Raw genomic sequence first — 144,179 nt, 5'->3', positions numbered from 1 at the left:
GAGGGAAAAGTAAGTGAAGCCTTCAGTTAATATATATCGCTGCCGGATGTGACTAGCCAATGAGTAGTGAAGTGGGACCATACTCACTATCTGTTATATATTTCTATAGATTTCTAACTACAACTACCAATTAGGATTTGCACAATGTTGAGGAGAAATTCATATTTGCACACGTGGGTTTGCCTTTATTACTGGGATGCCTTGCATTTACAGCCCCATTCAGGTCATGTCATTGGATTCTGATGGGGTTAAAGGGGATGTCTAGCATTAGCTAACTTTTAGGGTACAAACACACAGGACGTATACGCAGCGAGTTTCTCACGGAGTATACACAGTGAAACTCGCTGCGTATCCCGTCCCTGTGTAGTCAATGGCAGACAAAATCGCAGCAGGGATGAACATCCCTGCTGCGAGTTTGTCTGCAGCCCACCCTTTTAACCCCCCGGCCGGAGCGTATACTTTACCTTATCCTGGCTCCGGCGGTTCCCGCTGTCTTCAGCAAGCCGGAGCGGGGACCAGGTAAAGTATATGCTTCAGCCAGCAGCCTCCTTAACACATCCTGCAGCCCCGGCAGCCCCGATCGCCCGGCCCCCCCCCCCCCCCCGCAGCCTCAAACGCCCGCCCGGCAGCCCCGATCGTCCCCACGCCTGCCCGATGCCCCCTCCCCCGGCAGCCCCGATCGTGCTCCCGCAGCCCCGATTGCCGGGCGCACTGGTTGGAGCTGGATTTACCTTTGCTATTTGCACATTTGGACTGCTGTTCTCTGATGGGATTCGGCCCGTCTTCATCTCGTGCTCCACCATGGGGTTGCCACATACAGGTTAAGGACTTTGGGTGAGCTGATTTTTTTCTTGCCTTTTGCTATTTCTTTGGGGTTGGTGTTACACCTGGGTCTGATTCTGGGGTCTGTATTGTGCAGTGGCTCTGACTCTAGGGCTTGTATCGTGAAAGGGGGATGCTACTGGGGTCTCTACAAATGGAGCCACTTAAAATCCATTGATGTCCCGGTGACGTTTAGTCATTTTAATTTTGCCAAATAGTTGTTAGCTGTTGATAGGCAATAATGGATGAAAACAAACCCAACAAAAAAATACAAAATTGTATTTGCCTCTTTTTCAGATTTGTAAAAACTTGGCTATGAATCTAAATCCTTCAAATGAGACTATGGTGGCCTACTTTATTATTAAAGGGATAACAGATATACCAGAATTGCAACTTCCAATATTCCTCCTGGTTCTCTTGATATATCTTGTAACTCTTGGTGGTAACATGACTATTCTCCTATTAGTCTGTTTAGATCATCGTCTCCACACTCCCATGTATTTTTTTCTGGCCAACTTGTCCATCGTAGACATGTCTTCATCAACTATTTCTCTTCATAAAGTTCTCTTTATCTTTATCTCAGGAAATTATGCAATTTCCTTCAATGGTTGTATCACCCAAATGTACCTCTTTGCCTCCATTATGGGCCATGAACTTTTCATCCTGTCGGCAATGAGTTATGACCGGTATGTGGCCGTCTGTAAACCTTTGCGTTATCATTCAGTCATGACAAGGGAAATTTGTGTTCTTTTAGCTTCTTGCTGTTGGGTGTTGGGTTTTTTGCAGGTCATTCCTCCGGTTGTTATAGTATCAGGTTTTACCTGTTATGTGTCCAACCACATTGACCACTTTTTCTGTGACATTGTGTCCATTAAAAGGTTGACCTGCAGTGACACCTCAATACTGGAGATCTTGAACCTCACTGAAGGACTGGTACTGTCCACCCTCCTGCCCTTTATTTTGACATTTATACCCTATGGTTTCATCATTTCAGCCATAATCAAGATCCCAACTAGTACTGGGAGGCGAAAAGCGTTCTACACATGCTCCTCGCATCTGACAGTAGTGATAATCCTCTACGTCATTCTCACCTGCCAGTACATATTACCAGTTACCGTTAACTCTTCAGATAAAAAGTTTTTCTCATTTTTTAACACAGCTGCGGTACCAATGCTAAATCCACTGATCTACAGCCTAAAAAACAAGGATGTGAAGTCTGCCCTGAGAAGGTGGCTTATGAGGAGAAGAATCTAGAAAACAGATGATCTGATCTACACAGTCAAAGCACAATAAGAAGACGCCTGGGGGGAAACTCTGAAGACCTCATTAATAATACAAGTCTGTGTAGATGATGTCTATCAGACCTTAGGTTCTCGCTTAACGTCACACTATTTTTTATTTTGGCTGCAATAAGTTTAAAGAGGTTGTCCGCCTTCAACTAACTCGTCCCCACCCATAGGACATGAAATAACTCATAGTTTTTAATAGTGGAGTTACAGAGGTACATATCATTGACTTGAAGACAAAATGTAAGATGTTGAGAAATGAGTTGGCGCTCCATAAATAATGGAAATATTATTATTACTATTTACTTGTGTTACATTTTGTGTTCCATATAATGCACATACACCATCACTAGACTAGACTATACCCCACGTATACTTCCTCAGTCACTTAACCCTTTGCCAGCTATTAGTCTTCTTTGAAACGTGCTTACAAATCTTGTATTGTCTGTCTTCGACTTTGGCTTATCCTGACCTCGGCTCTGTTCCCTGATTATTTTTTTGGATCCTGATTTTGTACCTTGTTGCCCACTTGGTTTTGACCCTGGCCTATTGAATATTCCTTGTCAGTTTGTCTTGTCAGTTTCCTAGTTGCCCAAAGTCAATTAGGGCTGTCAGAGGCAAGTAAGAATGGACAGTGGGGGAATAAGTTCAGGTTTCACCATCTGTGTTCTCCCACTCCCTTTTCTGGCCAAACTCTACCTGTGGTTTGGACAATTGGGCCTCAAACTACACTGTGGTAATATAGCCATACATGCATTTCCATTAGTATACATTTCCATTAATTTTGAAAGGTTGGAATATTTTATTTATATTAAATAAACCACTTGTATATTGATGATCAAATATAAATGACAATAAGGTTCACTTTTGATAGTTTACTGTGGTAAAGGGGTGCAATGTGTTGTATGCAAGAGAGAGATGTCCGCTGCAGCACTTGTCATGGGGCTTAGAGTCGTAATTACCTCTCCCAACACATGACGTTATAGGTGTCCCTAGTAGCCACTCTATAATGTGGCAGACTTAAGGATAACCTATGGCTGTATCAATATATTCCAGGAATCCCTAGTGCTGCATCCAAGTTGTTCAGTCACCGGTATTCAAATGGTGAACGAATATGGACTTGGACTTGAATATGCTCGAGTTGTGCTCATCTCAAATAGATAAGAATACCCCATACTCACCAGACATAAGGAGATATCCTACAGTACTAGTCAGGCCCCAGGTTTGAATGACTGGGCAGATGCAACATTTCAACCTGCAGAAGAAGGCAAGCAAGAGACGGTGAGGCACCTCGGCATGTAGCAACTTCTCTAACCATTTCAGATAAGTCCTTGTGCAGTCTGGTAGGACTTGAGACAAACTTGTGAGCAATAATCTCCTCAGTGTGGACAGGGTTCGGTCGCTCGTCTGTGTTAGTTAACAACTGGGAGCTTTAGCAGGCCATAGCCTGGTTTTCAGGGATTTGCAAAAAATAGAAATACAGCATGCACTTGACCACTTCAACTTGGCCTGAATAGCAAACTAACTTGACTTGGAACTGGAACTTCCCTGATCTCCACTAATCTGAGCACATGGCCCTCTCCACCTCTACTTACAGACTGCAAAGGAGCTTCCTATTGTTGGAGAGCAGTCTCTGAGGTAGCTCAGCACAGGATTTGCCAGAAATGGAGGGAAAATTGAAAATTTGCTGGAGGGAAAACTTCCTCTCAAGCACATATAGATTGTCACAAACACCATTAACTCCTGTAGCTCCTTCCACAAAACACAAATATCCCCAATGGCGGTGTCTCCCCACCACTAGAGGGCAGTAAAACATTCTCATTATTGCTCTGATATTGCTATAAACAATTGGTATGAACAGAAACACAGACAAGTGATCCCTGGCTAGCACCTCATTGGTGTCCTTGCCTGCTTACCTCACACTGCCCTAGATAGCAGTGGGTAACTGGATGATGGTCCCTACACTAAACAGGTGGTACCCAAGACAGAAAAGAACACAATAAATCAAGTCCAATAGTCCAGGTTGCAGAGGCACTGAATAGCAAAAGCTAAAGCAGACTCAAAGTCAGACAAGAAGATTGGGACAGGCAACACACAAAGGGTAAACAGGCGAATAGCAAGGATCAGAAACCAGAAGTCCAAGCAGAATATATTCAATGTACAAATGCTAGCTAGGAGCAAAGCTCAATAGCCGGCAGGAAAGTGAGCCTCAGCGAAACACTTATAGGGAACCAGAAAAACATTGCATCCAAGCAGAATTCCCTGTGGGCCAGAACTGGCAGCAGTGTTAAGATTGCCAGACCACACAGCAAGCGGGTTGGCTGAACATCCAGACAGACACAGGCCAGTGTTCAGACTGGGCAATGAACACAAAACAAAGAAAATCAGCGCCTTCTCGGCCGCACGGCATAGGCCGAGGGGCACACCAAGCTCCGCAAAGGTACTGTCCTGAAAGATATCGCATAGGCCTTGGTCTGATGATTTGCATGTTATTCAGTTTATTTATTTATTTTTTTATGCTTGTTTGTTTTTCATCATGTCTTTTATAATGTTTTGGCCTAATATCGTTTATTATGTCTATTGCATCACATATTGTAATATAAAAAATGTATTTGCAATAAAGATTTATCTTTTAATATCCTGAAGATGCAGCTATCTTTACATGTATTCTTCACATTTTGTGGTGAACAAGTGGGCACTGACTATGTACAGATCTTAATAATATCATTTGATATATACGATACATCTCTATCTCCGAAAATAAACCTTGGAATCTAATTATTGATGTCATTATGGAACCGGCGATGTCTCTGAAGAGAGATGGGAAGTTTCCAGGGACCTTTTGTTGATATGTTTGTGTTTTCCTGATATTTAATTACTATAAAGCCCCCGAGGGGTGATCCCCAGAGATCAATTGTACGGTAGAGATACTGTGTATATAAACCATAGCGGGTGTAGGAATCCAAGAACACAGGTTAATTGTTATTTTCTATAGAGTATAACGTCATACCACAGCAATTATAATAGAGGCAATAATAAACAATAATAGTTATAAAAACAATATAGTAATAACATTGAGCAGAAGATTGAGAATAAATGCATTTCTCCATAGTCCATCAGAAGAGTGATAATGTATTTCGGGATTCTGAGATTTTCTATAAGACATTCAGGACCTAAGGAAGCAGCTTAATAGACAGGAACAGGCGACTGGAGATGAGCAGGTAGCCAAGGTAAGTCCTGTCTTCTGATCTTTTCTGGCTGTAACATCTGTATTTTTCATATTCAATACCCTCTAAGGTAATGATCCCCAACCTGTAGCTCTCCAGTTGTTGTAAAACTAAAAATCCCATTATATCCGGATAACCAAAGGGAAAGGTTGTTAGGGTAAGTATGGCGTTTTATGTGGCAAATAGACTATTAGGGCTCTCTAGACACCAGGGTCTAAGTGTAACTTCTCCCTCTGAACCCAGTAGCTATGTACGTAATTATTAAGGAAAAAATAATGCAATGTTTTAGAGTATTTCAGCTCTTTGGTGAGTCACTGGCCATCCTTAGGCACTGCTCTTGCTAGCTCTGCCTCCGTGTAGGTATAATCCTGATCATACAGGAATACTCCGGGTAGACTAGGCCTAAGGTTTTAACTAGCATTTACCCCACCACCCGCTGGCAGGCATGAGGTATCTGTACAAGGGGCAACCTTTTGGGTATAAGAACAGATAGGGACACTGGAGCAAATGCAAAATAATCCTGGACTATATCTGTGGGTTCTAGCTCTAGGACCACCCAAGAATGTAGGATATGAATATGTTATGGCATGGGATCTTACATGGGCATTATGGATCTTACATGGGCTTGTTTGTCTGAACGTTGAAGCCTTTATACTTTTTGTTATTTTTAATAGTTCATCATAGGAAAAAGTTCATAGGAAAAAGAATTTATGTCTAAATTTGAAAACAAGGCCCTCATGCTTAGTATCACTATTGTGACAAGGCCTTTATATTACCTTTATATTAGTACTTTTCCATTGTCACCATGACAGCCTAGCCTAGTGATGTAACTGTAGACTTAAAGGGGTTACATAGTTGGGCAGTTGTAGATTGTAAAATTTTTCAATTTGTGGTACGGCCTTTAAAGGGCTCTTTGACGTAAAAAAAATTTCTACAGCATACAGTGGGCTTCATCAAAACTATCGGGCAGTAAAACTTGGCTTGTTCGCCCATAGTGACCAGTCACCCTTTACTTTTTAGTGTTTCACATCAGTTTCAAGGGTATTTGTAATATTATTAGTGCTACAGCATGCCATCACTGATTGATGGGGATCTATCCTCTAAGACCACCACTGATCAAGAACATGAATGTTTCTATGAACAAGAACTGAAGGGAAGTGGCACGGTAAGCTTATTGTTTGTCATTAAAGGGGTTGCAATCTCGAAAACTCCGGACTGGAATAATACAATTATTTTTTTTTGCAGATTAATGAATAAGTCATGTTTTTGAATTCTACAAACCAAACATCGATGGAGTACTTCATCATTAAAGGGATTGCAGATGTCCCAGAGCTCCAGGCTCCCATCTTCCTTTTGGTTCTTCTCATTTACCTTATCACAGTTTGTGGCAATGGGACAATTTTTCTACTGATCTGTGTAGACCGTCATCTCCAAACCCCCATGTATTTCTTCTTGGCCAATCTGTCCATCGTGGACTTCTCCTCTACCACCATCACCTTACATAAGGTCCTTCTGACCTTCATAACTGGTGATAACACTGTGTCATATTTGGCCTGTATTATCCAGATGTACATCTTTGCTTCTTTAATTGGCCATGAACTTTTAATTTTGGCTGCTATGAGCTACGATAGATATGTGGCCATCTGTAACCCTCTACGTTACCATGTCATCATGGACCATAAACTTTGTGGTTTGCTATGTTCTTGCTGCTACTTGGTGGGTTGTGCCCAAGTCCTTGCTCCAACTGTCATCTTCTCAGGTTTCTCATGCTTTACATCCAACGAGGTCAACCACTTCTTCTGTGACATCATACCTCTTATAAAAATAATCTGTAATGATACCTCGGTCTTGGAGATGGTGGTCTTCATCCAAGGACTTTTTATTATTACTTTACTACCATTTGTGCTCACGTTAATTCCGTACGGTTTTATTATATCAGCCATGATGAAAATCCATTCCAGAAAGGGAAAGCAAAAGGCCTTTTACACCTGTTCCTCTCATCTGACCGTGGTCAGTCTTCTCTATGTGACATTTATCTGTCAGTACTTGACTCCCAACTCATATGGGTCATTAAATTCCAAAAAGCTCTTCTCTCTATTTAATACGGCTGCTGTCCCTGTGTTAAACCCACTGATTTATAGTTTAAAGAATAGAGACGTTAAGTCAGCAATAAGGAGAAGGCTGGATTTTTGTAAATCTGTGTCTTAATCCATGCCTGGATTTTCAAAAACCTGCAAGGTTTTGTAAGAGTAACCCTTCAGAGTGGTGACAAGCTTATTTTTGCACCCTCGATGCTGTCATTGAGCCCTGTAGAGTCCCCTCCATGGTGCACCATTTCTCATTGTCTCTTTTTTAGGAGGCAGGACTAGAGCTGGGTTGTTTGTCAGCAGCACTCACACAGGCACTTCCTTTTGTCAGCAGTACGTACAAAGGCACTTCCTTTTGTCAGCAGTACTCACACAGGCACTTCTTTTTGTCAGCAGTACTCACACAGGCACTTCCTTTTGTCAGCAGTACTCACACAGGCACTTCTTTTTGTCAGCAGTACTCACACAGGCACTTCCTTTTGTCAGCAGTACTCACACAGGCACTTCCTTTTGTTAGCAGTACTCACACAGGCACTTCCTTTTGTCAGCAGTACTCACACAGGCACTTCTTTTTGTCAGCAGTACTCACACAGGCACTTCCTTTTGTCAGCAGTGCTCACACAGACACTTCCTTTTGTCAGCAGTGCTCACACAGACACTTCCTTTTGTTAGCAGTACTCACACAGGCACTTTCCTTTTCCTACTTGTCTGGCCAATCACAGCACAGCAACTGCTCCTCACTACATTGTGCTCTGCTGCTTATGAACATAATAATGATGATGATGATGAGAAAAGGAGCAGCGTATAACATTCAGGAGGCAGAACTGTGTACATTCAGGTACTAGCAGTGATATTTTCAAAAGGGTCAGCTGCCCAGAGCTTTTTAGGTGTGAGAGATGAGAAGAAAGCCTTCATCCATCTTTCAAGCATAGAGTAGAAGTAGGCAGACAGACTCACAGATTACATGACCCAGGCTTGCTTCTTACTACCTGTAACTAGCTAGCTCATTCCTACCTTATTACCCAACTTCATGTAATCCCTTGTGGCCTGAAAACAGACTTTTTAATACATTGGTTGACAATGATACCTGCCAACATTTGAAAAGCCAAAGTCAGAACATTTAAGTCCTGGCCCTGGCAGCGCAACTCAGACAAATGAGAATGCCACCAAATGGGGACTTTTAGGAACATTTTAAAAATTCCACCCTATATGTCTCAGGACTACTATGGACTATGGACTTTTACTGATCTAGAAAGTTATGCTGTATGCTTACCTTATTTAGCCTAGCCAGTGTGTGCCAATGCACAGATAATCCATGAATGCATCAGCTTCAAATGTCCACCATGCTGCTTGCTAGAGAAATTGCCCTCTTTGGCGCACAGTCTTTCCGAGACAGAAAGATGTGCAATATCCCTATTTGCTTATGTGGTTTCTTGTACAGCAGAGTATGGCCTAATTCATATGTTCAGTAATTTTTGCAGGACCATATACTATGTCCGCAATCCTTATCCTTAATCCAACAACAACAACAAAAAAAACATCTGCAGTGCATCCATCATTCGTATTTTTTGCAGATCTGTAAAAAAATGGGTTGGTTATAGATAAATTCAGGTATCCATGGACTTCTATTGGCTAACCCGCAGTAACAGCCTGTACTAGGACATATCCTATGCGGCACGGATTGCAGATCCATAAAACAGAAATAGAATAGTGTGAAAGACGCCCAATAGAAATGAATGGGCCCTAAAATACGGACAAATTTACGAAACATGTGAATGAGGCCTTAGTTTTTCTACTGTAACAATATATTGTATTTTAAGGGTTTTTTTTTAATAAAAAGAAAGCATAGAAGCAAAAGTCAAGAAATAAAAAAATGTTGCAGTCTATAGAGCTATTTGTATTAGTTTAGTATTATAAAATGAGTGAATATGCTCAATGGCAAAATTACAGCCAAGTTATTCAACTGGCGGACACATACATTGTATAGTTCATGCAATGTTATACCTGTTTGTATTCTTTACACGTCGGCTGTACCTTGACAACAATATTTTATGGAATTTGTTTTTTTAAAAACGCTGCCTGAGTGAAACCAACCACGTATTAAAACATAAGAACCCATGCTGTAGTATGGCCACATCTTCTTGGCACTTAAGTTCTTAGTATATTATAGCGCTGACAGATTGCAGGACTGATACTCAGGCAGGTGATATAAAAAACACCTGTAACAACTGGAGTGGTGGATCCCCTGAAACGCTGTTAGTGATGGTGTAAGAAACACCGGGGAGCAGAGTCTAAGGGGTCGCTGGTCCTTACCAGAGCCCGTTACAAGGTGGGTTGGATCTGCTTCGGTAGACGACCCCCTGGTAGCTACCCCTGTCTTGGCTTGCTAGCAGAGGCAGCTGGAGACACATAGGCAGGAACACACATTGGCCCTTTAAATTTAACTGATCTGATGTGCATGTAAGCGGCGGAAAAGAGGAGCAGGGGAGTGGCGCCGTGAGTTGACTTGCAGGGCTGAAGAGATGGCGGTGCTGGGCCCCTGCAAGTAAGGTCTGGCATCTACCCGTAACAGACAACGGGAAGAGCAGTCACATCAGCAGCGGTGGCCCGCAGCACAGACCACCACCATGACAACACCACTGCAGGTATCACAGACCTTTTATCCTTATCCTCTAATTCAGGGAATGGTTCATGGTAAAGGTATATGTGAGGTATATGTGGCATTTCTGTCACATACTTTGGCCACTTTATTCCATCCTTTCATTCCGAAAGGAATATGTTTGGAATAAGTGGTATGTTGCCTATATTCAGGAGTAACAATTGTTTACATTAAAAACAATGAGCATCGCCTCTTCTAAATGCACGGTTAGAATATCTCTGTCCATCTGGTCTTTCTCTTATAAGGTCAAGTAAGAAGAGTGGCCATGCTCAATAGGCAGTGTCCAAGGGCCTCCAATACATATCCTTTCGAAAGCACAGACTAGTAAGCCCAGTTGGGACACTCTGTATACACTCCGGCCGGGATTCCTTGTGGCTGCACTGAAAACTGACATGTCAGTTTTGTGCGGCCACTATTCATTGTCATACATAGTGTGAACCCGGCCTAAAGAAGTATATAGTCTGCTGATATCCCCGTATAGCCCCCGCAGGACCATTTTAATACATTGGTGGGTCCAATGCACAGCCCTCAAGAGTGGACCCCCACCTTCCCTTTTTGGCACCCCTGCCCCCAACCAAGCGTTATCAGAATCGGTGCTCCACACACAATATAATGCCCTGAAAGTGCCCCCACACTGTATTAAGAGCCCCAATACATATGGTAGTTAACTTATAACCTAATAAAGATATCACCAATGATACCATTACATAATACCACCACACCATGACCACTATTACTACAGACCCTATAACAGAGTGCAGTTACATCCATTTACTCACAGGGGGCATCTTCTCTGATCAGAATCTTTCACCTTTTCTTTAACTTCATCCAGCCTGGACCATCTTGAAGTCTTGCCTGGCTGTAAATCCTCTCTCCAGAATCTGCCAGAGAAACAGTTTAGAATCCAACACATACAGTAGTTACCCCCCTCTGTGCCCCTATATAGTAATTACACCCCTGTGTTCCCCTATATATTAGTTACACCCCTCTGTGCCCCCACTTAATAATTAGGTATGTTCTGTACCCCAATATAGTAGTAAGGTCCCTATATAATTAAGGCCCCTTTGTGCTGCACCAATGTAGTATATAGGTCCCCTATGTGCTGCCCCCAGTAGTATAGATCCCATGTGTTCTCCTCCTGTAGTATAGACAGCTGTGTGCTGCCCCCCAGTGCTATATACCCCTGTATGCTGCCCCAGTAGTATATACCCCTTGTGTGCTGCCCCCAGTACTATAGACCACTATGTGCAACCCCCAGTAGTATATAGACCCCATTGTGCTGCTCTTAGTAGTATATAGCCCCCTGTGTGCTCCCCCAGTAGTATATAGCCCCCTGTGTGCTCCCCAAGTAGTATATAGCCCCCCTGTGTGCTGCCCCCAGTACTATATAGACCCCTGTTTGCTACCCCAGTAGTATATAGACCCCTGTGTGCTCCTCCAGTAGTATATATCCACACTGTGTATATAGCCCCCTTATGTGCTCCCCCAGTAGTATATAGCCCTTGTGTGCTCCCCCAGTGGTATATAGCCCCCTTTGTGCTTCCCCACTTGTATATACCCCCCCTGTGCTATCCCCCACTTGTATACATCCCCCCTGTGCTCCCCCTCCTATATAGCATATAACACAAAATAAACCCAAATACTCACCATGGTCCGGGCATCTCCTCTTCTCTTCACTCTTGTGGACAGCACTGCTCGCACATTGCAATGGCCGGCCTGCTCAGGGGCCCTTTAACCAGTTGGTCCGGTGAACAGGCACCATTTGCACTATGGTTAAAGCGTCCCTGAGCTCACGTGTCCCTGAGGATGATTGGTGCACTGAAGCAGGTAGTCCTCCCCCCCAGTGCACTAAACCGCCTCATTAGCATATGTGTTAAACTACAAAGTACACAGGAATGGTGCAGAGGATGAAGCTAAGAAGGTGCGCTTTAAGGATATGTCAGCAGGTTAGATGCAAGTTAAGCTGTGCAAGGGTGCTTAGACTTTTCTAAGATTTGTTCATTAGCTTACGTTATGGCCTATATACCCTTACAAAAAGGGGGGGGGATTCTCAGCCACCTCAACAAAGTGACTACAAGATGGTAACCTACTCAAGGCTGTCAGTATGAAGAACTTGAGTGACTGGATTGTTGATTTACGTTTGTCAAGACAAAGTAAAAATTATTGTTGCACCAACTTCTCATTCTCTGGCTTTCTGCACCTCCCCTTGCACCGTTAAAGGCTTCTCTGCCATCTTACCACCGACCAGACAATATTGGGGTTGGGAAAAGAAGAGTCTATGCCATCAACACCACCACTGGCAAAATCAATGCAGCCTCTTTAAAACCTCTAAAGCAGCCTCTCAAGAGAGACAGAGAAAGTATTGGAGAGCAGACTACTAGAGATGAGCAAATCGGGTTCGGGTTCGATTCCATCCGAACCCGAACGTTCGGCATGTGATTAGCGGTGGCTGCTGAAGTTGGATAAAGCCCTAAGGCTATGTGGAAAATATGGATATAGTCATTGGCTGTATCCATGTTTTCAAGACAACCTTAGAGCTTTATCCAAGTTCGGCAGCCACTGCTAATCAAATGCCGAACGATCGGGTTTGGATGGACTCGAACCCGAACCCGGTTCGCTCATCTCTACAGACTACCTTGCGAAAGATAGTATTCTAGCTGCGGGTGCATCTCGAGTGCCAGCCAGTCCTGCATGTGGCGGTGTCATTTTCACCCTGTAGCTTGTCCCCTCCTCCCGAGCTGAGCACTGTGCAAGAGAGGCCTATCTAGCCTTACATTAACTACAACCACCTCTAACCCTACCATTCTCTCTCTCCCATCTGATCGCAGCTCTTAAACCTGATGTTACCCTCTGTAGCAGATAGAACAGTAAGCACTTCTTATAATTTTAAGCAGTTTTCAACATCTGACGTTTTTTTTGTAGCCCCATCTGTTCTTCAGATATAGCTATTTTACCTTTGTCTTAAGTTCTGGATCACCACCAGCTGGGCAGCAGCAATTTTGCCCTTGCATAGGAGCAAGAAGCCCTTTATACTGTCCAATGAGCATGGACAGCATCAAATCTGATTTTTCCCATAAGACTTGAGGGCCTTTCGCATGAAGAGATTGGACAAATGAGCGTTCAAAGGAATATACGTTTCAGATTATAGGCCTGTCTATAAGGGCTTAGTAACTGTCCGACAAATGAAAAATTCTGACTGATCGCATGGCAAACATTGTTATTGGCCAGACACTGCCCTGTGTAAACAGGGGATGTGCATGGGATATTAACCAGTTTATTGACTGCACGAATGATAACGTAATTGTTTGTGCAGCCCGGACACTTGATAGAGCGAGCCAACTAAAAACTAAATTTATAAGGAATTATCATAGGAAATATCATTATCTGGAGCCCATGGGCCTATATAAAAGGGCCCTAAGCTATGTTCCCGCTAAGCTTCAGCCACTGCTGAGCGGAATGGCAAGAGAGTTTGGCAATGTTCAAGCAAACTAAAAACTTAACACAGGAGTCTAAAAGCTAATATAGCATAGCCAATTAAATGTAATGGAACAGTTAGTTTACATTCACATGAACATCAGATGCATATTTGATGCAATATTTAGAAATGTAGTTATATTGGTTTAGACAGCATCAAATCTTTTATTACAGTGCAGTTACATCCAGTGACTCACATGGGGCATCTTCTCTGATCGGAGTCGTTCACTTTTCCTTTCCAAGAAGGACGGTCCGTGTTCTCTGTACCATGAATCCTTTCTCCACAATCTGAGAAACATACTAGGTTCCTTGCTCCAACACCTATAGTAGTTAGGCCCCTCTGTGCCCCTATGTGCCAGGATGCCCTTGGTATTATAGTTAACCACTACACTGCCAGGATGCCCCTAGCATATTTATTGAGCATACATTTTAAATATGACAGAATAAGTGATACCTTTTGTGAGCGTATTCCTTGAGAAAGCTCAACAGAAATGCATAACACTGATCAGCCCTATAGCATAGAACTAATCTGCATGTGTGAACCAAATGTGAAAAAAAAGAAACCAGTCAGACATTTAAAATTTGTGAAAGAAATCCAAATTACCCCTTGGAATTTCTGCCCCCCATTTCATGGTGCATTTTTTCCTTAAAAATGGGCCCTGTGAATAACATACCATGAGATACGTGGCATTAGTAAAGTCTTGGATGGCTATCCAAGACTATTTTGACCACTTCTTAACTATGGTGGAAGTTAATCATCTCATTGTTACTCATTGTTAATCATTGCTTACTACTGTATATTTTTTTAGAATATCTTCCTTGGTGGTCAAAGTGGTGATCCCATGCCTTTTTGAGTAATCTGTGTTTTTGCCTTCTTTCATGGTGGTCCTTTATAGAAGGGTTCATACTTTGTTTGCTGGTAGCCTTGAGTAGAAAAAGGGGGGTTTCCCAGTCAATACATACTGATTTGCTATCCATGGATCAGTGGGGTGCTGGTTCTGGCACCCATGCCGATTTGAGTCTGCATTACACAACGGATAGGGCACAAAGTATTTGTCACCATTCACGGTGTAGCAGTGGGGACCTGTAACTGCAGCTCAGCTGCCATTCACTTGAACAGTCACCATGGTGAGCTGAGAAAAAGTGCTTCCCGTCTCATTTAGGCTGGGTTCACACTACGTATATTTCAGTCAGTATTTTGGTCCTCATATTGCAACCAAAACCAGGAGTGGATTGAAAACACAGAAAGGCTCTGTTCACACAATGTTGAAATTGAGTGGATGGCCTCCATTTAATGGCAAATATTTGCTGTTATTTTAAAACAACGGCTGTTATATTGAAATAATGGCCGTTATTTACTGGTATATGGCGGCCATCCACTCAATTTCAACATTGTATGGACAGAGCCTTTCTGTGTTTTTAATCCACTCCTGGTTTTGGTTGCAATATGAGGACCACAATACTGACTGAAATATATGTAGTGTGAACCCAGCCTAACTGTGTAGGCACTGGACAGCTGAATAATGGGAGTGCCAAGTGTAGGCACCTTGACCATCAGTGACTGATTAGCTGCCCTGCTATCAATGAAAGCTTAATATTTTATTCCCTAGAGGTCTAATGTAAGAAATGGGGTCTATACATGGTGGTGTAGATTAAATTAAAGGGTTAAATGGAATTTTTCAATATTAAAACTTCTCCCTTTTCCACAGATGTTGGAGTGGTGAAGGTCTGAATCCACCAATCACAAACTCGGCCTTCCCCAGGAGTCCTTCTCAGTTTGCCTGACTGTCATTTCATTCAAATAGGTGGCTGTATAGTGATCCTATGATCATTGATGGCTGCGATGGTCTCTTTTTAGCCTCCTTCCTGCCTGCCACTCATTATAAGAGATTATTAGTCTGGACTGTGTGACCATGGATTAACCGAGTATTCCGACCAATTACTATAGAAGTGAAAGGGGGGGGGGGGGCTGTTGCTGTTGTGCACTTGATAACATGATTTTTTTAATAAGATTTTTTTTTTGCGTACCCAAAGTATTACGATATTGCTTTTAGTCAAAAAGAAAAAGTTAAAATGAAGATGAGTTCTCCTCACCTACGCTGAAAACGATAAATGTAATTATTTCTCTGTACGTAATAACATGACAATTCAGTTGGGATTATCTATTAATAAGAACATGACCGGTTCATCTTGGACCCTGGGGACTTAATTATCTTTATTAACCTGAAGTATATACAGTATATATATAATCTCACATGTATCCTGGTGAAGAGTGACTGATGACAGATAATGTACCACCGCTTCTACCATCTGGACCCCTTTGTTGGATCTGGACTGCGAGTTCCTGCTGTACAGTAAGTAGCCCACAGTAACCTACCTGAGAAGATGGTACTATGTACAGGCTTTATTACCTTTGTAAGTTAATGTATTAGGTGGGATAACGTCATATTTTTTACGTTTTAACCTCCATAACTTTAGGTGCCTCTTAACTTTTACAAATGAACATAAATTAATAAATAACGATGAAATAAAATGATAATTTTTTTTAGAATGTTAGGAATTAAAAACCAATAAAGTTTTGTATGTAAAGAAAAAAAATGACATCTAGTTTTTATATAATAATAAAAGTAAAAAAATGTTGAAAATAAAAAAAAAATCCAGATATTTTTTTTTTTTAAAGCAAAATAATAAAATAAAAAATAAAAAATAACAGAATTGTAATTTTCTAAACATGCTTTATATGATTGAGGGCAACAAATGTAAGATGTAATTATTGTTTATATAAAATATGTAAAAAAAAAACAATAATCCTTATGAAATTGTAATAATTACTGCAATACAAATTTTATCATGATAAAAGTAAAAATTTTAAATAACAAAATATAATAAAAGTAATATCCTAACAAAATGATAAAGTAAATATCATTATTACTATTATCATTTGTGTGATAATTATTTACTATATTTTTAGTATTTATTTTTTGGTTACCATTACTATAATCATGATCAATATAAAATTTTTAAATCAGTTTTCTATAATCATAATAATTAATATTATTGTAAAATTTAAAACCTTTAAAAAATATATATATTTTGAAATTTATTTTAAGCCTTTTTAAAAAATGTAAGGAAGCACTCCTGCCCCTCTGTCTTTTGCCTCAAACCCCTTTCTCATAGTCTGTAAGCTCTGACGAGCAGGGCTCCCACTCCTATGGAATCTGTTGGTGCTGGATAAATAAAAATTATATAAAATTATTATTATTATTATTATTATTATTATTATTATTATTATTATTAATAAATTAGGGAGGAATACATTTGTTAAAGGACGGAATAAATTAATGAACTAAAAATTAAAAAAATTATGTGTTTCGAAAACATATTTTTAATTTCCCTATTTATGTTGCCTTAACCCTTTGGCGACATGATATATATACTGAGGTCACAAAACTACAAAAAAACTAAAAAACTCACATCTACAGCAGAGTTTAGGAGCTGTTCCTCAGCCATCAGTAGTTGTCAGACACACTGCTACAGTACCTGGCCATTTTACTCCTTAGATGCCATGGTCAATAATTACCACAGAGTTTATCTGTAGGCTCTGACACTCAGACTTTATGTGATGCTATGACATTATGCCAATGGATAATCACAGCTCTCAAAATTTACAATCTGATTTAAGAAATGCAAAAAATAACTCACAAGAGAAGTGTAGGAGGCTCCTCAAGAACCTGTAGTTTACCTATGAAACTTTTAGGCCTGAGTGTGTCCATAAGGTTGTAAACGGTAGGACTAAAAAATTTGTGTTCATCTAGACAATGTCTAAGGCAGCATGCGTTCTCTTGGAGTACACTGCTGGTGATTTGCATGTTCTAGTTTATTGGGGTTTGGTGTAAAGGGATGGTATTTTGAGAAGTAAATGTAGAAGGCTCCTCAAGAACCTGTAGTTGACCTATGAAACTTTTAGGCCTGAGTGTTTCCATCAGGTTGCAATCTGTAGGACTGAGAGGTGTTGTTCATCGGGACAGTCGGATTGGAGACCCGAGTGGTTGTCCTTTGCTTTCCTACTTTTGGGCCTACGGAGGGGGCAACCGCTCCACATAGTTGAACCTGGAGGTATTACAGGGAGCAGACAATGGTCAGTTGGTAGTCAGAGCCTAGAACAGTGGTTGGCGACTGAAACCTAAGCAGTGTTGCTTACCAGGATTATAAGTAAACCCTAATCATTTCACTTTCACAAAAGTAAAGTATTGTAAAGTCCATCCATACTTAAAAGAGAAATCCACAAACCGCTTGAACACCACATTACATTTACCCATATACCAAGGTGCAGTATGAAGATCACCATCCACATTGAGGAAACAATTTACTATCTGTGTAATTTATCTTTTCAGATTAAAATTGATGATATAACGATATGAATGAGACCGTCATTGAATATTTCATCATTAAAGGAATCTCAGATGTCCCTGAATTACAGGTTACCATATTCGTTGTAGTATTGCTGATTTATCTCATCACCCTTGGAGGAAATATGGTTATTCTCATCCTAATCTTCATGGACTCTCATCTTCACTCACCAATGTACTTTTTCTTAGCTAACCTGTCCGTTGTAGACATGGCATCCACCACCACCAGTCTTCATAAGATCCTTTTAAGTTTTATTACTGGGGATAAGACGGTTCCATTTCTTGGGTGCATGACTCAGTCCTTTATGTCCGGATCCTTCACAGTCCATGAGTTGTTCATACTGACGGCTATGAGCTATGATCGATATGTGGCCATCTGCAAACCTCTGAACTATCATCTGGTCATGAACCATAGAACATGTGCCCTGTTGGCTTCTTCATGCTGGATCTTGGGCTTTCTCTTTGTTAGTCCTCTTGTTGGGATATTATCAAGTTTTTCATGCTATACGTCCATCGAAATCAACCACTTTCTTTGTGATATTGTTCCATTGCTGAACATCACCTGCAGTAACACCTCCATTTTGAACATGCTATTTTTCATTGAAGGGTTGTTTCTGTTCACTATTGCCCCATTTCTTTTTACCTTTGCCCCTTATATTTTTATAATAGTTACAATACTGAAGATCCGTACCAGTAATGGTAGACGTAAGGCCTTCTATACCTGCTCCTCGCACCTCACCGTGGTCATCCTCCTCTATACCCTTCTTATTAGTCAGTATTTGGTGCCAAGTTCATCGAGCAATGTTGACTCCAAAAAACTTTACGCTCTGTTTAATATGGCTGCCGTACCTCTACTAAACCCTGTGATTTATAGCTTAAAAAATAAAGATGTGAAGGCGGCTCTAAAGAGGAGGTTTAGACAGAAGCTGTGAAAGGGGCGCAAAAATGTTGTACAAGACTTTTCCTTACAAAACCTGCCTTGCCGCTGAATACACTGCAAAGTAAAAGGCCAAAGCCCTCATGGTCCAAAGGCTTGTAAGACTTCTTTTCAGGGATAGGTGAAACAGGAGATATGTTCATGGATGTTTTAGTGACATTGAAACACTTAAAGTGACACTGTCACCCCCTTTTTGCATTATGACTTCTCTACATAGGTGTAAAGGGTACATTTTGCAATTTTCAAACCTTATTTTATATCATACGTCGTGCTGCTTGTTCCAGTAAAAAGTGATCTTTTATCATCTGAGGATTGTGCTACCTGGGCAAGGCTTCACGGTCGCAGCATCACTTAGCCCCACCCACATCACCATGTAGCCCCACCTCCTCAGTGATGTCATCAACACATAGTCCCCACCCCTCAGCAGCCATTGGAAGGGACGGCCTAAAGATCTAGGCCCCACCCTCACTAGGTTTTCCCACACCAATGGCCACTGAGAGTGTGGGGCCTATGCGCCGATTACGTCACGAATCCCAGTCCAGGTAGCACAATCCGCAGATGATAAAAGACTTCACTGATAAAAGATCACTTTTTACTAGAACAAGCACCATGACGTATGATATAAAATAAGATATGAAAACTGCAAAATTGGTTCCGTAGTAGGGGTCCGCCATAAACTGATCCTAATACTATGGTATCATCTTTACTTTGACTCATACAAAGCAATTGTTAAACATTTCTGTAAATACAAGGTTATTATTGAAATCTGCATCCATAGTGAAGAATTGTATATCATAATACTTGGCCAATTATCATTGAATATATGATTAAGTAATGTGTAATAAATAAACATATCAGATTTACCATTTACAATTATTTTAGCTAACAATGGTTGATTATCAAGAAGTCATAGAATAATACATATAGCTAAGACATCTGTGAGCTCTATACACACAAAAGGGAGGCACATGTTAGAGGTGGCAATGCCCACTCCATTGTAGGTTCGAATACTTAAAGGAAACTTAGGGCCGTATAATACGTCCCAATTAGCAGGGTAAATGATCTTACAGAGCCTATTACACAGCTCAATTATCGTGTGGTAAGGGCTGCACGGGCATCTTTAGCAATGTCCGTGCAGCCCTTGCTTTATGGTAAAAATAATAAAGATTGTACTTACCGGTACAGGCTCCCCCAATGTCCTGTTACCTTTTTTTGATTGGCTGTGACTGCCTCTGAAGCTTTTGAAGCTGTCTTTGGAGTTAAATTCCACTAAGTCAATCACTGGCCATGGCACTGTCCTGTTTCGGCCAGTGATTGGTTAAGACAGCTTCAACAGTTGCTGTGGGAAGTGGGGGAGCCTGGACAGGTAAGTATAAGTATATTCTTTGTTATTTTAGTTACACTGTCATTAGCCATCGTCCGCACATCAATATTACCTGTAGCCAGTGTCTGATGATTTTTAAACCTGTTGAAAGACAATGATCAGACGATAATTTGTCTTTATTGTCTGTGTTACACAGAGCGATATGAGCCAGAATCATCCTGATGTGGCTGATCATTCTGTAGAGTAGGGTACTTAGTGCCCCTTAGGATGATCAGTGGCTCATTAGACTGAAGATGACTAAATCCTTCAATAACTGTTGGTTGACAGTTATCGCTTTAGCCCTCCATTTACGCATAAATAAGGAACATTCATGTGTTCCCTATGGGGTGGGAAGGGGCAGGTGTAAGCAGACTGCTCTGAGACCAGCTTATTCCTCTGAGAATGAAAGGACTGTGTAAGGGCCCTATTCCACAGTAACGATAATCGGCCCGAATTGGCCCTATTCGGCCGATTATCTCTCTGTAAAATGATAACGATCAGCTGATGATAGTGTCATCGGCTGATCGTTCATTTAGGGCCAGACCTAAAATCATAATTCCCCCACGGCGCATCGCTACGGTTAAATAGTGGTGCATGGCGGCCGACCGACGATTTGAGAAGCAGCAGCATACATTACCTGTCAGGTCTTCTGCTCCGCTCCGTCCTCCTCCCCAGGTCCGGCGCGCTCTAGCTTCAGAATGGCCTGTCAGCTGACGGAGCGCTCAGCCAATCACAGGCCGGTACCCCCCATTCCTGTGATTGGCTGAGTGGCCTGTCAGCTGACAGGCCATTCTGAAGCTAGAGCACGCCGGACCCGGGGAGGAGACGGAGCGGAGCAGAAGACCTGACAGGGCCGTGGAATAGACCCGGTAAACGAGCGTCGATCTAGCAGATCGGCGCTCGTTTACATCGTTGATCGGGCCCTCCTCGGCCCGTGAAATAATACCCTAAATCCATCACGTCCGACCCTTCTCTCTACTGACTTCATCTATTGGTGGAGAACCCTCATACATCTTATAATGTCGATGTACGGTTGGATTTAGATTCAGCTGACAGATTTAAATGTAGAGCACCAAGGAGCCATAGATAATGGTAGTCTTGTAACTGCCAACAAGTGCTAAAGGGTCTCCGAAAACTAAATTATATGACATTCCTTCTGGGTCATAAAGTACAGACAAGCTGGATCCACCCAAAGATACTTTGTTTTTTGAGTCTCTGCTCCTGCATCACATCTAGTCTAGCAAATGTACTGAGTAAAAGCTACAGTGCATAAATCTTCATTGCTAACCTCCAGCCCACTCAGTGTCTAGGTGCTAAGAACTTGTACTCCAAAACCTAATTCTGTGATTAAAAATGTGCCTGTTGTGGCAGAAATCTGGCAGAAATGACCTTGCATGACACACATGAAATCATAGCTCCCCCAAAACATCATCGTCTGATGAAATAAGGGGGGACAACATCACCGTCATTGTTAGTGCAGACCCTTCATCACTGTGCCAGCCTAGAGAACTGTACAGTCGCATCAAATCCAGAAAAATTGTAATGAAAAGCGATCAAAAAGTCGCATATATGCAAACAAGGTACCGATAGAAAGTGCACATCATGGCGCAAAAAATTACACTTCAATCAGCCCCATAGACCAAAGAATAAAAGCGTTTTAAGCATGGGAATAGAGTGATTTTAAGGAACGTTTTATTTTTTTAAAAGCCATCAAATAATATAAAAGTTATGCAAATTGCATATCGGTTTAATTGTACCAACTTGAGAAAAATGTATAACATGCCAGTTTTTTCCATAGGACGAATGGCATAAAAACTAAGGCCCCCCCCCCACACACACACAAAGAAAAGAAGAATTGGTTTTTTTTTTCAATTTAACCGCGCATATAATTTTTTCTGGTTTCGCAGCATATTTTATGCAAAAATTAAGTCTGCCATTGCAAAGTACAATTAGTGACGCTAAAAAAAAAGAGGGGGCTCATGTGGGTTTCTAGGTGAAAAAATGCGAGTGCTATAGCCTTTTAAACATAAGGAGGAAAAAAAACGAAAACGCTAAATCGAAAATTGTCTCCGTCCTTAAGACGCTGGTACTATTGATTTCTGCAAAAAAAAAAAAAAAAAAGACAGTGATGGTAATAATAATCAGGTACTTATCAAGATATTTGGTAACACTTACAATGCTTTATGTAAACCAATTATTTTTGCCAATTAAAGTGCATTGGGGCAGCTGCCGAGACTCTAAAAATCCCATTAGATTAATTATTGCAGGCACACAGTATTATATATACCTGTGACGGCACCAAGCTCTATATGCTCTATACAAAAAGAGCACATCACATCTGGCTATCACCACATTACCCTGTTCTGCTAGATTGATTCTTACTTGTAAGAACATTAGTTTAGTGTTATTCTATCTCCTAATGAATTTGTTTACACCCATAGAACTATGTGCTGTATAGTTCTATAGTTCTGTGGTTATTACAGCGTCTATAATAAGTTTTATATCATGGAACGTAGACACCTATTACTCTGAAAGTTCTTAACTCTTCATTGGTTGCATTAATAGTTAATATTACATCCTATAATTATACTTTACTCTTATCATTACTTTGGTGTATACTAAATACATAGTGAACAGTGGAGGTAAGGTTGATTAGATACAAACTCCTGAATTCATTGGGTCAACCTGACCAGGTAAGAAGAGAAAGTGTATATACTCTAATATACTCGCAATATACTCTATATGATCAAGGCTTTGTGAATGACACCCCATTGCAAAGCCATAGGCATTGATATACAGTTGGGTTCCCCTTTGCACGGTAAGAGCCTCCCCTATTCAGGGAAGGATTTGGGGACAATTTTGGAGCGTGGTGGTTAAAATTGGTTTCCATTAAGCCAAAAGAGGTTAAACACAGTTGGGCAAAAAATTCAACTCTCAGATAGTGTTCCAGTTCTTCTCAGAAAATATATGGGGTTTTGAGTTTGTTGGTCTTTGCAGTCACTTCTCCACTCTAAGCTTGACTAGTCACGTCTTTATAGTCCTCTGCCTATGTACAGGGGTGCAGTAATACTGCCACAGGAAATGGATCTATGAGTTCCATATCTACTGTAAGAACCTCCAGGCTGCCACCATGGTCTGATAAGAACTTTCCTAATTTATGTATGTGTATGATAAGGTCCATTTCCAGGAAACACAGTCTCATGACAAATATGCCAAGTAATGAGACCACATTCTTTATCATACGAGGAATCACGGATGATCCACAGTTTCAGATTATCATCTTCTGCCTGGTCCTCTTCATTTATCTCACCACTATCGCAGGAAACTTGACCTTCCTCTCGCTGGTCTGCTTTGATCATCATCTCCACACTCCTATGTACATTTTTCTAGGTAACTTGTCTGTGGTGGATATGTTATGTTCCACCATCACTCAACATAATGTCCTTCTAAGTTTCATCACTAAAGACAAGTCTATTGGCTATGGTTCATGCATGGCTCAGATGTACATGTTTGGATCTCTAACCGGTCAAGAGTTGTTAATATTGACGGCTATGGGTTATGATCGCTATGTTGCCATCTGTAGACCACTCCTTTATTACAATATCATGAATAAGAGGACATGTGTTCTTCTGAATGGTGCTTGCTGGATTTGGGGATTCTTGCAGATCATGCCACCTCTTGGGGTATTCTATACTTTCACATGCTACTCATCCAGAGTCATCAACCACTTCTTCTGTGACATCCTTCCATTGATGAAACTGTCTTGTAACGACATCTCATTACTACGCATCTTCTTTTTTATGGAGTGCTTAGTTCTTATAGGCTGTACCCCATTCTTTTTAACCTTTATTTCCTACATTTTTATCATTCGTAACATAATGAAGATTCGCTCCACCACAGGGAAGCGTAAAGCCTTCTACACATGTTCCTCGCACCTCACTGTTGTTCTTTTGCTCTACACAACTCTATTTAGCCAGTATATGTCCCCAGACCTGAACGATTCAACAAAACTCTTTGCTCTGTTTAATACAGCCGCCGTCCCTCTACTAAACCCATTGATTTACAGTTTAAAGAATAAAGATGTTAAAGCAGCTCTGAGGCAGAGCCTGGTCCGACTAAAATGAAGACTCTAAAAATTTCTGCATTGCTCATGCTTTCGCACCCAAAGGCATACATACCTCAATGGTGGCTGTTCTGAAACCCACAGAAATTTAGCTTTTTCCCATCATTATTCTGATTGGTTGATTGGATGAATCTCTACAGTTACTTTCCTTAGATATGTGAGAGAGGAACTGTGCTTAGGTGCCCTACACCAGAACAGATGGGGAGTTTTAATGTCTTGTTCCTGAACAGAAGGTGTGTCGCCATGGACTTCCTAAAGTTCAGCACCAATGGATGATCATTTTGATTGTATCACAGTAAAATCCTCCCATTAATGGGTTTTTCTGGGCAAAATAGACTGATGAGATATCCTCAGCATAGGTCATCAGTCACTGATCAGTGGGGTGATGACAAATGGCACTTGCACCAATCACCTGTTTAGCACTTGCATTACACAGTGTACAGGGCCATAAGCTGTTACCTCTGTTCATTGTTTAGTGATGGCAATGCATAACTACAGCTCAGCTCCTGTTCACATGAATGTTCACATGAAGCCCCAGCCATTGTGTAGTGGGGGCGCTGAACAACTGATGGGGGGGGGGGGGGGGGGGGAGCGGAGTGCAGCACCCTACCAATCAGTGACTGATGACCTATCCTGATGGATAACTCAGCAGTCTGTTTTGTCCAGAAGACCCCTTCAATGAAACTGAATTTTTATAACTAATAATAAAAAGGCAGCCATGTTAGTGTAATCATCCTCTTGTCCTGTACTATGTGCAAAGTTTAGGCACATAATGCTAAAATGTCTCTTATTCTGACACAGCAGTTCCCCTTCTAGTAATTATATTTGGGTCCTCCTCTTACCATCACTAATCATTCAACAGAAAAAAATGGAAAATTTGGCAGCACATCTATGACTCTGTTCTCACTGCAGATTGTATGCTGCTAGTGGCTTAAGTACAGAAAGAAAAAAAAAGTGCAGCAGTAACCTACATTGCTAGTGTGAAAATGCTAGAGTGGGGACCATGTCTCTGAGGACACCTTAACGTTGGTGACATGGTACACCCTGTTTGATCAAATAGTTCGCCAAGATCCTCACTTTTTAATATCTACAGAGCAGGTGTTTATCGTGTGTACGCTGGGAGGAGTATATACGGTAAGCGCTTGCACCTGTAAGTTGCTGCTGCACTTTTTCTTTTTTGTGTCTGTACTTACATCACTTATCATTGCAACTTTCTCACTTATCATCTACACAGAGCAGTTTCAGGTTTTCCACAAGAGTGAAGAAATCAGGCGATACCTTTTAGAGGCAAACTGAGTATATTAGATTGTAAGCTTTCCGGGGTCTAGCCCCCTTCGTTAGACGTGATGGTATACAAAACTGAACTTACAGACTTATATAGACACTAGCAGTGAGAAGAATCCTGGCACTCACTAAGTTCATTTATGCTTATTTATTCAGTGCAAACCATCATAGGGTACAGGAAGACGCGTTTCAGCATATAGTCTTTAACTGATAAAGGCTATGTGCCGAAATGCGTCCTCCTGTACCCTATGATGTTTTGCACTGAATAAAAAAACTTAATTCAACTTGGTGAGTGCCAGGATCCTTCTTACTGCTATTTCTGGGACGCTGCCCCGCCACTAGCACCACCACTACAGAGTGCCGTCTCCTCAACTAGACATGATTTATATAGACACTAGACAGAGATCATCAAAGGATTTTAAAAAGCTTAAAAATAACACAAATCAATACATTTAATAGTCTCAAACACCTAGTCTAGCCTGATATCCCTCCAGGGAAGGACCTAGCCAGGGGGTGGCTCCTAAAGGAGACCACCTATACCGCCATATTAAGTGGCCCTTTTGTGGTGTCCCACAGGGTGCTGTCTATGGCACCTTAGTAAGTCACTCCCTCAGGTTCACAGAAGTGAGAGATTGTGTACTGTTGTGTTTTCCTCACTAGGTCTCACTACTGTTTTATTTATGCACAGCTGAAGGAGCAGAAGGATTAATTGTTTTGTATCACGTGTCGAATATTGACCAGTCACAGATGCGCATTCTCCTCTGTCCTATCCTGTCTTCTCTCTCTCACACTCTCACACTCACACACACACACACACACACACAAACACAGACTCACACTCACACAGCATCACCACTTACAGGAGGGTTAACACAGCCCCTGTAGGAGGAGTTGGTTTCTGGTGGGAGGAAGTGGTCAGTCCAGATATAGTTCTCAGTGTGAGAGGGAGCAAAAACCAACTAGTCTCTGCAGGAGTTAAGCCAGGGCCTGGTTTTGGCCAGGTCACCTGACAGGGACAAAAGACAGCAACTACAGACTCTTCTCTATGCAAGTAACTAAGACAACTATGCAGTGCTAAGTTCCACTAAGGGGAGAGAAGCCAAACAGAAGACACCTTACCCACACCAGGAACCTCTTTAAAACATGCTTTTACTTGAAGCAATAGGAACTGACCCAGTGGGACAAAGCTACCGTAAAGAAAGGTCTACGCATCCTACTGCACAGTGTAGGACAACTGGGAAACCTCGGGAAGTCTGCTATACCTAGATAACTGACGACTGGGGCTTGTATTACCCACTTAGGATGGGTTTTCCGCAACAAGGGGGCATAAGGAGGTTAAAGAACCGGTATAGGCATCAGTGAGTATGAGTATTCTCTTTACCTCATCTACTTTTACACCTGTTCCAGCAGAACACTTTTTGCATTGGGCAGGACTCCTCTGGCGACTCCTCTCTCTCTACTACAAAGCACCTACTATAAGCACTGGTTCTACCTCAACTGTCAGCACCTAAGTTTTCTGTAAAGATTTGCACTGTTAAATTGCGTGCACTGTTTGCCGAGTTTCTACCCAGTAAAATATTCTATTTTTACAAAAACACACAGGACTCTGGTCTACTCTTTAAGCACCTGCACCCACACCTCTCTGTACACTTGGGCTATTTTCTCTTTTGGTGTGGCCGTGTCACTCCGGGGTGGATCTAATACCACTCCAGGCTACCATGACAAAGTGACACTAAACAATCACTAGTGCCCAAGTGACACTAAACAATCCCGAGATGCAATACCATCTGGTTACCAACCCCCGACCCGCCTACCACACTTTCACTCAATATCCAGCTCAGTTTACGAGTCTAAGGACCTGACAAGGGAAATATCAAAGCCAGGTATTCATCCACAGACAGCTGTGTTAGGGTGTTGCCCCTCATCAGTGTGGAGCAGGATTTGGGCTATGTGGGAACAATACGTATTAAAACGATATGGTAAACAGATCACTGATCTCAGGGAGACCAACCTAAGAAAACACTGTCGGCTGCTTGTTAAAGCGCTCAATAGAGTTAATTCCTCGGTGCATAGACTCTTTTTGTATTTTGTATTTTCTAGGGGGCAATGCACCTACGAATTCACTGTATTGAGTTCTAATCAGCAGACAAAAGTGTTTTCTTCAGCTGGTCTCCCTGAGATCAGTGATCTGTTTAACATACAATTCAGGTACTGAATCATACGGCAAAAAGCTTAGTCTCTGCCATACTTTACAGACAAAGGACCGCACTGAGGTCTTAACAGGCACAGACATAACAATTGTATTTTTTATTCCAATTTATAGAACCTTCTGTGATTGGATTGGTCTCATGTACAATCCCTGTTCCAACTGTTAGTTCTATAATCGCCGAAAACCATGCTGGGTTACTGGCCACCACCACTGACATTCAATGGGTAAAATCTCTTTTTAGTATCTTCCTTGCTTTTAGTAATTTACTTCTCAGGATATAACATCTCAGAATAAAAACAAACAAACATGGTTTCTCTATTCAGTATGTCACAGAACATATCTTACAGTGTTTACTTTCATAGGCTATGTTCACACAACGTAAGAGACCGGCCGTTCCGTGACCCGGCCGGGTATTGGAACGGCCGGTCTCTGAAAAGATCATGCCAGCCGGTACTGTTGTACCGGCCGGATGACCTTTAGGGTCATAGAGTTCTGATGCGGGCGCAGCCCGTCTGACTTGGCATCAGATCGCATCAGAACTCCCCACAGCACACTATGGAGCATACGGCCAGAGCGTATAATATGTGTATACATTTCGGACAGGATTCCATAGACGGCAAGGCAATGTATATTTTTTTAAAAGTATTGCCCAGTTCAGTAGTCATGCAGTCACGAACACTTGATTGTTCATGTGGCCCTTTGCTGTGGTCAGCTGTCTGGAGCAAATACCCTTTTTCATGGGGAGATGTGTGGCCAATGGCTTATGATTATTTGTAAGGATCAAAACAACCTGATTAGATGGTGGATTCTAGCTCTATTACACAGCATAGGACTATATCAGCCTATTCTGCCCATAATTGCCTCCTGTAACAGGACCCTGAGTAAAACATTGAACAGTGCCCACTGGATGTAGACACTGCTAGGGTAAATACAGTACTGTGCAAAAGTTTATGCAGGTGTGAAGAAAAATGATGCAAAATAATGATAATAATAATGATAATAAAAAAAATACTTAAAATAAAATAAAAGTTTTATTAGTTTACCTTTATCAATTACCATAATGCAAAATGAATGAACAAAGGAGAAATGTAAATTAGTGTTTGGTGTGACCGCCCTTTGCCTTTAAATGTCATCAATTGCTCTAGGTTGACTTTGACAAGTGTACATATCCTTTTCTCTGCTTCTTGGCCGTTCTCACAAATGTAACCGCCAACTCAGACGTTCCAAGAAAGATGACCACAGGCTCTTGCAGCACTCTCTCATCCCGAGGAAGCAAGGTCTCACCAGTCGGCTTCAATGGCAGTATAGGGAACAGGGCAAAGTCTCTCTATTCAACTCTTGTCATTTCCCTGCCTGGGAGGCTGGCTGCTTATAACTAGACTTATTAACCAAAGAAAAAATTGCAAAAACCATGCAAAAAGAGCTAATGGTGCATCTCCTGATGAAGTGAGCGAAACATACGTCGGGCTGTCTGTGCTGGAGAGGGGTAAGATGTCAGAGTGGTAATTGGTGTTCTCCCTTGTATTTATTTCTGTGTCTGGCTGTTTTGTTTCTCCTTTACATTTTTTCCTCTGGATTTACTTTTGGTGGGCATATAAGTGGTTAAAACTTTATTTTTCTCCACCATATATACTATTATAACTGCCCTATATGATGGCCCAGCGTGCATAGGAGGTAACTAACTATAATTGATAGTCTTGTGCCATACACTGGGTGTCCCCTAGAGGATACTAGTACCATTTAACACTCTCATTGATATTTAAGCTGTGGATTTAATTGTCCATCTACAACTATATATATATATATATATATATATATATATATATATACCTCACTGACATCGGTCCCCTTCTTCAGTTGTATACTACTGTGCATGCCATTTATCCCATGTTTGTACCATGTATTAGAATATTGCCCTAATAAAGGATGGTACATATATTTTTTCTATACATGGTTTTTGCAATTATCTACTTATAGACTTATCTAATTTACTCTCTCTGAAGAAAGGGAGGCTGGGCTATGCTGACCACTGCATAGTTTGCTGTCTAGACGTCTTTGGTCTCCCATCTGAACCCACCCCCCCATGCCCCTCCCTCTGATAATATGCCACCCTTAGGCTAACAATAATAATGCCCCTGCTGCCTTCCCATATCCCCTGTACCTACAGCACCGTCCAATTCACCCAATTCTATACTCTAACGACAGTGCCAGAGTAAGTGTATGAAGTTTCCCCTGAACTCCTCTTCCTCTCATGGTCTGCAGCTCATGGCCCTCTTCTCTCTCATGGACTGCTACTCAGGAGCCCCTCTTCTCAAATAGACAATTGCTGAGGGTCTCCTCTGATATATATAAAAAAAGTCTACTCATGCCCATCCCCCATCCTTGTCTCCAGGCCCTCTTGGATTCTCAGAGACTGTCCTCCATGCTTTGTTCTATCATCTCCTCCTGTTTTGTGCTGCAATAACTAGAGCTATAGGATAATTGGTGACATGAGGGTCTGATTGTAGGGGCTTTGAGAAGATTTGCTGAGATTTTTGCAAAGGCATGGCAAAAACACTGAGAATTTGCAGAAACCAGGAAAAATCCCAAAACATGCCTAGCTGCCTAGGGAGATGCACCACTTCCTTGGTGGACCAATCAAATGACAATTGACAAACATGATGGACAACCTAAAAAACGATACTATTTATCTGGGTTTCCTATGGAACAAAATTCTTTTTAGAGACCTTTTCACATCTTTATTCTTAAGGCTGTAGATCACTGGATTGAGCAAAGGAACAGCGGCCGTGTTAAAAAGAGCAAACAGTTTCTTGGACTCCAAGGTGCCACTTAGGTTCGGGGTCAGATATTGTCCAAAAAGAGTCAAGTACAGTAATATGACCACCGTGAGGTGTGAGGAACACGTATAGAAGGCCTTCAGTCTACCTGAGCTGGTCCGTATCCTTAGTATGGAGTGTATAATAAATATGTAAGACACAAAGGTTAGAAGAAATGGCATCAGGATCATGGTAAGAAGCCCCTCAATGAAGAAGAGGGTCTCCAGAAATGAAGTGTCATTGCAAGAAATTTTCATGACAGGGACGATGTCGCAGAAGAAGTGGTTAATTTCATTGGAAGAATAGCAAGAGAAGCCGCAAATGATAACGGTGAAAGGGGTGACCTGTAAAAAACCTAAAACCCAAGAGGAGGAGGCCAACGTCAAACATATTCCACTACTCATGATCAGGTGATATTGTAAAGGCCTACAGATGGCTACGTAACGGTCATAGCCCATGGCCACCAATATCAAGAGGTCAACGCTGCCTAAGGAACCAAACATATGCAGCTGGACAATGCAAGCACCAAAGGAAGCAGTTTTGTCACCGGTAATGAACTGTAGAAGGATCTTATGTAACGCAATGGTGGCACAGCTCATATCCAGTATAGACAAATTGCCCAGGAAGAAGTACATGGGAGTATGGAGACGAGGGTCCTGACAAGCAATGAGAATGGTCGCGTTACCGCATAAGATGAAGAGATAAATGAGGAGAACCAGGAGGAAAATTGGAAGTTGAAGATGAGGGTCTTCAGATATTCCCGTAATTATGACATATCTGATTGTTGTCAGGTTTGCCTGCATTGTGATCAACTTTCTGAATCAAATAGTATAATATTACATAAAAAGATTGGGGGGGGGGTATATATGTAATAACACAAACAATACTGTGATGTTTACATGAGGCATCTGGTTGGAAAAAAATATAGGCACCCTAGGAATTACTATAGAAGTACTTTTTTTGTTGTTGTTTTAATTCACATCACTTTGACTTCCAGAATCTTCCAGCAATGGCACACTGAAAGGAGAAGAAAAAAAAAAGAATAAAAACAATAAAAATATAATTAGTAATTATATAACCAGAATGTTAGCATTGACACCTGGGGGCTGAAGAAGTTGGATACAGCCCTAGGGCTGACAGGAACACATGGGTACAGCCTATGGGTGCACCCATTTTTTTAAGACTCCCTAGGGGGGCATTCAACTTCTCCAGCTACCGGGAGTCAAATGATGAGTATTCAGGTTCAGACAAATCTGAACTTTTGATGAGTTCACTCATGACTGGATATACTTTGTTTAAAATAAAAAAATATTTTACAATTACATTTATTGCCTTTTGGGTATATTTGGTTAATTTTCCATGGTGCTGTACAGAGACGGTCATCACTCACATTATTCTCTTTTTCCAAACAATTTCACAATTTAATTTTCTCTCCTACAATAAACACTAAGGTCAATTTCATAGGTAACAGATTTACCTCCAAAGACAAATACAAAATCCTAGAGGACTAACTAAAGGCTCATAGCCCCGGGTGTACTTCGGTTCTCCTGTCCCTACTATCTACAAATAAACAAAATCTCTCCACGTAAAGATTATATTAGTAAGGGCCTGCACATAAAGTCATATTACTGAAGGTGTCCTATAGCATGCTGTAAGGTGTAACTGTACCTTGGTAGGCCTCTGATGGTATATGAAGGAAAGCAAAATTTATTTAAAAAAAAAATACTCTCCCTCGTCCCTCCCTTCCCCTCCCCCCTTCTTGTGATGACAGTTTTGACTTACTCAGTATTTAGTGTCGGATGATTGATGGTTAGTATGCCTCCCCTATTTCCGCCCGTCCTTTTGTTTCTGTTATCCAAAACTTAAAATCTTAATAAACATTAAATGTTAAAAAAAAAAAAAAAAAAAATACTCTGGCTGCTCCATCTTTAGCTGTATTGCATAAGTATTCTAAGTAAGAACACCAACATAATGCAGTGCCATGCCTGAGACTGGAAGGCTGTTAAGGCAATTTTACTATTCTAATGTGTCTTTTTTATTGTCTGAATTTTTCCAAATTTCCATATCCTGAAATAAATTCAAAAACCATTCTAGGACTCTCAGGCCCAGGACCAGACCCCCAATTCAATTTAAACACTAAACCATGCCAGAATAAATTCAGACCCTAGATTAGACCCCAAAATAAATTCAGACCCCGGAACAAATTTAGACCCCAGACCAGATCTCAGAACAAATTCCTACCCTAGACCAGACCCCAGAATAAATATAGTCTCTAAACCTGACGCCAGAATAAGAAGAGACGCCAGGCCCCGGAATAAATTTAGACCCTAGACCAGACCCCAGATTTAATTTAGACTCTACACCAGACCACAGAATAAATTCAGACGCCAGACCAGACCACAGAATCAATTCAGACCCTAGACCAGACCCCAGAGTAAATTCAGTTCCTAAACCAGACGCCAGAATAACCTGAGACCCCAGACCCCAGAATGAATTTAGATCCTAGACCATACCCCCGATTTAATTTAGACCCTACACCAGACCTCAGAATAAATTCTGACCACAGAATAAATTCAGACCCCAGACCGGACCACATAATCAATTCAGACCCTAGACCAGACCCCAGAACAAATTCCTACCCTAGACCAGACACTAGAATAAATTCTGTCTCTAAACCAGACCCCAGAATTAATTCAGACCCCAGCCTTGATGCTAAATTAATGAATTGATCAGTACTTTCAAACTTAACAAAGTGCCCGCCACCATGGCTGCAACACAAAATCAAACAAACTAAAGATACAGTAAAATACTGACAATGCTAAGACTTATAAGACATATAGATATTGAATAATTTTACAATTGAGAATCTTAGTGCATGTAGTTCAAGTCAAGTTGGTCTCAAATTAGATGAAAATCTAACCAAAAGCATGAAAGCATATTTTTTGCCTAGACCTTCAAAATTTACTCAGGGTTACCTGGGACCCCAGACCAGGTCCTAAAATGAATTAAAAAAAAAAATGAGAAGTTGAGGATATAGAGCTGCAATTGAGAACTGTGGAGCCTGGTACAAATTGCAAATCTGTGGACCTTGTGTCACTCATGTCAATGTATGCGTCTGAAAGTGTAATGAAGCCTCAATTCATTGGAACAGGGAAACATACCCAGTAACAAAGGGGCAAAACACCATTTAAATACAACAAGGAAAATTTGTCACAAAGGGTGAAAAGCAGCTACACGTAGGAACCCATCAGAATTCTGATCAAATTTCTCCAAAGCCCTTCGATAAGTTAAAGAAACAACCGGATTGGTTGTAAATTATAATTTCTTCACCATTGTGCCCAAAAGCACACAAACAAAAGATACAGTAGAATAGTAGAATACTGAAGCAGATCAGCTGAAGAGCTGGAGATCAGGCTCTCGTGCTGTACTTACATGGCGTGGCGATCACATGCTCTGTATGATCATAAAGCCAGCCAATCCTGATAAATATATATATATACCATTCCTTATTGTGTTAATTATTCCCATGGTTTGTAATTAGGGGCAAGTGTTTATACACGTTATACATTTTCAGATGAGGATTCCCTTGGGTATTTGGAGACAAACTAAGAAAATAAAATGTGATCAAATCAATGAATTTACCTGTTATGACCTGTTAAAAATAAATAAATAAATAACAACAACAACAACAACAATGATAATAATAATAATAATAATAATGTCAAAGCAAATTTGCATTGCTGTTTAATATAGAATTTGTGGTATAGTGTATATTATAGTGAAGTCCTCCAGAGCTGCATTCCTAATTCTGCAGATTGATAAGTTCACATTTCCCAAAATCCCCTGTTTGTCCAGCCCCTGTTGTCACAATGAGTTCTTTGTTCTTGGTATAATTTATGTGAAACCAGACATAGAGGAAGCCGTGACAACTGTTTTGGGACCTGTGAGAGTAGGGGTGCCAAATCACATTCCCTTATGATCAGGCCCGCTTCTGCCATGAGGCGGAATGAGTATTCCGCCTCAGGCGGCAGATTTTGCGGTCCTGCAGGGGGCGGCATGCCCGGCTGATAATCTGGCGGACCGGGCAAATGCCCACTGGGCCGCCCAGATTATCAGTTGTAGGGCTGCCTGCCGGGCCCCTCCAGAACATACACTACCGCCCCCACCTCCCTGGAACACCCAGGGGACGCGGCCGCCGGAGCTCTTCAAGGCGGATCTGCCGCTTTAAAAGCAGGGGGCTCCGCTACCGCTAGCTGTTCTATCCAGTCCATTGAGCTTCCGGGACAGGTCACCTGATGCACGCCGGCCCCGTAAGCTCACAGCTCCAGCCCCGTGCGCCGCACCTCTCCCGCGGTCCTGTGCGGTCAGCTGTTGCATGTATGCCACTGAGCAGGAGACTAGAGAGGTGCGGCGCGCGGGGCTGGAGCTGTGAGCTTACGGGGCCGGCGTGCATCAGGTGACCTGTCCCGGAAGCTCAATGGACTGGATAGAACAGCTAGTGGTAGCGGAGCCCCCTACTTTTAAAGCGGCAGATCCGCCTTGAAGAGGTCCGGCGGCCGCGGCCCCTGGCTGTTCCAGTGAGGTGGGGGTGGTAGTGTATGTTGGTGGTGGGCTTGCGCGCGGGGGGGGGGGGGGGGGTTGGGGGCGGATGGGGTTCGAGTGCCAGTGAGGGGGGCGGCAGCCTGAGGTTTGCCTCAGGCGGCACAGACCCTAGAATCGGCCCTGCTTATGATTATTTAGTATGAACATGCACAAGGTACCACTTGCACTTTAGCATGAGCCCCTGCAAGAGATGGATGGGTCATATGAGGGGGATGGGTCCTGTTACCAAAATAGTGTTGAGGCACATACCTATAGGGGGGTTTCTAACCTCTATTTCCATCCGGGATCATACAATCTACTAGGAGATTTTTTATAACCCCTTAAGGACACTGTGGATTTTGGCCTTGTGGGCACAGGCCATTTAAATTTTTCCATTTTCCTTTTATCCTTATTTCCTTCTAAGAGTCACAAATCTTTTACTTTTCCATCTACAGGGCCATGTACCCTACCTCACCAAACCTCAAAAACTATTATTTGTGCAGTGAAATTAGTATTCAGGTGGAGGTATCGGTATTGGTATTCAGGTGGAGGTTCCGGTATTGGTATTCAGGTGGAGGTATCAGTATTAGTATTCAGGTGGAGGTACCGGTATTGGTATTCAGGTGGAAGTTCCGGTATTGGTATTCAGGTGGAGGTTCCGGTATTGGTATTCAGGTGGAGGTACTGGTATTGGTATTCAGGTGGAAGTTCCGGTATTGGTATTCAGGTGGAGGTACCGGTATTGGTATTCAGGTGGAGGTTCTGGTATTGGTATTCAGGTGGAGGTTCCGGTATTGGTATTAAGGTGGAGGAATCTCTATTGGTATTCAGGTGGATGCATCGGTACTAGTATTTAGGTGGAAGTATCCTTTTTGCGCAGTGCAAGTCATGGTAAAACTGACATGTAATGTTTATTCTGTATGTCAGTCCGGATACAACAGCTTTTCTAATATTTTACTATATTAAAGAAGAACTCCAAGCAATATCTATTTTTTAATATGTTAGTACATAAGCAAAGTTAGACAGCTAGGCTGGGGTGCTGCACACTGGTATTGAGGCTGCAGGTGGGCTTCTGGTGTTTGGGGCTGGCTTTGCCTCGGTGGCCAGGAGTAGCGATTCTTGCTCTGACACGCGGGTACAAGCCCTTTTGTCGAATGGTAGTGAGGTATGAGGGTGCGGGTGCTCTGCAAAGAAGATCACAGAGTCCAGCCTGTAACCCCAAGGTAATACTTTACTTGTAAACGCTTTAGTGCAATACATAAGTTGTACAAAGAAGGAACTGCTCACAGGTTCTAGAGCAAAAATAATACAACTCTGAAGGTAGACTACAGGTAGAGGTGAAAGGTAGAGAGAAACTTGGTAGAGAGGGTACTGTAGGGGCTGTGTAGAGGCCCTTTTCTAGGTGGTGCAGTACTCGTCCGGGATTGTGGTGTAGATACTTGAAGGAAGAACTTCTCGTACTCACGCATATGTATGGACTCTGCATATATGACCACCTTCTGCCCCACCCGCTCAGAAACCATCAGGTAGGGTAGTACGAGTCCTAGGTCTCTGTCTTTAGGCTGAGCTCCAACTCGAGATTTCCCCAAGTGGATGAGTGTTTGTCAGTAAGATACGTCGGCTCTTAGCAGCTTCATCTTACTGGGGATCAGTCCCACTTCATCTCTTCTAGGGGCTGACAAGAGTCTGTAGATCCTCGGTTGCGAATCGCACGGGAATAGCCAGATATCCCTATCCTGTTGCCATGGGGTGGCTCTATGATGGAGAGAGCACCCCACCACCCTGATAGGTAGCCCCTGAAGTCCCACTCGGTTGCGAGTATTGGAACATAAATAGGGAAACAACAGGGTTAAAAGGGCTGTGAGAAACATCCCTCTGGCATGGCAAGTCATTTCTTATAGTTAAAAGAGCATTTTTGGTGCTAGACCAGTCACTGCTCCTAAGGGAGAAGTTGGTCTTTCAGTCATTTTTCCAGTTGGTCGAAAAGGTGTCGGATCGGGTTGAGATCAGAGCTCTACGTACCTACTTGATTTCCTGAACACCAACTCCTCCCAGCACCTTATACAGTCCTGTTCATATCTACAATAGACATGAGTGAACCGGTTCGGCCGGTATGGGATCCGGTTCGGATTTTTCCAAAAATCCGAGTCTAATCGGATTCGGATTTTTGGATATCCGCTCCAATTTTTTTCCCCCTTGCTTTCTAAAATGGCAGCTGCCATTCTAGAAAGCAGTAAATGTTCCGGGTGGGAAAAGCACTTTCCCATGATGCCCGGAACACATCCAATCAGCAGGGATCTTGCACTAGCCCACCTCCTGTGATGACGGTATTACTTTAAGAGGAGCAGTCACATGACCGCACCACGCAGTCTGCACAGAGAGAGGAAGAAGGTTGTTACTGGCTGCAGTGCACACAGCTTGTGATTATCAAAACGCTGCTGGTAGTGCTGCTGCTGTTGTGTACTACAGACTACTGAGAAGATATTGTAGGAAAGGAAAGGAAAGATTAGAAAAGCAGAGAGGAGAAACATTTGGTGATTGAGAGAGAAATAAAGAGAGGGCGAAAGATAGATAGATTAGGCATAGGACAGCAAAGGGTGCACGGAACAAAAACATGCTCTACAGATATACAAGTCCTATACTTCTGATAGTGTGTATATCACATCTTTCTTATCCTGAGAGACAAAAACACCTGGGGCAGGTGTGTAGCATAAAAGTCTAACTGGCATCCAGGTTGACTACTGGTGTGCCTGCCCTTGCCTCCATGTTGGCTGCTGCTGGGCCTTAACTGGCATCCAGGTTGACTACTGGTGTGCCTGCCCTTGCCTCCATGTTGACTACTGCTGCTCCTGTACTGGACTCCGTGTTGGCTACTGCTGCTCCTGCCGGGCCTCCATGTTGGCTACTGCTGCTCCTGCCGGGCCTCCATGTTGGCTACTGCTGCTCCTGCCGGGCCTCCATGTTGACTACTGTTGCTTCTGCCCTTGGCTCTATGTTGGCTACTGCTGGGCCTTAACTGGCATTCATGTTGACTACTGCTGTGCCTGTCCTTGTCTCTATGTTGGCTACTGCTGGGCCTTAACTGGCATCCAGGTTGACTACTGGTGTGCCTGCCCTTGCCTCCATGTTGACTACTGCTGCTCCTGTACTGGCCTCCGTGTTGTTTCCTGCATAGACCCTGTAATGGTGAATTTCCTGCATAGACCCTGTAATGGTGAATTTCCTGCATAGACCCTGTAATGGTGAGTTTCCTGCATAGACCCTGTAATGGTGAGTTTCCTGCATAGATCCTGTAATGGTGAATTTCCTGCATAGACCCTGTAATGGTGTTTCCTGCATAGACCCTGTAATGGTGAGTTTCCTGCATAGACCCTGTAATGGTGAGTTTCCTGCATAGACCCTGTAATGGTGAGTTTCCTGCATAGACCCTGTAATGGTGAATTTCCTGCATAGACCCTGTAATGGTGAGTTTCCTGCATAGACCCTGTAATGGTGAATTTCCTGCATAGACCCTGTAATGGTGAGTTTCCTGCATAGACCCTGTAATGGTGAGTTTCCTGCATAGACCCTGTAATGGTGAGTTTCCTGCATAGACCCTGTAATGGTGAGTTTCCTGCATAGACCCTGTAATGGTGAATTTCCTGCATAGACCCTGTAACGGTGAATATTGAAGTTAAAAAAAAAAATTGACTTTTAGATATCGAAAAGATAATGATGTTACTGACATGTAGAGCCCTAAATTCAACCAAATACACTACCCCAGTATCATATAGATGCTTTAAACTATGAAATCCGAAGAAATCCGAAATTCGGTCGAACCGAACTTTCTGAAAAAATCCGGAAGTCCAGCCGGAACAAACTTTTGAAAAGTTCGCTTATCTCTAATCTACAAGCATTTTACAAGGAAGTGATGATGTTATTTTGCTTACTGTTGAGTAAACTAATTCCTCTAGATATAAGCTCTGTCTATTTTAGTTAATAACAGGAATTTTCCTCGATTGCCACTTTACCACAAGAAACAACTTTATTCACTGATGCCCATTGCTGGATAAGTAGGCATGGGGGCTAAGAAGCCATGCTATCCCGTCCCCCTCCCAGTCAGTCACACTTCATTGATTGAGTGCCAGGCACTGCCTTTACGACCCAACATTTAGTGTGCCAATCAAATGCGACAAAGGGTAGGATGGGGGCAGCATGGCTACACATGCTGCAGATCCAGCCCATGTCTTCTTAGCCAGTGGAAGGGGGTGGTGAATAATGTAATTTTTGTGGTAGTTTGGATATGGAGGAAGGTTATGCCACGCTTTGTTCTGTATCTAAAAGGTACTGGGAGCGCTAATAAGGCTTATACGACCTTACAGGTTCCCTTTAAGGCATTATTGTAATTTTCAGTAACTTTTGAAATGTCCTTTGACATGTCAAAAGCTTCTAATCACATTGGTCTCACTTCTGAAACCCACTGTGATCCTGGGATACAGCAGTGTGTTCCTTTTACCTTTTGAAACCCGCAAAGGTAAGCGGATATTGGCTGCTTTCATCCACCCCTTCCCTGGCCATAGTGAAAAAAGACCCCCCCCCCCCAGTACCCCTTTAAATAGCTCTAAACAGTCACATTACCTGCATAGCTTTTTTTGCTTATCAGTTATTGACCCTCTTTGTACTGTTTTTTATTCCTGAGACCTCTTATGTAGTATTATTCATTCAATGATGTGTATTACTTTATGATTAATATACTTGTGTTGCCTCCAATTTTCTAAGTATACCTGTATTAAGCATTTTTTCTGCTTTGTGGACACACATAGAATATGATAAAAATTAACTTTCCAGATATATGTTTGTCTGGTTATATTCTGGTTATATTCTGTAATTTTTACTGGTAGTATTTTGGGCCAGATGGGGCTTTGTGACTGCTTTTTCATTCATGTTTTCTGGAACGCTAGTTGACTGAAAAACCATTGTATAAGGGAAAAAAAGAGAAGAGACTTTTGTTGTTCAGTTGAAAGTGCTTTTGTTCCTATTTTATTGAGACCATGCAAGATCGTTGACCATAAGTCTGATGTTTTAGTGGTGACCCCTTGTTGGTTTGGTTGGCAGATGTGGAGTTGTGACAGACAACTGGAGTTGAGGTGGAGAGTGTGTAGGCACACAATGGATGAGTGGTGGAGTGGCGTCTGGGTGGCCAAGTCTAGAAAGTCACCATGTGGTCATCAAGACTTGTTTCCACTTGGCCACAGGCCCTGACAGCTGTTCTTTCTGCTACAATATTGAAAAACAATTGAGGCATTGTTTTTATTTTTCGCATTCATTATACATGATAAATAATGTTTTTTTTTATATTGTGGACATTTACACAAATGACAATACCAAAGATATGACTATGAAATCACAGCCTGGAGTTGGCCAGAATACAGCTTCTAATATCATGGTGGCTAGTTCCTGTTGTATTATATGAGTTAAGCAACTGGGATCAGAGTTATCCAGCTGCAGATAGCAGCCAGCACCCAATATAGGAGATGGATCTGCAGCTGACAGCCTCGGATTTGGGGAAGGGGTTAAAGCGAATGTACCATCAGGTAGATCACTGGTTTTTTATCTTAATCGATCAGCATCTGCACTGGGAGGCCGGTGGCACAGTCCTTTTTTGAAACGTTGCCCAGTTTCCGGCACTTGGTGGTGGTCTTCTCCGGAGCACCGGCCCGAAGCACTGGGAACAGGCATGCCCCCCCCCCCCAGTATGATGAAACCCACTCCCCTCTGTGCGGCTCTATTAAAATCAATGGAGCTGCATCACAGAGGGGATATCGCCACACTGATACTCTATGCCAGGCCAATGCTCAGGAAAGGACCAGCCAGGGAAATGGGCAGCGTTTCAGTTGCATCCCCACGTTGGCTCCAATTAATTAAGGTTAAAAAAGGCAGCGATGTACCTAATGATACATTTGCTTTGGGTCACAGAATGCATTGGCCAAAAAAACTCTACCTTTAGAAGAGTGATCCAGGATTACAAAAAAAAGGTCTTTGTTTTTAGAAACGTCAACAGCTAAACCCTATTCACTTTGGTGGGGATGAGGTGTCATACTCCACTACATAGACAAGAGTAACAGCTACTGGCAAAAAAAAGCAGACTCTGTGTCTTGGATGCCCCTTTTAAGCCAACAGCAAGCAGACCAGGGTGGTAACTACTGAGGGGGCAAAAGTCTGAGAGAGTTCATAAAGTCCATATGAGGAGGTCAGTAAGTGGAGGTCCTATTAGAGATTTTGCATTGTGTGACCTTTAAGTTACACCTGCAATGGGCCCATCAGCTCCATTATAAAAATATCCTCCGAGGCAAGAGTCAGAAGAAGAACAGGAGGTAAAAATTATTAATTTATCATAGAAAGTCATCCGGCTTTCTTTTTTGTTTTTTTGAAAGACTGGATACTTTTTTTTTTTTTTTTGCCTTCAACTGCATCAAACATCTAGCACTGAGAAAAGTTGAACTTGATGGACATGATGGACAACCTAAGTGACTGTACTATTTACCTGGGGTTTGGCATGGCACAGAATCATCTTTAGAGCCCTTTTCACATCTTTATTCTTAAGGCTGTAGATCAATGGATTGAGCAGAGGAACAGCAGCCGTGTTAAAAAGTGCAAAAAGTTTCTTAAACTCCAAGGTGCTACTTAGGTTCGGGGTCAGATATTGTCCAAAAAGTGTTGTGTATAGTAAGAGGACCACAGTGAGGTGTGAGGAACATGTGTAGAAGGCCTTTAATCTTCCAGAGCTGGTCCGTATCCCCAGTATGGAGTTTATTATGAACAAATAGGATGCAAATGTTAAGAGAAATGGCAACAGGATCATGGTAAGAAGTCCCTCAATAAGGAAGAGGGTCTCCAGAAAGGATGTGTCATTGCAGGAAATTTTCATGACGGGGACAATGTCGCAGAAGAAGTGGTTGATTTCATTGGAAAAATAGCAAGAGAAGCCGCAAATGATAACAGTGAAAGGGGTGACCTGTAAAAAACCTAAAACATAACAGGAAGAGGCCAACGTCACACATATTCCACTACTCATAACCGCGTGATATCGTAAGGGCCTACAGATGGCAACGTAACGGTCATAGCCCATGGCTGCCAATATCAACAGGTTAACGCTAGCTAAGGAGCCAAACATATGCATCTGCACCATGCAAGCACCGAAGGACACCGTTCTGTCACCGGCAATAAACCGTATGAGGATCTTATGTAAAGTAACAGTGGAGCAACTCATGTCCAGTATGGATAAGTTACCCAGGAAGAAATACATGGGAGTGTGAAGATGAGGGTCCTGACAAGCGATGAGAATGGTTACGTTACCGCATAAGATGAAGAGGTAAATGAGGAGAACCAGGAGGAAGATCGGAAGCTGAAGATGGGGGTCTTCGGATATCCCTGCAATGATGAAATATCTGATTGTCGTCAGGTTTGCTTGCATTGCGGCCGATGATCTGAGGCAACCAGGGTAATGTTACATAGGTAAACATGAGGGGGGCACCTATATAATAGTACAATGTTTACTATGATTACAGGGCATATATTGTTGAATCAAAACAGGAAATGCAATCTATTCTTATATCTATTCTATAATCTTATTTTCACACACATTTTTTAATTTTTCTTCTTTCTTCACAGAAACATCCAATAATACCGCACTGAAACAGGAAGAAAAAATATAAAGGATACATGACCGTCAAAAAAAATACAATTATATTGCTTAAAATCATATGGCTTTATATGTTTTCTATTGTTTGGTTAATATACATTCTTCATTGTCTCTGTCTCCAAAAGAGCTCACAATCTAATTTCCCGATGTAGCAACCAATAACGTGACGCCTTACAGACCATGATGCAGCAAACGTTAACATGACAGTTTCAGGCTATTTTCCCGCAATGTAAAAATAAGCGCAAATAACGGCCGTTGTTGCAAAACAACAGCTGCTATTAATGATCTTTAATAACGGCCATTGTTTTGCAGCAACGGCCATTAATTGCTCCGATTCTTACATTTTTGGAACATAGCTCCAAGGAGTTGTGCTGTGTTAAGTGTCGATCTAAAGTTTGCTACACAATGATGAGTAATGGATTTAACATCAAGTTAATGTTTGTAACCTCTGAGGACTATTTGGGGAGAAGAAACTTGTGGAGAACATTCAAAATCCATGCCAGATGTCCTTGTTTGGATTAAAAACCAAGGCCCAGAGGCTCATGGGCCTTAGTAACACCAACATATGTATTTGAGTTAGAGCAATGTTACTGTGTACAAGGTAATACAGCTCCTATAGCATGCGGTGAGGGGTTACTAAACCTTATTAAGCCTATAATTTTATATATCCGTCAGTATAAAAATGTCCCTGTGTATTCCATAGGTACTCTAGGAAATATATCAATATAACACAGTACCATACATGCAAGAGATAAAAAAAAACCCAAAAAAACTTGACAATTTTACCATTCTATTGAACTTTTTTCCCCCCTGATTTTTACAAAATTTTACACCCTAAGGCTATGTTCACACTATGTTTTCACCGCAAAACTACCGCCGTTGTTTTGAGGATGATACAATATAGCAATTCGTACGAACTACGGTCGTACAATACACACAGCGTATAAGACTACGGCTGTGGTTCGTACGGACCCGTGAAAAATGAACATGTCATTTATTTGCGGCCGGTAATGTTACAACTACAGCCGGGAATTTTAATGCGGCCACACACGTAAAATTTATTTCGGACAAATTAAACTAGATTTTAATGTAAAAAATTTACTGAGTGGTTTGTTGGGCTAGTCGCAGTATTTCAATTAAATGACATGTTTCAGCCCGTTTATAAACATGCTAGGAATCAAAATTAAACAACGGCCGTAGTTTCACGACTAGCCCATACGGTCGTAATTCTACGGCCGTTATTTTACGTAGTGTGAACATAACCTTAATAAATAACCCCCTTCCAGTTATTTCAAACTCCCAGACCTTAAATTTCATTCAGACCCCAAAACAGGCTCTAAGATTAAGTCAGACCCCCAAACTGGTCACCAGAATCTATTCAGAGCCCAGGCCAGACACACACTAGAATTTATTCTGACCCCAGTCAGACCCCAAATTCTATTCGGACCCCAGGCCAGATACCAGAATCTATTCACAGCCCAGGCCAGACACCAGAATCTATTCAGACCCCAGGCCAGAAACCAGAATCTATTCAGACCCTAGGCCAGACACCAGAATCTATTCAGACCCCAGGCCAGAAACCAGAATCTATTCAGAGCCCAGACCAGATACCAGAATCTATTCAGACCCCAGGCCAGAAACCAGAACCTATTCAGAGCCCAGGCCAGACACCAGAATCTATTCAGACCCTAGGCCAGACACCAGAATCTATTCAGACCCTAGGCCAAACACCAGAATCTATTCAGACCCTAGGCCAGACACCAGAATCTATTCAGACCCTAGGCCAGATACCAGAATCTATTCAGACCCTAGGCCAAACACCAGAATCTATTCAGACCCTAGGCCAGATACCAGAATCTATTCAGACCCTAGGCCAGATACCAGAATCTATTCAGACCCTAGGCCAGACACCAGAATCTATTCAGACCCTAGGCCAGATACCAGACTCTATTCAGACCCTAGGCCGGATACCAGAATCTATTCAGACCCCAGAATCTATTCAGACCCTAGGCCAGACACCAGAATCTATTCAGACCCTAGGCCAGACACCAGAATCTATTCAGACCCTAGGCCAGACACCAGAATCTATTCAGACCCTAGGCCAGACACCAGAATCTATTCAGACCCTAGGCCAGATACCAGAATCTATTCAGACCCTAGGCCAAACACCAGAATCTATTCAGACCCTAGGCCAGATACCAGAATCTATTCAGACCCTAGGCCAGATACCAGAATCTATTCAGACCCTAGGCCAGACACCAGAATCTATTCAGACCCTAGGCCAGATACCAGAATCTATTCAGACCCTAGGCCAGACACCAGAATCTATTCAGACCCTAGGCCAGATACCAGAATCTATTCAGACCCTAGGCCGGATACCAGAATCTATTCAGACCCCAGAATCTATTCAGACCCTAGGCCAGACACCAGAATCTATTCAGACCCTAGGCCAGACACCAGAATCTATTCAGACCCTAGGCCAGACACCAGAATCTATTCAGACCCTAGGCCAGACACCAGAATCTATTCAGACCCTAGGCCAGATACCAGAATCTATTCAGACCCTAGGCCAAACACCAGAATCTATTCAGACCCTAGGCCAGATACCAGAATCTATTCAGACCCTAGGCCAGATACCAGAATCTATTCAGACCCTAGGCCAGACACCAGAATCTATTCAGACCCTAGGCCAGATACCAGAATCTATTCAGACCCTAGGCCGGATACCAGAATCTATTCTGACCCCAGAATCTATTCAGACCCTAGGCCAGACACCAGAATCTATTCAGACCCTAGGCCAGACACCAGAATCTATTCAGACCCCAGATTCTATTCAGACCCTAGGCCAGACACCAGAATCTATTCAGACCCTAGGCCAGACACCAGAATCTATTCAGACCCTAGGCCAGACACCAGAATCTATTCAGACCCCAGATTCTATTCAGACCCCAAACCAGACACAAGAATTTATTCCAACTTCAGGTCAGACCCCAGATGCTTTTTTTTTTAAAAAAAAAAAGAGAGAGATTTGGCTCCTATCTGCCCAGTTGTAGGCTTATTTAGCCCAGGAGAGGCCATTGATAGTGTGAGAATGCTAAAGTAGGAAAATATCTCTGAGGTCACCTTAATGTGGTGACATAGTACACTCGTTTTGATCAAATAGTTTGCTAAGATCCTCATTTTTTAATATCTATAGAGCAGGTTTTTATCGTGTGTACACTGGAGGGAAAATACGTAGTAGGCACTTACACCTGTAGGTTGCTGTTGCACTTTCTATTTTTTTTCTTCCCCAGATGCCTTTCAGACCCCAGATCAGGCACCAGATTTTAATCAGACACCAGAATCTATTCAGACCCCAAACCACACACAATAATCTATTCAGACCCCAGACCAGACTACAGAATCTATTCAGACTCCAGATCAGACACCAGAAGCAATGCTTGGTCTACAATGGGCATCTAACCACCTGTACTTCTTTGATTGGTCAACGATAACTATAAGATGATCAAGAGTCCGTTTATAGGTCCTCCAAATTTTTCAAGTGTTATCAAAAATATTACACCAGTATTACACCAATATTACACCAATATTAGAGTGCTGCAAAATTACACATGTGTACAATTCCCTAACTGGGTGCAGAAGCTAAAACACCATCCAAATGCTATGGGGAAAATTTCATCAGAACTGGTGAAGGGTAAATATGGAGCAGTTGCACGTAGGAGCCCTTCAGTTCAATTTTTCAGAAACTAATGCTATTGATCTGATTGGTTTTCATTATCAATTCTTCCCCCAGTGTACCCAATGTGATAGCCCAGGGAAAGTGCAGGATCTTGGGTTGTACTTACATGGGGCTGCAGTCAGATGCTCTGTATAATCACATCGATGGCAGCTCCAGATGTTTATATACCATTTACGTATGTGGTAATGAACTCCCTGCCCTCACAAGAGACCCTTGCTAATCAGGGAATGTTTATACCCCAGACGTCATGCCAGATTCTCTCTGGTGTTTCTAGAAAACTAAGAAATTAAAACTTGATCGTAACAATCTATAATTCAACTGGTATTAATTATTTAATGGATGGTGGCTTATCATTACGGGAGGGGCGCTAAGAAGGCCTCCATCCAGGTATCCGAAACAGCTCCCCCATTTATTATTATCCATTGGGATTATGAACATGAGCAAGGTATCACTTTATAATTTGCAAAAAAGGGAAATGGCCATAAGCACCTCCAAGAGGTGGATGGGTAGGTCCGTTCATCAGGGTTACAGATAAACTCATTGGTTCAGCATGAACCCATTTTGGCTCAAATTTTACAAAATTATGCATCATAATTTTTATATTAACCTGTTCAGGACCAGGGGTGTAACTGTACGTCCTTTTTTGGGGTGCATCGCTGCTCAAGGACGTACAGTTACGCTCTGGGGTTAAATGGGCCTAGAAGCCCAAAATTTACCACTTACCTAAAGAACAATAATATGTCAGGATGTTTCAGATGTTCCTTAAGGTGCTATCTGGACTGGTCTTGTAAGGGTAAGGCTATGTTCACACTACGTAAAACTACGGCCGTTGTTGCCGATGGCGACAATGGCCGTAGTTTTTGCGGGGTGGAACAATGCCTTAGTTTCAATGGGATCCTGGCCAGAGCGTACACACATCGTATACACTCCGGCCGGGATCCCATGCGGCCCCGCAAATAACTGACATGTCAGTTTTTTGTGGCCGCAATTCAATGAATTGTGGCCGTAGGAAACCCTGTCAGTTCACACTTTGAAGCCGGAGCCGCTCACTTCATAGTGTGCAGGGGGAAGCTCTGATGCGGGCGTGCGCATCAGAGCTCTGCGGCCGGACAGATCATCCAGCCGGTACGTAAGTACTGGCCAGGATGATCCGGGCAGAGACCGGCCGTTCCGTGACATAGTGTGAACATAGCCTAAAGCTGCAACATCCTGTGCATGTGTACTGTCCCATTTTATGATGTTTATATTTGTATATGTTGTTTATTAGATTTATATTGTTAATGACGCTCCATATCCTTGTTACAAGCTGTAATCTGTACACACATCAACCCATACAAGACTTACAAGAGGTTCTTGCTCCAGACTGTTCTCTCTCTCCCCAAAAAGAGAAGAAATCCTGTTAGAATCAGACTGGTTAATGGTGGGCTAGTCAAGTGTGAGGAAACGAGGGAAGCAGCTGACCTCCTGCCTTCCTTAGTTTAGACTTAGGGTCCTATTCCACAGGCCGAGGAGGGCCCAATCAACTATGTAAACGAGCGGCGATCTGCTAGATCGCCGCTCGTTTACTGGGCCTATTCCACGGCCTGATGATCGTTGAGCAATGGCTGCAAGGACATCGTTACCGATGTCCTTGCAGCCCTTGCAGCATACATTACCTGTCCAGGCTTCTTCTCCGCGCTGTCTTCATCCCCGAATCCCGCGCGCTCTATCTTCAGAATAGCCGGTCAGCTGACAGGCCATACTCAGCCAATCACAGGCCGTGGCGATGCCAGCCTGTGATTGGCTGAGCGCTCCGTCAGCTGACCGGCCATTCTGTAGATAGAGCGCGCGGGATTCGGGGATGAAGACAGCGCGGAGAAGAAGCCTGGACAGGTAATGTATGATGCTGCTGCTTGTCAAATCGTCGGTCGCCCGCCGCGCACCGCTATTCAACCATAGCGACGCGCGGTGGGGGAACAATGATTTTAGGTCTGGCCCTAAATGAACGATCAGCCGATGACACGATCATCGGCTGATCGTTCTCTCTATTTCACCGAACGATAACCGGCCGAATCGGGCCAAATGGGGCCGATCCGGACGATTATCGTTACTGTGGAATAGGGCCCTTAGACCCCTCAATTACATGTAGAGAATAAGACCCTGCAGAGTGCTGAATTTATCATGGTCTGCTTTGCCAAATACTTAGGGAAACATGGACGAAGAAGAAGAATAGGGAGTAAAGCAGGATTTCTTGCCCCTAGGGATAAATTGTCCTTAGGCCCCATTGCAGTCTAGGGCCCCACAGTGCTTTAGGCTTGGACAAGTCATCCTTGTGACTGTTGGAGGTACCAGACTGATTCTGGTACACTGTATTGCACTGGGCTGTATTGTTGCCACCAGTATTCTTTGTATTGCACTATGGTTATCCTAAGTAAACTGTTCTACATTTCTGAAGCACTGGACTCTGTCTCTTCCGCACCCGCATCTCTACACTTGGGTTAATTCTTTTTTCTGTGCTGGCGCCAAACTGTCTGGGATGGCTCCTCTACCACTTTAGGCTACTGTGACAAGTGCAAAAGTGACCCTAGACCAACTCAGCTACCACACCATCTTAACATCTGACCCGGCAGGAGTTCACTCAAACATCCCCTGTGCCTCACGGCAGAACAAGCCCTTAATCATTAATATTTTGAGGCTGTCACCTGGCAACTAGGAGCTTCAGCTCCCTCCATAAGTTTTCTACGTGATTAAGGTCTGGAGATTGGCTAGGCCACCCCTTTGTTGCCTTGCCTGTATGTTTTGGGTCATTGTCCTGTTGGAAGACCCAGGTGGAGAGGAGGTTGTCACTCAGTACATGGCTCCATCCATTGTCCCACTGATGTGGTGAAGTAATCCTTTGCCCTTAGCAGAGAAACACCCTCAAAACATAATGTTTCCACCTCCATTCTTGACAGTGGGGACAATAGGCAGCATTTCTCTTCCTTCAAACATGGCGAGTGGAGTTAATGACAAATAGCTCAAATTTTGTCTCAACTGGCCACAACACATTCTCTCAATCACTCGCAGAATCATCCAGGTGTTCATTGGCAAACTTCAGATGGCCTGCACATGGGCCTTCATGAGCAGTGGGACTTTGCGGGCAATGTAGGATTTTAATCTATGTAATGTGTTATCAATGGTGGTCCCAGCTACCTTGAGATCATTAACAAATTCCTGCCATGTAGTTTTAGGCCAATATCTCCCCTTCCTCATGATCCAGGATACCCCACAAGGTGAGATTTTGCATGGCGCCCCAGATCAATGTCTATAGACAGTCATTTTGTATTTCTTTCATTTCTTACTATTGCACCAATGGTTGTCTCCTTCTCACCCAGAGTATTACTTATGGTTTTGCTAAATCACCAGCTGATCAAATAATTATTTCCTTGACTGTATGTGAATTTTTAAAATATTGGGCAAATATTGTACGACATTCGTTTTTTTGCTGGTTCATAAATTCATGTGTCACACTATATTCCTAATTAATCTCCCATATTCCTTACAGTATAGAATTATATATCTGATGTATTGTGCTGAGGATTTTCCAATGATAATCCCTACCAATTAGTCTATGATTCCAGCTACTGTAACTAAACACGTGGGATTAATTATGACTAACATATTGTATTATATAAATACACCCATAACAATAGCGCAGTATACGGGAACAGAAGATCACTGGGGAGACGATGGTGCCATCTACATAAACATTAGACACAATATATTACTATCATTTATAAATTTAATACATTACTATAGGGGAGTTATTTGTGCTGCAGGTCTGGCGGTACATTAAGGGCAATAGATGTGTGACATGGGCGTTGAAAAAATTGAACATAAAAAAATTAAAGGAGAAAGGTAAAGACATTGTATACCATATATCCTTGCAATTATTTATTTAATTATTTTTATTTTTTAATAATATACCGTATAAAATGTTCAAATACATGTAGTCCATGTAACAGATGGATAAGAGCCAAAGCATTCTCATTGACCCATACGAATTCCAACTCTTGCAAGGTGTACGCTGTAGGAAACAAAGTTATAAACTAGAGGAAAGTGGTACTTTAGCCCTGTTTCAGATTTTGCATTGGGATCCAAGAGCTTCTGATTAACTGTTCAAAATCCTTATTTGCATTTTTGATCTTGGCCAACAAGATGTTTCCTAACCAGACGAATATCAGATACTTTATCATAAGTGGGATCACTGATGTTCCAGAGCTCCAGCTTCCCATCTTCCTCATAGTTCTTCTTATCTATCTCATAACCCTTGGTGGTAACATGATCCTCCTCTTCTTGGTTTGTCTTGATCATCATCTCCATACTCCTATGTATTTTTTCCTTGGTAACTTGTCCATAGTGGACATGACTTCCTCTACAGTTACCTTAAATAAGATCTTATCAAGTTTTGTCACCCGGGACAAGGTAATTTCTTATGTTTCTTGCATGATACAGATGTACATGTTTGGATCTTTGATGGGTCATGAGCTACTATTATTGGCAGCTATGAGCTATGACCGCTATGTGGCCATCTGTAGCCCTTTACGATATCACATGGTCATGAATAGTAGAACTTGTAGCCTATTGGCTTCCACCTGCTGGGTGTGGGGATTTTTGCAAGTCATTCCACCATTTGGGATCCTCTTTAGCTTCTCCTGCTATTCTTCCATTGAAATCAACCACTTTCTATGTGACCTTTTTCCACTTATAAGAATTTCTTGTGAAGACACTTCATTCTTAGAGAAGTTGTTCTTCATAGAAGGATTGTTACTTTTTTGCCTGACTCCATTCCTTCTTACACTTGTTCCCTACTTTTTTATAATAAACACCATATTGAAGATACAGGGGAGTGTTGGAAGACGCAAGGCCTTCTACACGTGTTCTTCTCATCTCACAGCCGTCATCTTACTCTACACAACTCTTATTGGGCAATACCTGACACCAAGCCTAAGTAGGGCCTTGGAATCTAAAAAATATTTTGCTCTTTTTAACACGGCCGCAGTCCCTATGTTAAATCCAATGATCTATAGCTTAAAAAATAAAGATGTAAAAAAAGCTTTTCGATGGACCTTGGGGCAAGTGAAACAATATTTATTGATATGGTCTATGTATTTTTTATCCTTAATTTCCCAATGGTTTGAGTCCAGGTTATACATCTGATTAGTACAAAAATGGCTCTATCACCAGGTTAGTGTCCTGTTAGCCAATAAGACTCTGAAAGCAAAGAAGATAGGTTGTGATTGCAATGAATGAAAATGCTCTATTGTAAAAAAAAAATATGTAACATTTTTGAAAGCTATAGTAGTGGTTATATCAAAGCTATATGACCCAGATTTTAAACAGTTAGAAAAGAAAAAAAAAAACAACTATATATAATTTTGGACATTATGAAATGAATAACTCTAAGGGTAAGTGCACACTAAGGAATAGATGAGGAATTGAAGCAGAATCCGCTCTTAATTTCTGCTTGAAATTTCTCCCGTACAATATATACAGAGCAGTGTATTATTGTGCTATTGTGTATGGAATTTCCGCTCTGTTGTTTGTTGTCAATTCTTTGGGCAGATTCTGCTAGAGGAATCCTATTGAAGTCAACGGGGGCTTAAATTCTGCTTGAATTCCGCTTGTATTTTGCTTGAATTCCTCTCGACTTCCTCTCAGATTCTGTTCCTCTTCTGCCAGAGCTGAATAGGCGCGGAATTGCAAGCAGAAAACTTTCCTCTTCAATTTTTTTGCGTAAAATTCGCCTATTCCTCAGTGTGAACATGCCCTAATAACTGGTAATGGGGAAAATGCTCTTGTTAGGTGCGACATCATTTCAGGTGTGCAATATCCTAAGCTAAGATGTATACTTTGTAGTAGAAATTCCCAATGGTTTGCCAATGTGAATAGCCTTGTAGCCTTTCCATTGAACAAAAATCAGTGCTCTGTATAGAGTTTTATTTTGGCAACAGTGGTCGTTGTTTTCCATGAAAACAATGGCTGTTTTCATACTGCAAGGCTATGTATTCAAGTCAATGGAACAATGGCATTATGAAAAGAATGACCATTGTTTTAATGGAAAACAACGTATGTATTTTTAGTTTATTGTTTTTAAGCAAAAATATTTTTTAATTAAAAAAGTATTTTTTTATTTATTTTTATTTTAGCAGTACACAAGGAAACAGTAAGGGGTTGAAATATGTACAGTTTAAAATACACAAAGGAACAAGGGAAAAGTGTCCTTTATGAAAAGATAAATATATCACACAGACTGTTCTTTATCCCCCTCTTTACAGACTGCAGCCTACTTATTCCCTCTCTCATACAGACTGCTTCTTATGCCTGGTGGTCTCTTATGTCCCCATCTCTCATTGACAGCTCTTCACATCCCCATCTCTTACATCTCTCTCACAGACTGCTCCTTATTCTTATTCTCCTCTCTCACAAACTCTTATGCCCTAATCTTTCATAGATTGTTTCTTATGCCCCCATGTCTTACAAACTGCCCCCTCTCTCACAGGCTGCTCTTCATTATTCATACCTATTCTTATGTCCTCCTCCATAGAGAGTACTCCTCCTTCTGTGCAGTACTCTTCTCTATACAGGCTTCCATAGCTACCATAGTTACTTTATAGATTGACAGTTTTTTCTATGATCGGGCAGAGAGCTACATGAACATGTTCTGCTCAGAATTCTTCTTCAAACTTCTTTAGCCCACTGCTAAGGGCTAAGCACCAGGAAACATTTGGCAATGGTAATGAAGGATCCCTTGAGAGGTGCTTACATGGTTTATGGTTTACGTCAAAAGTCTGAATTAAGTCATGCAATGGAGGGGATCATAATTAACTTGTAAAAAATCAGATGTATTTTTTAAAAATATATATTTTTAATGTATCTGTCAATGTATATTATGGGTAGATAATCCCTTAGACCACTGTCTTGTAATCCAATAACACCGGACTGTGTGCAATGCAATGGCTCTAACACCAAAAAATCTCCAGCTGCACCACCACTAGCAAGCCAAGCCGGGGGGAAGCGACCTGGGAGTCGCCTGCCGCAGCAAGTCCAACCTTTTGAGGTGGGCGCTGGTGAAGATCACTGGTTCGGCATTGTCATCGATAGCAGTGGTACTGCGGATCCATGACCCCTGCCGTTATAGGCAGTCATAGAAATCTACACAAGATCTTAGTTGGTGTAAATTTTTGCCATGATTTGCACCTGCTAGCAATAGCAGGACTATTAAACTCCTGGGAGTAATGCCGGCATTGGTGGGTGGGCGGTTTGGCTAAATGTTTTAACCTTTAAATAAAGACTCAATTTTTTTTTTTTTTTGCTTTTTTCATTCACCATTGATAATCCTAGATAGTCCTACAATACAATCTGTTTTATTCCAGCACAACTGCCTCCTTGCATTTCATTTTGATAACTGGGTCATGTGACCACCAGTCTGACCCAAAGAAAATCACAGCAAAGTGGTCTGAGATGACTTTCTGTATACTACTGGATGACATCATCACCTATCAGATCTCCTCTGGCTGCTCACAGGTGTACAAACTGTAAAAGAATGAAGAACGGCCTCCAGCTCCAGCGTAGAATAATATTCAGATATTTGTTGTATTCTCGTTAAAAGAAGAGCATCAAGGTCCAAAAGGCGATAGGTTTCGGAGTGTGTCTCCTTAGTCATGGCATGAACAACAATACAATATATCCAAAGCCACCAACACTAGTACGTTGCACTAAGGAAAGTGCAACACTACTTTAGGCAGGAAGATATTATCAGCCATGGCTGCTCTTCTTGGTAATCTTGGCTGAACTTCTTGCCGAGGTCAGACCAACTCCTCACTCAGGATATGCCTAAGGGAGGTCCAGGATAGGACAAAACTCTGTTGCTATATTATGTTCTATCAATAAACTGCTGAAGTAACCAAACTGAGGAACATTCTTTCATTGGGATGGGATGCTCGGCTTTTGGTTGACGTTCCTTATCTATCTATGTCCATTAAAGGGGTTATCCAGTGCTACAAAAACATGGCCACTTTTGTCCCGCTCTTGTCTCCAAGTCAGGTGTGGTTTGCAATTAAGCTCCATTTACTTCAATGGAATTGAGTTTTAAACCCCACCCAATCTGGGGACAAGAGCGGGGCAAAAGTGGCCATGTTTTTGTAGTGGTGAATAACCCCTTTAAGCACCACTGTGATGATACAGAGATAATAAAAAGTATCCAACACAGCAAATCTCCTACAACTGTTGTGCCTTTTATTATACAAATGACAGTATACTTTTTGTAGCCTTATGGAAAAACACTGTAGACTGGCACTCTACAACTAGAATAAATTTAAGAAGTGATGCCTGGCTTTTATATGTTTATATAATGCCTATTTGATGGTGTTTTAAAAAACGCCAACAGTTTTGAAAGAAAAAAGAAAAAAGAAAAAATAACCTTCAATTCTTGGTTGTAAATACGTGCCATTACAATAACATGTCAAATGTTTAGCAACTTGGGCAATTTTTTTTTTTTCGATTATTAGTCTTTTTTGCTGGTTCATACATTCATGAATTGTACTAAATTCTCAATTAATCTCCCATATTCCCTGCAGAATACAGTAATGTATCTGATGAATTGTGTTGAGGTTTTCCTAATAATGATAATTCCTACCAATTAGACTATGATTCCAGCTACTGTAACTAACAACGTGGGATTAATTATGACTAACATATTGTATTATATAAATACACCGATAACAATGGCGCAGAATACGGGAACAGAAGATCACAAGGGAGACAATGGTGCCAGCTACATAAACATTAGACTCAACATATTACTGTCATCTATAAATTTTATCACTGTATGGGAGTTATTGCTGCTCCATGTCTACAGGTACACTTAGTGCAATAGATGTGTCACAAGTCATGGGACCCTGTAAAGTGCAGATTTATTGGAAAAACTTGAATAAACAGGAAAAAAATAATGTGGAAAGGTAAATAGATTATATACCGCACATCCTTTCAGTGCTACTTTTTTCTAATACATAAATTGTACAAGTGTAAACCAACCAAGGCGATGGTAGATAGATATAAGATAGATAGATAGATAGATAGATAGATAGATAGATAGATAAATAGATAGATAGATAGATAGATAAATAGATAGATAGATAGATAGATAGGAGATAGAAAGATAGATAGGAGATAGATAGATAGATAGATAGATAGATAGATAGATAGGAGAAAGATAGATAGATAGATAGATAGATAGATAGATAGATAGATAGATAGGAGATAGATAGATAGATAGATAGATAGATAGATAGATAGATAGATAGGGGATAGATAGATAGATAGATAGATAGATAGATAGATAGGAGATAGAAAGATAGATAGGAGATAGATAGATAGATAGATAGATAGGAGATAGATAGATAGATAGATAGATAGATAGATAGATAGATAGATAGATAGATAGATAGATAGGAGATAGATAGATAATTACTATGTTGTTTTAGTAGTATCCTTTGATACTATAAGGCCCGATCTTTCTTGCTCTTCATTGAGAAGTCCTAAGTATCTCCAGTTGTGACAAGCCCAGACAGTCCTACCAGATTGTTGTATCTTTGCCTTCCCCCCTCTCACTTCTTTACATCCTCCTCCTTGACATTTATCATGCCACTTTATCGATTTTCATTTCAAGTAGAGAGAAAGAATTAGATTGGAACACTAACCCTCAGATTGAAACAAAAACATTGTTTTTGGCAAATAAGATTTCCATCTCTCACAAGGCGTAAGATGAAGTTATAAACCAGTGGCAGATGATAGTTCTGTCTTGTTGCAGATTTTGCATTGAGGTCCAAGAGTTCCTGATCTTTGAAATCAACTCTACAAAATTTGTAGTTTTTTTTTAAATCTGGTTAATTGTGGATTTGATATCTTGATGAAGATGTTTCCTAACCAGACGAATATCAGATACTTCATCCTAAATGGGATCACTGATGTTCCAGAGCTCCAGCTTCCCATCTTCCTCATAGTTCTTCTTATTTATCTCTTAACCCTTGGTGGTAACATGACCCTCTTCCTCTTGGTTTGCCTTGATCATTGTCTCCATACTCCTATGTATTTTTTTCTGGGTAACTTGTCCATAGTGGACATGACATCTTCAACGGTCACCTTATATAAGATCTTATCAAGTTTTGTCACCCGGGACAAGGCCGTTTCTTATGTTTCTTGTATGATACAGATGTACATGTTTGGGTCTTTAACGGGTCATGAGCTACTAATTTTAGCAGCCATGAGCTATGACCGCTATGTGGCCATTTGTAACCCTTTACGATATCACATGGTCATGAATAGTAGAACTTGTAGCCAATTGGCTTCTTTCTGCTGGGTATTGGGCTTTTTGCAAGTCATTCCACCATTTGGGATCTTCTATAGCTTCTCCTGCTATTCTTCAATTGAGATCAACCACTTCTTCTGCGATATTTTTCCACTGATGAGAATTTCTTGTGAGGACACTTCATTCTTAGAGAAGTTGTTTTTCATAGAAGGATTGTTTCTTTTTTGCCTGACTCCATTGTTTCTCACGTTCATTCCTTACATTTTTATAATGAACACCATATTGAATATACAGGGCAGTGTTGGAAGACGCAAGGCCTTCTACACGTGTTCCTCTCATCTCACAGCCGTCATCTTACTCTACACAACCCTGGTTGGACAATACCTCACACCAAATCTAAGTAGAACATTGGAATCTAAAAAATATTTTGCTCTTTTTAACACCGTCACAGTCCCTATGTTGAATCCAATGATCTATAGCTTGAAAAATAAAGATGTGAAAAAAGCTTTCCGATGGACCTTGCGGCAAGTGAAAAAATATTTATTGATATGGTCAACGGATTTTTTATCTGTAGTATCCCAAAGAGTCCAGGTTATAAATCTTAAAAGTAAAAAAAATGTACATGTAGCACCAGGTTAGCAAGTGTTCTTGAAGCCAATAAGATTTACAACTCTATCATTTTGGAGGTTCAGACATAAATATACTGGGAGAAAATGGGCTAATATTCCTCTTGTTAGGTTTGGCACCTTTTTTTTAATGTGCTTTACTCTAAACCATGGGGTACATCTTGTAGTGAAAATGCCCAATGGTTTGTCAACTGGAAGAGTTCTGTGGCCTTATTATTGAAGAAACATCTATGCTCTGTGTAGAGTTCTCTTTTGGTTTCATCCATCATCGAGAGCTACATCAGCATTCAAGAGGGCTAGGCTTGCATTTTAAGCTGGGAAGCTGCAGTGACATATGGTAGATATGGAGCAGTGGCATTATAATGGGTCCCGATTAGAGATGAGCGAACCGGGTTCGGGTTCGAGTCCATCCGAACCCGAACGTTCAGTATTTGATTAGCGGGGGCTGCTGAACTTGGATAAAGCTCTAAGGTTGTCTGGAAAACATGGATACAGCCAATGACTATATCCATGTTTTCCACATAGCCTTTGGGCTTTATCCAAGTTCAGCAGCCACCGCTAATCAAATGCCGAACATTCGGGTTCAGATGGACTCGAGCATGCTCCAGGTTCGCTCATCTCTAGTCCTAATATCAGGGTGTGAAAAATTGTATTAATTGTATTAGTTGTCAGGGGGTAAATAGACAACAGAAAGAAATTGATTATTTAACTGTGGAACTACTAGCCGACATGTAAATCCCTTTACAAATAATGGAGAAAATTTGGTTAAAGTTGGTGAGCAGGTATGAAAACCACAGATACCCTTTGATGTTCCTCTGCTTTATCACTGTACAATTAGGGGCACTCTGGACAGCTAGTTTAGGAGGGTTCTGCTACCAAATATTGTTTAAACTATAGGAGCCCACTGCTAAGGCCCAGGCAACAGAAACTTGGCTGAAACCCTCAGTAACAGTAATAAAAGAGCCCTTTGAGTCAGAGAGGTGGCAATATGGCTTATGTTCACAATTAGACACCCAAACCATATAATGGAGGGAACCCTAAGGTGTGTAATAAAAATGGACTCTGGGGATGTCTTTTTTTTTTAATATTTCAAGGGACATTGGGACATTTACAAATGCATACCCTGCCCTGTGTCCAGTCTATCGCTCAATGTCCATTACAGCAGAATATTCCCCTTTACCACTCTCTTGTAATCAAGTTCACACCTGACTGTGTGCAATACAAGCTCTCTGACACCTTTGCTCCCTTATCAGATCTTCTCCAGTCGATCACAGACCCCAACTACAGTGTCACCAAGTGGTTTACTTCCACTGTTGTTGCTGCCTAAGGGTACGTTCCCACTACAAGGAAATTGACTCAATGATATTCTGAAGCTCAATCTGACGTCCGCCCAAAGAATTGACATGAAATTTCTGCCCATATTTCATAGTGGGAACATACCTTAAAGGAGAAGTCCGACAAATTTTTTTATTGAAGTATTGTATTGCCTCCCAAAAGTTATACAAATCACCAATATACACTTATTACGGAACTTATTGCAAAAAATGCTTATAAAGTGCTTTTTTTCCTGCACTTACTACTGCATCAAGGCTTCACTTCCTGGATAACATGGTGATGTCACTTCCTGAATAAAATGGTGATGTCACTTCCTGGATAACATGGTGATGTCACTTCCTGAATAAAATGGTGATGTTACAACCCGACTCCCAGAGCTGTGCGGGCTGTGGCTGCTGGAGAGGATGATGGCAGGGGGATGCTTAGTGTCCCTCCAGTGCCCTGTGCCCCTCAGTGTCCTCCTGCCATCATCCTCTCCAGCAGCCACAGCCCGCACAGCTCTGGGAGTCGGGTAGAGACATCACAATTTTATCCAGGTAGTGATATCACCATGTTATCCAGGAAGTGACATCACTATTTTATCCAGGAAGTGACACCTTGATGCAGTAGTAAGTGCAGGGAAAAAAGCACTTTATAAGCATTCCCCATAATAAGTGTATATTGGTGATTTGTATAACTTTTGGAGGGCAATACAATACTTTAATGAAAAAATTTGACGGACTTCTCCTTTAAGGGTATGTGCACACTAAGAAATTCTCGCGGATAACTTGCCGCAGATTCTGCCGCTCGTCCCCACGCGCTCCCAATTCACTCTACACCCGTCCCATAGACTCCATTCTATGGTCAGGCAGATTCCGCTATCCGCCTAAAGAATGGACATGTCTACTATTTTGTCGGATGGTGGAATCTGAATGGCGGAGAGTGAACCTATCCCCAAGAATATGTAAAAAAAAAAAAAAAAAAAAAAATCCTATGCCCAGAGTACCCCTTTGAACCTTTGAAGACTCTTGTCCTGACACTGGCTTGGACAAGCCAGAGACAGTAGGGGGTAATAGTATGGAAAGAAGACAAAAATGACAAGTAACATAACTAGCAACTCATCAGCAGACAACAGGAGCTTGAGATAAAGTATAGTGTAAAAAAAGATTGACTATCATGCCAGTTAAGACAAGGCAAATATGAACAGTTATTCGGCTGGTCCTAGCGACTGTTCTTTGCCCTCATCTTTCCCTAAATGTTTCCGTTAGAGCCCATTCACACTACCGCTCTCCACACCTTTCCGCTCAAAGAATTGACATGCCAAGGTGCGGAGAACGGAGGCATGCAAGACCTCCTAGTGAAAGACACAGCAGACGGGATTCAGTGTGGGGTCCGCCGGCGGGGATTCCGAGTGGAATCTCTGTGCTAATTCCGTTGTGTGAACGGGCCCTAAACATTACCCAAGCTTCAGATACCACCAAGCCGCAAATGTCCCTACGGAAACCCTGGACTTATTCTCCGTAATAGAAGCAACATGCAGGTACTAGGGTCCATTGTCAAATGCAGACATTAGCAGAAGTTGAATTACAAGAACTGAACAAACACGCATCTGAGACAACAACAACCTAATGACTAGCCAGGATAAAACTAATAATTACTGAAGGAACTAAGATAAGACTAGACTACAACAGGGCACTAGAATCACAAGAAATATAGGGGAAAAAAACTGGTTTAGGTCCTGGCAGATCACTTTCACTACATACACACAGCGGTCTGAACGACCGCTGCATGTATTTAATTCTGCCGGCCCCTTCAGCTTCCGCCCGCCTCCCGCTCCGCTCTGTATACATACCTCTCCTCGCTGCACGGGGTCCCGGCGTACTGCTCTCCCGCCCAGCCAATCAGTGTGTTGCCCAGCCGCAGCCACTGATTGGCCGTACGGGAGAGCAGTACGGCAGGACCCCATGCAGCGAGGAGAGGTATGATACAGAGCGGAGCGGGAGGCGGGCGGAAGCTGAAGGGGCCGGCAGAATTACATACACGCAGCGGTCGTTCAGACCGCTGTGTGTATGTAGTGAAAGTGATCTGCCAGGACCTAGACGACTCGCAGCGTAATTTACGCTGCGAGTCGCTAGGTATGAATGCACCCTTAAAACTCCCTATAGCAACCAATCACAACTCAGCTTTCATTTTACCAGAGCTGCACGCCAAGCTGTGATTGGTTGCTATGAGAAGTTTATACCAGTTTCTGTTTTACACATGTTGACGAATCAGGGCCATAGAGTTTACACTATAATCTACATAAATTCCAAGAACCAGGGATTTAAAAAAAAAATAAAAAAAAATTAACCAGTCAAGAACTACATTCAGAACTATTCAGGGTTGGAAGTTAAAAGGGTTGTCCGAGGAACTGAAGATTGCCAAAGTCTTCGGCTGTCTGGTGGTCACTTGTGGCAATTCCATGTCTTGAAAGTAAGCCTTTCAAGATGTGGATGGATGGGAGCATATTACGATCAAAGCATGCGGGCAAGGTTTCATCCATACGCAATGATTGGGATATCCACATCTCGGAAGGCTTACTTTGGAGATGTGCATTCGCCAGTAGAAAGCACCAAGTAGCAAATATCTTCAGTCATCTTCTGCTCCCTGGACAACCTCTTAAGATTAGGTGATCCAGTGTAATGTATCAACTCTGAGGCAATTGCATGGCAACTGGCACCACAAACAGAAGAAAGAATAGTGGGAAGAGTCTTGCAGGCTGCCGTATGAGTGAAGCCCACAAGAGGTCAGAAGCACTTAAGATGTTAATACATAAGAAAAGTTAACATTATATATGCCCTAGGTTGGACAGGAATGGTCACATTCATATATGTAACTAGTAACCGAATTGTTACAATAATCCTTATAGCCCTGTGGTCCATTGGGTTAAAGGGAATCTTTCAGCAGGTAAGTTAATCGGAGGTCAGCCCGATTAGAAGGTGATTGAACATGACATCATGCAAATCCACAGAGGCTAAAGATTCGGCACTACTGGACCCAAAATAAATGAAGCTTCCAGACACTGTTATGTAGGTCTCACTTCAGCTTGACAAAGTGTTACTGTAACACGAAATGTGCGTCGCGGAGGACGCTGAGACCATGCTCCCTCTCCCCGCTGTTGGATTGGTGATACATTCACTCAATAAAGATAAAGACTTCACGCTACCTGGTGAGTGCCAGTCTCTATATTTTTTGCTTATTGATTGTACCTCCCTGGCTCCAGCATTGGGGTCCACTGTCCTCCGCTCTGGTTCCCGGTCCCTTGGCTGCTTCCTGGTCTAAGCAGGGACCCAGGTTGTGACGTGTAAGTCCCACTCAGATAGTCAGCAGCCACATGTCCCTCCTATGTTCAGCCACCTCATCCCTGACTCTTTTGAAAAAAAAAAAAAAAAAAAAGGCCGACCCTGGACTTCTCCTTACATTCTGATAGAATATGACATTACCCAGAGGCAAATAAGGCCTTTAACAAAGCTGCTTTTCTGAAATAAGCATTTTATTACTATGGTAATGAGGCCATTTCATGCACTGTTGGGCCGTACCAATAGGTAAAGCCCCACCCCAAGTACCCCAGTTAAATGGGCATTTTATAAAATCGGCACACTGGAGCACCATATTAAAGGTCCCATGTGCCGTAATATCTACATATTAGCCCCACCCCCTTAATACATATTTAAACATGTCAAAGAAACATGTCAAACATGTCTGAAGGTTGAGACCACGATTGATCAGGAGAACAAGCTGGGTGACAACCGCACTGCTGTGCATGCCACTCCCCGCTTTGTGTCGGTGTGAGCTGGATGGCGCCATAAACTTACATTATGCGACCATTCAGGTCACAGAATGTGCTGAACATGAGCTGCTCCGACTTTTTACTAATGGCAGCTACTTAAAGAGGACCTGTCACCCCCCCCGTGCTGGGGTGACAGGCTCCCGACCCCGTTAGAGCCCCCTATACTTACCTCATCGCGCCGGGTCCCACTTCCTGAGCTGGTCGGGCGAAGGAGATTTCAGCGTCAGAAGCCCGGCGCGCGCTCACAGGAGAGTCTGTTGCCCATAGAGAATGACAGAGCATCGGACTCCCCATTTATTCTCTATGAGCATCGGACTCTCCTGTGAGCGCGCGATGAGGTAAGTATAGGGGTCTCTAACGGGGGGTAAAGCACAGTTTGGAGCCAAACTTCCTACATAAATTTTGCACTGTTCTTTATATACCACAGACTGTTACAGTCTCTCTTAAACTGACTGATAAGGAAAACACTAACATGGTTGCAGTCCACATTCTAAACAAACTGGCTAACTGTCTTTTATATTAAAGGGGTACTCCAAGCCTGTAAAACTTTTGATATGTTGCTTCCCTGGCAGAGAACATAACAAACATGCTACTCTTACCTCCTGGCGCTTGCCCAATGTCATTCTTTGCCATTTCCAGGTCCCCCACTGAATGATCTCACCTCCACTTCCACGACAGACTTTTCTCGGCAGTGAAAGCCCACTCAGGCAATTACTGGACGCAGCCCTGTCAGTCTAAGTCAGTGATTGGCAGAGCAGGCTGGTGCTACTGAGAAGAATTCATCTCAGAAGTGGAGGTGAGATCATTTAGCTGGGGACCCGGAGGTGCCTTAGGAGGACACAGAGGGAGCGTGGAGAGGTAGGAATGGCAAGTGTGTTATGTTCTCCACCAGGGAAGCAACATATGAAAAGTTTTACAAGGCAGGAGTACCTCTTTAAGCTGTTGTCATAGGGTGCTTTTAAAATTAATCACACTTTGCTCTTCAACGTGTTTCACCATTACTGGCTTCTTCAGGGAGTATGAGTTAAATATATCATTTTCAAAACAATGGATGAGGTTTTCAAAACCTTATCTACCAATAACAAAAAAAAAAATCCTCATGCAGTAAAATGCATGCTAGTTATTTTGCCAGAAAGCTTCAGATGTTATTATCACCTCTTTAATGCAGAGGGTAAAATATGCTACCAAATCTGCATGTAACAGACTTTTTGACACTTTTAACACCTACTTCACCAGTTAAAAAAAAATATTAATTCAAATGGGTGTTTTTATTAAAAAAAAAGTAATTTAAAAAAAAATTGTTGAAATTTTAGCCATTTCTGCTAGCTCATGAATTCACGAATCCTAACCCATTCTTTCTGAATCCCCCACAATATACAATGATATATCAGTCCGAGATTTTCCTCATGATGGCAGTAATTGTTATGTTTGACATCTTCAGTAAACCCAAATTACCAATTAGTGAATGAATCTAGATACTGTCAGTAATACCAAGGGATTAATTATCACTAACATGTTGTATTATATATTTACCCATCCATAACAATAGCACAGTATACGCTAACTACAGATCACATGGGAGACAATGGTGGCTTCTAATATCTGTGCTGGAAAGAAGATACAGGACCATCTAGCTGAGGACATTGCTATAATGCATGCTTACTACATCCCTGTATGAAAGTTATAGATGCTCCAGACCTGAAGGTACAGTAAGTGTATAACGTGCCTGAATGGAGATGAATTATACTATACCCTGAAACTTCCCCATTTGTTTGGAATAAACAAAGTAAAGGAGAAACATGTTGGGATTTTTTTTTACTCTTTTTTATTTTAACTGAAGAGCTTTCACGTGCATATAAACCATGGGGTAATATATACAGCCGATGGATGAATGGATTATTTTATATAGATGGTGAAAGATAGAAAATACTATGTTTCAATGAAAATAAGACCTACCCCGCAAATAAAACCTAACTTCATTTTTCAGACTTTTTGGAGTAGGCTTGATCTATAAGCCCAACTTCAGAAATAAATCCTAATTATATTCAGCTGACCAAGCATTAGACAACCAGTCCCTATATACATTTATACAGATTTGAGATATTAGTATGAAATTCAAGATATTGTTGATTTAAGGTTGAAAATTCAATAGTGATGCTCATAGTGATGTAAGTTATTTTGTGATGAATGGCCCCTGTGACCACAATGCGGTGGCCAATACTCCACCTTCTACCATTGTTCTTATGGTAGACGTAGGCTGCAATAAAGAGAAGAATCCACTCTGTACCAATGTTTTTATGGTAGATGTAGCCTACATTAAAGAGAAAAATAAAGAATTTATAATTACCTACTTACTTTTTGAACGGGTATCCATAGGCCCTACTGTATATCTCTGTTCTCTCTCATTAACATTGGTGAGGTTATAGTTGGTGCGGAGGCAGCCGTTGCACCCAAGAGTCTTTAAGATCAACTGTATAAATCTACAATTTTTTTCCTTCTCTGGTTTCTTGCAGATTTTCAATTTTGAAAAAGAAGATGTTTCCCAATCAGACAAATATCAGATACTTCATTATAAGTGGGATCACTGATGTTCCAGAGCTCCAGATTCCCATCTTCTTCATAGTTCTTCTTATCTATCTCATAACCCTTGGTGGTAACATGATCCTCCTCTTCTTGGTTTGTCTTGACCATCGTCTCCATACTCCTATGTATTTTTTCCTGGGTAACTTATCCATAGTAGACATGTCTTCTTCCACAATAACTCTGCACAAGATCTTATCAACTTTCATTACTCAGGACAAGACCATTTCTTATATTTCCTGCATGATACAGTCATACACCTTTGGGTCCTTGACGGGTCATGAGCTCCTCATGTTGGCAGCCATGAGCTATGACCGCTATATGGCCATCTGTAACCCATTACGATATCACATGGTTATGAATCCTAGAACTTGCAAACTATTGGCTTTAACCTGTTGGGTGTTGGGGTTTTTACAAGCCATTCCACCATTCGAGATGCTCTATAGCTTCTCTTGCTTTTTTTCAATTGAAATCAATCACTTTTTCTGTGATATTGTTCTACTGATGAAAATTTCCTGTGATGACACTTCTTTCTTAGAAAAGTTGCTTTTTATAGAAGGATTGTTAGTTTATAACTTGACTCCATTCCTTCTCACATTTATTCCCTACATTTTTATCATTATTACCATATTGAAGATACAAGGTAACATTTGGAGACGTAAGGCCTTCTACACGTGTTCCTCTCATCTCACAGCCTTCCTTTTACTCTACGCGACCCTTATTGGGCAATATTTGACACCAAACTTAACAATAACTTTGGAATCTAAAAAATATTTTGCTCTTTTTAACACGGCCCTGATACCTATGTTAAATCCAATTATCTATAGCTTGAAAAATAAAGACATAAAAAAAGCTTTCAGGTGGAGCTTGGGGCAGATAAAAAAATGTTTCCGATATGCTCTCTGTATTTTTTAGCTGTATGTCTGAAGACTAAAAAAAAGTGTGCATTTTGCAGTAGATTGGGTTGTGTACGTCAGTCTCTGAAATTGTTGTAAATTGCTATGTAAAAATTGTAAAAAAACAAACAAACACACAAACAAAAAAAAAAACAAAGCATGATACCCAGGCACACCAAGCAAAAGACCAAGCAATTTCCTGTTATTTATTATCTGTTATAAATTGCAATATCAGACACTCTGTATGCTTCTTTGTAAAGCATAGTGGTAGTCTGGCCAAACATAAAAAGCCAGGGAGGGCATGAGGTGGTGGTAACATAATAATCAAGTTATACTTACCTGTCCTGGTGATCCCACAGAGCCACTACTCACAGTAACCTCCTGGTCTCTCCCCATTAACCGCCCCCCTCCCCCGATACAGTGCTGCTCTCACACCCCACTCCTCCTGGGGACAGTACAGGTCTTCAGTGTGCAGTTCTCTCACAGCATCCCATCAACCCCCGGGACAGTGCAGGTCTTCAGAGCGGCTGTCATAGCAAGGAGCTTGTGATCACAGAACACCCTTCCCAGACACTCAGAGCGGCTGTCAAAGTGAAGCAGTGTCCTGTCAGAGACACTCTGAGCATCATCTTGGCAGCGGTGTTAGTTGAGCGTGAGATAGAGTTGTGCCTATCCTTAGCACAACCAATCAAGATGAGCGTGCATATGTTCACCACTATCTAGTCTCTTTCTTGCACTTTAATATACTATACCAGAAGGCGCCCCTGTTTTCTTTTTTCTCCTTATCAAGCAGGGAACGAGGCGTTGACTCCTCCGACACCAGACTTACTATTATGTACGCCTGAAAATCTGAAAAAAAAATTTAAAAAAAATGTACATACCTCTCCACTGTCCAGCATTGTATCAACGTAATACCATAGGGCAAGAGCAGAACGTGCACCAGATTGTGGCACAAGATCTAAGTCTATGGTTGTGTGCCACAATTGTTTCATAGACAAACACTAATAACACTGTACGACAATAACAACGAAATTGCCAATGGCACTATATTATGTATTTTAACATGCAAATTCCAAAAATAATACCCGTTTGGCTTCTTTTTTTTTTTTTTTTTTTTTTTTTAAATGGCTGTCAGCTCAGCTCAAAGCTAGAAATTGTAATAATTGTAGTAATTGTTTTGCATTTTATTTAGTTATACGTGTCACTTTGTTGTAAAGAATATTTGCTTTCCAGAACTATACATATGTTTTACAGTGTAATTAAATTAATAACACACAGACAGTTATACAATTGGTGTCTTTTATTGAGCATGTAAAATAAACATCAACCGCGAAGGGAGAAAAATATAAATACTAGAAAGTACATACTAGAATTTACTAAACTCTATTTTCTTCTGTGTAGGCAATAACTTTCACCAAATGTTTTCTGTAATTGCAACATTTTTCACAAGGATGGGTTTCTGGGACTTGCATGGACAGTCCTCTACAGGTTTCTCAGTTTTCTGTCACCTTAGGCAAATCAGAAATGACACCCCCCCACACACACACACAAAAACAAGTGCCCACACCACCCCATCACACAAACACCCCCGCCCTTTGTAACGCCTGGAGTAGTGGATCCACTGGACCGTCACCAGCGATGGCACTAACCTCACCAGGGAGCGGAGTCTAAGGGGCCGCTGGTTTTCACCAGAGCCCGCCGCAAGGCGGGATGGACTTGCTGCGGCAGGCGACCCCCAGGTCGCTACCCCTGGCTTGGTTGCTAGTGACGGCAGGCGAGGCGTGGCAGGAGCAGTAGGCAGGAGATGGTGCTGGCAGAGGTCTGTAGGCGTAACCGCAGGTGACAGGCTGAACACAGGAGCAGTGGTGTAACAGGGGAGCAGGAACCAGGAACAAGGACTAGAGACCAGGTAGCGGATAGGAATCAGGAACAAGGACTTGGGACCAGGTAGCGGACAGGAATCAGGAACAACAGGGAGCTGGGCCAAACGCTATGGGAAGCATGTAGAGGCTCCAACACAAGGGACAGGGCATGCTGGGATTTATAGGGAGTGCTAGGTGCAATTAACCAATTAAGGGCGGACTGGCCCTTTAAATCTGAGACAGCCGGCGCACGCGCGCCCTAGCACGCAGGGACGCGCGCGCCGGCCGGCACAGACGGAGACAGGAGCGGAGGAGAGGTGAGGCGCCCCCAGGGGCCGAACTAGCAGCAGCGCCGGGTCCCTGCACAAGGATACCGGCGGCTGCATGGGGCAGGAGGAGGTCGCGGCGGTGGCCCGGAACACGGGACGCCGCCGTGGCCGTGACACCCTTGTGATCTTTCACTTCAGCATTGAACCCCTACCCCCACCCCGAGAGGAGCTAACCACCGGCCGCCCGATCACCACCCATGCCGGCATGACCTCTGCCTAGTCCCCTGTCCATTATACTCACCAAAGCGTAGGACAGTCTGTTCCGCAACATCTGCAGTGGAGGCCAGTCACGAAAGCGCAGCTCCACAGCAGACTGCCATTGCACACGCAATCGGGGAAGATTATGCCGCCACTTCTGGGACCGCAGAATCTGCCGCCTGAGGCGGAATACTCCTCTCTCTGGCTTCAAGCAGTCACAGCGGACAAAGGACGGAGGGGCTCCACAGGCCTGTGGAGTGACATATAATATAGGTGCCACACAAATGGAAAACATTCTGTTTATGATCTGGAAAATTTCATGTTTATTCCCTTGATAATGTCAGCGTCCTGGTATGGTGGCTCATTGACATCACTAAAATATAATGCCTCCACTGGGCCGTGAACATCAGGAAGAAAAATAATCCATTAGAGAGAGAAGTGAGTTTCAACTTTGTTTTGTTTTTTACTTTTCAATGATGGACAGAATCACTATAAAAAAGAGTGGCCTAACCATTTGGGGCACAAATAGGCATAATTACTTAATGGGGACAAAAAGGGGGACTAGAAGTGTTTTCCAGGCAAAATAGAGTAATAAGCAATCCACAGGATCAGTCACTCATGATCTATCCTGTAGATAGCTAATGAATCAGTTTTGGCCATGAAACCCCTTTAACTACTGTAGGGGCAAAAAAGGGTGCCTAACTACTGTGTGGGGACACAAAGGAACAACGAGATGCCTTACTACTGTGTGGGGGCACAAAGGCACAAAAAGATGCCTAACTACTGTGTGAGGCCACAAAAGGGAAATCTTGATAGGGAGGATCATAGCCCAAAGGCCCCCTTGAAGGTAACAGTGATTTGATTGAATGTGAACAGTAAAGGTGAAAGCAATCAGATTGAGTTTTGAGGTAGGGAGAGCGACTACTTAAAATCGATTAAAGATGTGACTTTTTAGAGTGCTAATTATTGGTGTACACAAAGTACACTATACAACAACAAATGTTTAGTGAATGGACTAAATAAAGTATGTAATATAGACATTATGTGTCATCCCTGATGAATTCCCCCTGTAGAATACAATGACATATCATGAGAAGATTTTCCTAGTTATGACAATAATTGGAATGTATATACTTAATGTATTATATACTTCATATCTAATTACCAATTAGTGGTTGAATCCAGTAAGTAATACCGAGGGATTAATTATCACTATTATATAGTATAAATACATCCATAACAATAGCACAGTATGCCGCAACAGCAGATCACATGGGAGACAATGGAGGTAGCTACATCTGTTCCAGTAGACAGAAAAAGACCATTAAACTCAGTTTATTACTCTTACTTACATAGCACCTTATAAGTTATAGATGCTCCTGGTCTGGAGGTAAGTGTAACAGATGTGCTTAGAAGGAAACATTATACCAGATGTCACACGACATGGGACCCTTGTAATTTGCACATCTGTTGAAAAAACTGGAATGAATATCAAAGAGAGGTGAAGGGATTATACAGTGGGAAAAGAAGTATTTGATACACTGCTGGCTTTGCTCATCTACAAAGAATGGAGAGGTGTGTAATTGTTATTGCAGGTACACTTCAACTATGAGAGACAGAATCTATCACATTGTATGATTTTAAATAGGGATGGTCCGAACCCGACGAGGTTCGGGTTCGGCTGAACCCGAACGCTCGGCATCGGATTCCCACTGTCTGCCCGCACTGTGCAGCGGGCGGATCCAGCGGGAGGACCGCCTGGAAAACTGGGATACAGCCTATGGCTATGGCTGTATCCCAGTTTTCCAGGCGTTCCTCCCGCTGGATCCGCCCGCTGCACGGAGCGGCCAGACAGCGGTAATCATTGTGGAGGGTTCGGGTTCGTACGAACCCCGTCCGAACCTAATTTTAAATAATTATTTTGATGCTTGAAATAAGTATTTGATCACCTACAACCCAGAAAGAATTCTGGATCTCAAAGACTTGTTGTTGTTTTTTTTTTTAAAGCTCCTCTTATTCTGCACTCATTACGTGTATTAATTGCACCTATTCAAACTCATACCTGTTACCTCTATAAAAAAAAAAAAAAACCCTATCTGTACACTCAATCACACTCCAACCTCTGCCCCATGGCCAAGACCAAAGAGCTGTCTAAGGACAATAGGGACATATATATAGATCTGCGCAAGGCTGGAATGGGCTGCAGGAGAGTAGGCAAGCAGTAGAGACACAAAATGACAGTCAAACTTCTTTGGTCTGGGGCTCCATGAAGGATCACCTTGTAGGGTAAGGATGATTCTGAAAAAGGTCAAGAATCAGCCCAGAACTACATAGGAGGACCTGGTCAATAACCTGGAAAAAGTTGGGACCACAGTTTCATAAATTACTATTAGTAAGACGCTATGTTATCATGGATTAAAATCCTGAAGGGCATGCAAGGTCCCCTTGCTCATGCCAGCACATGCCCAGGCCCATTTGACTTTCCCCACTGGTTATCTGAATGATCCAAAGTATCAACTCCACTCACTGTGTTTGGAGATGGAAGAAGGATAAGTACAACACCAACAACACATTCACAACCATGAAGAATGCACTTTACATAGATTTTGCCAATTATTGCTCCCTGTCCCCAATAGGGCTCACAATCTAAATTTACTTATATGTATGTTTTGGGTGTCGGAGGAAACCGGAGTACCCGGAGAAAAACCAACGAAAACATGGAGAGAACATACAACCTTTGCAGAGGTTGCCCTTGGCGGGAGTTGAACCCAGTACTCCAGCGCTGGAAGGCTAGAGTGCTAACCACTGAGCCACCATGCTGCCCCATCCCCAAATATCATACTTTGGGGATGCTTTTCTGCAAAGGAGACAAGAGGCCTGCACCATATTAAAAGAAGGATGGATGGAGCCATGTATCATGATATTTTTGCCAACAACCTCCTTCCCATTAAAGATGGATCTTAACTGGATCTTTCAGCATGACAATGACACTCGGCAAAGGGCAAAGAAAGAGTAGCTCCATAAGAAGCATTTCAAGCCAGTCTCCACACCTCAACCCAATAGAAAATCTTTGGAGGGAGCAGAAACTGAATGTTGCCCATCAACAGACCCGAAACCTGAAAGATCTGAAGAAGATGTGTACGGAGAAGTGGGACACAATCACTGCTGAAGTGTCTGCAAACCTGGTCAAAAACAACAGGAAGAACCATTGTGCCTCTACTCTTTTGACTGCTCCTTCATTTACGGGTCATAAAAATAAATCCAGGTCTCATCCATAGTGACCAGTCAATCCAGGAAAGTTTTATCAGTCCAGAAACACTGACAAATGGACCAGGTTTTCAAGTTTTCACTCTCATCCTTTTCTAATCTGTTGTCAAACATTTAGGGACCTACCTTGCAGATAGCTCAAAAGTTCAAATGTTCATGGATAATGACACAAACATGTTCACGAGAAATCCACGTTATGTCCTATTCCTGAAATTCGACGATTCTCCTGGTCTTGGTCGTCCAGGATGTTCCTCATCATTGGTGCTGAAGCAGCCTGTTTTAAATTTGGCAACCCAGCTCTTAAAGCGACTCTGTACCCACAATCTGACCCCCCCCCCCCCCCCCAAACCACTTGTACCTTCAGAGAGCTGCTTTTAATCCAGGATCTGTCCTGGGGTTCGGCAAGTGATGCAGTTATTGTCCTAAAAAAACAACTTTTAAACTGGCAACCCTGTGCCAAACGGCCGTGGCCTAGATTGTGTGTGCATTAGGCTGGCACAACCTCTCCATCCCTCCTCCCCACCCTCCTCATCATTATGAATGCTCCAGGCAGATTGCATCCAATTCATCAGCTGTGTCAGCCCGGCACATGGTTTGGATCATTAAGGCACCTGTGCAATGTTCATACAGGAGAAAATGTTCCAGTGGCATTCCTAATGATGAAGCGGGTGGGGAGGAGGGACTGAGGGGTAGGGAAAAGTTAGGGCACAGATACTCTAGGCCATGGCCGTTTGACACAGGGTTGCAAGTTTAAAAGTTGTTTTTAGGACAATAACTGCATCACCTGCCGAACTGACCCCAGGACAGATCTTGGATTAAAACCAGCTATCTGAAGGTACAAGTGGTTTGGGGGGGACAGATTGTGGGTAAAGAGTCGCTTTAGCTATAGAATATGAAGACCATTGACCCCCAAATGTCTGCGAAATATCACCATGAATATACTTCGCTGACTTTCCTCGCATAAATAAGAATTTTATCTCTCCTCTGCTCTCATTTGCTGTGAATATTGCCTTAGACTCCGCCATTTTGTTTTCTGTTGCCATAAGCTAAGTACACAAAATTTGGAAAACATATATTAGACACATAAGGCTTTCATGTGATGCAACATTTATTACCATAGAAACAAAAAAAAGAACACAAAGCCAAAGACTTATCAGCATCCTATGGGTAGTGTTTACCGCTGTACACCTCCAGGCATATATTTTCCAGATACAAATACACAGTAATAGTGTGATTTGATACTAATTTATAAAGTCCATTTCTCTAGTAGCATTTTATAGAGACTGGAGCTTCCAAGGTAAAAGCTTTACATAGTTCTAATGCCTGACGGGGCCCAGTTTCCCCTTCATAGTTACATAGTTAATAGGGGTAAAAAAGACAAAAGTCCATAAAGTTGAACCAATTACCCCATCAATGGGAGGAAAATTCCTTCCTGATACCAAAATGGCAATCAGAATTAATCCCCGGATCAACAACAAATCCCTGGATCAATGATAAATCATTCGATCAACGCAACATAAAAAGGCATTAGTGTTATGGTAGGTGGGGTTCTGTTTTAGAGTTTACTTTGATGTTCAGGACTAAGGATGGACCCAACCTGCCGAGGTCCGGGTTCGTATGAACCCGAACGCTCGGCATCAGATTCCCGCTGTCTGGCCGCTCCGTGCAGCGGGTGGATACAGCGGGAGGACCGCCTGGAAAGCTGGGATACAGCCTATGGCTATGGCTGTATCCCAGTTTTCCAGGCGGTCCTCCGGCTGTATCCACCCTCTCCACGGAGCGGGCAGACAGCGGGAATCATTGCCGAGAGTTCGGGTTCGTACGAACCCGAACCTCGGCAGGTTCGGACCATCCCTATTCAGGACCTTATAATTCCTAAAATTAACCCTGAAAAATCCTAAGGGTATGTTTCCATTCCAAAACACGCGCCAAAATTTCAAGTGGAGGCCACACGGGAACATACCCTCACAATGTTTTGGTTCTTTTCTTTCTCTTGCAGATCTTGAATCTTGGAAAGGAAGATGTTTCCTAACCAGACAAATATTAGATTCTTCATCATAAATGGAATCACTGATGTTCCAGAGCTCCAACTTCCCATCTTCCTCATAGTTCTTCTTATCTATCTCATAACCCTTGGTGGTAACATGACCCTCCTCCTCTTGGTTTGTCTTGATCATCGTCTCCATACTCCTATGTATTTTTTCCTAGCTAACTTGTCCATAGTAGACATGTCTTCTTCGACAATAACTCTACACAAGATCTTATCAAGTTTCATCACTGGGGACAAGACCATTTCCTATACTTCTTGCATGATACAGTCATATATGTTTGGGTCTTTGATAGGTCATGAGTTATTCATATTGGCAGCCATGAGCTATGATCGCTATGTGGCCATCTGTAACCCTTTACGATATCACATGGTTATGAATCCTAGAACTTGTAGCCTATTGGCTTCTTCCTGCTGGGTGTGGGGATTTTTGCAAGTCATTCCTCCAGTTGGGATCCTCTTTAACTTTTCCTGCTATTCGTCCATTGAAGTCAACCACTTTTTCTGTGACATTGGCCCCCTAATGAAAATTACCTGTGACGACACTTCTTTGTTAGAAAACTTGTTCTTCATAGAAGGGTTGTTGGTTTTGAACCTGACTCCATTTCTTCTCACATTCATTCCCTATATTTTCATAATTATCACCATATTGAAGATACGGGGCGGTGTTGGAAGACGCAAGGCCTTCTACACATGTTCCTCTCATCTCACAGCCGTCATCTTGCTCTACACAACCCTGGTTGGACAATATCTGACACCAAACCTAAGTAGCATCTTAGAATCTAAAAAATATTTTGCTCTTTTTAACATGGCCGCAGTCCCTATGTTAAATCCACTGATTTATAGCTTGAAAAATAAAGACGTGAAAAGAGCTTTTAGATGGACTATAGGACATATGAGGAAATATTTATCTGTATGCTGTATGTGGATTGCACCTTTAATATCTAACAGATCAAAATCCAGGTGATATGTCAATCAGTACACATCAGGCATATTTGTCAGCTTGGGGAGGAAACATTTCTGGGCAGTCTGCTGTGACCGACAACAACAACAACCCAGAAGGGAGTCGGGCAGGTTGGGTGGTGTTAACATCAAACCTAATGGGGAATTCAGCCAATGAGGGGCTGGTGACTGACATGGAGCCTGTCTAAATCCTCCGAGTTGCAACAGATTTCACTTGATTTCACTCAACCAAAAAGCTGAGTTTAAAGGATTCCCATATCTTCACTTTTTAACCTCCTGTCCAGGACTTTGCTTTAGGTAATCTCTGCAAAGAGGCAGCTGATGATATCATAATACATGTGGATATGCATTGGCGCATGTACACTACTAAATGTTTAGTCAATTTAGCAAGATATAGTAGGCAGGGGCATAACTAGAAATGGCTAGGTCCATAGCAAACTTTTTATTGCCCCCCCCCCTTCCCGACTGACCACTAAGCCGTCAAGTGTAGTCATAACTGCATAACTGTAAGCGCTCGTGAGGAGTACTTGCAGTTAAAGGGACATTTGCAGAACCTGCGTGGCCAGGGAGGCCACCTGGTGCTGCAAATAATGACGGCACAGGGGGTCCAGTGTATTGCAGAAGTGTGCAAAAGGGCCCCCTAATGCTATGGGCCCCAGTTTTCCAGAAGCTGATGATCCCGAAGATCAACACTACAAAATCTATTATTGGTTCCTTTTCTTTCTTTCCTGTTCCTTTCAGGTCTGAAGTATTGGAAAACAAGATGCTTCCTAACCAGACAAATATCAGATACTTCATAATAGGTGGGATCACTGATATTTCAGAGCTCCAGCTTCTCATCTTCCTCATAGTTCTTCTTATGTGTCTCATAACCCTTGTTGGTAACATGATCCTCCTCTTCTTGGTTTGTCTTGATAATCGCCTCCATACTCCTATGTATTTTCTCTTGGGTAAATTGTCCATAGTAGACATGTCTTCTTTAACAATAAGTCTACACAAGATCTTATCAAGTTTCATCACTGGGGACAAAAACGTTTCATATACCACTTGCATGATACAGATGTACATGTTTGGGTCTTTGACTGGTCATGAGTTACTTATATTGGCAGCCAAGAGCTACGACCGCTATGTGGCCATCTGTAATCCTTTCCGATATCACATGTTATGAACACCAGAAATTGCAGCCTATTGGCTTCCTCCTGCTGGATGTGGGGATTTTTGCAAGCTATTCCTCCCGTTGGGATTCTCTTTAGCTACTCCTGCTATTCTTCAATTGAAATCAACGTTTTTTTTTTTGTGATATTGTTTCACTAATGAGATCGACTAATGCTAGATTGACGCTTGTTTACTGGACCTATTACACGGCCCGATAATTGTTAAACAAGGGCTGCAGGGACATTGTTACCGATGTCCTTGCAGCCCTTGCTTAACTATATACATTACCTATCCACGTTCCAGGGCTGCTGCTGCGGTCTTCTTCTCCCCGGGTCCCTCACGCTCTAACTTCAGAGTGGCCTGTCAGCTGACAGGCCGTTCAGCCAATCACAGGCCGGGACCGCCGCGCCCTGTGATTGGCCGGGCAGCCTTTCAGCCGACGGGCCACTCTGAAGCTAGAGCGAGCGGGACCCGAGGAGGAGAAGACCGCAGCAGCAGCCCTGGAACGTGGATAGGTAATGTATATCGTCAGTGGCCGGCCGTGCACCGCTATTACACGTAGCGGTGCGCGGTCGGCGCCCGACGAAAATAGGTCCAAACCTATATCAATGATCAGCCGATAATCGTTGTCATCGGCTGATCGTTGTACTTATTACATGGAGCGATAATCGGCAGAATCGGCCGATTATCGTTCCGTGTAATAGTACCCTTAGAAATGTTGTTCTTTGTTAAAGGATTGTTCGTATTTGACCTGACTCCATTTCTTCTCACACTTGTTCCCTACGTTTTTATAATGAACACCATATTGAAGATACAGGGCGGTGTTGGAAGACGCAAGGCCTTCTACACGTGTTCCTCTCATCTCACAGCCGTCATCTTGCTCTACACAACCCTGGTTTGATAATATCTGACACCAAATCTAAGTAGCTTCATGGAATCTAAAAAATATTTAGCTATCTTTAACACGGCCGCAGACCCTATGTTAAATCCACTGATTTATAGCTTGAAAAATAATGATGTGAAAAAGCTTTTATATGGAACTTGGGGCAAGTGAAGAAATATTTCTCAGTATGCTGTATGTGTTTTGTATCTGTAATGACTAACAGTTCATAATCCAGGTGATAGGTCTTAAATCGAAAATTGTTCATCTGTATATCTAGAACCAGGCTGGGGACAATAAGGGCCCTATTCCACACTAACGATAAGGCCCCATTTGGCCTGATTTGGCCGATTATCGTTCGGTGAAATAGAGAGAACAATCAGCCGATGATCGTGTCATCGGCTGATCGTTCATTTAGGGCCAGACCTAAAATCATCGTTCCCCCACCGCACATCGCTACGGTTGAATAGCGGTGTGCGGCGGGCGACCGACGATTTGAGAAGCAGCAGCAGAATACATTACCTGGCTGCAGGGCTTCTCCTCCGCTGTGTCTTCATCCCCAGGTCCCACACTCTCTATCTTCTGAATGGCCGGTCAGCTGACGGAGCGCACAGCCAATCACAGGCCTGGACCACCGCGGCCTGTGATTGGCTAAGTGTGGCCTGTCAGCTGACCGGCCATTCAGAAGATAGAGCGCGGGAGACCAGGGGATGAAGACGGAGCGGAGGAGAAGCCCTGCAGCCAGGTAATGTATGATACTGCAAGGGCTGCAAGGACATTGGTAACGATGTCCCTGCAACCCTCGCTCAACGATCATCGGGCCGTGGAATAGGCCCAGAAAACGAGCGGCGATCTAGCAGATCGCCGCTCGTTTACATCGTTGATCGGGCCCTCCTCGGCCCGTGGAATAGGACCCTAAGTCTATCAGTCTGTGAGACATGGGATGGGTTGTAAATGCACGAAATGAAAATCGTCCCTTGTGAAAACGTGTAAAATTTTAAAAAAAAATCTAAAGCCATTATTTCAAAGCTATATTAGCCAGGTTTTCAAAATGTTAAAATACCATGATAAGCCATTGTAGATATTTTTGAGGATGCAAAATGAGTAAGCAAGCAGGAAATTGTCAACTTTTCCTTGAAATCGGCAACAACGGACGTACTTTTTCCGAAAAGATATGTTGCCTTGCTTTCTATGGGATCCCGGCCGGAGCGTATACAGATAGTCCCGAGCAGCGCCGCAAACAACTGACATGTCAGTTTTCTGTGGCTGCTATTTAGTGAATAGTGGCCACAGAAAACCATGTCAGTGCACAATGTGGAGCGAACGGATACGGCCGCTCGCTCCATAGTGTGCAGTGGAATGTTCAGATACCTACTGCCTACTGCTCTCCTGCCAGGCCTATCATGGGCCTGCTCTGATATCGCCTCCGACATAGATACCTGGCTGGCTGTCTCACTACTCATCCTTGTGGACATCGAAATGTGAACCAGCCACTCCAGGACTGTGGAATTAGACGTGTGGACACGACCCTGGTGTGACAAAGGAAGCTCAGGCCTGCCACGGGACCCTCTTCCTGCGCTACTTCCTCTTCTGCCCCTTGAGCCAGACTCTCTGCCCTGCCCTCTGCCTGAAACGCTTTGTGAGGTTTCCTGCTGCCGCTGTGCCATGACTTTATATTTAAATTAGGATTTCTACACTTGGTAGATGAGAGCAGTATTTTCTGTAATACAGTCTAGCAGGCGTCCCACTTTAATACTTGTCTATCTGTATAGCACTTTTTTTTTTTTTTTTATGCTAGATAGACAGTTATGCTGTGATAGACAAGGCTCCAAATATGGGACAAATCTGTCTGTATAGCAGTTTTTTTTAGAGTTTTATGCTACCCACATGCACCAGGTATATTTGTCTGTCAGGATAACATGCCGCCCTCTCTATATTTCTCTCTCAATCACTAGATCTTTCTCCTCTCCGCTTTCCTAATCTTTTGGTCTTTGCTTTTATACAATTGCTTCTCAGTAGTCAGTAGCACAGCAGCACCAGCAGCGTTATGTCAATGACGAGCTCTGTTCACCGCTTACAGTATGCTTCCTCTCTCTCTCTCTCTCTCTCTGCACACTGCGTGGTGTGGTCATGTGACCGCTCCTCTTAAAGCAATACCGACGTCACACAGGGGGTGGGCTAGAGCAAGATCCCTGCAGATTTGATGTGTTCCAGGCATCATGGGAAAGCGTTTTTCCCGCCCAGAACACTTTCTGCTTTCTAAAATGGCGGCTGCCATTTTAGAAAGCAAGAAAAAGTAAATAAAATCAGAGCAGACTTCCAAAAATCCGAATCCGATCGGACTCGGACTTTTGGAAAAATCCGAACCGGATCCCATACCGGCTGAACAGGTTCGCTCATCTCTATCCAATACCGTACTATTACTGCTGCTGGTTCCACTGTCAAATGTCTGTTTTCCACCCTACTGGGTCCAGAGTCCGCTCTATTCATCACTTGTTTTGCAGAAAAATAGTCAGGAAACCTACTCCAGCTCTTAGTTGGCGTAGGTTTCCTGCGGCCCGCACCGGCGTGCACAGGATTTATGTAGAGGCAGTTTGCCTCTACATAAATCTCCGTAGTTTCGGAGCAGCGGGGACATTTTTAAGTCCGGCACAGAAAACGCCAGACGTAATAAATGTCCCCCTCTGTGTATATGCTCCGGCCGGGATTCCATAGGTGGCAATCGGCAACAACGGCCATAGTTACATGAAAATATACGTAGTGTGAACATAGCCTTATATATCAATCATAATACAATTCAATCTGGTGCCCAATATCAATACAAATCACTTCAATCATGTGCACTAAGTATAAAATTCACATCAACATTTCAAATCATCTGTGTACAAATCAGTGCATCTCGCCCCTTTACTTGTTATCAGTGCAATTTGATAATACATATAACACTTTGGGGGAGATTTATCAAACATGGTGTACAGTGAAGCTGGCTCAGTTGCCCCTAGCAACCAATCAGATTCCACCTTTCATTTTCCATTTTCCATTGAACTTAGGGCACATTGATTTCTATTCGGCTATTCACACAATCCGTGTTAATTTTGATCCGTAATCCATCCCGTAAAAAAAAAAGGACATGCTCTAGTCCGGATTGTGATTGCGGTACGGATTACCAAATTACCAATAGAACTCTATGGGATCTGTGTTTTTTATGGACGTCGCCGATGTCACATCCGTGATGTCCGTAAAAAACGCAGATCAAATATATGCAAACTAGTACTATTCACATTTTACGAATGCAAATACGGAATTACGGATGCAAATACGGATGAATTTATACGGACAACGGAGTAAAAATAGCGGGAGGTTTTGCGGTCCAGAAAAATTACTGAACACCTGAATGAGGCCTTCTATTAGTAATCCATACTGCACGGACAATCCGCACTAGAGCCGGAATACGGATCAGAATTAAAACGGACTGTGTAAATAGCCCAATAGAAATCATTGTGCTCTAAGTTTAACCGTGATTACGGATCCGCAATTACGGACAACTTTACTGAACGTGTGAATAAGGCCTAACCCTTGAGCAAGGATACAAGTGAAAGTTAAGCTGCTATGTAGTCGGGGAAACAAGTGTTAGGCCCAAGCCTGCAGTTAGAGGAGGAGGAGTACCAGCACATTATGTAATATATATGGGGGACACCATCTACCACCATTTACCTACCAGAGTACTTAGCATCTGTACCTAGCATATGTCTAGCTCACACGTCCGCTCCCCTATGTCCCTGGTCTTTATGATGTGTACTCTAGTTATAGCTTAGCATACTAAATCTAAAAAAAAAATGTATGTGGTATTCCAATCTCTGTAAAATATGGCTTCCCCATCAGCTCCGGCCTGTTTGTGGCTTCTCGAGGTGGTCGGCTGTCCAACACAATCTGTAAAACTTCCATTGACATTAAAGGGGTACTCCAGCGAAAAACCTTTTCCCAGTAATTGAAGCACATTACAAAGTTATATAACTTTGTAATATGCTTCAATCACCTATCTGCCCCTCTTCCCTATGTTTTCTCAACCCAATCCCCCACCAGGAAGTAAAGTAAACTCATACTTACCTAATGACTGTTGACTCCAGGCTGCTCTGTGGTAGCCATTTTGTGACAATGACATCATCAAGAGGGAGGCGGGTCTAAGCCCTGTTAGGCCAGACTCCCTTCATCAGATAACACAGGTTGCTCAGCTCTGATTGGCTTAACGAGATGTAAGCCATTTAACAGTTTTACAGTCAGTTAGACATCATAGTTTTAGCTATTTCTGCCCCTTTATGAATCTCTTTATCTGACTTCATTGCCCTTTAGTATATAACAATGTACTATGTTGGGAGATTCCTAATGATGAAAGTAATTGGAGTGTATGACATCTTGTATAGCCCTGGCCTTATTTACCAATTAATGTATGACTCCAGCTACTGTAAGTAATATCGAGGGATTAATTATAACTAATATATATATTTAGATTGATAGACAGATAAATAAATATATTTATATACGTATTTATATACGTGTTCTGTGTTCAGTGACTGGCACAGAGGGCCAGTGGTCCCCGCCTACCCCGAGGATCCGACACTTCATCTACCATCTGGCACAGAGGGGAGACATCAGTATAACGGCTGGAGAGGAAGATGAGTCTGGCTACTGCATCCAGGATAGACTGGAGAGGGGAGGGCTTAGAGAGAGGAGGACCGATTAGTAGGGAGTTACAGTAGTCAAGACGGGAATGGATCAGGGTGACAGTCAGAGTCTGGGTGGTGTCAGTGGTGAGAAATGGGCGGATTCTGGAGATGTTTTTAAAATGAAGATGATAGGAGCGTGTAAGAGCTTGTATGTAGGGAGTGAAGGATAGATCAGAGTCTAGCATAACCCCCAGACGTGGAGCTGGATGCACAGGAGTGATGCCAGTACCACAGACTGAGAGTGAGATGTTGGGTTTAAGATGATTAGATGGAGGGAATACGAGAAGTTCAGTTTTAGAGAGATTAAAGTGTCACTGTCGTGAATTTTTTTTTTGCAGAAATCAATAGTACAGGCGATTTTAAGAAACTTTGTAATTGGGTTTATTATCCGAAAAATGCATTTTTATCATGAAAAAGCAGTTTGAAGCTCTCCCCCCTGTCTTCATTGTTCTCCTATGGAGAGAGCTAAAGAAAAGACCAAAACAGGACAACAAAGAGTTAATCTACAAATCCCTCACGGGATATCTCCTGTGACAGTTACCAGTGACCTGTCTGAGCTCGGATTACAGCTGTCACCCAGCTCCTGCCTGTAATCCTCTGTTATTTGCTTTCTGCTGCCGGCTAACTCCCTCCTTCCTCCTCCCCCCTCCCCTCTCCCTAGAGCAGACAGGGGACGTCTCCTGCAACAAGTCACAATTTTCAGATTTTTCAGAGTGGATGAAAAAGAGGAAGGAGGGGGGGACCTGGGAAAAGGCTTTTTACATGCAGATAATGGCAGATTTGGCTAATAAACCCAATTACAAAGTTTCTTAAAATCGCCTGGACTATTGATTTCTGCAAAAAATAATAATACGACAGTGACTCTTTAAGTTTGAGAAAGAGAGAGGTCATAGTGTTAAAGACAGCTGATAGACAGTCACTTTTAACCTCTAGAAAATAGAGGTTAAAAGACTTATAAGAGTGACTTCTGTGCTGCACAGTGGAAGGAGGGCGGCGAGTGAGAGTGTAGAAGGAATGGGAGCCATACATTGGGGAGGAGAGAGGGGCGGATGTAAATTGGATTTACAGTGCGGATAGATGGATAGGATAGAGAGAAAACACAGGAAATGTAGACAAGGGCTGTTAGGAAGGTAAGAAATTATTTCATGTTAAATGTAAATTTGTCACTTAACGACCTGCAAATTTTTTGCGAACGACGATTTGAGAACATGTTGTAAGATCAAAATGAACGATTTCTCCTTCGTTGTTTGATCCTTCGCTGCATTTACACGTACGAATATCGTTAGAATTCGATCGTTATCGCGCAAATTCGCACGATAATCGTTACGTGTAAGCGCAGCATCAGACATACCAATAACAGACACAAAGATCACTGAGGGGATAATAAGGATTGCAGTAGATGCATAGTAATATTTATCCCTAATGTGGTGTAGGTATAAAGGTATAAAGGGGGAGTTAACCGTTGCACCTAGCCCTGGTGCCTAAGGGAGTAATTCAACATATTGCACTGGGATCGGCTTGGGTGGCGTTAACTGATACAATCCTTAATTTTATAATCTCTCTCTCTCTCTCTCTCTCTCTCTCTCTCTCTCTCTCTCTCTCGCTCTCTCTTTCTCCCTTCTTGCAGATATTTTATCTTGAAAAAAAAGATGTTTCCTAACCAGACAAATATCAGATACTTCATCCTAAATGGGATCACTGATGCTTCCCATCTTCCTCATAGTTCTTCTTATCTATCTCATAACCCTTGGTGGTAACATGACCCTCTTCCTCTTGGTGTGTCTTGATTATCGTCTCCATACTCCTATGTATTTTTTTCGGGGTAACTTGTCCATAGTGGACATGTCTTCTTCAACAGTAAGTCTACACAAGATCTTATCAAGTTTCATCACTGGAGATAAGGCCGTTTCCTATACTTCTTGCATGATACAGATGTACATGTTTGGATCACTGACGGGTCATGAGCTACTCATACTGGCAGCCATGAGCTACGATCGCTATGTGGCCATCTGTAGCCCTTTACGATATCACATGGTTATGAATTCTAGAATTTGCTGCCTATTGGCTTCTTCCTGCTGGGCGTGGGGATTTTTGCAGGTCATGCCACCAGTTGGAATCCTCATTAGCTTTTCCTGCTATTCTTCCAATGAAGTCAACCACTTTTTCTGTGACATTATTCCTCTGATGAGAATTTCTTGTGATGACACTTCTTTCTTAGAAAAGTTGTTCTTCATCGCAGGGTTGTTAGTTTATAACCTGATTCCATTTGTTCTCACGTTTATTTCCTATGTTTTTATAATAAACACCATATTGAAGATAAAGGGCGGTGTTGGAAGACGCAAGGCCTTCTACACGTGTTCCTCTCATCTCACAGTCGTCATCTTACTCTACACAACCCTGGTTGGACAATATCTGACACCAAAGCTAAGTAGCACTTTGGAATCTAAAAAATACTTTGCTCTTTTTAACATGGCCGCAGTCCCTATGTTAAATCCAATGATCTATAGCTTGATGGAGCTTGGGGGAAGTAAAGAAAAATGTGCCCGTAAGATTATGTTTTTTCAATCTGAAATAAATACACAGGTCAGAATCCAAATTCTAAGCTCTACAAAAAAAATCTAAAAATATAGGGGGAGATTTATCAAACATGGTGTAAAGTGAGACTGGCTCAGTTGCCCCTAGCAACCAATCAGATTCCACCTTTAATTCCTCACAGACTCTTTGGGAAATGAAAGGTGGAAGCTGATTGGTTGCTAGGGGCAAATGGGCCAGTCTCACTTTACACCATGTTTGATAAATTTCCCCTATAGATTTAAAATTTAGAAAAGTAAAAGAGGAGTTACACTTAATGACAAAAAATATATATAAAAAAATAACACACCAAGAAGCACTTGGAATGGACCATTCTGCGTGTGACCGTAACAATGATATATGAAATACAATATTAGAGAAAAAGGGGTACAGTACAATTTTTCTGAGGTCCTTGGACCCTGTTAGGCACCTGTAACCTGGTTACATTTAACATAGAATATGGCACTTAGGAGGAACATCTGGGTGTTCAAGTAGGGTTCCACTCCTCATAGTCATATGAAAGCAAGACTTGGTGCGCCAAATTTTTCTTTCATAGCCTTGATACAAGATACGGCTCCATTCTATAACAGTCCAGGGACTTTTGGAGGTTCTTCAGATGTACCAGGATCCACAAGATACTTAGTCATGGAAGAAATGGCCAACCAGGGACATCAGGATACTAACTGCTTTCTAGCTTCATGAAGAGGTGCTGAAAACACCAAGAATTGTTCTCCAATTCTGTGTTTTTTCACCTGTTTAATAAAGATCAGTATACACAATAGGCACGCTCTATCGTATGCAGCAGGGAATTCGGATGGGGGCGCACACTGAAGCGCTCACATTCGAATTCAACAGAAGTGAAGATCATCCGGTTGGTTCTGCAGTACCGACCGGGATGATCTTCAGTAACACCGGCCGTTTTGAAATCTGGCCAGGTCACAGAACGGCTTGTGTTTTACATAGTGTGCACATGGCCTAACATAGTCACATAGTTAATAAGGTTGAAAGAAGACAAGAGTCCATCAGGTTCAACCTAGGGAAACCCTACTGTGTAGATCCAGGGTAAGGCAAAAATCCCTATGAGGCAGATGACAATCGCAGGGAGAAAATTTCTTCCCGACTCCAATGGCCACCAGAATAATTCCTGGATCAATGTATCAATTCCCAAATCTAATGCCCATAACCTGTAATATTATATTGTTCAAGAAAAGCATCCATGCCTCTCTTGAACTTATTTAATGAATCGGCCATGTCAACATCATGTGGCAGAGAGTTTTACAGTCTCACTGCTCTTACAGTAAAGAACCAGCGTCTGTGCTGCTTGTAAAACCTTCTTTCCTCTAGGCATAGAGGATGCTTCCTTGTCATGGTTAAAGGCCCTAGGACTAAAAAGATCACTACAAAGATCTCTGTACTGTCCATTCCTATATTTGTACATTGGGATCAGACCGCCCCTAAGATGTCTTTTTTCTAGCGTAAATATCCCCAAGCTTGATAACCTGTCCTGGTCCTGTAACCCACCCATTCCCTTAATGACCTTTGTTGCCCTCCTTTGCACCCGATCCGGTTCAGCTGTGTCCTTCTTATATACCGGTGCCCAAAATTGGAAATGGTTAATTAGTTTACATTTTAGGTTTTATGTTTGTATCGGGTGGAGATGACATTCTGTTTAATAATTAATTAATATCTGAAGGTTTTTTTACTGACAGTAAGGAGTCTGGACTGATAAGGGAATAAGAAAGCTGAAGTAAAACAAGTTATATAAAAAATAAGAGATATAATTAATAACTTGGACTTTGATATATCACATACTAGATGAACGTAACTGCTACATGATGGAAAATTCCCCGAATTATGTAAAAGATGCTTATTCAGGTATATACGCCCACTGCGATGGGTATATAAGGAGAGGATTAAATCAATAAATTAGGCTTCTGCTCAGATTCATCCTGTCTCTGTGTTGAATGCATCCACCGATGTACGCGCTGCTTTATCTGATCTGACAACCATCCAATATACTCAAGTGGTCCCCTTGAAGACCACCCTAACATTTTTGGCACCCCAGATGTGACTGGCAAGTGCAGAAAACCCCCTATGCCTGAAGACCCAACATCTATGCAGACGAAGGACCAGGGGACACACAGATTAAAACACCGGTGTATGGTAAGAGTTCTTCTTACAATATCTATGTGTCTCCCCTAGCCTTTCGAACTGTAAGTTGGACCTTATGGTATGTTATAACCTGTCTTTTCATACTTTCAGCCCAAATTATTTGGCAAGAACCATTAGAATATCTACGTGATACTTAAGTGGTCAGAATAGTAGTATGAGAGAGTGAGTAAATGAAAGGTGGTCCCCCACCTGTATGGCTGAGATAAGGGAGCACTACTTTGTGGCTTCAGACATGCGCCAATATCAAAGACTTGACAGCACCAAAAACAGGTTGTCCGGGTGTTCCCTCTGACCCCTGGATGGGTAATTAGGTCATAATTCAGATAATACAGTATGTCTAAACTCTACAAAATTGTTCATCTGTATATCTAGAATCAGGCTGGGAGACATTGGATGGGTTGTAAATGCACTAAATGAAGATGGCCCCTTGTGAAAATGTGTAAAATTTTAAAAATTGAGAACAATTATTTCAAAGCTATATTATTCAAAGCCAGGTTTTCAAAATGTTAAAATACCATGATAAGCAATTGTAGATATTTTTGAGGATGCAAAATGAGTAAGCAAAGAGGAAATTGTCAACTTTCCTTGGTTAGTTGGGAAATATGGAAGTTCTCCAGCATTGCTTTTCCCTACTCCGAGAAATACATTTTTGAAGCAGAAAATCCCAATAGCCTGGGATAATAAGGTTAAAGGTCAGGAAGATCTGCATGTTAGATGTAGAAGCTTCCTGAGAGAGAATGCTTCCCACTCTCTAGATCCAAGATGGGGTCCTGAGTAGAAATGATCTAACAAGGACGAGGTTTGTACGAACCCGAACCATTGGCATTTGATTCCCGCTGCCTTCCCGTTCCGTGGGGAAAGTGGAGACAGCCCGAGTCCCGCCTGGAAAATGAATACAGCCCATTAGAGGGTCCTCTAGTGAGGGCAGATACTTGGCTAAAAAGTTGGGTTAAGATAAATACGAGGGTCCATGTGGTGTTAGTCTGGGTGACCAACCCAGTTCACATCACACAGAAATTACCAATGTTAAAATTCTGAGTTGATCCATATAGCGGAGGCGGAGGGAATAGTAAAGGGGTTATCGGGGCCTAGAATACATGTCTCCTTGCTTCCAAAAACTGGGCCACTCTTTTGGTTGCGGAGTTTTGTCACTCAGTTCAATTGAAGTGAATTGGAGCTGTAATCCCACATACAAGCTGAGGACAGGGGTGGTGCTGTTTTTACAAGAAAGTAGCTGAAATAAAACTAGACCTGAGGACACTTCGTCTTATAGTGAATGTACCACTGGTACAGTACATTGCTTTTTATGTTTTAAACATGAATAGACCGGCACAGGGATATCAGTGTCACAGTCCTTTTATTGAAGCTTCACCCAGTTCCCACGCATTATGCTGATCTATTACCGAGCACCGGCTGGACATGAAGCACCGAAGGTGGGCCCACTAGCCCCCAGTGTAACAAAGTCCCCTCTGTGACGTGGCTCCATTAGATTCAATGGAGCTGCATCACAGAGGGGAGGGCAGAAGGTCACACTGGAGGTCTTCAGTGCTTTATGTCCGGCAGGTGCTCGGTAATAGACCGACACTGTGCGCGGGAACCGGGCGGCGATTCAAAAAAACGACCGGCACTGATGTATTCATGTAAAAAAACAAAAAAGTGATGTATCATTGGTACATTCACTTAAAAAATATTGCTATGAACAAATGCATATCCTGCTCCATCCTTGACCAGTCTGTTAGATGTCATATGTTTGTTATGTGAATAAGAAGTTTTTGTTGAATAAGAAGTTTTTACTTTAAAACTCGTTGGCTAATATTTTTTTTTTACTTTGTCACATCAGTCTTACATTTTTGAGAGGTCCTAAAAAAGATATGACTTTTTTATTTCTCTGGAGCCGAAGCCTAAACCTTGTGTTCCTGCAATTATCTAGTTTTACTTTAATAGGGATAATTTTCCCTGTTCTTAGGGCTATAAATATGGAAAGAAATCCCCTTCACCAAGTTAGCCACGATTAGTGAAATCATTGGGGTAGCTTGTTAGGTAGTTTATCCTGTTTCCCTGAAAATCAGACAGTGTTTTATCTTATTATTTGCTCCCAAAGATGTGCTGGGTCTTATTTTCAGGGATATACATATAGGGTGCCTTCACACCTACCGAATCCACAGCGGATCTCACTTCTGCGGATCCGAAGCGAGAACCGCTGCGGATCCGGTACCATTCACCCCTATGATAGCACATATTCGCAGCGGGATTAACATCCCGCTGTGAATATGTGCTTTAACCCGTCGCTGTCCGCAGCCCCGTCGCCGCTTTAGCCCATCCTTGGCCGCATCCCCCCATCCCCCGCCACATCCAGCAGCCCGCAGCCCCGGCCGCATCCTGCAGCCCGCCGCCGAGAGCATAAAGCACCTGCTCAGCGGTGCGGTTGCAGTGAGGCTCCCTAATGAGCGGGACCGGAGCCGGGAGCCTCACTGCAGCCACGCCGCCGAGCAGGTACTTTATGCTCTTGGCGGCGGGCTGCAGGATGCGGCCGGGGATAGGGGATGCGGGCTGCTGGATGCGGCGGGGGATGGGGGGATGCGGCCGGGGATGAGGGGAAGCGGCCGGAGATGGGGGATGCGGCCGGGGATGGGGATGCGGCAGCGGGGCTGCGGACAGCGACGGGTTAAAGCACATATTCGCAGCGGGAATATGTGCTATCATAGGGGTGAATGGTACCGGATCCGCAGCAGTTCTCGCTTCGAATCCGCAGAAGTGAGATCCGCTGTGGATCCAGTAGGTGTGAAGGCACCCTTATTGTTAAAAAAAAACATCTACCACAGCAGTTCCTGGACCACTTGTACAGCAGTAAAGGTATTGCAGCTTCTGGCCATTAGGGGGAGCTCACCACAGCACAATTTTACAGCACAGCAGGGACAGTGTACTTATTGGTGGCAGGTGACTGGATAATGGCAGACTTTGTGCAGCTATACAGTACATCTGCCAGGAGACAACAGGGATGGCAGCAGGCAACAGCCTCTTGATGCTTTGCACGTTTACAAATGTTGTACATGGAAGGGAACATTCGGGTTGGCAGCAGGTGACGGTTTTTATGTCCTGCATGCAGCTGTTTTGCAACGGACGGTGAAGGTAGGGGGCAAAAGAGATGGGCCAAAACAAAGAAAAACTTTTCCAGGTCTTACTTTCAGGGGAGGCCTTATATATAGCATTTCAGCAACACCTCTACTACAGTGTTTCTCAACTTCAGTCCTCAAGACCCACTAACAGGTCATGTTTTTCAGATATCCCATACAACGAACAGCTGCGTCAGTTACAACAAACAGCTGTGGCAGTTATTGGTGCACTGACTATAAATATATCACCTGTGAAATCCTCAAAACATGACCTGTTGGTGGGCTTTGAGGACTGGAGTTGAGAAACACTGCTCTACTAGGTCTGTTTTTTCAGGGAAACAGGTTATTTAAGCCCCACTTTAGAGTATAGTGGTCAGATCCAGACTGGCCATTTGAAATTTCTGGCAAATGCCAGATGGGTCGGTCCCCTTTGTGGGCTGGTCTTGTCTCTTTCCTAGTGATGTGGTATATTTTTCTGCACAACACCAGCATCAAGTTGGACTTAGGGTAGGGTGCCATTACCTCAATGGATTAACGACAGGGCAATTAAGGGGAGGGATTATACTACATGAGTGATTACTTACAAGGGGGAAAGGGGTGGAATTACCTACAAGGGTATTGCCTACAGGGCCAGGGCTGATTTTTAGTCCCAGTATGGCCCTGATAGTGGTGATTTCAGGGTGCAAGTGCGCACACTGACAGTACATACGCCTGAGGGTGCAGTTTTGGAGGCCCATTACTGTAACCCTAGAGCAAGACTATGAGTGAAAGGTAAACTGCTATGTAGTCAGGGAAACAAGTGTTAGGCCCAAGCTAGCAGTTAGAGGAGTAACAGCCCATTATGTAATATATATGGAAAACACCAACAACCACAATTTACCAAGTTTGTATGGTTATTTGCAACCAGAGTACCTAGCATCTATGTCACCATAAGTCGAGCTTACACGTCCGCTCCCCTATCTCCCTGGTCTTAATGCACTGACATGTGGCTTCTCGAGGTGGAAAATTTGTAAAATGTCCATTGACATTAATGGAGTTGGGTAAGTAGCACAGGCCTGTGAGTATTGAGTGTTTCAGCCACTTGTATATAATATGAAGCCCAGATAACATTAAGAAGATAAATATGTGAAAGACGTTTACCAAAATGGTCATCTATATTATGCCATTTCTACATTTTTGGTGCAGTTTTAGCTATTTCTGCTGCCTTATGAATTTCTTTATCTGACTTTATTGCCCTTTAGTATATAATGATGTACTATGTTGGGAGTTTCCTAATGATGACAGTAATTGGAGTGTATGACATCTTGTATAGCCCTGGCCTTACTTACCAATTAGTGTATGACTCCAGTGACTGTAAGTAATATCGAGGGATTATTTATCACTTTTATGTAGTATATATATACTCCTTAACAATAGCCGAGTATACAGAAAGCTAAAATCACATGCGAGACAATGGTGGCATCTAGTATCGGTGGTGGACGGAGGATACAGGACCATTAAACTGAGTATATTACTACTACTTGTAAATACTGCATCCCTGTAAGTGCTATACATGCTTCAGGGCTGGAGGTGAGTGTAGCAGATGTGTACAGGAGAAAACTGACAGGGGTCATACGCTATGGGGGCCTGTAATTTGTATTTTTCCACTCTCTGGGATTTGATGCAGCTTTTTTTTTTCTAATATAGACAATGAACAAGGATAGAAAGATAGATGATAGATAGTTAATAGATAGATTAATGATAGATAGATAGATAGATAGATAGATAGATAGATAGATAGATAGATAGATAGATAATAGATAGGAGATAGATAGATAGATAATAGATAGATAGATTTTTTTATTATTATTTTACAAGACATGAAGTTGCAGTTCAGACACTTACTTTCTTTCATGTACTTACTGGTGTATTCTAAGTCCCTTCCTGTGACAGAGGGCAAAAGTATGTCCTTCTGGCTGGCTTGTATTGGTATACTTTAGCAGCCCATCGATAATATTTGGTACTTACAAGATATACTTGTGAATCAGTAAGAATTTACCCAAATTTGTAAATTTTACTTGAAGACTAATGTTTATTTAGTAATATTGTATATATCTAGGTACTTCCTATTGTTGCAACAAGAAAAAAAGTCTCCCTGAGCTCAGTGATTGTTGTGTTTTGTTGGTCTACTTTTCATTGCCCCGTTAGCCAGATTCCTGCTCCACACTGATGAGGGGCAAATACCCTGAAACAGCTGTCTGTGGAAAGATGCCTGGCTTTGGTAATCCCAATACTTGCAATAGAGTTAGACTTTGATGCAAAAGGGGCCAACCTGGTATTTCCCTATATATGTTCCAATACTCGCAACTGAGTGAGACTTAATGGGCTACGTATCAGGGTGGTTTGGGGATCTCTGCACTGGGAGGCACCCCTTGGCAACATGTTCTCCTTCTCTAGAGGGATATCTGGCTATTCCCATTTTTTCAAACTCACAACTGAGGCTACACGGACCCTTTTTTTTTTGCATATTTTAAATTATAGGGGGCAATGTATCAATGGAGACTCTAGAGTGAGTACTTCATTGGATTTGTTTCACTTATCTCCCTGAGCTCAGTGATTGCTGTGTTTTGCTACTTTCTATTGTTGAGAATAATTTAGTAATGTCTTTCTCCAGCCACAGTAATATCTATTAGTTAATAGTTTCGCCTAGCCCTGGTTCCTGAGGGGTTTGTTCAAGACTTTGCTTGGGGATCAGGAGCTTCAACTGATACAATCCTCACTATTTTTTTATTGTCTCTCTCTCTCTCTCCTACCTTGCAGATATTTTATCTTGAAAAAAAATGATGTTTCCCAACCAGACGAATATTAGATACTTCATCCTAAATGGGATCACTGATGTTCCAGAGCTCCAGCTTCCCATCTTCCTCATAGTTCTTCTTATCTATCTCATAACCCTTGGTGGTAACATGACCCTCTTCCTCTTGGTTTGTTTTGATCATCGTCTCCATACTCCTATGTATTTTTTCCTTGGTAACTTGTCCATAGTGGACATGACATCTTCTACGGTCACCTTAAATAAGATTTTATCAAGTTTTGTCACCCGGGACAAGGCCATTTCTTATGTTTCTTGCATGATACAGATGTACATGTTTGGATCACTGACGAGTCATGAGCTACACATACTGGCAGCTATGAGCTATGACCGCTATGTGGCCATTTGTAGCCCTTTACGATATCACATGGTCATGAACAGTAGAACTTGTAGCCTATTGGCTTCTACCTGCTGGGTGTTGGGTTTTTTGCAAGTCATTCCTCCAGTTGGAATCCTCTGTAGTTTCTCTTGTTATTTTTCCATTGAAGTTAACCACTTTTTCTGTGACATTGTTCCTCTGATGAGAATTTCTTGTGATGACACTTCTTTCTTAGAAAAGTTGTTCTTCATAGAAGGGTTGTTAGTTTATATCTTGACTCCATTTCTTCTCACATTTTATTCCTATGTTTTTATTATTTTCACCATATTGAAGATACAGGGCGATGTTGGAAGACGGAAGGCCTTCTACACGTGTTCCTCTCATCTCACAGCCGTCATCTTACTCTACACAACCCTGGTTGGACAATATCTGACACCAAACCTAAGTAGCACTTTGGAATCCAAAAAATACTTTGCTCTTTTTAACACCGCTGCAGTCCCTATGTTAAATCCAATGATCTATAGCTTGAAAAATAAAGATGTAAAAAGGGCTTTCAGATGGAGCTTGAGACGGATAAAACAATATTTTTTGGTATATTTTCAGAATTTTTTATCAGTGGGATATGCCTGAATACTAAATGATTCATCTAGCACCAGAAAAGAGCACACTAAGGAATCCGGGCAGATCACCTGCCGCGGATTCCGCACCTCGCCTCCGCTCACAGCCACGTGTATCTCCACCTGTGCCATAGACTCCATTCTATGCACAGGCAGATTCTGCCCTCCGCCCGAAAAATTAACCAGTTCATTCTCCTGGTGGATGGCGGAATCTGCCTAACCATAGAATGGAGTCTATGGCACGGACGGAGATGTGCATGGTTGCGAGATGGGGTGAGTTGCGGAATCCACGCCGGGTGGTCTGCCCGGGTTCCATACTGTGCACATACCCTAAGGGTACTATTACACAGAACGATAATCGGCCGAATCGGCCCAATTTGGCCGATTATTGTTCTGTGTAATAAAGACAACGATCAGCTGATGATCGTTGTCATCGGCTGATCGTTGATATAGGTTCTGACCTATAATTGTCGGGCGCCGACCGCACATCGCTACGTGTAATAGCGATGTGCGGCCTGCGACTGACAATATACTTTACCTGTCCAGGTTGCAGGGCTCCTCTTCCTCTGTGCTTCTCCCCAGGTCCCGCGCGCTCAAGCTTCAGAGTGGCCTGTCGGCTGAGCTCAGCTAATCACTGGCTCAGTGATTGGCTGAGTGGGCTGTCAACTGGGACAGGCCGCTCTGAAGCTGGAGCGCGCGGGACCTGGGGAGAAGCACAGAGGAAGAGGAGCCCTGCAACCTGGACAGTTAATGTATAACGTTTAAACAAGGGCTGCAAAAACATTGGTAAAAATGTCCCCGCAGCCCTTGTTAAACGATTATCGGGCCTTGTAATAGGCCCAGTAAACGAGCGCTGATCTAGCAGATCGGCACTCATTAACATTTATTATCGGGCCCCCATTGGCCCGTCTAATAGTACCCTTACAAGGATATATAGAAGCGATTACAACATTATAGATAAAGATGTACCTTTATCTGGAAAAACTATTGTAATTGTATAATTGTTGGGAGGCTCTAGGATCCTGTTGAGAACCTCCAGCCTGGATACAAGTAATGTACAATACAACACTTGGGAGGAAGATCTAAAAGCTCAAAGGTTTCCCGTTCATGACGCCATTGCAACCTAAGGAGATAGTGGCTGTTATGAATAGCAAGGCATGCGATGGGGGTGGTGACATCAAATTTCCTTCTTATAACAACCTAAAAATGATCCAAGCAGAGGCAGGAGGTGTAATGGAGTGAGATGCTAAATCATGGTATAAATGCCCAACTAGGGACAACGCAGTTAAAATAGGATCTGAATCAATGGTGATGGGGAGAAAATACTACCTGCTTTCTACCTGTAATTCTGTGTTTTTCTATCTGTTTAATGAAGATCAGCACAATAGGCATAACCCACATTGGCGAATACCGGTCTCTTCCTCCCAATGTGTCTATCTTTTTTAGCCAGAAAAGTGAGTGGCTACAAAGAGCATATCTTAGTCTGGGGGGACCTTGCACTTCATGTGTTACATTGATACATAGCTCACTGATTTTTATAGAAAATGTGTTAGAGGAGTAGTGCGGGGAGGGAAAAAATTCAGTTCAGGTAGGGTGTGGGAAACATAATAAAGAAAGTATATTTACTCTTCCTATACCAACGCAGCCCTATGTCCCACTCCAGGACCCTCACTGGAATTCTCAATCTCAGCCAGTCAGTGACTGAGGCGCTACACCGTTGAAGTCACTGAACGGCTGATCAGGCTATTTTCCACCCTTTCCCACCAGTCAGTTTGTGATGTACCCAGAGAGAAAATTACTCTCTGTGTGGTCCGGTGATGTGGTTCGGGGGACCGGTAAGTATACCGGTATATTCATTGGCGGTGATGGCCATTTTTTGTATAATATGGTCTGCAAATAAAAGTAAAAAAAAAAGACTTTAGACCATGATATTATTAGTACAAAAGAAGGGTCCGTGGAGTCTCAGTTACGAGTCTCAAAACACGGGAATAGCCAGATATCCCTCCAGGATATCCCTTGTCATGTCGCAATACTCGCCACAGAGTTAGACTTTGAAGTATAAGGGGCCACCCTGGTATTTCCCTATTTATGTTCCAATACTCGCAACCGATTGGGACTTAAGGGGTTACGTATCAGGGTGGTTTGGTGATCTCCCCACTGGGAGGCACCCCTTGGCAATAGGCTTCCCTCCCCTGGAGGGATATCTGGCTATTCCCGTGTTTTGAGACTCGTAACTGAGACTCCACGGACCCTTCTTTTGTATATTTAAATTTATAGGGGGCAATGCATTAGTGGAGACTCTTCAGTGAGTACTCCATCTGATTTTTTTGTCGCTGGTCTCCCTGAGCTCAGCGATTGCTGTGCTTTCATGATATTATTAGTATGTTATGCAAATCAATCAAAAATGTATGGTTGGATATAAAAAATATAAATAGAATAATAGAAAACAAATGAAACATATACTGTGAGGATATTTGTATGAAAATTAAGAATATTGAATATTTCACCTAATCACATAAAACACAGCTGTGGGCGTTGTCTTCAAGGATAATGTGTGACTGTGTTCATTATGAGAGAAATAAAAAAACTAAAAAGTCTAATTGTTGTAACTGTCCCTAATTGCAAATTAAAGAGTAATCTACTGGGATCAATGATCACACAGAGAACACTATATGAACAGGCAAATATTTATTAGCAGCTGGATTAAGCATGATCCAAAGCCACAACTACAGAAGAGCTGGCTACAGAGAGCGCCGGACTGATCCAAATGTCACTATTTTACAATATTTTAAAACATTTTCTGATCAGTTGTCATTAATACCCCCATAGCTTAGAGTTTCCGTCTTACCATCCCCTTTCCTGCTCTCCCTTTTTGTTTCTTGGCCTGTCTCATTCTTCCTGTTTTTTCTTTTTTTGTTACTAGAAGTAAAAGTTATCATTGACTTCTTGACTAATACTAAACGGGAAGACTAGATGGACCCAGTGGTCTTTTTCTGCCAACAATCTTCTATGTTTCTATGATATGTACATTCACGCTACTTCTGTAACGTGTATGTGGTATATTTTATGTAAGATTTATTTGCTCCCTTCTGGTACTGTATACATTGTTACTGTATTTGATAAAAACTCAATAAATACACAGTTATTAAAAAAAAAAAAAAAACAGATCAGATAGGGACAGCCAACTAGACATACGAGAGTAGAGGACGTGGCTTACTACTTTTTGTATTGGTATTAGACAGGTTATTTGTGTTGCTAACCGATTGGTCAATGACCCCAACAATAAGTTTAATCAAAGAGACTAAAGAGAAATTTAAAAATTCACTATAAATTTGAAGGTTTTGCTTGTGTTTTTGTATTTTGCAAACGAGTGGAGAAGCAATTTACATCTTTCCGTATCAATCTTCATTATCAACGTAACTTTATAAGGGCTTGTGATGTGATCGTTGGAGGCCTGCTCAGCCAGTCAGTGGCTGTAGTTGTGCCCAGCTGGATGAGCAGGCCTGTCATATCACGTCACAAGTCCGTCTCAGACCAGGAAGCGGCTTGACACCAGGGACCAGAGTGGTGGATTGCAGGCACCTTCACAAGAGCCAAGGAGGTAAGTGGATGGTATTTTGTTAGTCCACCCAATCAGCAGCTGGTGGGCGGAGTTTTCTGCTTCTCATGAACATCCAGGACTACTGGGCTCATGCTTATAATGGAGAGGACTACTTTTTGTCCATGTTATTCAGGAGGATATCTCTAGATCAGCTGTCACTAATTCATTTTATCCTTAGACCTACTGACAGAGTAAGAGTCTCCCAGGCCCCAGAATCAGAGAAAGGCAATTCATTATGTCATGAAACGTTAATTAAAAAAGGAAAAGATATTTTTATGAGTTTTAATATTGTGGTATAACCTTTCTTTCAGATACCCGATCTTGGCCGCAATGCAAATAAACCAGACATCAGTCAGATATTTCATCATTAAGGGGATATCGGATGACCCCCACTTGCAGCTTCTGATCTTCCTTCTGGTTCTCCTGATTTACATCACCACTATATCTGGTAACGCGACCATTCTCATTGCTTGTAGGGACCCTCGTCTCCACACTCCCATGTATTTCTTCCTGGTTAACTTGTCCGTGGTAGACATCTGTTTTTCTACAGTTACTTTGCATGGGATCCTTACAAACTTCATCTCTGGTGATAACAGGGTTTCTTTTCTTGCTTGCATGGCGCAGATGTACATGTTTGGTTCTTTACAAGGTCATGAGCTGTCTATATTGACCGCCATGAGTTATGACCGGTATGTGGCCATCTGTAAGCCTCTACAATACCATCTGATTATGAACACTAGAACGTGCAGAATATTGGCTGCTGCCTGTTGGATTGTGGGATTTGTGGAAGTTCTTCCTCCATTTGGGATAGTATGCCGTTTTTCTTGCTATTTTACTCTTGAGATCAACCACTTCTTCTGTGACATAATCCCGGTGATAAGAATCTCTTGTGAAGACACAACTTTTGTCCAAAGGCTTCTCTTCATAGAAGGACTATTCCCCTTGATAATAACGCCATTTCTTCTAATGTTTGTGTCTTACATATTTATAATACACTCCATACTAAGGATACGGACCAGCTCTGGAAGACGGAAGGCTTTCTACACGTGTTCCTCCCATCTCACGGTGGTCATACTATTATACATGACACTTATAGGACAATACCTGACCCCGAACCTAAGTAGCACCTTGCAGTTCAAGAAACGTTTTGCATTGTTTAACACGGCCATCGTCCCTTTACTCAACCCAATGATCTACTGCCTTAAAAATAAAGATGTGAAAAAAGCTTTGAAAAAGAGCCTGGACAATGTTAGAATCATGTGAAGATTACAGTGGTCTGCCACTGAAAATGGAAACAATATTCAGTGTTATTATAAGTGTGGACTGGTTTAGAATATCCATTTTGCATACCCTTTCAAGCATTATAAGTTAGGGTGGAGGCTCAAGGCCAACAATTATCCAGAGCAGAGAGTGTCTGAAAAGATAATTTTTTAAGGATACCCCATTATTATTCAGGTCACTAGCAGCACCTTGACTTCGATTCTCTGTCACTGTTTTATTCTACTCTGAGATAGGGCAGCATAAAATTTAACCTCTCTTTAACCTCTTAGGGACCTCTTAGGGACACATGACGTATCCGTACTTCATATGTCCCCAGGAGGTGTTCAGAGCGAGGTCGCGCGGCGATCCCGCTCTGAACTGCCGCGATCCCAGGTGCCGCGTGTAGCATGGGGTCGCGGCTATTAGCGGGCACGGTCTGATGACCGTGCCCGCCAATCAGGTAATCTGAGGCAGCTGTCAAAGTTAACACCGGAGGCAGCCGTTCCCTGGTGTCTAGTGGGGGAGATCGCTCCTCCGGGACGATGTCTCCGTGTGTGGTGCCGGCCGGGGTACGCTCCAAGATGGCGCTGACCCCGGCTCGGCACTCGTTTGTTTTCGGCTACAGCAGCCGAAAGCAAACGAGTGCCGATCTAATTGATCTTTGCTGTATAAGTATACAGCAAAGATCTCAATGAGAGATCAAAGTGTATATACTAGAAGTCCCCCAGGGGGGCTTCTAGTATATGCGTAAAAAGAAAAAAAAAGTATTGTTATTAGTAAAAAGCCCCCTCCCCTAATAAAAGTTTGAATCACCCCCCTTTTCCCATTTTTTAAATAAAAGTAAATAAATCAATATGTTTGCTATGGCCGCGTGCATAATCGCCCGAACTATTAATTAATCACATTACTGATCTCGCATGGTAAACGGCGTAAGCGCATAAAAAGTCCCAAAGTGCAAAATTGCGCATTTTTGGTCGCATCAAATACAGGGGAAAAAATTTAACAAAAAGCGATCAAAAAGTCGCATATGCGCAATCAAGGTACCGATAGAAAGTAAACATCATGGCGCAAAAAATGACACCTGACACAGCCCCATAGACCAAAGGATAAAAGCGCTATAAGCCTGGGAATGGAGCGATTTTAAGGAACGTATATTTGTTAACAATGGTTTGAATTTTTTACAGGCCATCAGATAAAAGAAAAGTTATACATGTTATATATCGTTTTAATCGTAATGACTTGAGGAACATGCACAACAAGTCAGTTTTACCCCAGGGCTAATGGCGTAAAAACAAATACCCCCCAAATGAAAGAAATGCGTTGTTTTTTTTTCAACCTCATTACACTTTGAATTTTTTTCTGGTTTCGCAGTGTACAAATGCAAAAATTCAGCCTTTCATTGCAAAGTACAATTAGTGACGCAAAAAATAAGGGCTCATGTGGGTTTCTAGGTGGAAAAATGCAAGTGCTATGGCCTTTTAAATACAAAGAGGAAAAAACAAAAACGCAAAAACGAAAATTGGCCCCGTCCTTAAAGGGTTAACCCCTAGACAACCCTGGGCGTACAGGTACATCCTGGGCCACCTAGGATTGTTCAGAGTGGGGCCGCACGCCAGCCCCGCTCTGAACCGCCGCAGTCCCGGGTGCCACTTGTAGCCCAGGACTGCGGCTATTAGCAGGCACGGTCCAATCGCTGTGCCCGCTAATTAAGTAATCAGATGCAGCTGTCAAAGTTGACACCTGCATCTGATTACTATATGCAGCCTCATTCCTGGTGTCTAGTGGGGGGATTGCCCCCTCGCGACGCGATCGCGGAGGGGCGATCATCGTGTCCTTATCCGACTGGGGTCTGCACCGAAATGGAGCTGATACTGGCTTGGCACTCGGCAGTTTTCGGCTGCAGCAGCCGAAAGCAATTGAGTGCCCATCTCATTGATCTATGCAGTACAACTATACAGCATAGATATTAATGAGAGATCAGTGTACTTATACTAGAAGTCCCCCAGGGGGAATAACCCTAACCCTAGATGGAATAACGCTTACCCCAGGGGGGAATAACCCTAACCCCAAAGGGAAAAAGCCTTATCACTGAGGGTCTTCTAGTATAAGTGTAGAAAAAAAAATGTTATTAGTAAAAAGCCCCCTCCCCTAATAAAAGTTAGAATCACCCCCCTTTTCCCATGTTTTTAATAAAAGTAAATAAACATGTGTGGTATCATCGCGTGTGTAATCACCTAAAATATAAATTTATCACCTTCCTGATCTCGCACTGTACACGCCGTAAGCGCAAAAAAATCCCAAAATGCAAAATTGCGCATTTTTGGTCGCATCAAATCCAGAAAAATTGTAATAAAAAAGTGATCAAAAAGTCGTATATGTGCAATCAAGGTACCGATAGAAAGTACACATCATGGCGCAAAAAATGACACCTGACACAGCCCCATAGACAAAAGGATAAAAGCGCTATAAGCCTGGGAATGGAGCGATTTTAAGTGACATATATTTGTTAACAATGGTTTGAATTTTTTACAAGCCATCAGATAATATAAAAGTGAGACATGTTACATATTATTGTAATCATAATGACTTGAGAAACATATATAACAAGTCAGTTTTACCCCAGGGCAAACGGCGTAAAAACAAAAACCCTCCAAATAAAAAATTTCACCACACATTTAATTTTTTTACTGCTTTTGCAGTCATTGCAAAGTGCAATTAGTGGTGCAAAAAATAAGGGCTCAGATGGGTTTCTAGGTGAAAAAATGTAAGTGCTATGGCCTTTTAAGCACAAGGAGGAAAAAACTAAAATGCAAAAATTTAAATTGGCCCGGTCCTCTAAGGGTTAAACCGTAAAGAAGGACTTATTTGATGTTCTACCTTACTGTAGCCCGAATAAGTAGGATCCATGAAACTATGCAGTCAAAGAAGGAGGAGGTTATTGATATGTCAGCTGGTCAAGTTTTAACAAAAGGAATACCGCTCATAGTGGCATGCTTCCACAGAAAAGTCTACTGCTTCAAACTGCTTTAAAATGGCAATTTGCATATACTCCAGAATGTTATAAAGAGTGATCAGCTTAACAGCAATTACTTGCAAAGTCAATATTAGCCTAGAAAATGAATTTTATCCCCCAAAACACATTTCAACATCATTGCAGCCCTGCCTTAAAAGGACCAGCTAACATTGTTTCAGTGATTGCTCCATTAACACAGGTGTGGGTGTTAATGAGGACAGGGCTGGAGATCAGTCTGTCATGATTAAGTAAGAATGACACCACTGGACACTTTAAAAGGTTGCTGGTGCTTGGCATCATTGTTTCTCTTCTGTTAACCATGGTTATCTCTAAAGAAACACGTGCAGTCATCGTTGCACTGCACAAAATGGCCTAACAGGGAAGAGTATCGCAGCTAGAAAGATTGCACCTCAGTCAACAATCTATCGCATCATCAAGAACTTCAAGGAGAGAGGTTCCATTGTTGCCAAAAAGGCTCCAGGGCGCCCAAGAAAGACCAGCAAGCGCCAGGACGTCTCTTAAAAGTGTTTCAGCTGCAGGATCGGGCTACCAGCAGTGCAGAGCTTGCTCAGGAACGGCAGCAGGCAGGTGTGAGGGCATCTGCACACACCGTGAGGCGGAGACTCTTGGAGCAAGGCCTGGTCTCAAGGAGGGCAGCAAAGAAGCCATTTCTCTCCAGAAAAAACATCAGGGACAGACTGATATTCTGCAAAAGGTACAGGGTGTGGACTGCTGAGGACTGGGGTAAAGTCATTTTCTCTGATGAATCCCCATTCCGATTGTTTGGGACATCTGGAAAACAGCTTATTTGGAGAAGACAAGGTGAGCGCTACCACCAGTCTTTTCTCTTGCCAACTGTAAAGCATTCTGAAACCATTCATGTGTGGGGTTGCTTCTCAGCCAAGGGAATCGGCTCTCTCACAGTCTTGCATAAAAACACAGCCATGAATAAAGAATGGTACCAGAATGTCCTCCAAGAGCAACTTCTCCCAACCGTCCAAGAGCAGTTTGGTGATCAACAATGCCTTTTCCAGACAAAACATAGAGATTTTGGGTCCATGGTCTGGAAACTCCCCAGATCTTGATCCCATTGAGAACTTGTGGTCAATCATCAATTCTGACAAAATGCAAGCACTGATTGTGCAAGAATGGACGGCTATCAGTCAGGATTTGCTCCAGAAGTTGATTGAGAGCAACCAGGGAGAATTGCAGAGGTCCTGAAAAAGAAGGGTCAACACTGCAAATATTGACTTGCTGCAGTAACTCATTCTAGCTGTCAGTATAAGCTTTTGTTACTAATAATATGATGAAATTATATTTCTGTATGTGATAAAAACATCTGACAGACACACATAAAAACCAGAGGGCAGCAGATCATGGGAAAATATAATATTTGTGTCATTCTCAAAACTTTTGTCAATGACTGTAATAATATTTTATATTGTCATGCTCTGTTGGGAAGATCCTTCTAACCAAACCAGTCTGGGCATGGAGTGGGAGCTTATAACCAGTAAGAGGTGTCATTATTCTTGTGTTAGTTAACATTAGAAATAGTATTTCTTGACTTCGATCCTGCAGGTAAAGAAGCAGCCACTATTCGGTGGCTGACACTCGATGGGTGGTAGATGTTGATTGCTGTCTCCTCAAGCTGCCCGAGTCAAAAATTAACCCCCCCCCCCCTTGGACAGTAACAGCACAGACTGGGGGGCACATCACCACAGGCCCAAGGATCTGCCAGTCGAAACTTGCACTGGGCCTGGGGGTGGGGGGAACAGCTGTCTTGCCAACTAATAAGAATGGAAATTTGCTATCAAGTTTGTGGTGGAGTGCTGCTAAAATTGGGACACGTATTGGGAGATTTATCAAACTGGTGTAAAGTAGAATTGTCTTAGTTGTCCCTAGCAACCAATCAGATTCCACTTTTCATTCCTCATTGAAAAAAAGGTGGAATCTGATTGGTTGCCAGGGGCAAATAAGACAATACTATTTTACACCTTTATAAGGCTGCGTTCACACTATGTATATTTCAGTCACTATATGTATATTTCAGTCAGTATATTTCAGTTAGTATTGCAACCAAAACCAGGAGTGGATTAAAAACACAGAAAGGCTCTGTTCACACACTGGTGAAATTGAGTGGATGGCCGCCATATAACAGTAAATAACGGCCATTATTTCAATATAACAGCCGTTGTTCTAAAATAACAGCAAATATTTGCCATTAAATGGCGGCCATCCACTCAATTTCACCATTGTGTGAACAGAGCCTTTCTGTGTTTTTAATCCACTCCTGGTTTTGGTTACAATACTGACTGAAATATACTGACTGAAATATACGTAGTGTGAACGCAGCCTTATGATAAATCTCCCTCTTAGTGGGGACTGCAGCCGCCCGGTATGTTATGTAACTCAACAAAATTTAGAACTCAATATAAAAAAATATTTAACACTATAAAAATATTTGTATGAAATTGATCAGCACAGAATAGTTCCTGTAATCACATAAAATACAGCAGAGAAATCGTCTTCAATGATAATGTGTGACTGGTTTCTTTGGAAGCTTTGTTCCACACTCAGGAGAATGGAGACAGTACTTGTGTTCATTATGAGAAATGAAAATTATCTAAAATTTATTTTAAATCACCAATTACGCATGTGATGTTTAGTCACCCAGGAGTAATCTACTGGGATCAGTTATCACATAAAGAACACTATATGTACAGGCGGATATTTATTAGCAGCTGGATTAAGTGCTAACTACAGAAGAGAGAGCTGGCTACAGAGAGCACCGGACTGATCCAAATCTTACAATATAATAAACATTATCAGGTAGGGAGAGCCGACTGGACGTATGAGAGTAGAGATTGTGGCTTACTATATGGTGTATTGGTATCGTGCAGGTTATTGGTGTTACTAACTAACTAGATAATAACAATAAATTTAACAAAATTTTTAGGCCAAAAAGAAATTCTAAAAAACACTATTAACTTGAATTTTTTTTTTTTTTTGTATTTTGAAAATGAGTAAAGAAATAAATTACATTTTTCCATATCAATTAATTATTATTTTTTTCAATTAGCATAGCTTTACTAGGGCTTGTTTTATACTGCATGCGTTGTGTTCTTGAATGGCATCATGGGCTGTACATACAACTGATTATTTGTTTATTTCGATACTAATTATGTATAGTTTTTTCCCCCTTTTTATGTTTGTCTTGTTTTGCATAGTTGCAGATTTCATAATAAAAAAGTTTCCATAGAAGTTCATAACTTTGTTTTTTAATTTTGCCGTATGGAAGTTTGTGTAAAAGTATAAATTAACTTTTATTTATTCTTTTTTAAAGAGGGATGAAAAAAACGAAAAAAAACAAAAACAAAAAATTCTATTGCTGTTATTTTATTTTTATTTTTTTACTTGTTTGCAATGTAGTTTCCATAATGTGTTACCGTATTGTTCGGGTTGTTCACATTGCCGAGCTGCCCTAAATGATGTTCTTTTAACCATTTTGAAAAATAAAATAATTTTTTGGTCAAGAAATATTTTTGTATTTACATTTTTTTTTGTTACAAATTCTGCTTTTACATTTAAATGCACGATGTGTGTACGCTCCGGCCGGGATCCCATTGAAAATAAGGCTATGTTCCACCCCTCAAAACTACGGCCGTAGTTCTGCGGCGAGAACTACGGCCGCAGTTTTACGTAGTGTGAACATAGCCTTAAGGTGTTATTGTCTGTCAGTAATACACTCATAATCTAGATGGACATACCAAAAGCCTAAGGAATTGTAACTCTACAATTACATCTTTTTGGCTATGCAGGAGATTTGAAGCTCTATATTACGCCAATTGAAACTCTGACGGCTGAAAAGTTGTATAAGGCTTTAGAATGTTCATTAATAAAGGCTAAAATGCATCAAAGCAAAAATTCACTTACAAGTTCCCAAAGCCATAATCATTTTTTGAGTCAATTTAGCTCTGTTAACACCTGCTTTTTATTGTTGTTGTTTTGTATTTTGTAGCTTTTATTAGTTCCATTTTGAGGAACAGTACATGTAATTTCTGTATGAGCAACAGTTGCACCATTATTTTTTTCAGAATTTGTATTTATACTGTATATCTGGTTTTTGTTTATTTATGGTAGATGATGAGCCATTGTTTTACCCTAGTTTCCATGGTAAACCATTGAGACTATCTGATCTTATCAAGGAGGTTCCAATGAGGTAACAGGGGGACTTCCATAAAATCTTGAGAATCTAAAAATGTTGCCTTTATTGACCAAGGCCTCATATGGGTAAAGTAGCCTGTGTCCTTAGTTCCTGGGGGAACCTTTTGGATAATAATTACTGGGATCCTGCTGTTGATCTACTCTACCAGCTCATTTCTCCTGGTATAACTAAATTCTAAAGCCTATAAGCAATCCGTAATGTCAGGGAGCATGAATTAAAGAACTAATGATGTATACTTCAGTATAAATATATTAATACGGACAAAAAGAGAATGGAGCTGCAACACCTCACACCTATGGCTGACACTCGGCTACATTTAAAAACCTCCTTTCTCTTTTTATAAAGCTCCTTTCTCTTTTTGTCCGTATTTTACTTGTCTCCCTTTTCTGAGTGGCTTGCACTCCTCCTGGTAAGACCCATGTGACTCCAATTAGCAGGAAGCACCTGTGCACACATGGCAAGTACCTCCTATTCTTCCTATTCTACCTGAAAGAGCAATGGTGAGTAGTAAGACGATGTTCACACTTGTGTTGCTTGGTGGTCACTTGTTGCTTGTTGCCACGGCGGCACCTGCTGGGTTTGGAGGGGCCCTTGGGGTGTGGTCCTGTGACATTGGGATTGCAGGCCTCCCTTCCCTGCTTGCGTTCGCTTTCCCGGGTTTGTGTCCACTGACCGGCACAGTGTTGTTTTGGTTAGGGATCAGAGACCGGCACGTGGTACATGAGGCAATATGGTTTGATCAAATTATATACCAACATCCTGGCATTGGTTTTTAAATGTAGCCGAGCGGCATTAGTGTCAGCCATAGGTGTGAGGTGCATCGCTCCTTTCTCTTTTTGTCCGTATAAATATATTAATGTAACTTTTCTTTCAGATACCTGATCTTGGCCACAATGCAAATAAACCAGACATCAATCAGATATTTTATCATTAAGGGGATATCGGATGACCCCCACCTGCAGCTTCTGATCTTCCTTCTGGTTCTCCTGATTTACATCACCACCATATCTGGTAACGCGACCATTCTCATTGCTTGTAGGGACCCTCGTCTCCACACTCCCATGTATTTCTTCCTGGGCAACTTGTCCGTGGTAGACATCTGTTTTTCTACAGTTACTTTGCATAAGATCCTTTTAAACTTCATCTCTGGTGATAACAGTGTTTCCTTTCTTGCTTGCATGGCGCAGATGTACATGTTTGGTTCTTTACAAGGTCATGAGCTGTCTATATTGACCGCCATGAGTTATGACCGGTATGTGGCCATCTGTAAGCCTCTACAATACCAACAGCTTATGAATACTAGAACGTGTGGAATATTGGCTGCTGCCTGTTGGATTGTGGGATTTGTGGAAGTTCTTCCTCCATTTGGGATAGTATGCCGTTTTTCTTGCTATTATACTCTTGAGATCAACCACTTCTTCTGTGACATAATCCCGGTGATAAGAATCTCTTGTGAAGACACAACTTTTATCCAAACGCTCATCTTCATAGAAGGACTATTCCCCATGATAATAACGCCATTTCTTCTAATGTTTGTGTCTTACATATTTATAATACACTCCATACTAAGGATACGGACCACCTCAGGAAGACTGAAGACCTTCTACACATGTTCCTCCCATCTCACGGTGATCATATTACTATACATGACACTTTTTGGACAATATCTGACCCCAAACCTAAGTAGCACCTTGCAGTTCAAGAAACTTTTTGCTTTGTTTAACACGGCCATCGTCCCTTTACTCAACCCAATGATCTACTGCCTTAAAAATAAAGATGTGAAAAAAGCTTTGAGAAAGAGCCTGGACAATGTTAAAATCATGTGAAGATTATAGTGTTCTGCCACTGCAAATTGAAATCCTATTCAATGTTATTAAGGGGTGGACTAGCAGAGAGTTTCTATACAGAGTTTTGCTATGGAGACCCCATTATTATTATGTTCACTAACAACTATTTGATTTTCACTATAATAAAAAAAATTGCTGGTTTTATGTTTTACTCTTCTTTTTATTTTTGACATTTCCTTCATCGAGAAAGGAAAACTAAGAGGAAGTTGACAAACGTGGCCGACAGTTTAGGATGCAGTGAAAAAGAGAATTTATTGGTGAAATAAATATTTAGTTCATACACAATATTGTCTACCTAGGGGTAATGAAGTAAAGTGCTCGGGCCCGTATAATCTGGGGTTGTATCCTTTTTAATACCCTGGAGGAAGGGGAAGCGCTAAGCATCTAAAAGAATAAACTAAAAATGTATTGGGTGGCTACAATTATACTTGAGAAAGACCATTTAGGTAAAAACATTGTAACAAGAAATGTTGCTGTCAACACCTGTAACGACTGGAGTCGCGGATCCGTTGAACCACTGCTAGCGCTGACATAACCACACCATGGAGCGGATTCGAACAGGCCGCTGGTCTTCACCAGTGCCCTCAGCAAAGCGGGATGGACTTGCTGCGGCAGGCGACCCCCAGGTCGCAACCCCTGGCTGGGCTTGCTCACGACGGCAAGCGAGGTGCAGCAGGAATCACGTGGATAGACAGCGGCATAACAGCAGGACTCACAGCTGGAAGCACAGACAGCTGAAAACACGGGCAGGAACAACGTGAGCTGGAGCCACACACTAAGGGAAGCATGCAGAGGCTCCACCAGGGAAGGTCAGGGAAAAGTGTCCTTTTATATGGGAGGTGATTGGTGCAACTACCAATAAGGGATGTACTGTGCCTTTAAATTGAAGCAGAGATGGCGCGCACACGCCCTAGGAGCTGGGGACACGTGCGCCGGAGAGAGAGCGGGTGGAGGATGCAGAACAGCTGCGGCCAGGGGTGGCAGACCGGCCACAGCAGGAGGTGAGAGGGGATCGGGGGCCACAGCGCGGCCGCAGCATGCCGCGGCCGCCACCATAACAACACCAAACAGGTAAGAAAGATAAAGTAAAAACTTTCATAACGGGCAATCACCATGCCAGAAGGACAATCGCTTACACCTGTAAAAAATAGTATATAGCTCACACTATCACACACACACTCTCATTCCAAGCTGCACAAACTCACTGTTATGCCAGGACAACCACTTCTGTTCAGTCTCTTTTTTTGAAAAGAGAAAAAAACACAGATCGTCTGCAGACTGAGAAAAGGGAGGTACCTAATGGCCACAAGTTTAACCCCTTAGCGACCCATGACGTATCTGATACGTCATGGTGCCGCAGAGGGTGTTCAGAGTCCCGCCGGGACCCCGCTCTGAATGGCACCGATCCCGGCTGCAATCTGCAGCCGGGCAGTGCCTCTATTAGCCGGCGCTGGTCCCGTTGCCGCGCCGGCTAATTAAGCCCTTCAATGCAGCTGTCAAACCTGACAGCTGCATTGAAGTGCATTCCTCCGTGCATCCCTGGTGTCTAGTGGCACGGATCTCCCCCCCGCGATGCGATCGCGGGGGGGAGATCCGTTCTTCTGCCCGTGCCGGGCCTCAGCGTCGGAATGATGCTGATCCCGGCTCGGCAATAGATTGCTGTGGCCTGAAGCAGGCCATAGCAATCTATGACCGATCTAATGGATCTTTGCTGTGTATATACACAGCATTGATCTCTATGAGAGATCAGTGCTATGTATATACAAGCCCCCCAGGGGGGCTTCTAGTGTATGTAAAAAAAAAGTAAAAAAGTGTTTTTATTAATAAAAAATCCCCTCCCCTAATAAAAGTCCAAATCACCCCCCTTTTCCCATTTTATAAAATAAATTAATAAATAAATAAATTAATAAACATATTTAGTATCACCGCACACGTAATCGCCCGAACTATTAATTTATCACATTCCTGATCTCGCACGGTAAACGGCGTAAGCGCAAAAAAATCCCAAAGTGCAAAATTGCGCATTTTTGGTCGCATCAAATCCAGAAAAAATGTAATAAAAAGCGATCAAAAAGTCGTATATGCGCAATCAAGGTACCGGTAGAAAAAAACTGACACCTCACACAGCCCCATAGACCAAAGGATAAAAGCGCTATAAGCCTGGGAATGGAGCGATTTTAAGTGACATATATTTGTTAACAATGGTTTGAATTTTTTACAGGTCATCAGATACAATATAAGTTATACATGTTATATATCATAGTAATCGTAACGACTTGAGGAACATGCATAACAAGTCAGTTTTACCATAGGGCGAACGGCGTAAATGCAAAACTCCCCGAAATCAAAACAAATTCGTTTTTTTTTTCAATTTGACAGTGCAAATGATTTTTTTCCGGTTTCACAACATATTTTATGGAAAAATTATGCCTGTAATTGCAAAGTACAATTGGTTTCGCAAAAAATAAGCGCTCATATAAGTCTCTAGGTGAAAAAATGCAAGCGCTATGGACTTTTAAACATAAAATGGGAAAAGCAAAAGCGCAAAAACGAAAATTGGCTTTGACCTTAAGGGGTTAAGGTTGATTACAATATAGAAAACATAAGAGAAAAATTAAACATGTATATTACAAAGCTTCTTGCAGACACAACTCCTTTTGATTTGTTTAAAAATAAATATATAAAAAAGGGACAGTGCCCCTTTAAGGCTAAGAAAATGTATTAAGCAATCTAGTATAAGGACTTTGTCCTTTGTTGTTCATAACAACCAATCATAGCTCAGCTTTTATTTTACCAGAGCTCCCCCCAATCTACAGACGTGTCTACAGACGACCACAGCAAAGAGAGTGAGGGCCCTATTCCACCGGACGATTATCGTTCGCATAATCGTTAACGATTAACAATCTCAAACGACCGCTATTGCAAAAGACCTGAAAACGTTCACTCATTTCAATGGAACGATAATCGTTACTTATGATCGTATTTGCGATCGTTTTTTTCTTCTCTATTTCTTCGCTATTGCGTTCATATCTACTGCGAACGACCGAATGACGTCTTATTCAATGCGAACGTTTTGCGAACGAGCAGCAATAAAAAAAGGTCCAGGTCTTATAAAGCGATCAACAATTTTTCGTTCGGTTTAACGATAATTTGAACGATAATCGTCCGGTGGAATAAGACCCTAAGGGCCCTATTACATAGGGTGATTATTTTGTGTGAACAACTGTTCGAATTTAAATGATAGTCATTTTGTGTCATTTCAGGCAACGATCAACTGACCAACGAGAAATCGTTTATTTGGTGCCGATACCAAAGTCATTGTTATTCGTTTGTTGTATTTTCGCATTTGTTCACTAATCGTTCAGTGTAATGCTGCGTTTACACGGAACGATTATCGTGCAAATTCGCATGATAACGATCGAATTCTAACGGTAATCGTACGTGTAAACGCTGCGAACGATCAAGCGAAGAGCGATAAATCGTTCATTTTGATCTTTCAACAAGTTCTCAAATCGTCGTTGATCGTTCGCAAAAAATTTGCAGATCGTTCCGTGTAAACAGTCGTTCACCGATATACCCTATGTGTGAGATGGGCTTAAGCGATGGCAAAACGATCGCAAAACAAATTTTCTGTATGATATATCACACCGTCTAAACGCTGATCGTAATGAAAAACACATTGTCACTTCGACATCGTTAATCGTACGATCGGGCGAATTATCGTTCCGTGTAAACGTACCATTATTCCACATCATTCCTTCATTTGCTGGGATCAGATGGAGTAAACGATCGTAACTAACGACTATCCCTCTGTGTAATATTGGGAACGATTTCAGGTTTGCGATCGTTTATAGTTAAAATTCACTTTGTCTCATTGGACCTTTAGTTGTGTTCTTATTTCTCCCACTCTCTAAAGATCTAGTCAAGTATCGCACAGTCTTATGGTGGGAATGTTCCTTACTGCTCAGAGCAACCAGTCAACACTTAGCTTTCATTTTACCGTGAATATTTGAAAGCTGAGCTGTGATTGGTTGCTCTGGGCAATAAAGAACATCCCTACTGTAAGATTCCTTGATAAATCTCACCCAATATGTAAATCAATGCCTATAGGTGATGCCTGCCTGCTCTTTATTTTCCTCTTTTCCTTATTAGCACAGTTCCATTAGAACTGCGATCTGTGACTACAAATTAGTAGCCTATTGGAAGTGGGAAGTGGGAATACCCTATTATTGGCTATGGCTGCTGCCTTCTTCCTCCTCTTGTATATCTAGTTCCTTGGATTGGGCGGAGCATAAAGACTAGAGATGAGCGAATAGTGAAATATTTAAAAATTCGAAATTCGATTCGAATAGCCCCCGATATAAGTATATTCGAACGAATAACGAATCCCATTATAGTCTATGGGCAGGGCCGTTTCTAGCTTTTCTGCTGCCTGAGGCAAAAAAAATAAAGGTCTGCAGAACCTCATCATACACCCCATCTGCGGCAGAACATCATAATACACCTCAGCTGCTGCAGAACATCATACTACACCCAATCTGCTGCAGGACCTCATACTACACCCAATCTGCTGCAGGACCTCATACTACACCTCAGCTGCTGCAGAACCTCATCATACACACCTCAGCTGCTGCAGAACCTCATCATACACACCTCAGCTGCTGCAGGACCTCATCATACACACCTCAGCTGTTGCAGGACCTCATCATACACACCTCAGCTTCTCAGGTGATATATAGCAGCACAAGTGGATATACATGTACACTATGCCCCAGAGTACATATACAGTATATATCACATGTGCTGCTATATACCACCACCTCCAGCACTATGCCCCAGTGTACATATACAGTATATATCACATGTGCTGCTATATACCACCACCTCCAGCACTATGCCCCAGTGTACATATACAGTATATATCACATGTGCTGCTATATACCACCACCTCCAGCACTATGCCCCAGTGTACATATACAGTATATATCACATGTGCTGCTATATACCACCACCTCCAGCACTATGCCCCAGTGTACATATACAGTATATATCACATGTGCTGCTATATACTACCACCTCCAGCACTATGCCCCAGTGTACATATACAGTATATACCACCACCTCCAGCACTATGCCCCAGTGTACATATACAGTATATACCACCACCTCCAGCACTATGCCCCAGTCTGTACATATACAGTATATATCACATGTGCTGCTATATACCACCACCTCCAGCACTATGCCCCAGTCTGTACATATACAGTATATATCACATGTGCTGCTATATACCACCACCTCCAGCACTATGCCCCAGTGTACATATACAGTATATACCACCACCTCCAGCACTATGCCCCAGAGTACATATACAGTATATATCACATGTGCTGCTATATACCACCACCTCCAGCACTATGCCCCAGTCTGTACATATACAGTATATATCACATGTGCTGCTATATACCACCACCTCCAGCACTATGCCCCAGTCTGTACATATACAGTATATTCCACCACCTCCAGCACTATGCCCCAGTGTACATATACAGTATATACCACCACCTCCAGCACTATGCCCCAGAGTACATATACAGTATATATCACATGTGCTGCTATATACCACCACCTCCAGCACTATGCCCCAGTCTGTACACTATAGTAATGAAGGGGCTGGGGTCCAGCACAGGCAGGAGGAGGGGGAGCACACACTGACAGGATACAACTTGCTGGAGGAGCCGAGTCTTGTGTTTGCTGCTATTATCAGTCTGTTGTCACAAAGACGGATTATGTGCTTTCTTCAGTGTGCACACTCTCCTATAAGCACACTGCACTGCCTGTAGCTCACACATCCACACAGAGCACCACACAGTTGTAATCCCAGAGCTACAGACCTGGCACATGGCTCCCTCCTGGGTCTGAGACCTGCTCCCCCACCCCCAATTGTCGGGACCCCCCTCCAGACCCTCCCCCTTCCCCCTTACAAACAATCATGACCCTCAGCCACCAGCCTCCCCCCTTTCTCTCGTTGTTATACTCACTAGTACTGGGGAGGAGGAGGGATCAGCATGTGGAGCCGCTGTGGCCGGCTGTGCAGGCTCCTACCCAATCCTCAGGAAGACTGCCAGGTGACGTCACACATCAGAGAGACGAAGCCCGGCAGTTCCTGGGGAGGGCGGCAGGGGGCGGCCAGGCACTCAGCACTGATAGGGGTCGGGACTGCTGTCATTTTAGTGACGTTAAACTTCACTAAAATGACAGTGGCAGAGAAGATTGTGCCGCCCCCTGCAGGAACACAGGAGCTGCCGCCTGAGGCTGAAGCCTCAGTCTGCCTCATGGCAGGAGCGGGCCTGTCTATGGGAGAAAAATACTTTTTACCTGGACATCAATATTCGACCACTAGGAGGTCACCAAGTGCACAATGACACCTCAGGAAATGATGCCAACACCTCTGGATGCATAAGGGACAGCAGGGGAAGTATGCCTGGAATCATCTAACACTAGTGATGAGCCAACATCCCAATTTTCCCAAGTGTACGCCGAAGATTCACGAACAAATTATGAATGTAGAAAGTATGAAGTAGAAGCGTACGTTTCGGTCTAGCAGTACGCATATACGTACTGTACGTATCAGGTCAGGTGCAGTGTAAAAAACGTAATAACAAAAATGAACGATAACTACAAATCAGTAGTAGCAAGATAACAGGTATTATCCTGCGCTCACAGTATACAGCCATATACCGGATATCTAATTGTTTTTACAATAATAAAATTAAGGGACTGGTCAACTGCGTCCTGTAACAGAGTAGTAGCAAGATAAAAGGTTTTATCCTACACTCATAGTATACAGCTGTATCAGTAGATCTCTAAACACACTGCCTGTCTCACAACAGCTTCTAAATATAAGGTTTTTATACTTTTAGCCCTAACAAGGGTTTTTGGGGGTCCCTTCCTACCTAACTTCACCTAAAAGCTCTCTCTCCCTGGTATACAGTCTGTCCCTCTCTAGCTCCAACCAGCAACTGACAAGAATCTGAAATCACTATTCTTATATTCAGGAGGTCACATGGTTTAGCCAGCCAATCACAGTTAGAGGTTTTTTTTTTAAGTCCTGCCTATTCCTAGTGCCTGTCCCTCCCCCCCCCCCCCCCCCCCCCCCCCCCTGCATGCTTATTGGCTGGAAAAAAGCGCCATGGAGGGTAGGAGGCAAATCAAATTTTTATTGCATTTTTTGTTCAAACATTCGAACGCATTCGAATAGCACGAATAGATTACTATTCGATCGAATAGCTATTCGATCAAATACTATTCTCGCATCACAAATAAAGACAAGTCCCATCTCATGCCATCAAGGCTGAGCGGGCTGTCACTCCTGAATCAAGTTCATCTTGGAAGTAGCAAAGCTGCAGTCAGTGGGGGACACTGGCAACAGTGCATCAGGACACCGGGGGAACGCTGAGAGGTAAGTATAACATGTTTAATATGTTTACCAACAGGGCAGCAATACAGTATATAACACATTCTGAAACCCTGGATCACCGCTTTAAAGAGGTCCGGTTTTCAGTATGGAGTCTTGCACTTTACTGGACAAAAACCTGCAATGGAGACCTCCAACACAAATGTCCACCTGGCCTCACAGATCATATTATATGGAGTTGATTTCCATTATAGCTAAAGCAGAATGAGTGTAAAGGGCAGAATAGTAATCAGCAGGTAATAAAAGATAAATAACAAGTAATTGCTGAAAGTCCAAAGGGAAATCAGGAGGGTTCACTGCTTGTTCAGCTCTTTCTCTCTCGAGATTTCATCCCACAGCTCAGATAGACGGTATAAGGGTTGGTGTCTCGTATGTGATGGAGGATCCGGCTCTCCATGTAACCCCTGGAGACCTTTTATGTACATCGTCTTATCATTATGATTTCTTTACTCTGTGATTCCTCTTACTTCTTCATTTCTATTATTATATAAGGTGAATGATGACATCTTCTAGTACAGTAGCCATCGTAGGTTATATAATGTGCCTGTTTATTACAATCTCCCTATAACTGCACTTTGTTTCTTTGGGTTACACGTTTCTTCTTTATTTCTTTATAGAGCAGATGGATATTGTTTCAATGAATTACTTAGTAGTTGTATTGTTATTTTGACCACTTTGAGCCGAGCTGATCGTGTCTTTAGAGAAGGCTTCAAAATTTATCATTTGATAATGATTAAATGTTTCAATAATTTTTATTGAAAGGATTTTTCAAGTTTTCTAACAGACAAAGTAGGAGAGAATACAAGAAGACTGGAAATGTTTCTCAAATGAAGTCTAGGTAGCATCATCAGATAACAAAGAACACTGTGTATGTATAAGCAATTACGTAGCCGGAATATAGTACAGAAGAAATAATATGTTCATAACAGGTAGCATATAATGGTATAGTAGAACATCAGGGATTAGACAGAAACATGAGGGTTCAACAGGGGGTAGGACAGGAAAACAAGGGAAAAAAACGCATAATGCAACATGAGCAAGTATTAAGTGGTGACTCGGCGTGTATAAGATGGGTGCCGGCTTCCACATTAGGGATGGTAACAGGTCCCGAGCTATGCATAATAACAAGGCCAGCCGCTCCTCCCCATTTATATTGGATAGGTGGAAGTAATAGGAGCAAACTCTCTGCGTATGCTCAGCGTGGTTGCCGATAGATCTGGAAATACAGCGAGGCTTGCATAGGTAGGAGAAGATATGGTATGTCGTCTTGCGGCTGCCATGAAAGCTCTTTTCACATGCAAATGTCGGATGGTTTTGGCTCGTACCTGCAGTTCTACTGCTCCAGTTCCTTTCTTTCTGTGCTTTAGAAGGAGTCCGGTTCCTTTTAGGGCTCTCTTGATGCTGTATAGCTGTGTCGGATGCCGAGGGGTCCTGCCATGCCATCTCCACATCTGTTAGGAGAGTATGCAGGAGATATTCCAAGAAGCAGTCGGCGCCATCTTGCCGTGCCTTGGCCGTAGGCTGCGATAGCTGTATTCTCCTTTTTGCGGCCGCCGACGCCCGTCTGGAAGTTGTCTTCATCTCGGGCAGCTTGACAAAGGTTGCGGCTGTTCCCCAAATAGTAAAAAGAGGTGCGGTGCCGCATATATCCGCTATAAAGTCGCTGGGTAGACAGGAGCTCAGCGGGCGTGCTGCCTCCTTTAGTGGCAAACCACGCCCTCGATAATGATTAAAGGACAACTCCGGCGGGACGTGGGAAAAAGAAAAAACACAGACACACACACAGATCATACTCACCATCCCTCCGGTGACGATCGGCACTTGAATCCCCTGCCGCCTGTGACTCCGTCACCTCCGGTCTTCAGAACTCCCTCACTTCCGGGTCTGTGTGAAGTGAATGGGAGAGAAAAGGCTGCCGGTAGAATGACGCGGCTCCCTTAGAATGAATGGAGCCGCGTCATACAGGGGAGGTAATCCCCTCCCACTGGGGGCGGCCCGGCCGGCCTCCAGTGCTTGAGCACCGGCCGGTTCTCATGCATAGGACGGCGCCGTGCACAGGAACCGGGCCTCGGTTCGATCCATGGGTTCAGGTTAAAGAGGATGTACCTGGTGGTACATCCTCTTTAAATACTTGGCTTCCACCTCTCGACCGCAGATGCGCTTTCAACGTAGCCAGGGAAAGATCTTGCAGCAGGGAGAGATAGGTTTTAGTAGCGTTTTGGTTAGGCAGGATTACTACAGAACCCAAAAGTCCTTTTCAGGGCTAAGATCAAGCGAAAAAGTCATCTCTGAATCCAAAGCTTCTCAGTGCTAAGAAATAGATGATATAACAGCAGCAGCAGCAGCTGTATTCATTCCAGTACCCTGTGTGTACAAGTGACTTATAGTGTCCCTGGTTAACACCACAAAGGGCACGTTATAATTACTGTTCCAGTAGCCCAGTAAAAGGCACGTGATACATATTATTCCAGTAGCCCAGAAAAAGGCACGTCATACATACTGTTCCAGTAACGTTCGTACAACATGACGCGTGATACGCGCAAATAACATGACGCTCTACAGACGCACTTCGGAATCATATATGTAACGCTGCGCAAGAAATACGAACAAAATGTGTGAACATTGCCATAAATGTTCGTAAAGCGTTCGCAAATATTTTTACTTCGCAACTGCGGAGAGTGGCATTATACTGCAGTTTTGGGGTGTGGGGTGCACCCAGGCATGCTCCCCCTAATGTCCCAGTGTCATTCTGGAGGTGTTTGCATCGTTTAGGGAGGTTTCATGGGGGACCCAAGTGGTCGAATTTGGATTTCCAAGTGACGCAATTTTTTTTCCCATAGACTATAATGGGATCGAATATTCGTTTGAATAGTCTAATCTCAGTGCCTCTTCGATTCGAATTCTCTAAAGTCGAATATTTCCCTACTCGCTCATCTCTAGTTTTTAATAATAAAACACTTATTTTTTTACAGTATACATTACTTTTAGTCCCCCTGGGGGACTTTCAGTATTACTGCAATAATCTCCCATAGAGATCACTGCAGTATACTTAACACAGCAATGATCGTTCAGATCATTGATCTATTACTCTGGTCTGCAGCAGACCAGATAGATAGATAGATAGATAGATAGATAGATAGATAGATAGATAGATAGTAAGCAGAAGGGATCCCCCCCCCCCCCCCCCCCTGCAATCGCATCGCGCGGGGGGAGATCCCCCACTAGACACCAGGGATAAGGGGAAATAATACATTTAAATGTAGCTGTCAGTTTTGACAGCTACATTTAAATGTATAATTAGCTGGTGCAGCGATCGGACCGTGCCTGCTAATAACCGTGGTCCGGGGCTGCATATAGCACCCGGGATTGTGGCGGTTCAGAGCGGGGTCGCCACACAGCCCCCCCTCTGAACCGCCCCTCCCCCATCAGGACGTACAGTTCTGCCCTGATGCGGGAAGGGGTTAATCGTGCCGTGTAAATACACTCCAAACAAGCGCCAATTTCGCTGATCAGTACTCATTTGCATTCTTGCATGGCCCTATGTTGGGTCATGTGAAAGTCAAAGCTTAGTCAGAGCTTTGTTTTTCTGATATAGAACTCCGAAATTCCTGTATTAACATTGATTTAATGATAATATGACTGTTTGTAGTCAACACTAAAGTAAGAGCAGGAGCCTAATGTATGCTGCTAATGTATCGTGGATAAAACTTGATAACAATTTGCAGTAAACACCGTCTCTCTAGTGATGGCTGCAGGTGGTTATAATGTTATCATTTATCTCAGACCACTATATAGAAAAATAGGATATGCAGGATAAATTATATTTTAACTTTATTTTATTTTTGGAAACATTTTTGACAGATTGCTATGTTGCAGAATCAGGCCCTTTCCTGGGTCCTAACAATTGTTCCCAGTACTCAGCTTCTCCCAGGACTTATGGTAGACCAGGAGTGAGACCAATCAGCAGAGGGCCAACAAAATCTTACAAGCTCCCATCATGTCAGAACTGAAAATGCGGGCCGCTCACCATGTCAGTGTAGTACTGGTACCGCAGGGGAGAGTGTTTGTCTTAATGAAAGACAGCACAAAAAATAAAATAAAATGCATCAACAAATACACAGAAAAACAAAGACAGGACATTAATAAACAATCAAACATTAAAAGGCAGAAAATGACACTAAACAATTCTTCTGCCAATCATAAAGCCATTGATGCTACATGAGCCGATGATGGGGGTGCCAAATAGGTATGAAAGCCCTCCCTTTTTTAGGCTCCTTAAATACTTTACTGACTGTGGCATCTAAGGGGTTTAGAGTGCAATCCTTTTGACTGTATGCCATAGTGCTTTAAGGTAAGTTGTAATAGAAAAAACTCGGGTGGAACCCTGAATGGAGGTATTTCTGATGATATATTGAAAGAAATTATGTATATTTCTGTATATACCATATTGATATATTGTTTCTTTCAGATACCTGATCTTGGCCAAAATGCAAATAAACCAGACATCAGTCAGATATTTCATTATTAAGGGGATATCGGATGACCCCCACCTGCAGCTTCCGAACTTCCTTCTGGTTCTCCTGATTTATCTCACCACCATATCTGGTAACGTGACCATTCTCATTGCTTGTAGGGACCCTCGTCTCCACACTCCCATGTACTTCTTTCTGGGGAACTTGTCTATGGTAGATATTTGTTGTTGTACAGTTACATTACATAGAATCCTTACAAACTTCATCTCTGGTGACAACAGAGTGCCCTTCCTTGCTTGCATGGTGCAGATGTACATGTTTGGTTCTTTAGAAGGTCATGAGCTGACCATATTGACCGCCATGAGTTATGACCGGTATGTGGCCATCTGTAAGCCTCTACAATACCACCTGCTTATGAACACTAGAACGTGTGGCATATTGGTTTCTGTTTGCTGGATTGTGGGATTTGTGCAAGTTCTTCCTCCCGTTGGGATAGTATGGAGCTTCTCTTGCTATTCTTCTATTGAGATCAACCACTTCTTCTGTGATATTATCCCTCTGATAAGAATTTCTTGTGAAGACACCAGTTTTGTGGAAACTCTTTTCTTCATAGAAGGATTATTTCCTATGATACTTTTGCCATTTCTCTTAACATTTGTGTCTTATATTTTTATAATAATTGCCATACTAAGGATACGGACCAGCTCTGGAAGATTTAAGGCCTTCTACACATGTTCCTCACATGTCACGGTGGTCACATTACTGTATTTGACACTTTTTGGACAATATCTGACCCCGAACCTAAGTAGCACCTTGGATTTTAAGAAACTTTTTGCCTTATTTAACACAGCTGCCATTCCACTGCTCAATCCTATGATCTACAGCCTTAAGAATAAAGATGTAAAAAGGGCTTTGGTAAAGAGCTTAGGCCGCCCTATTATATGATAATAATGTCTCCCCTTTCAAATAGAAAAGTTAATTAATGTTATTAAAAATGAACTAAAATCTTTTCAGGTGAAAAAATAAAAAATAAAGCAATAAAATAATATGGTTGCACACACACAATATGCACACTGATAAACTGGTCCAATTCCTCTGTGAATCTATGACAGCATTTAGGGGGAGCATTTAGATGCACCTTCTGGTGTACATCATGGAAAAGAGGAAGATTCACACATTTTCTGTGGCATATGCCAGCCGTATCCCCCGCTTGCCAGATGGTTTGTTGGGGGTCGGGGGTGGCAAGATAATACAAATCTGCACCTGCTCCCAAGCAGGTGTAGATTTGTGCTGCAATGCCTGCACCAGGCCCAGAGCCAGACACTTTTACTAAGGTTGGTTGCCTTTTAGAAACACTGGCAGGGAAAATTGGAGCAGGGCTTTATTTAAGACTGCACATCTGTGGTGTCCCACTACGGATGTTGCTCCTATTTACACGCTTCATAAAAGTCTGTACGTTTGTGTGGTCTTATTGCAGCTCCAGTATTAGTAGAGATGACCACTAGATGTCGCTGTATTGTGTAACTAAAGTATGGAAGCTGCACGGCTGAAGTATCTCAAGGGTTATTTGTATGTGTATTTACCAGATTCTGTTAGCCAGTAGGATCTTTCCTGTATTCTGTCCTATCACCTCTCTTCTTTCCCCTCTTCTGTTGCACTTTTCCCACCCAACCACAGCGCACCTTACTCGCTGGTTAGGAAGTTAGTCCCTTGCGTGTAGGAGAAGTCTTAGCTGAGCTTTGGTGGAGAAAGGAGGTAGCTCAGATAGCTTTTCACCGTGGTTCTAACTGGGCCCTGGCATGGGAAGGACACGGGACACTCTAAAAGCAGGCGTGCCATCACACCTGTGTGCTCACCGGGCACTGGCGTCACGTGACAAAACCCTAAGGTCCGGCTGTATCTCGGTCATCCACCACAGTAGTGGCGCCACACTTCCACCTAGCAAGTGACCGGCCGTCCTAAGGCTACAACATCATCCGAGAGCATACCAAACATCTAGATTTAACAATCCTTGCCCCACTTCCTTGCAAAAGAACCAAACCTATCAGATTGTAAGCTGTGTACAGCGCCCTCTTCAGAGCATCCCACAGATTTTTAATTGAAATCAGGGATCGGCTCAGACTGTGCTTTCCAATACCTTGATCTTCTGGTGTAGCCATTCTTTAGTTGATGTGGTTAATTGGTTAATTGCCATACTGAAATTTCCCTTTATCTTTTCTGACAGCTCTCTGTTCATATGTCCCGACACCTTGACAAAATCCCTAACTCCAGCTGCAAAAGCCCCAAAGTATTATACTGTCTCCACCATATATCACTCTGGGTACGGGGGATCGTCACATGCAGTGCACAACTAGTAAAGCTCTTTTATCCACTTCTTGATGACATCCCCACTGTGTTCCAATATATATATAATGCCTTGTATACTTCTCCTAAATAATATCTTTGAGCTATTTGATCCCTGTGATGTGCTCTAAGCTGTTTACGGACCATGGCTTTTACTGTAGAATGTAACTAAGAAAATGCCAGGAAAAAAACTACTAGATAAGCTGAACTTTCTAGGCGTTAGGGTTAATTAGAAAAAAATTTGAGTGATGGCTGCAATGTACTGACTACGATATGCCATTAGTGTAAATGTGATCGGCTAATTCTGAACACAATCACTTTCCCAATTCTAGGAGGCTCTTCTCACTTATACAACCACAATATTTTAGTTGTACTTTTATTTCCCCTCTTCTGAATGATTTTTTATGTGTCTGTATGATTTTCTTACATGACATGACTTGGGGTCACCTACCTACAAGGGTCACCTACCTACAAAAGGACCTTCTTACAGGGACATTTACCTACAGGGATAAAATTATGTATAGGAGGGCAACTACCTACAATTTGCCTACTGGGAGGAAGCTATCTTGTGGGGGGCACCAACAAAAAAAACTATATACTGGGGGTACCATCTTAATGGCATACACTAGATACCGGGCATACCTGTTTAATGGGGGAAACTACTTACTGGGTGAACATATGCTAGTAAAATGCAGAGCACAGGATGTTTCTCCAGAAAGGTTCTGCAAAGGCAGGTTTGTGTTTGTTATGGAGGTCCGGGCCAGATGGAGAAGAAAGGGAGAGTAACCTATAGAATCAAAGGATCAAAGAAGACACGCATTGTTGTACACCTGCACTGTAATGCAGTGTATTGACACTAATCAATAATTAGGGCACTGGCCCTTTAAATAACATCAAAGCTGGCGCATGCATGCCCTAGGAGGGGGTGGGGAGTACATTCTGGCCTGAGATAGGGAAGAAGGCAACGGGAGCACAGAGAAAGGTACACCTGGCGTTAAGAGTGGCAGGGAGCAAAAATATGTATAGACCGGAAATTGGAGAGCAGCAGGGAGAGCAACAGGAAGTGTGGGTTACTGTCACGGCCACATACCTTTATCTGGCCGGGGTTGAAGGTATGAGCTGTGGGCATGACAGTTCCCTTCCGGCTTCCTGTTCTTTTTTGCCTGTAAGAACCACTTGATAAGCTCCCCATGCAAAATGTTGGTTTCAGATTCCTAAGACCTTGCACTGACTCTTTCTAGTTCTTGGGAACCAGCTTCTGCTCACACTGGGGCCACACTTGTGGAGAGAACTTGTCCTCTAGCCACAGAACTCCAGCTTCCGCATTCGCATCTGCTTGAGCTTCACTTCTTGGTTTGGCCCAAAGCTAAACAGTCGAGTAGCACAGCAGATCCACTTGAGACTTTATTGATTTAGTTTCCTACAAATTCCTTCCCAATGAGTTATTGATATGGGATCAATATTAGCTTGTATAACCCCTTTTCTAGAACTTTTCCTGGGACAGGTCCCATAAGTTTGAGTAAATCACAGATAATTCTGAGTATTCCTTTGAGTAACTATTTCTATTAACCTTGGTACTGGGATCATCTTTAACATTTCCTTATTTTCCACCCTACACCAGACATGTTTAAGTTTTGTCTAGCTTAAAGGGGTTATCCAGCGTGGGGGCACTTTTTTGGTAGGAGGTGGCTGAAATAAAAGACGTCCACTTACCTCGCCGGTTCCAGCGGCGGGTCTCGCATCACGGTGCCCGGTTCCCGGCCGCTTCCTGGTGTCTGGCGCCACCCGAGACGCTACGTAGTGTCTCGGGCGGCGTCAGACACCAGGAAGCGGCTGGGAACCGGGCACCGGAGCGCTGTGATGCGGGACCCACCGCTGGAACCGGGGAGGTAAGTGGACGTCTTTTATTTCAGCCACCTCCTCCCCAGTCCCCCCAAAAACGTGCCCCCACGCTAGATAACCCCTTTAATGTTTGTAGCTTAATCCCTTAATAACAGATAATAGGTGGACCCATCATGCTGCAGTTGAGAGAGTATAGAGAGGGCTCATGATGTCATAACAGCTGGGAATTGCAGCTAATAGCTGATGCAAACTGATCGTTCGCGCTGGCTAATTAACCATTTAAATGCTGCAGTCAAAACTGACAGTGGCATTTAAGTGTCCAATAAAAGCATTCCATGATGGTCTATTTGTTGTGTAAGCCCCCGGTGATGTGTCAGAGAATTGGCCGCTCACTTGCTAGATGGTACTGTGTGACGCCACTCCTGTGGTGGTTGGCCGAGGTACAACCGGACCTTAAGGTGTTATCTCGTGACCCCAGTGGTGGGTAGGCACACAGGTGTGCTTGCACCCCTGCTTTTATTTTAGAAGGCCGGTTGTACCTTTTTCCCTTGTGGTCAGTGTCCTGCTGGGCTGCTACTGGGTTCCTTGGAATAGTGTAGCCACGGAAGTCCAGAGTGGTGTAGTGACCCTCTTGGACAATCGGAACCGCCACACACAGAAAGGGGAAGTGTCGCAAGGTTGCGGGTTAAGCTGAGTCAGTGTAGGATGAAGAATCACAGAGTCTCTTTGTAAAGTAAAGAGAGCGATGATAGGAGAGAAGAACAGATTCCTATAGGTTCACAGATCCATGTGACATACAAACAGACAATATCCCTTTATACACTTCAGCCATGCAGCATCTGAATACATACATCTAATACAGAGACATCTAGTGGCAAAAATGTATCATTACCTTCATCACCACCTTTACACAATAAGTACAGGCTTTTTCGAAGGGTGTAACCAATAGCAAGACCTGTGGTGGGATACCACATATTCATAGGATTTCCCCCCACAACTCGGCTGGTGATCTGTCATACTTATAGGCCAGGGCCTCAGAGATGCTCTGATGCTGTTCTCGGCTCAGTGATTGCTTCAGGCTCCCTTAAGAAGCCTGAAGCAATCGATCACTGATTACATACATATGTACTGCATTGATCCCTATGAGCAATCAACGTATAGCTCATAGGAGTCCCTCAGGGAACTACAAATTACTATTAAAAAAAAGTTTTTAAATTAAAAAAAAAGCCTTCCTATATTAAAAGTTTAAATCACCCGTTTTTGCCATTTTATAAATAAACATATTTGCTATTGCTACTCAAAAAAGGTAATCAAAAGTCACATATAAAGGCAAACTACCGATAAAAAAGTACAGATCGTGGTGCAAAAATTGATGCCTCAATTAACCCGATAGGCAACAAAATTAAAGCATTATAATAATGGCAATAAAGCAATTTTAAACAATTTTTTTTAAGTTTTTAATTTTTTCAAAAGCAGTCAAATAAAATAAAAGTTATATACATTGCCCTTAGTTGTAATGTTACTGATTTGAGAAACATAGACAATATTTCATTTTTACCACAGGTCGAACAAAGTAAAGACGAATACCACACCCAGCATTTTATGGAGAAATGCTGAGATTTATTGGAAACTGCAATTGATGTTGCAAAAAATAAGAGCTCATCTGGGTCTGTAGGTTAAAATATGCAAGCGCTAAGGCCATTTAAAGATGAGGTGGAAAAAACAGAAGTGCAAAAACTGGCTCAGCCCTTAAAGGGGTTATCCAGCGCTACAAAAACATGTCCACTTGTGCCCCACTCTTGTCTCCAGTTTAGGTATGGTTTGCAACTAAGCTCCATTTACTTCAATGGAACCGAGTTTAAAACCCCACCCAATCTGGAGACAAGAGTGGTGCAAAAGTGGCCATGTTTTTGTAGCGCTGGATAACCCCTTTAAAGGCTTTTGTTTCTTTAGTCCCTTTCATTTCCTCTTGCCCTACACTTATATAAGATAATATATGACATTAATATGTTTCTTGTATTTCCTTTATGACTCAAATTAATAAACATTTAATAAGTGAAGAAAAAGATATTTATCTGAATTTAAAGTAACTGCGTTACGTATACCAAGTGAAATCAGGAAGGTTCACTTGTAGTTCAGATCTCCGGAGCGCTCATCCCAGGGCTCAGATAGATGGTATAAGTATTGGTGTCTTATGTGTGTGGCAGAGAATCCCGTTTTCCATGCTTTTACGTTATTATTATTATGATGTTTTACTTTGTCATTTCTCATACTTCCTAATTAATACTATTTAATAAGGTAAATTATGACATCTCCTTGTCCTGTCTGCACTGTAAGTCATATAATGTGCCGGTCTGTTACAATCTCTGTTATACAATAAGTTTTTTTTTTTATAACATACAATATTTCCATAATATGATGGTAAGTAGTAGTCTTGTTATTATGGCACCTCTTTGTGTTCACTTACTATATGCAACATATTCATAGACCCCCAACCACAAAAAAAGGAGTAATTTTGTCTTTTGGGTGGTTTCTCTCTTGGTTTCCATCTTCTGGATAGACCGTCTTCTACGATAGACCTATTTCATAAGGCAGGATCTAGTTAAAAAAGTATACTGTGTGGTGTACTTTTTGGGGTGAGGTTTCCAGATATTGGGTTGCTGTGACCACTTCATGGCCACCTCTGTCATTAGGCACCCACCTGACAGAGGTGGCCATGAAGTTGGCATCTGGGCCTATACATTTTGATCTAAATGTACTAAACTTAGTGTATAACACGGGGGTACAAACAAGTTTTAAATCTGACAAAACCTTAGTCTGTCCCGGGTTTGGATTCAATGCCATTGAGCCTATGAGCCTATGAGCCTTTATTACACATAGATGTGCATATATACCTTTATAGGAAGGAAAAGCAGGACCATCGATGGCTTCCACAAACCAGACCATGATAGATGGCTTTAGACTTAAAGGAGTCTCAGATGTTCCTGAACTTCAAGTTCTCCTCTTCCTTCTGGTTCTTGTCATTTATCTCATCTGTCTTGTTGGTAATCTCACCATTCTACTACTGGTCTGTCTTGATGTCCACCTGCACACTCCCATGTACTTTTTCCTATCTAACTTGTCTGTAATAGACATATCCGGCTCCACTACAACTCTACACAGAATTTTTGTTTTTTTTGTAACACAGAACCACATGGTTTCTGCCTCGGCCTGTATAACCCAGCTTATTATTTTCTCTACATTAACCAGTAATGAGTTTTCAATATTGGGCGCCATGAGTTATGATCGGTACGTAGCCATCTGTAGGCCTCTACATTATCACAGTATCATGAGACGTAGAGTCTGTGGTCTGTTGGCTTCAGTCAGCTGGGTTTTTGGGTGTATAGAGATGGTCCCTGTTGACTTGTTCATATCAAGGTTCACCTGTTACATTTCTAAGGAAATCGACCATTATTTTTGTGATGTGTTACCCATGCGAGACATTACCTGTAGTGACACCTCATTTTTGGACTTTTACATTCTAATTTTTGGCAGCACAAATGCATTTACTTTACTTGTCCTGACAGTAATACCCTACAACTTCATTATCGCATGTATTTTAAAGATAAGCTCCAGTGCCGGGAGACGTAAAGCCTTCTACACATGTTCCTCACACATCACGGTGGTTGTCATCTTTTACTCGTCTATCATATTTCAATACATAGTAACAATATCTGGTGGAAACATAGGTCCCCACAAAATCATCTCTCTGTTTAACACGGCTATTGTCCCCATGATGAACCCGCTGATCTACAGCCTGAAAAATAAAGATGTAAAATCGGCCCTACGACGACAACTGAAATTGTGAGGGAAAAAATGGACATGTTTTGGAACAGTTTTTGAATAGTATGTTGTCACCAGGTCATCTTTTAAAATTATAGCTAAGTTGCTGTTCACACTGTATTTTCTGCACGGCACAGGTATGCTTCGTAAACCCATCAAAATGGCGTGCTGACAAATACACTGACATGTTCCTGTTTGGCTCGTTTATTTTAATGGACTAAACATAGTATAATAGTGGATACATTTAAAATCAGGGATCAGTTGAGGTTCATCAGCCTCTGTGAAGTTAGTTTTACATCCCGTTAAAACTACCCTAGTCTTCCCGAGAAAGAGAGAGGAGGGTTAAGGAGTCATAGAGACAGAGAGACTGTGGTAAGAAGTGGGACAATAATCTTACATATACATGTATCTAAATACGGACATGGAGAGAAAAAAGCTGCTGCACCTCACACCTATGGCTGACACTGATGCCTCTCTGCTACATTTAAAAACCAACGCCAGGATGTTGGTATATAATTTAATCAAACCATACTGCCTCATGTACCACGTGCAGGTCCCCTGGTTCACATGATGTAGAAGAAAGTCCCGGCACTTCACCAATTCAAATATATGCTTATTTATTATGTGCAAAACATCACACAGTACAGGAGGATGCGTTTCGGCATATTGCCTTCATCAGCTCAATGAAGTAGTGTGTACAGATAGTTTAAATAGGTACAGAAAGACTGCGAAACAGTAAGGGGAGTGACTAATTAGTGACGTCATAATGACGTGACAGTAAACAAAAGCACATGTTCATAAATGAAAACATTGTCACATCCGGATACAGAGCACAACAAAACATAATAGCTGTCCATCCTACAGGGGAGAAATAGTGGGGAAGGGGCGAGGGGACACCAAGAGTAGTGGGGAGCGGGGGTGACCGAGTCCCAGCGACATAATTAACTGTGTTCGTAGTAACTGAAGTCCAGATCGTTACAGAAGTGTGTGCGCTCCGGCGCATGCGCCTGAAGAATACTGTGTGTTGGCTTGAAGCTTCTTGGAGATACAGCGAAGTACGGTGAGTAGAGCGGCATCATATTAGGTGAAGCGACGTTATGGAGCAGCATCATAATACAGCGGTAACGTATCACAGTGATAGCAGGCACGTCAAAGCATGGGAGACAAGGCCTGTGACCCGGGGGAATGAGAGTGCTATATAATATATACAGAGTGACTGTAATGTACAATATATACAAATAAATCAGTAGTAACCACATAAATAATAACCACACGAGAACAAACCACATAAATAGTAGCCACACGAGAACAAAAAGCATTGCCTATAACAAATGATCATGATAAATAGGCTGTAAATGAATGTCGGGGGGGGGGGAACGTACCTCATCGCAGACGACCATATCCCCATCGGGAGTCTGGAGTCAAAATGGTTGAGGGGTCTATAATGGCAAGACAAAATTTAGGTTAGAATGCTGGATAACTCATACTCTCTGTTAAGTCCCTTTGGTGAGAGTGTTTGTAAGGTGTGTATCCAGTAGGCCTCACGTCTGTGCAATAATTTCTTCAGATCCCCTCCTCTCTTAGGTAGTGTGACCTTCTCCAAGACCTTGAATTTGAGTTGTGCTACTGTGTGGCCTTTTTCTTTGAAATGGAATGGCAGAGGTAGTGTGAGGTTCTTACAAAGTATTGTAGACTTGTGTTTGCTGATTCTATCCCGTATCGCCTGGATCGTTTCGCCGATGTATAATAAACCGCATGGGCACTTGATGCAATATATCACATTTTTAGTGTCACAGGTAAAATGACCTTTTATTTTGTATGGTCTGCCGTGTGCGGATGGCGGATCTCATCACCTCTCATAACATTGTTGCATTGGGCGCAGTGAAGGCACGCAAAGGTGCCCGGTCTGATAGGTAGTAGTGTCCTTTGGCTAGATGTCATGGGGTCAGTTCTCGTCTCTGCTCTCACTAAGCTGTTGTACAGGTTAGGAGCTTTCTTATTGCAGATCAGTGGTGGTGATTGAAATTCCTCTATTTGAGGATAGGATTTTTGGAGAACTGACCAATGTTTACGGATCACGTAATCAATGCGTGGGCTGAGAGGGTGATATTGGCGGACAAATGGGATACGTTTCAGATTAGCATTAGAGTCTTCACTACTTGTGGGGCTATTTCTAGCCTCCTGGAGAATCTGTTTAGGGTAACCTCTATTGGAAAAATTTTTGTTCCATTTCATTAAGCCGTGTTTCCCGTGTTGCGGGGTCAGTGACTATGCGTCTCACACGTTGAAACTGCGACTTAGGGATGGCTTTTTTTATACTGTCTGGGTGTGCGCTCATGTAGTGGAGTAAACTGTTGCGGTCTGTCGTTTTGCGGAAGAGATCTGTCATGAGGCCCCCGTCAGTATTTTTGGTGACCCTGGTGTCCAGGTAGTCGACTGTTTCGGTACTGCAGTTCATGGTGAACTGCAGTTCAGGCCATATCGAGTTGAGATGTGCAAAGAATGCATCAAGGCTGTTGCGTGGCCCCTCCCATATGCAAAAAATATCGTCAATAAATCTGCGCCAAATTTTGGCATATCTGCAGAAATCGGGGTGTGTATATACATGATTTTCCTCAAAAAATGCCATATAGGCATTTGCATAAGGGGGGGCCACGTTAGCGCCCATGGCCGAGCCACGGCACTGGAGGTAGTAGTTACCCTCAAACATGAAGTAGTTTTCGTACAGTACTATTTCTAGAAGGTCAAGGAAGGTCAATTGGTCCTGAGAGTAGGTGCTATCTTGTAGGAGCCACCTAGTGGCTGAAATGCCCTTCTGATGTTCTATGGACGTATAGAGGCTTACCACGTCGATGGTTACCAGCCATGTCTCTCTAGAGATACCTATGGTATTTCTCAGGATATCCAGGAACTGTGACGTGTCCAGTAGGAAGGAGGTAGTTTTTCTAATCAGTGGTGTAAGGATTTTTTCTAAGCATATAGACAGTGGACTCAGAGCAGAGTCTATAGATGCAACTATAGGTCTACCTGGGGGATTCGTCAGGGTTTTGTGTACTTTGGGCAGAATGTAGATGACAGGTGTGATGGGATGGTTTTTTGTAAGATATGTTTTCATCTTAGTGTCAATGGTGCCCTTTTGTAAGTGTATATCCAGGACCTCGTGGATTCTGTTTTGTATTTCAGATAGCGTTTTTTTTTGTAGTTGTCTGTAAGTTGTAGTGTCAGACAGTTGTCTTAGGATTTCATTTCTGTAGGTGGTTGAGTCCATGATGACAATGGAGCCCCCCTTGTCCGCGGGTTTAATCGTGATGGTGGGGTCATCTATAAGATCTTTAAGGGCCTTGCGTTCTGTAAGTGTCATGTTGTTCATGATGTGCATGTCAGGGGAGTCACATGAGTTCACATGAGTCCCTACACTAAAAATCCACACTGTGTCGGTCAGTGACCGTCAACACCGCAGAGCAAGCACAAGCAGGGAAGGGAGGCCACGGAAAGGCCCTGCAACCCCACTGTCACAGGACCAAACCCCAAGGGCCCCCCCAAACCCATCAGGCGCCGCCGGTGGAGAAAGCTGCCTACAAGCGACACAAGTGTGAACATGGTCTTACTGCCAACTGGAGTTGCAGGGCCATTCTGTGGCCTCCCTTCCCTACTTGCGCTAGCTTTGCGGGGTTATCGGTCGCTGACCAGCACAGTGTGGAGTGTAGGGACTCGTGTGAACCAGGGGACCTGCACATGGTACATGAGGCAATATGGTTTGATCAAATTATATACCAATATCCTGGCGTTGGTTTTTAAATGTAGCCGAGAGGCATTAGTGTCAACCATAGGTGTGAGGTGCAGCAGCTCTTTTCTCTTCATGTTTGTATCTAAATACATATCCTAGAATCCTTCATCCAGCCTATAGACTTCATTGCTACTCAATTCACATGTCTGGTCCACCTAGTCTGTCCTTATATAATTTTTTTTTTTACTATAGATACATGTTTTACCCAAGCAAGTTTATATTTAATAACTTTGGATTTACCGATCTCTACTTCTAAATCCTTCTCTTCTGAAGTCTTACCAAACACTAAACTGCCAAAATGATACTTAGTCAGGGAGTAATAATCACAGATTTGAAGGGGTTATCCGGCTAGGTGAAATAAATGCTGAATCATTTTGTCTTCTGGAGACTAACAAATCATTTTTATTCATGTCTTTACCTTATCGGCCTTCTTCTCTCACTTTGCAGCTGCTCATTTCTGTTTTCTATTTTTATTACTAATTTTATTTGCCAATAAAGCCATTATACTTTTCAACTACTACACCATCTTGGAGACATTTGTTTTTGGCAGTGCTAGGAGTCCTTTCCAGATTCCCTTTGCCTTCTCATCGCCTTGAAAGAACATGCCCCCTTGTGGACGCATCCCATCATCTGGGACACCCGGCCAGCAGCCTTCTCCATGACGAACGATACCCCTCATTTATTGGGGTAATATGCACAAAGCCCAAGGGGCTAAAAGGTGAGAACCCACCTATATTACCAACCTGAACTACTATTTAGCAAACAGGATTACACAAGGCGCCATCCTCCTTGTCTTCCTTCATTCCCTATATACTTTTAGAGTAAAGAGGACATGTTCAGAGGATAACGTTTACCAACAACAAGCGCTTCTTAAGTGCTAACAAAATAAAAGGAAGACGGGAATACTGAAAAGCGACAAATCTCAGCATCTAGGGGTCATCGAAATGTTAACATTGCCAAGCAGTTTAACCCATTTTATCTACTATGTATCTAGTAGAGTAGAAAAGTACTGTGTAGGTGGAATAGTGTTTAGTCTTGTTGCCTTGGAGTGTTGGACTTCAACAAGGTAGCTATCAGCTCCTGCTCTCCTCCAGTTCATGCTGCCCTTTCAGCTACAGCCTCTACTGAGCTCAATATTTGCTCCGCCTACAGGGGCAGGGCTAAAACCAGTGTGGAATGCCACCCAGCCTATGGGAGGGCCACCTGCCCCGCCCACCTAATGACTCCACCTGTGATCATGTTCAGTGGAGGGAACAGGAAACAGATATTGAATGTTACATAACGGGAAGTAAAAATAAAAAACACAGAGAACACAAGAAGAGTTAGAAAAAAAAACAATAAAAGCCTATATAGAACGTACAGAACCTACAAAATCAATGCAATGCTAGTTTATTGAAAACCCCTTTAAGCCCTCCCACATAACAGTGCTCTGGGACACTATAGTTTAAATAAAAATGTATAAGCCAGTCACCAAGTTAGTATCTGTTATCTATTAGTGTGTGGAGTACATTGGGTAGAAGGGGGTCGCCCACTTTTCCCATAAATAAAATCACATTCTCAACTTTGGGGACATGAAATGAGCTGCTGACTTTATAATACATGATGGACTTTCTATTCTATTCTGAGGGCCAGAGAATTAGATAGGAAACTCAGATGGGAAGTTGTATAAGGATCCCATAACACATGTAGGACCTTCTAGGGATTCAGGCCAGGCCTAGATGGTTATTAAGCTACACATTTCCCTGGTAAAGTCACAGAGAGTTGGGGCGGAGCTAGCCGCGGCCATGCACGGACGTGTCTGAAGAGAGCTCCGACTCTGCAGCTGAAATATAGCTATTATCCTGCAGATATCCTGTGACCACCGACACCTGACACACCGGTACCGGCACCCGAACCGGAGATGAGTAAGACAAAGGTCACCAGACAGTCCCAGCTCAAGGAGTTTGCCCGCCCGCTCCAACAACACGGCGCTGGGGAAGAACGCATGGTCCAAGATGGCGCCGATCCACTACATGAGGAGCCTGAACTCACCCTGGCGCAGGTAACGGCGCAGCTCCTTGAGGCAATCCAGGTCTCTACCACCTCCCTGACAGGCAAGCTGGACGAGGTGCGCACTGATGTGGGGTTGCTGCGGCAAGATCTGCACAAGCTGAGAGACCGGGTCCGAGAGGGTGAGCAGCGTATCTCCCAGCTGGAGGACCTGACAGCGCCCATGCCCGCCAAATTTTCCACCCTGGAGAAGGCAGCCGATTCCTGGTCGCAAAGGGCCGACGACCTTGAAAACCGCCTGCGGCGGAATAACATTAGGGTGCTTGGGGTCCCCGAGAGAGCTGAGGGAAGTGACCCTTGTGGCTTTGCCGAGCAGTGGCTGCGAGACCTGTTTCCCGACACCGCATTCTCTATGGCGTTCGCGGTGGAACGCGCCCATAGAGTCCCGGCCCGACCGCCTCCACCTGGCACTCCGCCGAGGCCTTTCCTGATCCGGCTACTGAGCAGTAAGGACCGAGACGCTGCACTGCGTGCAGCCAGGAAGAAGGGGAAAATCGTCTATCAGGGGTCCACCATTATGATGTTCCCTGATTTCTCCGCTTCCCTGCAGAAGACCCGAGCTACATTCCTCACGGTGAAGGCGAAACTCCGAGAGCGACAACTGCCATACTCGATGGCATACCCAGCCAGGTTACGAGTGATATCTGAGGGGAAGACCCATTTCTTTGCTTCACCTGCAGAGGTTGAAAATTGGTTGAACACCCTGGGTCACCCCTCTCGTGATTGACCTCCACTACAACCTGCTGAATAGTTCTGACAGATGAGTATACCTTGCTACCTGTTGATGGAGACTTCCCTGTAACATTCTGGGCTGAAGAGACCCTTTCCCCCTCCTTTCCCTCCCCCCTTTCCTTCTCCCTTCCCTTCCCTTTTCCTTCCCCCCTCCTATCCCCCCCTCCCTCATATTCCCCCCTCCCTCATATTCCCCCCTCCCTCCTATCCCCCCTCACTCCTATTCCCCCCCTCCCTTCTATCCCCCCCTCCCTCCTATCCCCCCCTCCCTCCTATCCCCCCTCCCCCCCTCCCCCCCTTTCCCCCCTCCTTCCCTTTCCCCCCTCCCTTCCATTTTTTTCTCCTCCCCAACCCCTACCCTCCTCCTTCCTCCTCCTCCCTCCTCCTTCCTCCCCCCTTCCTTCCCCCTCTCTTTCCTCCCTCCCTCTCTCCCTCCTCCCTCCCCTTCCCCCCTTCCCCCCTTTCTGACACAGCAAAAGGTGATCCTGCATGGCCATGGATATGGACACTAGATATCTCATTGACTTTGGGGCTGAATGTTGGTCCGCATGTCATGATTTGTGCCATAAGGCTACCGGGATCACATATACGTTAGGCTAATCCCCACTATGTTATGTTATAATCTCTGTAATGGGTTTTGTAACGCCTAACCTGTAAGCGCCACTAGATGGCGCCCTCTCTCCATATGTGTATATTCGAAATACTCTTTAGTGGTCTAACACTGTACAGCTGACAGACGAGGTTGTATAGTCTGCTATACCACAACTTTTTGCAGACTATCCCCCGTGTCTATTTGCTTGCGGATCCCTCATAGCGCGGGATTCCGTGTGATTCTTTTTTCTCCCTCCTGTTGGAGGACTGCTATATTGGTTCTCTTACATGTTGTAAGATTGTTGTTTTTGTAACACCTTTGTTTACACTATTTCATGACTTTCAGGTTACTCTCTCTTAATGTCCGAGGTTTAGGCACACCACAAAAACGGTCACTTGTCTTCTCTCAAATCCAGAAATGTAACCCTCAGATAATTTGTCTCCAAGAGACACATCTGCAGAGCACCACATTAAAGTATATGCGTAGGTCCTGGATCCAGTGGGCTATACACTCTACACATACGTCCTACTCGAGGGGGGTCTCCCTGCTGGTTCACCGCTCACTTAGGTGGGAGGTGGGACATGTGTTTAAGGACCCAGAGGGCAGGGGAGTATTCGTTCAAGCTTGGATTGACACCTTCCCAGTGGTTATCATGGGGTTATACCTCCCTCCTCCAGCCTCACTATCTATCCTACATGAGGCGGCCAAATTTGCAGCGGCATACCCCCAAGCTGCTATTATCTGTGTTGGGGACTTTAATCTCATTATGAATCCGCTCTTAGACCGCTTCAGGAGAGAGCCCCCGGGTGGTTTGGTGCCGACACAGACTCCGCTTAGTCAGTTGGTGTCGGAATTGGGTTGGTCGGACCTGTGGCGACTACAGCACCCTCATCTCCTAGAATACACATGCTACACTCCAACTCACCAGGCTCTGTCTCGTATTGATTATATGTTGGGTAATGTTACAACATGCAGGGTACTTGTCTCCATCACACACTTGACTCGCGCTGTTTCTGATCACTCCCCCATACTTGCTGAATTCAATGTTCATCCACTGCGGGTTAACAGGGGCATCCGGAAGATTCACCCCTTCTGGCTTTCTCTGTTTGCAGATCATGATAGGATCCCTGACCAGTTACGTACATTTTTGCATTGCAACCCACCTTCTGACTCTCCTGACGCCTTTTGGGACGCCCTTAAGGCCTATTGGAGGGGATGTATACAATCATCTATCTCATTCACCAAGTGGGAGGCGGCTCGGCAGGAGGATGACTTGGCCACTAAGTGCAAGCGATTGGAGGTGGAGTATGTCTCTGACCCCACTGAACAGCGTAGGTGTGAATGGCTACAGGCGGGCAGACAATATCTACATTGTATATATGAAAAAAACAAGAGGAAATTATTCTTCAATGCGCAGAGAGGTTTTGAGTTGGGAAATCAGTCTAGCTCCCTACTTGCCCAACTCATCCACCAAAATAATGCTTCCCCGGCCATCCTGCGTGTGGAATCGGCGGAAGGGCTCATGCTGACCTCTAGTACAGATATCTTACAGCGATTTGTTGGGTTTTACCAGGAGACTTACCAGTCCAGACTACAGCGCTCTGAGGAGGAAATAGAAAACTTTCTGGCTGCTATCCCGCTGCCTACCCTCACTGAGGGACGGCAGGCGATGCTGGAGTTGCCTCTGACAATGGAGGAGTTGGAGGAGGCGATACAGGACTCGGCAAAAGGTAAGGCCTCGGGACCAGATGGGATCCCTCTGGAGGCCTATGTGCAGTATAAAGATATCCTCTTGCCTCCGCTCTTGGAGGTCCTCCACTCCTCCTTTGACCGGAATCAGCTACCGGCCTCATTCTATACAGCCAATATTGTCCTAATTCTGAAGCCTGATAAACAACCGACTGACTGTGGGTCCTATAGACCTATTTCGTTGCTAAACTCAGACTATAAGCTCCTGACTAAGATTCTAGCAAACCGTTTAAACAGAGTTGTCACCTCCCTTATTCATGTTGACCAGTCAGGGTTCCTACCCGGACGCAGTACCTCTGACAATATTAGACGGGCCCAACTGGTGATGCAAAGGGGGGCGGGTCGGAGCGAGGACTGGGCCTTGGCGGCATTAGATGCTGCCAAGGCCTTTGACTCTGTAGAGTGGCCCTTCTTGTTGGCTGTCCTGAAAAGGTTCAATTTTGGACCAAAGTTTATAGCATGGGTGGCCCTCCTCTATAAGCATCCGACCGCCTCGATCACGTTAAACGGTCTCGCCTCCACTTTGTTCCCCCTGGGACGTGGCACGCGGCAGGGATGCCCCCTGTCCCCCTTACTATTTGTACTAGCCATGGAGCCTCTGGCATCCCTGCTGCGGGCGGACCCTATGTACACTGGCATCCCGTATGTAGGAGGTGAAGATAAAGTCGGATTATATGCAGATGACCTGCTTTTGTTTCTGTCCCACCCGGATACCTCTCTACCGCGCGCCATTCACACTATTGATACCTATGGCACATATTCTGGCTTATGCATGAACTGGTCCAAGTCATTCCTCCTGTACTTGAGTCCTAGAAGGCAGGGACTACTGGGGACTAGGGTGGAGGGATTGATAGTAACTGACAAATTTAAGTATCTCGGAGTCTATATCACCAAGGCACCCTCTGAGGTGCTGTCTAGCAATGTCACCCCCCTGATGGGTCACTTCCGTGACAAATTTAGGACCTGGAGCACCCTCCCGCTTTCTGTAGCGGGCCGAATAAATCTTATAAAGATGGTAGTACTCCCTAAATGCTCTTATGTCCTGCAGCATATTTTTGTTCCTATACCCAAAACGTTTTTTAAATCCCTTGATTCTGCCATAGTGAGCTTTATATGGGGAGCGTCCAGATCTAAGTTACAGTTGGCCAAATTACAGAGACCCAAGGATCTAGCGGGGATGGCATTGCCAGACTTATACCTATACTATCTGGCGGGACAGCTCAAATATATGGAACCCTGGGTCGCATCTGACGTTGCATTGTCGTCGGAGAGACACGTGTTGGACTACTCGGGCCTGCCCTCCCTCTGGTCAGTGCTCCACGCTGACACGATCCCCAGCCAAAACTTACTGCCTGCTATGAGAGTTGCTCGAAAGGTGTGGGAGGCCGCCAAGCACATCACATCCCATACGGACATCCCAGAGGAGACCCCACTATGGGATAACAGTGCCCTGCCCCATTTACTTGAGTTTCATGATGCCCAGTATTGGAGAGACAGGGGGGTATTGTATATAGCAGATGTATATCGAGGGGGGGTGGTGGTGACCTTCGATACGCTGAAGGATACTCGTGACTTGCCCAACTCCAGTTTCTATAGATATCTCCAACTGCGCCATGCGCTCCAGACACAGTTCACTGAGGGGGGTCTCTCGATATCCTCATACCCGCTAATTGGTATAATTCGGTCTCAGGGCCCTGGGGGACTGATTTCCCTGCTTTATTCGCACCTCATCCGACACAAGGCAGCCAGCACTCCACTCCCTGCAGTGGATAGATGGAGGGATCACATTCCATTTATGTCCGATGAAACCTATGATGTCATGTTAGAATCCCATACGCATGTGTCTCCCTCTATAAATAATAGACTCACACAACTGTATATAGTACATCAGAGCTACCTAACGCCAGTGCGTCTTCATAGAATGGGCAGAATCCCAACTCCATCGTGCCCTAAGTGTCAATTTGCCCCAGCTGACTTCTGGCACATGATCTGGGATTGTCCCCGCATTCGGTTATTCTGGCAGGAAGTGGTTCGGGTACTTACGGAGATGTGTCCCATGCAGGTGCCCCTTGATCCTACGGTATGCATGTTTGGTGCCTTGTGCGAGGAGGTGTGGACGCATCACCGGGTGATTTTCCTCAGGGAGACTTTGTTCCTTGCCAGGAAAGCGATCGCGCTACGGTGGATTGATAGGCGGCCACCCACGGTTGAAACATGGATAGCACTAGTTAACTCGGCTCTAGCGTATGAGCGAATTATTTATAAACACCGCAAATGCCCCACCAAATTTCACAAGGTCTGGGACGCGTGGTGCCAGTCGCCACGGACAATGGTTTGCCCTCAAGACCTACCCGACCCTATCTGAAGTGTCACCCTGGGATGTCGAAACACCTCCTCTAGATGATCTTTTGAGCCCTGAGCTCTGTATTATCGTCATGATGACAGTACGAGAAGCTGCTGACCTATGAACTCACTTCTTTTCTATGTTTGCCTAACCTATCTGTAAAGTGTAACCTATCCTTTGTTGTATAATGGTATATGATTTGGATAGCTGTTTGATTTGTTTTACCTATTGGTATGCGTTTTTTTTGTGTATACCATTATGTACACTTTAATAAAACTGAGCTAAAAAAAAAGTCACAGAGAGTTTGTTTGCCAACAAGTGAAAAACATGAATATGTAGCCATGCCAAGAGGTTGAGACTAGAGATGAGCGAACCGGGTTCGGTATTTGATTAGCTGAGGCTGCTGAACTTGGATAAAGCTCTAAGGTTGTCTGGAAAACGTAGATACAGCCAATGACTATATCCATGTTTTTCACATAGCCTTAGGGCTTTATCCAAGTTCAGCAGCCACCGCTAATCAAATGCCGAAAGTTCGGGTTCGGATCGACTCGAGCATGCTCCAGGTTCGCTCATCTCTAGTTGAGACATCTAAAAACATCACCAAAGAGTAACCCAAGCCTAAGACATTTAATATTAATAAGATTAACTGCTTTTTAGTACTTACTGCCATCTATATAGACAGCCAAAGAACCTGAGTCTCCAGTTTTTAAATGGAACGCCCCTCGAAGGCAAGTGTATTCAAACTCCACCCCTCAGAAGGAAGAATGGCAATAATGTATTATAATTATATTACTTATGTGAAATATAATGGTGGATATTCCCTTTAATAATAGTTTACAGGTGGCTGCAGGGTTACACACCCTAGAGAATAGATACCTGCATGTTTATTACAAAAGATGACAATTATCTAAAATTATATGTATTCGGCCGGTATGGGATCCGGGTCGGATTTTCCCAAAAGTCCAAGTCGGATCGGATTTTTGGAAGTCCGCTCTGAATTTTTTTTTTTCCTTGCTTTCTAGGATGTCAGCCGCCATTGTAGAAAGCAGGAAGTGTTCCGGGCGGGAAAAGCGCTTTCCCATGATGCCCGAACACTTCCAATCAGCAGGGATGTTGCACTAGCCCACCCCCTGTGTCACCTCGGTATTGCTTTAAGAGGAGCGGCCTCCATGTTCCCTAATGCTGCTCCTGTACTGGCCTCAAATGACTATTGCTGGACCTCCAATGGCCTCCAATGACTACTGCTGCTCCTTCACTGCATTTGTGACCTTTTTCCTGCATAGACCATGTAATGGAGAATTTCCTGCAGTGAATATAAAAGTCTAAAAAAAAAAATTGACTTTGAGATATTGAAAAGATAACGATTAGAGATGAGCGAACTGGGTTCGGGTTCGAGTCGATCCGAACCCGAACGTTCGGTATTTGATTAGCGGTGGCTGCTGAACTTGGATAAAGCTCTAAGGTTGTCTGGAAAACATGGATACAGCCAATGACTATATCCATGTTTTCCACATAGCCTTAGGGCTTTATCCAAGTTCAGCAGCCACCGCTAATCAAATGTCGAAAGTTCGGGTTCGGATCGACTCGAGCATGCTCCAGGTGCGCTCATCTCTAATAACGATGTTACTGACATGTAGAGCTCTAAATTCAACCAAATACACTACCCCCGTATCATATAGATGCTTTAATCTATGAAATCTGAAGAAATCCAAAATCTGGTCGAACCAAACTTTTTAAAAAAAAATCCGGAAGTCCGGTCGGAACGAACTTTTGAAAAGTTTGCTCATCTCTAGCTACTACAGGGGATGAGTAATAGAAAGATCAATGCAGATGTAAGAAGCTATAGATGTAAAGGACGTAGCTGGACCCTTGCTGGACCTTGCAGTTTAATGGTGAGGATAACCACTTAATATATAGATATTGATTCTAATTTATGTCTTTATTACAGAGATACCACGTTTCGAGGAGGGCCCTCCTGCGCAGTGGACCTCTATGGTGCAAAGCCTCCTCTGATTTTTAGGAGCTTACAAAATGTTGCTGAGATGGAGCCCAACAGCAAAAAAGTATGAACAAATCCAAAGAAATAAGGAAGGCACTCACCATCGCTTGAAATTCAGACCATCCGGCTTTATTACGAAGGCTACGGGGGAGACAGGAATGGGTGACTACAGTTTCGCGGCTTGCCCCGCTTTGACAAAGAAAGTATTTCCATGTTAAGAAATATATCGACACAGAATTGTAACCTACAAAAAGACATGATGATGGCCAGGGGCAAAGGGTTGTTATGAAGCTATTCGGTTCTTTCTAGATCTTGGTTTTCTGGACCATTAGTCCCTTTCAGTGCCTGTCAGAGTCGTAGCCTAGTAAACAATAAAAAATCGGCAGACCATTACAAGGCCCCTGGCTGACATTTTAAGCTAATGATATTATACAATCCTGCCCCGGAGTATTCAATGGATAATGGACATTTGACCGCTCTATCTAAAGGATTAAAGTGCCAGCATCAATGTTTTCTCTGATCACAGATACTACATGCTGTTGATTTTCTTTCCCTTTAGTGATCCGAACCCTCATATAACTGTATTTCATGCAATCTCTAGACAAGCCACTAAGGGTTAAGAGAGGAAACCCTAGCGGCACTACTATTATGGTCTTACTATTATTGGAGAGTACTATGGTCACACTATTATTGGAGAGTACTATGGTCTCACTATTATAAGAGTATACCATGGTGCCACTACTAATGAAGAGCACTATGGTCTTACTATTAATGGAGAGTACCATGGTGCCACTACTAATGGGGAGTGCTATGGTCTCACTATTATTGGAGAGTACTATGGTCTCACTATTATAAGAGTATACCATGGTGCCACTACTAATGAAGAGCACTATAGTCTTACTATTAATGGAGAGTACCATGGTGCCACTACTAATGGGGAGTGCTATGGTCTCACTATTATTGGAGAGTACCATGGTGCCACTACTAATGGGGAGTGCTATGGTCTCGCTATTATTGGAGAGTACTATGGTCTCACTGTTATAAGAGTATACCATGGTGCCACTACTAATGAAGAGCACTATGGTCTCACTATTATTGGAGAGTACCATGGTGCCACTACTAATGGGGAGTGCTATGGTCTCGCTATTATTGGAGAGTACTATGGTCACACTATTATAAGAGTATACCATGGTGCCACTACTAATGAAGAGCACTATGGTCTCACTATTATTGAAGAGTACCATGGTGCCACTACTAATGGGGAGTGCTATGGTCTCGCTATTATTGGAGAGTACTATGGCCACACTATTATTAGAGTATACCATGGTGCCACTACTAATGGAGAGCACTCTGATGGCACTATCAATTAGGGTATTTCAGTGTATCTAATAATAAAGAAAGGAGCATATTTCCACTTATAAATATTGTTATGTTGGCTAATGAGAGTGCCCCACAGAGATGTATTACAGAGATGTAGGCGGCTGCCAAGGGGACTCTTCTGCAGCTGGCGAGATTTTTAAGAGTAACTGAAGGCTGGAAGAGGCCTTATTATAGCCAGGGCCCCAGCACTCAGAGCTCCTGTGCCGCCCTGATACACACTGCCCTCATGGACCCTGACCCTGCCGTCCTCATGGAGACCAGCTGGACATCAAATCACCAGCCAAGCCTGTTCCTGACTACTTAAGGCTATGTTCTCACAATGTAAACTTGGGTCACAGAGTGGTGCAGAAGAGACACAGACAGTGGATCTTAAGCTCAGCCCCGCCCACTGTCCCTGCCTACTTACTGCTATCTGCCTTAAGTGGCAGCGGGCAACTGGGCGGCGGTCCCTGGCCTGGAAGGGGTTATCCAGCACTACACAAAAGTGGCCACTTTCTTGAAGAGACAGCCCTTTCTTGTCTCCAGTAGTGATAAGTAAACATCCTGATGTTTGGTTCGGATCCCGAACATGTTCAGTTCGTGTTCGCCGAACATTCACGAACAAATATCGAACATACAGTAGATGAGTACGTTTTGCTCCACACACAGTAGCAGGTTTAAAACGTAAATTACACAGCTGCAAACGCATTTGTGTGCGCATTTAATTTACATTCATCTGCGTACACAGTTGCGTACATTTTGTTCTAAATTATCCACATGTGTGCACATTTTCAGGCTCAAAGCATAATTACTCAGCGGCGTAGGTTTACAGGTTTGAAAATGTTTGAAAATTATCGTTATAAGCATTCCGATCACCAAATTGTGAACAATTAGTGTCATGTTCGTACGAACATACAAACATTTCGGTACATGTTCGCTCATCACTAGTCTCCAGTTTGGGTGCAGGTTTTGAAACTCATTTCCATTAAAGTGAAAGGGGCTTAATTGCAACCCTCACCTGACCTGGAGACAAGAGTGGTGCTGTCTCTGGAAGAAAGTGGCCATGTTTTTGTAGCACTGGATAACCCCTTTAAATCGAAGCCAGGAACCGGTCCAGAAGGCGATTGGACCACAGACGGGACAAAACAGCAAAGAGTATGGAGACACCAGCTATGAATCAAAACCAAAAACAGAGATTACCATAAAGTGGCCAAAAGGGACTCAGCAGAGCAGACACAGGTGGGGCAGGTAAAACAAATAGCAGTACAGAAGGAGTGAGGCAGTCTCCAAGCAAAGCAAACGCTCTGAGGACCGTGTCAATGTCCCAACAGGTGTAGCCATCACATAGGTGTTTGGGGTTATAGGGTTACAACTTTTTCCTTTGGTATACAGTACCTCTGTTTTTGTAAAATATAATGGTGGACATTCTCTTTAATGATAGTTTGCAGACGACTGCCGTGTTACCCACTCAAGAGAATAGATACCTAATGTTTATCACAAGAGACAAAAATTATCAAAATTATATGTAGCTGTTCAATAATTGACACTCAGGGATTTCAAGTGAGTATACGACTGGGAGCAATTTTCATACAGAGAATTATATATATATTTACAGGCAGATATCTATGAGCAGCCGAGCTACGTACTGTATCACTACAAAAGAGAGAGCGGGCTACTACAGGGGATGAGTAATCGGAGGATTTTCCACAGTGTATTAGAACATTAACAAGAAAAAAAAAGCAAATGTAAGTAGAGGACATAGTTAACTCCTTGCATACCCTGCAGTTTAATAGTGAGGATAACCACTAAATATGGATGGATGTTAATGATAAGTTAAAGAGACACAATAGGAGTATAAAAAAAGCATGAAATGCTGGAACCTGCAAAATAAGATGAAGCTCAGAAAGATTACATTTCTATTTTCTAGCCCACATATCTCTATAAGGCTGGGTTCACACTAGGTTTTTGCAATCCGTTTTTTTTCATCCGTTTTTGCAAAAACAAAAATGTGTGCATCCGTTTTGATCAGTTTTTCTATTGACTTTTTATTATTTGTAAAAAAAAAATTAAAAAAAAGTATCGTGAACCAGGGATTATTGGGTTCTTTTCTTTTTTGTTTTTGGAACTTTTTTGGCACTATTTTGGGGTACATGTCGTTAATTAAATGCATTTTATTTGACATTTCATAAATGTCTTTGAGGGTGGATTATAAAAGTAGCCCTTCACTTGTTTTTCTTTACGCCGTTTACGAGATTCTATATGTTTTTCCAATTGTTACAATACTAGATTGTTTTTATGGTTTGGTAGATAAAAACAATAAAAAAATGTT

At 42.8% G+C, this 144,179-nt stretch overlaps 15 protein-coding genes across 15 annotated transcripts; 13 read left to right on the top strand and 2 right to left on the bottom strand.

Moving 5' to 3' along the window:
* Nucleotides 1–1,137: 1,137 nt before the first annotated feature.
* Nucleotides 1,138–2,076, top strand: LOC138766562 (olfactory receptor 6C74-like). The gene has a single exon (XM_069944153.1). It carries the CDS (start codon nt 1,138–1,140, stop codon nt 2,074–2,076), a length of 939 nt encoding a protein of 312 aa, XP_069800254.1.
* Nucleotides 2,077–6,595: 4,519 nt separating this feature from the next.
* Nucleotides 6,596–7,543, top strand: LOC138766561 (olfactory receptor 8B8-like). The gene has a single exon (XM_069944152.1). It carries the CDS (start codon nt 6,596–6,598, stop codon nt 7,541–7,543), a length of 948 nt encoding a protein of 315 aa, XP_069800253.1.
* Nucleotides 7,544–17,972: 10,429 nt separating this feature from the next.
* On the top strand, nt 17,973–18,896 carry LOC138766560 (olfactory receptor 5B12-like). The gene has a single exon (XM_069944150.1). The coding sequence runs from the start codon at nt 17,973–17,975 to the stop codon at nt 18,894–18,896; it is 924 nt and encodes a 307-aa protein (XP_069800251.1).
* A 4,577-nt stretch (nt 18,897–23,473) lies between these two features.
* On the top strand, nt 23,474–24,388 carry LOC138766559 (olfactory receptor 6C74-like). Its single transcript, XM_069944149.1, has one exon. The coding sequence runs from the start codon at nt 23,474–23,476 to the stop codon at nt 24,386–24,388; it is 915 nt and encodes a 304-aa protein (XP_069800250.1).
* Nucleotides 24,389–30,566: 6,178 nt separating this feature from the next.
* On the bottom strand, nt 30,567–31,499 carry LOC138766558 (olfactory receptor 8D1-like). The gene has a single exon (XM_069944148.1). The coding sequence runs from the start codon at nt 31,497–31,499 to the stop codon at nt 30,567–30,569; it is 933 nt and encodes a 310-aa protein (XP_069800249.1).
* Nucleotides 31,500–31,677: 178 nt separating this feature from the next.
* LOC138766556 (olfactory receptor 8D1-like) lies at nt 31,678–42,730 on the bottom strand. Its single transcript, XM_069944147.1, has 2 exons — nt 41,801–42,730; nt 31,678–31,713 (listed from the first exon to the last, which is right to left on the bottom strand). The coding sequence occupies exons 1-2, from the start codon at nt 42,728–42,730 to the stop codon at nt 31,678–31,680; spliced, it is 966 nt and encodes a 321-aa protein (XP_069800248.1).
* A 731-nt stretch (nt 42,731–43,461) lies between these two features.
* On the top strand, nt 43,462–46,331 carry LOC138766555 (uncharacterized). Its single transcript, XM_069944146.1, has 3 exons — nt 43,462–43,510; nt 44,330–45,940; nt 46,252–46,331. Exons 1-3 carry the CDS (start codon nt 43,462–43,464, stop codon nt 46,329–46,331), a joined length of 1,740 nt encoding a protein of 579 aa, XP_069800247.1.
* A 4,542-nt stretch (nt 46,332–50,873) lies between these two features.
* On the top strand, nt 50,874–51,875 carry LOC138766554 (olfactory receptor 6C74-like). The gene has a single exon (XM_069944145.1). It carries the CDS (start codon nt 50,874–50,876, stop codon nt 51,873–51,875), a length of 1,002 nt encoding a protein of 333 aa, XP_069800246.1.
* A 4,750-nt stretch (nt 51,876–56,625) lies between these two features.
* LOC138766553 (olfactory receptor 8D1-like) lies at nt 56,626–57,663 on the top strand. Its single transcript, XM_069944144.1, has one exon. The coding sequence runs from the start codon at nt 56,626–56,628 to the stop codon at nt 57,661–57,663; it is 1,038 nt and encodes a 345-aa protein (XP_069800245.1).
* Nucleotides 57,664–71,636: 13,973 nt separating this feature from the next.
* LOC138766552 (olfactory receptor 5B12-like) lies at nt 71,637–76,103 on the top strand. Its single transcript, XM_069944143.1, has 4 exons — nt 71,637–71,904; nt 72,044–72,069; nt 73,962–74,935; nt 75,677–76,103. Exons 1-4 carry the CDS (start codon nt 71,637–71,639, stop codon nt 76,101–76,103), a joined length of 1,695 nt encoding a protein of 564 aa, XP_069800244.1.
* A 7,433-nt stretch (nt 76,104–83,536) lies between these two features.
* On the top strand, nt 83,537–86,574 carry LOC138766551 (olfactory receptor 6C74-like). Its single transcript, XM_069944142.1, has 3 exons — nt 83,537–84,239; nt 86,081–86,140; nt 86,528–86,574. The coding sequence occupies exons 1-3, from the start codon at nt 83,537–83,539 to the stop codon at nt 86,572–86,574; spliced, it is 810 nt and encodes a 269-aa protein (XP_069800243.1).
* Nucleotides 86,290–93,350, top strand: LOC138765785 (olfactory receptor 8A1-like). The gene is made up of 2 exons (XM_069942838.1): nt 86,290–86,428; nt 92,350–93,350. Exon 2 carries the CDS (start codon nt 92,370–92,372, stop codon nt 93,348–93,350), a length of 981 nt encoding a protein of 326 aa, XP_069798939.1. The 5' UTR covers nt 86,290–86,428; nt 92,350–92,369.
* LOC138766550 (olfactory receptor 8D1-like) lies at nt 89,815–98,201 on the top strand. The gene is made up of 2 exons (XM_069944141.1): nt 89,815–89,870; nt 97,250–98,201. The coding sequence occupies exons 1-2, from the start codon at nt 89,818–89,820 to the stop codon at nt 98,199–98,201; spliced, it is 1,005 nt and encodes a 334-aa protein (XP_069800242.1). The 5' UTR covers nt 89,815–89,817.
* Nucleotides 98,202–102,657: 4,456 nt separating this feature from the next.
* LOC138766549 (olfactory receptor 8D1-like) lies at nt 102,658–107,262 on the top strand. The gene is made up of 3 exons (XM_069944139.1): nt 102,658–102,721; nt 105,352–105,430; nt 106,311–107,262. Exons 1-3 carry the CDS (start codon nt 102,658–102,660, stop codon nt 107,260–107,262), a joined length of 1,095 nt encoding a protein of 364 aa, XP_069800240.1.
* Nucleotides 107,263–119,247: 11,985 nt separating this feature from the next.
* Nucleotides 119,248–120,177, top strand: LOC138766548 (olfactory receptor 8D1-like). The gene has a single exon (XM_069944138.1). The coding sequence runs from the start codon at nt 119,248–119,250 to the stop codon at nt 120,175–120,177; it is 930 nt and encodes a 309-aa protein (XP_069800239.1).
* The last annotated feature ends 24,002 nt before the right edge of the window (nt 120,178–144,179 follow it).

This window comes from Dendropsophus ebraccatus, chromosome 10 (genome assembly GCF_027789765.1).
Source record: "Dendropsophus ebraccatus isolate aDenEbr1 chromosome 10, aDenEbr1.pat, whole genome shotgun sequence".
NCBI classification, from domain to species: domain Eukaryota; kingdom Metazoa; phylum Chordata; class Amphibia; order Anura; family Hylidae; genus Dendropsophus; species Dendropsophus ebraccatus.
This window is presented reverse-complemented; position numbering and strand designations above follow the sequence as displayed.

Coding starts and splice junctions, on each gene's coding strand:
- LOC138766562 (XM_069944153.1), top strand. CDS start 1,138: ATGAATCTAAATCCTTCAAATGAGACTATGGTGGCCTACTTTATTATT.
- LOC138766561 (XM_069944152.1), top strand. CDS start 6,596: ATGTTTTTGAATTCTACAAACCAAACATCGATGGAGTACTTCATCATT.
- LOC138766560 (XM_069944150.1), top strand. CDS start 17,973: ATGAATGAGACCGTCATTGAATATTTCATCATTAAAGGAATCTCAGAT.
- LOC138766559 (XM_069944149.1), top strand. CDS start 23,474: ATGCCAAGTAATGAGACCACATTCTTTATCATACGAGGAATCACGGAT.
- LOC138766558 (XM_069944148.1), bottom strand. CDS start 31,499: ATGCAGGCAAACCTGACAACAATCAGATATGTCATAATTACGGGAATA.
- LOC138766556 (XM_069944147.1), bottom strand. CDS start 42,730: ATGCAAGCAAACCTGACGACAATCAGATATTTCATCATTGCAGGGATA. Junction 31,714..41,800: donor TGTGCCATGCCAAACCCCAG/GTAAATAGTACA, acceptor TTCTCCTTTCAG/TGTGCCATTGCTGGAAGATT.
- LOC138766555 (XM_069944146.1), top strand. CDS start 43,462: ATGTCCTTGTTTGGATTAAAAACCAAGGCCCAGAGGCTCATGGGCCTT. Junction 43,511..44,329: donor CCAGAGGCTCATGGGCCTTA/GTAACACCAACA, acceptor ACTGGTCACCAG/AATCTATTCAGAGCCCAGGC. Junction 45,941..46,251: donor AGAATTTATTCCAACTTCAG/GTCAGACCCCAG, acceptor TTTCTTCCCCAG/ATGCCTTTCAGACCCCAGAT.
- LOC138766554 (XM_069944145.1), top strand. CDS start 50,874: ATGTTTCCTAACCAGACGAATATCAGATACTTTATCATAAGTGGGATC.
- LOC138766553 (XM_069944144.1), top strand. CDS start 56,626: ATGAAGATGTTTCCTAACCAGACGAATATCAGATACTTCATCCTAAAT.
- LOC138766552 (XM_069944143.1), top strand. CDS start 71,637: ATGACAATGACACTCGGCAAAGGGCAAAGAAAGAGTAGCTCCATAAGA. Junction 72,070..73,961: donor ACCTTGCAGATAGCTCAAAA/GTTCAAATGTTC, acceptor TTTCCTAACCAG/ACAAATATTAGATTCTTCAT. Junction 74,936..75,676: donor TCTAACAGATCAAAATCCAG/GTGATATGTCAA, acceptor TGTTCCTTTCAG/GTCTGAAGTATTGGAAAACA.
- LOC138766551 (XM_069944142.1), top strand. CDS start 83,537: ATGTCTTCTTCAACAGTAAGTCTACACAAGATCTTATCAAGTTTCATC. Junction 84,240..86,080: donor AAGTAAAGAAAAATGTGCCC/GTAAGATTATGT, acceptor ATCACATACTAG/ATGAACGTAACTGCTACATG. Junction 86,141..86,527: donor TGTAAAAGATGCTTATTCAG/GTATATACGCCC, acceptor TCATACTTTCAG/CCCAAATTATTTGGCAAGAA.
- LOC138766550 (XM_069944141.1), top strand. CDS start 89,818: ATGACCTGTTGGTGGGCTTTGAGGACTGGAGTTGAGAAACACTGCTCT. Junction 89,871..97,249: donor GAGAAACACTGCTCTACTAG/GTCTGTTTTTTC, acceptor CCTTTCTTTCAG/ATACCCGATCTTGGCCGCAA.
- LOC138765785 (XM_069942838.1), top strand. CDS start 92,370: ATGATGTTTCCCAACCAGACGAATATTAGATACTTCATCCTAAATGGG.
- LOC138766549 (XM_069944139.1), top strand. CDS start 102,658: ATGCTCTGTTGGGAAGATCCTTCTAACCAAACCAGTCTGGGCATGGAG. Junction 102,722..105,351: donor GGAGTGGGAGCTTATAACCA/GTAAGAGGTGTC, acceptor TATTTATGGTAG/ATGATGAGCCATTGTTTTAC. Junction 105,431..106,310: donor ATCAAGGAGGTTCCAATGAG/GTAACAGGGGGA, acceptor CTTTTCTTTCAG/ATACCTGATCTTGGCCACAA.
- LOC138766548 (XM_069944138.1), top strand. CDS start 119,248: ATGCAAATAAACCAGACATCAGTCAGATATTTCATTATTAAGGGGATA.